This window comes from Emys orbicularis, chromosome 11, assembly GCF_028017835.1.
Source record: "Emys orbicularis isolate rEmyOrb1 chromosome 11, rEmyOrb1.hap1, whole genome shotgun sequence".
NCBI lineage: Eukaryota > Metazoa > Chordata > Testudines > Emydidae > Emys > Emys orbicularis.
In genome coordinates, this window is record NC_088693.1 from 12,940,508 (window position 1) to 13,084,686 (window position 144,179).

The 144,179-nt window shown below is 42.4% G+C and overlaps 2 protein-coding genes across 2 annotated transcripts in view; one reads left to right on the forward strand and one right to left on the reverse strand.

Moving 5' to 3' along the window:
* Positions 1-16,807: 16,807 nt before the first annotated feature.
* Positions 16,808-74,485, reverse strand: SNX4 (sorting nexin 4). Its single transcript, XM_065413186.1, has 14 exons — positions 74,372-74,485; positions 66,633-66,751; positions 49,326-49,464; positions 49,093-49,242; positions 46,747-46,794; positions 40,837-40,892; positions 33,707-33,779; positions 31,350-31,411; positions 29,789-29,854; positions 23,453-23,542; positions 22,198-22,297; positions 20,826-20,971; positions 19,343-19,457; positions 16,808-18,925 (listed from the first exon to the last, which is right to left on the reverse strand). The coding sequence occupies exons 1-14, from the start codon at positions 74,483-74,485 to the stop codon at positions 18,878-18,880; spliced, it is 1,326 nt and encodes a 441-aa protein (XP_065269258.1). The 3' UTR covers positions 16,808-18,877.
* Positions 74,486-100,004: 25,519 nt separating this feature from the next.
* The window catches only part of LOC135885767 (TGF-beta receptor type-2-like), a 47,335-nt gene continuing 3,160 nt past the window's right edge, over positions 100,005-144,179 (forward strand). Inside the window, exons 1-7 of the mRNA XM_065413671.1 lie at positions 100,005-100,084; positions 100,642-100,700; positions 123,368-123,518; positions 134,137-134,339; positions 139,421-140,235; positions 141,288-141,429; positions 143,869-143,996. Coding sequence (XP_065269743.1) covers positions 100,005-100,084; positions 100,642-100,700; positions 123,368-123,518; positions 134,137-134,339; positions 139,421-140,235; positions 141,288-141,429; positions 143,869-143,996 — 1,578 coding nt within the window. The remainder of the gene's footprint in view (positions 100,085-100,641; positions 100,701-123,367; positions 123,519-134,136; positions 134,340-139,420; positions 140,236-141,287; positions 141,430-143,868; positions 143,997-144,179) is intronic.

Sequence of the window (144,179 nt, forward strand, 5' to 3'; positions counted from 1 at the left end):
ACAGCACCAGTCTGGTCCTTTTTTCAGCAGGGCCCCTCTGCAGAGATGATTTGTACCTGATGATATTGGGAGGGCACCATTTAAGGGGGGAGGACCTGATTGTCATCTCTGGGAGGAACCTTCCAGCCTCACCTCCCTGGGTCAAAGCTGCCAATTCCACCGACTGGGGTTGAGGGGAAGAGCGCTCACAACAACACAATTTCTCCCTGGACTCCGGAGCCCTGTGCCCTCACGGACACCTCAGCGGGGGGATGGGTGCAGGCAATGCCCCTAACATGGGCTGAGCAGAGGGAACCTGTGCCTGGCGCCTTCCCCCATGACTCTGTGCCTTGTCTGGGGCTGCTGCGCTCTCCCCACCAAAGTTTCCTGTAAGGAGGGGCTCTCTCCTTTTCCTGCTGCAGCTCCCTCTCCCCACCAGCACGTTTCCAGCTCGCTTGGCCCCTGTCCCCAGCACCCGGGTTCAGGCGGGGAGTGGAGGGGGTGGGACAGAGCTGTTCCTCACGCCAGGTGAGAGTGGCCGCCCTGGTAGGGTTGCCAATTTTAGTTGGACGTATTCCTGGAGATTTCATCCCATGACATAATCTTTAATTCCTGGAGACTCCAGGTCAATCCTGGAGCGCTGGCAACCCTACACCCTGGGTGGCTGCCTCTGTGCAGTGTGGCAGCTGCCTGTGAGAGAGCCTGGCTGGGGAGGCAGTGGCAGTTCACTCCCCAACTGGGCCTGGCTGCCAGAGACAGGGGCCAAACGAGTCGGAAATGTACCGGGGGAGGCTCCAGTTCGTTCGGCCCCTCTCCCCAGCAGCTGGGCCTGGTGGGGAGCAGAGGGGGCAAGCTGCCTCCGCCTCCCCAGCCAGGCTTTCGCAAACAGCCACCACACTGCACCGAGGTAGCCACCCAGAGCGGCCACTCTAGGGTGACCAGACAGCAAGTTTGAAAAATCGGGGTGGGGGTGGGGGGTAATAGGAGCTTATATAAGAAAAAGACCCCAAAATCGGGACTGTCCCTAAAAAACCGGGACAGCTGGTCACCGTAGGCTAGGGTTACCATATCTATGAAATAAAAAAAGAGGACCCTCCACGGGCCCTGGCCCCGCCCATTTCCCCACCCCCAGCCCCGCCCAACTCCACCCCTTCCCCGCCCTAACTCCGCCCCCTCCTCCCTCCCACTCCCAGCCACGGGGAAAGGGCTGCCCGAGCACTACCGGCTTCACGGTTTGCCGGGCAGCCCCCAGACCCTGCGCCCCTGGCCAGCGCTTGCCCAGCGCAGCTGGAGCCCGGGAGGGGAAGCGCCCAGCCGGGGGCGCAGGGTCTGGAGGCTGCCCGGCAAACCATGAAGCCGGTAGCGCTTGGGCTTCGGGCAGCCCCCTTGCCTCCGGACCCTGTGCCCCCAGCCGGGCACTTCCCCTCCCGGGCTCCGGCGGCGCAGGGTCCAGAGGCATGGGGGCTGCCTGAAGCCGGTAGCGCTCGGGCAGCCCGGCTCTGTTTAAGAGCCGGGCTGCCCGAGCGCTACCGGCTTTGGGCAGCCCCCATGCCCGGCTCTTAAACAGAGCCGAAGAGTCGGGGAGGAGCAGAGCCGCCGCGGCTGGAGGCTCTGCTCCTCCCGTGACTCTTCGGCTCTGTTTAAGAGCCGAGCTGCCCCAGCGCTACCGGCTTCGGGCAGCCCCCGTGCCTCCGGACCCCGCGCCGCCGGAGCCCGGGAGGGGAAGTGCCTGGCCGGCGGCTGGGGTCTGGAGGCAAGGGGGCTGCCCGAAGCCCATAGCGCTCGGGCAGCTCGGCTCTTAAACAGAGCTGAAGAGTCAGGGGAGGAGCAGAGCCGCCATTTTCCCGGACATGTTCGGCTTTTTGGCAATTCCCCCCGGACGGGGGGTTGAGTGCCGAAAAGCCGGACATGTCCGGGAAAAAGAGGACGTATGGTAACCCTACCCTAGGCCACCCTCACTCAGCAGGAGGAGCGGCTCCATCTGGCCTGGCTGTCAGGGGGAGGGGCTAAGTGAGCTGGAAACGTGCCGGGGGGGAGGCACAGAGGGAGAAGGACAAAGCCCCCCTTCCTCCCAGCAGGCTGAGCAGAGCAAGCCCTGTAAGGGCAGTTCAGCATGCACAGAAATCTGGTGGGGGCGGCATGTGCCACCAGAGAGGGTCCTGGTAGCACAGAGCCATTCTGCCAGCAATTCAGAGAACAGGCAGCATCAGCGCATATGGCCCTACAGTTCCTTGGAAGCAAAGGTCTTCACGAAGATGTTCCTGCTTTACTGTGGCTGCCTGGGATCTTCCAGTTCTGCGGGTCATTCCAGGGGTGGGGCAAACTCTCAAGGAAGATGCACACATGGGATTCCTCACACGTTTTCCTCTGCCAGGCATTTCTGTGGGCGGGGATGCTCTAGCCCATGGGTTACAAAGCTTACTGAGGTAGATGCAGGTTGGTGCATTGCTAATATTTCTGTTTTCCTTTATTTCAGAATCCCAAACTGATTGAAGTGCAGCTGTCGTTTATGTTCCTGGTGGGAAGGGGAGGCCTGGCCCACTCTTCCCTTTGATTGTTTCACGAAAACTACCCTACAGGCCTGATTTGGCAAACTTGTACTACCCTAGAAGTCAGTCGGATTATTAGGGTAAAAAAGGGTTTGAAGGATCAAGGCCTCATGTTGCATCCAGCTGTGATGTTCATGGGGCACTCACCTACATGCCTACCCATTTCCAATTGAGAAGTCAGAGATTTTGTTTATAGACGCAAGTCATCCCGGAAAATTGAAAATCAGTGGAGTGGCACAGTCTGCACTCCGTTCTGAACTGCCAGGGAACAATTCTCCTTACAAATTAACCATTAACTGGTGGATGTAGCAACGTATACAGTGCAAAAGCGCGTCACATATGTTGATTTCCTTTTCCTTTCCTGCACAAATGTTAAATTAAAACACAGGGAAGCCCCAAATATTTCTTTAACCTATTTCTGTGCATTATTCAACAAGGCATTTAAAAGCAAGTTGGGCCCTTGCATATGCTACTCCTGGAGGAATTCTGCAACACTGCACGTGTGCAGAATTCATATCCCCGAAGATTTCTTTGCTTCCCTGCAGAAAAATCACTTTCTGACAGGGAAGCAAAGGGAAGCCGCAAGAATGGTCACGCGCCCCTCCCCAGCAGAGCAGGTGCATTGTTTCAGGCACCCAGCGCAGTTGGTAGAGAGGTAAATCACAGCCGGGGGTGGAGCTGGGAATGCCCTGGCTGGTGGCTCTTACCCTGCACCGGGCCCAGCTGCTAGTCCTGGCTGGACTGGGGACGGGGAAGGAAGGGACTTCCTCTTCCCCTGCAAGGAGCAGCCGTGGCCAGGTCAGACGCACCACCAGAAACTTTCCCTGGCTGTGGGAAGCTCTGTCCCCTCCCCACTTCCTGCCCCATCACGCCTCAGCTGCAGGGGGAGGGGTCACTATAGGGGGAGCTGCTCCCCATCCACCACCCATGCATCTGGACCCCCCCCGTACCCAGACCCCACTGTTGAGCCTCACCTGCCCGCACCCAGAACCTCCCCAACGAGCCGCCTGCACCCAAACCCCCACCCCACTGAGCCTCATTCCCTGCATCCAGACCCCATCCCTGAACTGAGACTACCCGTCACTGAGCCCCCCCCATGAACTCCCATCCCAAGCCCCACTCCCCCAGCATCCAGAACCCCCCATGCTGAACCCCCCCACACTTGACCCCCGAGTGCCATCCCCTCATACCCAGACCCCCCCTGCTGAGCCCCAACCATCTTCACCGGGACCCCTCTGCAGAGTCCCATTACCTCTGCACCCAGAACCCCCAATGAGCCACTGTGCCTCCAGATCCCCCCCACTAAGCTACCCACACACAGATTGCTCCACACAGAACTGTCTCACCCCACACCTGGATTCCCCACACACTAAGCCCCTCCACATTTGGATCCTGCTGGGCTGAACCTACCTGCCCCACACCTGCTGTGCCTGGTGTGGAGGGGCAGGGCCCTGGGGTGTTTCTGGGGCAGGCCTGGCCCTTGTGCTGTGTCAGGGTCAGTCTGCGTCCTGGGGGGAGGGACGGGGGCTGCAGGGTGATCTCCCACCTCTGTGCAGCCAGTGGCTTGTGCTCCCCACTGCCATGCTGGAGCCTCCACATTTATTTATTGACAAATAAAATTTGCAGAAGTTTAAAATATTGTGTGCAGAATTTTTATTTTTTGGTGCAGAATTTTTATTTTTTTGGCACAGAATTCCCTTAGGAGTAATATGCAGAAGCAGTTCCCAAGACTTTAATGGAAGTTCCATATGCAACATGTTTTTCCAAAAAAAGTGCAGATTAATGTAGCTTTTGCTCCTCATTTACACTACAAGTATATTAGTAGAGAAGATAGAACAAGGCAGGATCAACATCTGCAGAGAAAGCACCCATAAAGACTCTCCAGACTCAGATGACACAGAGGTAGGATTGCTATAACTAGAATGCCCAGAGAATTTGGGTATGGATTCACTGTACTGTGATCTGCATTGACTTCCATTTTGTTTTCAGGTAGTGAAAAAATGTGTTACTCTGAGGATTGCCTTTTAGGATTGACCTCGCCCTCAGTCCAGGATATTTGGATTGCACCTCTCTTCCTATAAATACTGAAAGCATCTCAGATGCATTTAGGAGGCGCTGGAGTTTGGTCACACACACCCCTTCTTCCCTCATTCTGGATGAATAGTTCCAGCACTGTTTTGAAACACTAAATTCTTATTAAGATGTGGCCATAACACCTGTTAAATCATATTCACTCCCCATATGGACCCTGTGGAGATGATCAAAGATGGACTTTATACATGAAGAGAATTGTTTGGGGTGGCAGGAGGGGATCAGGGTGGTAAAATAGGACTACCAGAAAGAAAATAATCAGGTAACAAATGTTCCATCCTGGAGCATGATTTTTACCTGAATTGGGGACATTTAGGACATAGGGAACAGTAAGGAAATAGTAGGGACTGGGAGATATGTAAGATAGAAGGAAAGGATTTCCCTACAAATTAATATAGTTAGACTTTTAAGGGACTTTATGGAGAATGTTCCTGATGAAGGGTGCTTCTACAGAGGAATGAAGGCTAAGCCTGGGGTGTTTACTCACTGAGTTAATGGATGACCAAGTGGATTAGAAATTTCCTCTGTAGCAGCAGATTCTACTTCTGCCCAGCATAGAATCATAGAATAGAATAGAATAGAATCATAGAATATCAGGGTTGGAAGGGACCTCAGGAGGTCATCTAGTCCAACCCCCTGCTCAAAGCAGGACCAATTCCCAACTAAATCATCCCAGCCAGAGCTTTGTCAAGCCGGGCCTTAAAAACCTCCAAAGAAGGAGACTCCACCACCTCCCTAGGTAACGCATTCCAGTGCTTCACCACCCTCCTAGTGAAAAAGTTTTTCCTAATATCCAACCTAGACCTCCTCCACTGCAAGTTGAGACCATTGCTCCTTGTTCTGTCATCTGCCACCACTGAGAACAGTCGAGCTCCATCCTCTTTGGAACCCCCCCTCAGGTAGTTGAAAGCAGCTATCAAATCCCCCCTCATTCTTCTCTTCTGGAGACTAAACAATCCCAGTTCCCTCAGCCTCTCCTCATAAGTCATTTGCTCCAGACCCCTAATCATTTTTGTTGCCCTCCTCTGGACTCTTTCCAATTTTTCCACATCCTTCTTGTAGTGTGGGGCCCAAAACTGGACACAGTATTCCAGATGAGGCCTCACCAATGTCGAATAAAGGGGAACGATCACGTTCCTCGATCTGCTGGCAATGCCCCTACTTATACAGCCCAAAATGCTGTTAGCCTTCTTGGCAACAAGAGCACACTGTTGACTCATATCCAGCTTCTCGTCCACTGTGACCCCTAGGTCCTTTTCTGCAGAACTGCTACCCAGCCATTCGGTCCCTAGTCTGTAGCAGTGCATGGGATTCTTCCGTCCTAAGTGCAGGACTCTGCACTTGTCCTTGTTGAACCTCATCAGGTTTTTTTTTGGCCCAATCCTCTAATTTGTCTAGGTCCCTCTGTATCCGATCCCTATCCTCTAGTGTATCTACCACGCCTCCCAGTTTAGTGTCATCTGCAAACTTGCTGAGAGTGCAGTCCACACCATCCTCCAGATCATTAATAAAGATATTAAACAAAACTGGCCCCAGGACCGACCCTTGGGGCACTCCGCTTGAAACCAGCTGCCAACTAAACATGGAGCCATTGATCACTACCCGTTGAGCCCGACGATCTAGCCAGCTTTCTATCCACCTTACTGTCCATTCATCCAGCCCATACTTCTTTAACTTGGCGGCAAGAATACTGTGGGAAACCGTATCAAAAGCTTTGCTAAAGTCAAGGAATAACACATCCACTGCTTTCCCCTCATCCACAGAGCCAGTTATCTCATCATAGAAGGCAATTAGGTTAGTCAGGCATGACTTGCCTTGGTGAATCCATGCTGACTGTTCCTGATCACTATCCTCTCCTCTAAGTGTTTCATAATTGATTCCTTGAGGACCTGCTCCATGATTTTTCCAGGGACTGGAAAATGGGCTCCCATGCTGAATGGGCTCTGATTCCTTCTTGGACAAGTCGGTCACAGCTGTGTAAGCTGTAGGAATACTGAGCATGTCCACTTGGCTCTGGCAGGTTTAGGATTTTCAGGGCCACGCATGTAGGGTAAAAGGAAACAAATAAAAGGTGACTTTTTCCTGGACTGCTCTGCGCTACTAAGGAAAATTTAAGCAACTCAGGCAAATTAAAAGGAAAAAATGATCTCCTGTGATAGATGCTAATGAGAGTTCACTTTGCTCGTGACAGCTTCTGCAATATGAGGAACTACTTGGGCTCCATGGAAGCTTCAATCAAGATTTGTGCTTTGTAAAAGCAGAAATTTCAGAGACTCCTACTCATTCAGAAGGGAGAATATACATCTTTGCCACAAACTTTTTTGTTAGCGTGAACGTGTGTTTGCTGTGCACGGAACTGAGGGACTAACAGCAACAAAGCAGGCAGAGTGTGAACAGATGTTGTTTAATGCAGTTTCCTTGCTTCTGCTATTTTTTGCTGATTTTTCTTCAGTGTTCAGACTATGATAAGTGGACTTAGAATTAAAATGCAACCATGTGACAATTTTCTCTTACATGAACCAAATGCATCTGTTGATTCGGTAACTGTTGATCAGTTACAGTCTTTGTGCCTTAAACTGAATATTACATACTTTCTTATGGCCAGCAATGAAATAGTGGTTGTGACTGCAATGAACACACCATGTTTTCTTTCCTGCCCAAAGCCAGAAGGGACTTTCTCTGTATGACATGCAAACTGGTGGCTGTGCTGTAAGAAAAGATACGTGGTCTGGAAGGACAATTACAGACACTGTGGAGCACCAGAAAGGCTGAGGTGTTTTTGGAGAATCAGATCCAGGAAGCATCACCATCTCAAAGTCCAGAAAGGAACTGGTCAGCAAGGAATCAGAAAAAGTGGTAACTAGAGGAAGCTTGGCTGTTCATAGTCTCTAGAGGCAAGAGGACCAGGTGGCATTCTACATAGCTGTAAGCAAAAGTGGAAGGGAAGGCTTTGATTACTAGAGAGAAGAGGACTAGGAAGAACTTCACAAAGCTAGATGTAGCCACTCGTTCTGTTCTCAGGCTGGAAACTGCAGAAAACATCTCTGACAATCAAGCTGGATGAATGGAATGGAGAGTTGTATGGGACATACCTGCTAATGGCTTTTCAGCCCAACCTACAAGACAATCAAGTATGTGCACAAAGAGATCTCCAACTGTCCATGGAAGGCTGATGATCCTTGTTGGGGATTCTGTACTAAGAAGAATGGAAAGAACATTCTGCAAGAGACAACAGGATGGTGTGCTGTCTTCCTGGAGACAAGATACAGGATGTCATTCCAAGATTGGTTAGGATTCTGAAGTCAATACGCCAGGAACCACTGCTGATAGATGCATGTCAGCACTAATGACAATGCTTTGCAGGATACCTCAGAGAATAGAGATGACTTCAGGGAACTCTGAATGTTCCCGAAGAAAAAGAATGTCCAAGTGATCTTCTAACAGAGCTTTCCTATCCCATGAGTGAAGGAAGACAGAAGGCAGAAGATTCTGGAAATGAACAGCTGGGTGAGTAAGTAGTGTAAAGTAGAGGGTTTAGGTTTTGTGGAACATTGGTCCACCTCTTATGGGGAGAGGGGGATAGAATTAGGATGCCCTCCTTCTCAGTAGAAGGGGAGCCATTCTTCTAGGGGACTGGCTGTCCAGTATAGTCAGAAAGGCATTAAACAAACAACAAGAGGGGAGGGTGAAAAAAAGGGGAACAAATAAGCACTCATTTAAAACTAAATCATGATGTTGAGAACAGAAGGAATTAAGGCACCAAGGGATGTGAAGAGAAATTCTCTAATTCCGTATGTACCAAAGCTAGGAGCCTGGGTAACAAAGGGAATTGGAATTGTTCATTTATAAGTGCAAAATCAACCTTCTTGGTATAGTGAAACCTGGTGGGAAGATTCACATGAATGAATGCTAAAATCAATGATTATAACCTATTTAGGGAAGATCGAGTGGCAAAAAGGGGAGGGGGAATGGCACTGTGTGTCAAAGATGGCATTACCAGTTTCCAAGTCATCAACAACTAGAAAGCAAATGAACTTGAATGCTTATGGATCAATGTCCTGAGAGACAAAGCACAAGTTAGGGTATGGGTTGGTGTCTGCTACAGACCATCAAATCACACCAGGGAACAGGACAACTGGCTCCTTATGACCTATCTATAACATATAGAAAAGAAGCTGCATCATTAATGGGGGACTTCAATCTGAGTGACATATGCTGGAGGTCTTACATTACTAAATTTTCTTCAGAATTTCTAATTATAATACATGACAATTTCTTAACTCAAAAAGTGTTTCATCCAACGCAGGGGAATTCTATATTAGACTTTGTCTTCACAGAGAAAGGGGAATTGATTACAGAAGTAAAAATTAGTGGGTGCTTAGGTGGCAAATGATCATTTTTTGTGTGTAAACAGAATCGAGTCCAAACCAGTGATATATATACACGGTGCTTTAAAAGGGCTAATTTCATGAAGCTGAAAGTGATCATGAGCCAAAATCACATGGGAGAAAGAAACTGAATAGAAAAACATGAATGATAATTGAGAACTTCTAAAGATTATTTGATTAAAATGTCCCAAAATCCACAATTGAGAAAGGTTATATAGGTTGAAACAAAAAGCAAAAACACAAAACAATCTGGCTTAGAGGGGAAGTAAAACCAGCTTTAAAAATATAATAAATGGAAAAACGGAGAAGTGTATAGCATGAATATAAATGAAAAACTAGGAATTGTAGAAAATTGATCAGGGATGCAAAAGGCCACAAAGAGAAATCAATGGCCTGCTGATTTAGGGACAATAAAAAAGAGTTTAAAGTATACTAAGAACAAAAGGAATTCTAACAATGGAATTGGTCTATTACTAGATGGAAATGGTACAATTGTCAATTTTGCAGAAAAGGTAGAAGTATTTAGTAAATATTTCTGTTCTGTGTTTGGGTAAAAGCTAGATGATGTATTCATATCATGAGGATGAGGATAAATACTTTCCATTCCAACAGTAACACAGGAGGATATTAAACAGTAGCTAATAAAGACAGACATTTTAAAACTAGCAGCTCCAGATTAAAAAAAAAAACCACCTCCTGAATGCAAGTTAAGAGCTGACTGATTAGCTCTCTGGATTGTTAATGTTGATTTACGTCTTGGAACAGTGGGAAAAGTTCAGAGGACTGGAAGAAACCTAATGTTATGCCAGAATTTTAAAAGGTTAAATGGGATGATCCAGATAATTATAGGCCTGTCAGCCTGACATTGATGCCAAGGAAAATAATGGAGTGGATGACACAGGACTTGATTAATAAAGAATTAAGGGTGAGGGGCAATATAATTAATGCCAATCAACACGGGTTTATGGAAAATAGATCTTCTCAAACTAACTTGATTGTTTTTGCTGAGATTACAAGTTTGGTTGATAAAAGGTAGTAGTGTTGATGTGATATACCTGGACTATTTAATAAGGCATTTGACTAGGTACCACACAGCATTTTGATTAAGAAACTGGAATGAGACAAAAATCAGCACTGGCACTCATTAAATGGATTAAAAACTGGTTAACTGCTAGGTCTCAAAATGTAATTGTAAATGGGGAATCATCACCATCAGGTGTTTCCTATGAGGTCCCTCAGGGATTGGTTCTTGGCCCTATGCTATTTAATATTTTATCGATGACCTGGAAGAAAACAAAATCATCACTGAAAGTTTGCAGATGACACAAAGATTTGGGGAATGGTAAACGATGAAGAGGACAGATCACTGATATAGAGTACTCTGGATTGCATGTGAGCAAACAAACAATACGCATTGCAATATGGCCAACAATGTCATAGTTCTAGGGACAACGAACGTAGGCCATACTAAAAGGATGGGAGACTCCATCCTGGGAAACAGTGACTCTGAAAAAGACTAGGGTGTCATGCTGGCTAAAATGCTGAATGTTAGTTCCTAATATGATGCCGTGGCCAAAAGAGCTAATGAGATCCTTGGATGCATAAATAGGGGAATAGCAAGCAGGAGTAGAGAAGGGGAGGGCTAGCTCAGTGGTTTGAGCATTGGTCTGCTAAACCCAGGGTTGTGAGTTCAATCCTTAAGGGGGCCACTTAGGGAACTGGGGTAAAAATCTGTCTGGGGATTGCCTCCCCCGCCCCCTTTGAGCAGGGGGTTGGATTTGATGACTTTGGTCCCTTCCAACCCTGATATTCTAAGTTATATTACGCCTGTATTTGGCACTGGTGTGACCTCTACTGAAATACTATGTCCAATTTTGGTGTCCACACTTGATGAAGGATGCTGAAAAACTGAGGAGGGTCAGAATATAACATGAGAACGTTTCCCACTGTTTTGGTCAATCTTACTTATGAGAGACTGAAGGAGCTCAATCCTGTTTAGTTTATCAAAAAGAAAGGGGCGACTTGATCACAGTCTGTAAGTATCTACATGTGGCATAGGAATTTGATAAGAAAGAGCTCTGCAATCTAGCAGACAAAGGTGTAATGACTGGAAGCTGAAGCTAGACAAATTCAGACTTGAAATGAGGCACACATTTTTAACAGTCATTGGATCAGTTTACCAAGGAGTATGGCGGATTTTCAAGCACTGGAAACTTTTAAATCCAGATTGGATGGCTTTCTAAAATATATGTTGTAGTTCAAACAGGAATATGACCTGTGTTATGCAGTAGGGCAGACTAGATGGTCATGATGGTCCCTTCTGACCTTAGAACATATGAATCTCACAGGCAATTGTTAATCTAGCCAAAGGAAATTAGCACTAGATGAAAAACTATGGGATAAATTCTGTCCTCAGAGCGATATGCGGGACTCCCACTGTGTCAATGGAACTGCACACACATCTGAGAGCTAAGGTTGGTTGGTTACGTACAATCATTCTAAAACACACTGCATACAATTAACTCGTAGTTAACGACATTGAAGTCAATGGAGTTAATCAGTGATATTTTGAGTTCATTACTACAGTCATATACAGTACCTCTTTATATTTAAAATATTTAATATGCTCTCTAGAGAACATTATCAGAATAGCAACTGAATATTTATATTACTGCTATAGACAGCGGTGAATGGCTGCAGTATTGGTCTCCATGGTGTGTATAGTTTACATTAGCCCAATCTGAATTACTTCTTAGAGACACAAGAGGGCGAGCTAAATTGTATTTTTGTTTTTGCTACATTAATTCCATCTATGCACAGTGAACTTTACCAGAATGCTAAATGGAAGTAGATTATTGACATTCATTTATATGCAGCTATTTTCTAAAGCGAGTCTGATTGTTTTCATCATGTGCCAGGATATGTAAAGAAGCCTATTTGTCTGTCAAAATATTTACTGTAAGTAAATAAGATAATCATCACAGCTCACTGAATTAATGTGGAGAATCCTGTAACTGGTCTGGGAGTTAGCATTACTCATATGAGTTGTCCTGCTGGATCCATGGGACTAGTCTCATGAGTGTTTGCATGCTCAGGCTCTGGGCTTTATCCTGAGTTATGAAGCCCATCAAGAGAGATGCCGCTTCACCCCAGGTTCAAGCAGGTTCTGTTTAAAAAAAAAAAAAAAAAAAAATGCACTATTGCAGACTGACAGTTCTGCTTCTCATTTAATCAGAGTTGCTAGAGTTTGCCACCAGGGCTTTGGAACTGTGCTCCAGCTCCAGGCAAAAACCTGCAGCTCCACTGCTCCGGAGCTGCTCCACGCTCCAGCTCCAGGCTCCACTCCAAAGCCCTGTTTGCAACCCCAAATCTTACCAATGTAGAGCAAAATTCTTTTTAAGACATTGTGCTCATCTCCACATACGCTTCAAACACAGCTGTAATTGTAAATGAAGCTGGAACCAGCTCCTATTGTTGTTTGCATTCTGGTGTCACCTCCCAGTATGTTAGGCACTGTCCTCACGCTCACTGACACACAGGGCTCACAATGTATGCTCAGTTTTGGAACATTCCAAGCTTAGTTTTTTAGGAATCAGTCACTTCAGCACCTGGCACGCATCCCTCTTGTTTCTAATGAAGGTGAGTCACGCAGGGAGGCAGTGGCAGAGCTAGAACTGGAATCCCTGCTCCCAGTCCTGTGCCAGGAGCCCAAGGCCAGACCCTTTTTCTCTTGAATTATGATGAATGTTTAAACCAACTTGTATCCAAAGTATTTATGACAATCACTCCTTCCACTAGTGCGAGGCCGGGTGGTCTAAGGAATAAGCCACTAAATTAGGAGTTAATGTCCTATATCAGGGGTCGGCAACCTTTCAGAAGTGGTGTGCCGAGTCTTCATTTATTCACTCTAATTTAAGGTTTCGCGTGCCAGTCATACATGTTAACGTTTTTAGAAGGTCTCTTTCTATAAGTCTATAATATATAACTAAACTATTGTATGCAAAGTAAATAAGGTTTTTAAAATGTTTAAGCAGCTTCATTTAAAATTAAATTAAAATGCAAAGCCCCCCGGACTGGTGGCCAGGACCCGAGCAGTGTGAGTGCCACTGAAAGCAGCATGCGTGCCATAGGTTGCCTACCCCTGTCCTATATTTTAGAAGTCATAGATTCGATACCTGGCTCTGCCGCTGCTCTTGACCGTGAGCACATCTTGTTACCTCTCTGCCTCTCATCCCCTTTTGTTGGTCTGGTGTATTTAGCTTGTAAGCTCTGTAAAGCAGCGCCCGTCTCTCACTACGTATTTGCACACTGCTTACAGTTTGACTGGGACCTTTGGGTACTACTGGAATGCAAACATACAACACAACCCCAGAAGCGATGTCACTGCTAATTTCGTCTGCCTTTCCGAGAAAACCAGCTCTGAACTGGAAAGAGTAGAGAAAAAGTCAGGAAAGCACTTGATAATGGTAGACTTCCCAGTTCGTATTCTTTGGCTCGAAGGGACAAGGGTTGTACAATATATGGCTTTGATTGAGATGGATTGGAAAGAGGCAAAGATGCAACGGCCTGAGAAGACGTCAAAATGAAGCTCGATACCTCATGCGTGTAAGTTCTCAGGGGGTAGTAGTGTGTTTTTGTTATGTTTGTGCAGCACCGGATCCATGACGGAGGCTCCTAGGCACCTCCAATAAAATTAATATTTCCTTCCTTCTGGTCTGGTCTCAAACAGCACGTCTAAGAAGAATTCTCTTATCTCTGCAGGGATGATGAGATTCAGACCAGATGAGATTCAGACCACTGCACCACCGCTATGAAGAGGCACACCAAGGGATTTTTCTGATCATGTAGTAATTAAGATTTTATAATTCTCTCTCTCTTTTCTGGCCCGCCTCAGTTTTTCAACATCCTTCATCAAGTGGAGAGAGAGAGACACACACACACATTCTATCAAATGGAAGGCAAGACATTGAAACACAATGGCAATAGAGTTGATATTGTTCATGCCCAGCCATGAAAAAGGACTCCTAGCAAAGGAAATACATCACAATGGTAGGGAGACTTCATCAAGGCCAGGATGTTTGGGCATCTTGTGCAATTTTAAAATGGCCAAATATGGAGACAGCCAAGGGCTCTATTTCCTCTGAAGTTAGCAATAAAACTGAGTGATGCTAAAGAGTCAGTGGAGAAATGCACCCCAATCACCTCACCCAAGTATTGAGAAAGGATGCAAATTATAGAAAACCATGCATGAAAAGCGCCTTAACATCTTGCAAATCATTTTTTTTTTAAAAACAGAGCTGATCAGACAACTTATAAGCAGAAGGAAACATTGTAACCCATTTTCGTGATAGATGTCATGCACCTGACAGCACCGGAAGATGTTGATGATGGAGCAGTTTGTCAGACAGCTACAATGTAGACAATGGACCCAATACTACATTACAAAGGTGCCCTTGTGGAGCAGAGACTAGAAACTTGGTGGGTCAGCTACAAACATACTAGCCTTTGCTACTTGAGCTAAAGGAGATATTATGCTTTAAAGTCTGTGACTAAACACAGGAAGAAACAGGTTTTCTCCCGGGCAGGAGAGAAGGTAGCACTGGGGAATCAAAACAATGAATGGAAGCCCTATTTACATACAAATCAGCAGGGGGATGGGAAACCCACAGAAAGGGAAGAACAGCATGAGGTCATCCTGGGTCTGGAGACTAAACAATGAGTTTGGTAAGATCGAAGGAAAAAGAAGCCATCTTGCCATCTTGTGGATAGACACAGCGGGCCAGAAATCTTGCAAGTTGAGAAAGATGAGTCCTTCAACCAGGGGGGTTGAAGTCTCAGGTTTCTCACCTATATTCAGTTCCCAGTTTAGGCAAAGATCTTCCCTAGGAAGACAAGGGAAACCAGTACTTTGTAATTCTATGGAAGGTCCTGACAGAGAACATCAGCCATGGCTGGGAAGAAAAAAAGATTGGTAAGAAATCTACCTTGAACCAAGGCTGTAGCTTATTAAGTCAGTCATTAGAAAGCGTATTTTTATTTTATTTGCTTGCTGCACATTACACAGACACTTGGGGAACAGCATTCTTGTCTTCTGGCTGTTGGTATCATGCTATGAGCCATAGCAGCAGAGCATTTAAGGCATTCAAGACTAGAGCAGGTGGTGAGAACCTCTCCTTGGTCTGGATTGCAGCCCAAAACATGACTGTAGGTCTGAGCTCTTTGGCATGAAATAAAAAATAAAAATCTGTAACAAAACCAAGCACATGGAAAAGGAGAAGAAAATGGAATAGCCAAAGACAGAATGCAGCTTGTTTCTGGGTTGCAGTTCAGTTGTTGGAAGACCTTAGGCAGAGTGCACGGCCCAGTTACCAATTCTGGGACTCTGGCTTTTCTACGTTGACTCTGGAAAGCATTTGGCTAAGTTGTTCTTATTTTCCTTTGGCTAGTCTACTGGAGGCAAATTTTTCATCACCGACTAGGATGCCAAAATTTGCCTTTTGCTTGCCAAACTGGTCCTAGCAAAGAATTGCAAGGTTAAGTCTGTCTTGGCCAGATCAGCTGGACACACAAATAAGAGAGAAAGCAAGAGAGAAAACACGAAAAAAGAGGTAGGAGGGATAAGCTGGAAGAGGTAAAAGTAGGAAACTTGGGTTTGCGTCTCTGGAATTTATCAATACACAACTATGGAGATGCCTCTATCTGGGATGACTATCTTTCAGGATCAGAAAGTGGTAGTGAATGGCATAGTGGTGAATACCTAAATTCCGGCATGGGTCCTGGAGATGGCAACGACAATACTGGTTAATGCTTCCTGCCACATGTAAGTGGCCAAGACCTCCTTAGAAAAGCAATATTCAAGAGGGGTTGGCAACTGTCCCAGGAAAACTGACCACTCAAGAACATATAGTCTATACTGGTGAATCTCTTCCTGTGACCTTGCTTGCAGCCCAATCAGCACACAGCTGCAGCCCATGTGACAGCCTCGGGGCCATTCAGGTAGTATATATATTGTGTGGACGTGGCCCACATAACACACAGAGAACTGCATACGTGGCTCACAATGATAAATAGGCTGAGAACCATTGGTCTATATAGACACTTCGTCATAGCAGCATTTTGGTCTGTTCCGCTAATAATTTTGTAAGTGTGGACAAATTAAGAATTAAGCCAAGGGCAGGGATTTCAGAACTGTTCTTAAGGTGTAAAAGGTATTTTGTGGGTTATGCAGCCTGCACCATAACATATTCTAAAGTGTATTTGTTATGTGAACCTTATTAGCAACATGGAAACTGCTGTTAAAAAGAGAATGTCCCCTCCAAAATTTGGCAAAGCCACCAGTGGTTGCCAAGACCAACAAATATGGAGTTTCTAAGCCAAGGTAGGAAAAGTGTCACAGAAATTGACCCCACTTCAATTTTTACTCTTTTGTCTCTTCCAAGTTTTGTCAGATTTGATTAAACCTTTCCAAAAAAATAATACCCTGAGTAAGGCAACGGTATGTATGAAACTCACGTGGCTTCATTCTATCAAAAGATAGGGTGGGGCCTAAAATTAACTTTTAATGGGAATCTAGTTTCAACCTTAGCCAGACACTAGCTTCTTTACATAAAAAGCAAGTCAGTCACTTAGTGATTTAAAAAAAACCCAAAATATTAAACCCAACTTTGGAGCCTAATCTCTGCAATGTTCTTTTAAGGCCCAAACAGTGCAAAAATCTGAACCCAAATATGGAGCAATCGTTTTCAAAACCGGAAAATCTAAAATAAAGTATTTTGCAAAAGAATAACATAACAAAAATATCAAAGAGCAGTTTTATTTAGCATATTTGGCACAAAGCTTACAAGAACGGTTTTGTTCCCTTCTCAAATTTAATACAACTAGCAAGAAAAAAAGGCATATAATACATTTAGTAAGTTGTACAGCATGTGAAATATGGGGGAAAAGAGGCACCAGAAAGATCTATCAAACAAAATCAAAGTGCATGAAAAATATTTACTCCAAGTGCCTCCTGGTATTGGATTAAGGCACCACTACTCTAGAATGTTTACTGGATACTCTAGATGAGCAAATCCTGGTTTCTGGAATGTACAAGTCCTTACTGTACTTGTTATAGGACCTGAATACTACAGTTCTTTAAAATGGAATGATTTTGTATTTCTGTAAGTATTAAAAGGAGAGACTCTTTCTGCTCAACATCACTTCAGAGGATGACCTAGCTTTGTCATTATCATGTGCCTTGAAAAGGTAGAGGAGCTAAAAGTATAAACTGATGTTTAACCTTTTAAATAATTCAGATCTTAGCCTACACCAGCTCTTAATGATTTAACATATAATGCCACAGCAAAACACAGGATCTGGTATTTGAAAAATGAATGGATACATTATAGAAGGTCTATTGTATAGCAAATTTTAAAGACTTTTGCATACATTAAATCAGAATCTGATAATCAGTGTTATTTATAGTATATAATAATTAAACATATGTGACTCAAGTGAATATTACAGCAAATCTTCTTTTGGATTACTCATTAGGTCTGGCAAATTCCACAAAATTCCAGGGACATTTAAAACATGTAGAAAAGCCCCATGAAACAGTAGTAATGGGGTTTCTTTGCTTTGGTTTTTTTTGGTATAATTAGAAACAGCATCTCATATTTCAGATTCTGCAAAGCTAGCAAGAAATAAAAATGCTTGGCTCTTGAATGTACCGTATCATAAAGACAAATAGCTCAGTCTAACAGATTATTTATTCATCTGCAATTTAAAATGTTACAGCCAAAACAGTAAAGAACCACATTAATGCAGGTATCTGTAAAATCAGTTCACAGGTATGTATCTGCAATATTGAAACATGGAGTTTCAAGAGCCAAGCCAAGCCAGCAGACCACCACAAATCTTAAATATTCAAAAGAAAACCAGCTATTTTGATGTTCCACAGATTCATTTTAAAGGTGACTATTTCTACAGAGCTAAACGATAACTGCAGTTTTGAAAACAGGCCCACATTTACACCTGGGGTAAGCAGTTTCCATAAAGTGAGTTGAAGTTGCACTGGATTACACCAGGTCTGAGTTTGGCCCTGTTGCTCAGTTGGGTCATTACTCTCCTTTACTAGTAGTAGAAAATTAGATGACAGATCAATGTCAGTATTAACATTCTAATGGGAAACAGTAACTGAGGAGTATGGTATAGACCTGTAGTTCAATTCCTCTACTGTAGAGGGTATGAAAAAAATCTCAGAAGTTTGAGACTGTGTTTAACCTGAATTTTGGAAAAAAACAAATTTCTCCATGGAGATGCACAGGCATGTAACTATGAACCCCTAAGCAGTACAATGAATTTCAGTTTTTGTTTTCTTATGGTGTAAACCTCAAGAACACAACTGTGTGTGCGCCATTAAAAAGCAAACAAACAAAAAAAACCCGACCCTAGAGTATTACAAATCCTAACCAGCAAGGGCTGAAAGCGGGCATCGGGAGATGGTCTAATGTGGACTGTGATGGTTCAGAAGATACACACAGAGAACAGTTCAGTTGTGTATGACACTATACTTTTTTGGGTTAGTCTGGACTTTCCCTAAAGCCTTTGCCTCAATGTACAGCTGCAGCTTTCATTAACCCCTTTGCCCTCAATTATTTGCTACATGTAAAATATGCCACAAAAGTGACTGTTAGGGACTAACAATTTAAGGACATTTCTTTTTTGTCCTCTATTAACACAACTACAATCAGCATAAAGAAAACTGTATTTACTCAACTCATTTATTTCATGATTTATATGTAGATCATGTAGCAACTTAGTATCCGTGATTGTGCACTTGTGCTTCTGTTCTCTGGCACTTTGTTGAGGAGAAATTAGTTTCTGGATAAATCACATCTTGCTGAAGCACTCTTTTGCGTTTGTCCAAACTTGAATTCCCTTTAAAAAAAAAAAAGTGATTTTTGCTTATTCAAACAAAGGAACCTTGCAACAAATAAATGAATATGACATGTTTGCATACATTACCTGTAGACTTAAGTCATGCAAAACTCCCACTGACTAATAGGAACTTTACATATACAAGGATGGGGAAAAGACTGAGGATTTGATCCACACTGTTTAATGCATATTGTTACCAACACAGGAGAATCTCTCTTAACTTCAGTGCATGCCAGGAAGAGAGAGAGGAGGCAGCAAGGATATGGCATCTTGCATGCAAGATGGACTACACTGCAGCTCCTACTCGATTGATTTCCAGCCTTCTACAACAGCAGTTCTCCCATTTGTTACAGATCTGCCCCTGGGTCCCCTACTACTATTTACATATTTGTCTTATCTGTCAGAAGCAAAACCTACCTTTTTGCACATACTAATCTGCATCACAGCATAATTTATGAGGGCCTCTTTCAAGTCTTGATTCTTTTGCTCTTTGAAGCGTTCAATATCTGTCCAGGCACTTTTCACGAACTCTCTGAAATGAAAACAATATACTTTTGTTAATGTGAGTGTTTTAAAAAATACTTAATACATTATGGGCCCCAGCCAGCTGCTACTGAACTTACTGGGAGAAGGACTTTGTCAATACCTGAAGTGCTACACTTTTATAGTCTAGGAGTTTGATCAGAGTCAATGGGATCCTCATTTTATACTTTTACTTGCTCTAATATTGGAATGTGTGCCACAATAATTCACCTAGTTCTTCAGAAATTTTTAATAGCGAATCACATAATTTTTTATAAGTGGAGACCTTCACCGATAGATCTGACTGAAGTTAATCTATGTGGCCACAGAACTAAATGAATCATTCATAATGAATTTATATTCAGATCCTTGCCAGGCTCACTAAATACAGTGCTCTGGTTGAGGGGCTTTGGGCCTCAGCATCCTCTTAGATCATCTCATTTCCTGTGAGAATCCTGTAGACCATCTTAAAATTGACTTGTCGCGAGCATTTAAGTCAGTAATGTACGATTGTTTGAATGTTTGCAGAAAGTGGGCACAAGCTGAGCTGAAGCAAATTTATTTCAGAATAGAATACTCCCTTTTCTTGTTTGTCTGCAATATTTGCCTCCAGCTCTACACTTAACCAAAACAGGGGCACGTTCATCCTCTAAAATAACCCGTAGCTTACTGTTTGTACCGCACTGCACAAACTAGACAAGTATTCATTTGAAAACTGTTTCCTGAGCTATAAAAGCAGATGTCCAGCACTTCTGTCAAGATGATTAAGGAATTCCATTTACCGTGTCCTAATTTCTATTGAGTATTTTGTTGTTTTGAACTGTGTATGAACTGGTCTGTTTCTTATCTTTTGGTATGTAAGGATTACAGCTAACAGATAGCACACTCCTCTTTCCTATAATAATAAAAATGAATGCGTTCTGACACAAATATGTAGGTTTTGGAATGTGAGCTCCTACTAGTTAGAATACTAAGAATCAGTCATTCAAATGTAGCTGGCTAAAACATTTAATCACAAACAGAAGTCAACTATCCTTCATACAAAACTTTCTAAGGAATTATTAGCTCTAATGTCAGGAGCCACATTTATAGACTGAACTAAAACTACATCTGAATTCTACATTCCAGTAGCCACTACAAAGCTCAAATCCTCGTTTGCTTACAGCCCACCTGTTAAATGTATTACCAGCTGAACATAAAACAAGGAGTAGGCCATTAAATGGGTCTCAGTAACTGGGAAAGCGATCAGCTCTTACATAAGCTACCCTCTCAGTTCAGGAGCTGAGTGTACTGTAATTAATTTCACAACTTGCAAATGACAGGAATTTTCATAGACAGCTCGTAAACACCAAGGATATATTAAAAATTCCACCTTTACCTGCCCTCCACATTTTTAGATTTCAGTTGTTCTTCCCCTTCATGTATCTGTTCTTCTAGAACCTTTATCTTGCCTTCTCTTTGCTCAGGAGTTTCCTGACCAAACAGTTTGCTCGTCATTCCCTTTAGAGAAAACGTTCTCAGAGTCTAAAATCAAACAGAAAAATGCTCTAAATGCTTTGTTCCAGTAGAATGAGAATTAATATTTGGCTGGTGGAGCTCAGACACTGAAAAATGTACTACTTCTAGGTGGGTGCAAGAGGCATGGTAGTTCAAATTAAAACCAACAGTTAAACAAACCTATATTAACTCCTATTTACTTAAAATTGTCTATCTGAAACTTCACATGAAGTCTCTGACCTCTTCAAAAACTGCCGTCAAATTATTTCCATTGTTGTATGCAGTGTTGTAGCCGGGTTGGTCCCAGGACATTAGAGAGAGACATGGTGAGTGAGGTAATATCTTTTATTGGACCAACTTCTGTTGGAGAGAGAGAGAGAGACGCTTTCAAGCTTACACAGAGCTCTTCTTCAGGTCTGGGAACGTACTCAAAGAAGAGTAAGCTGTGTAAGCTCGAAAGCTTGTCTCTCTCACCAACAGAAGTTGGTCCAGTAAAAAGTATTACCTCACCCACTTTCTCTCTTCAAATACTTTGATAGATTCTTATGGCCTGATCCACTGACCACTGGACTCAAGGGAATGACTCCCATTGACTTTAATGGGCTTCATTCTGGGCCCATATTGAATGAATTTGTTTTCAGTCACCAATTTCTAATCTTCAAGTAATATTTCTTCTCATATTATATGAAAAAAACAGTAAAATAATTCTACATTAAGATATTAATAACTTTAGCAGTAATTGTTTACTCTGTTTATTCACCTTTCAGATTAAATGCAAATATTTGTTTTTAGATATTATCTAACTTCAGCCATTTTCCCTGGGGGCGGGGGGAGAGGAGGTGGGGAAGACGGGGACGGACACCTAACATTTCATAATGAGGATGGTAAACTTTTAAAAGGTACAACAAAGATTTTTTTCCCCAGATGACCGTAACTAACCAGAAACTTTGGTCTTTGTAGTATTCTATTTCATCTCATTTGAAACACTTCAGATCACCTTACTTGCAAGCTTGTATTTGCCAGGTCTTAATAAAAAAAAAAAGCCCTGCACAAACTGTATAAATCACCATGAAAATAATTTACTGTAAACTACTAAAAGATCTACAGCTCACGTGATACTTGTCATCATAACCAGCTGTCCACATGTTATCTATCTGTTAAATGCCATTTGGATGTCACCCTAACTTGTTTAGCTCTCTTAAAAAAAAAAAAAAATCCAAGTCTTGAAGAAGAAAACGGAAAAACAGACTCACTCCTGTTGCCAGTTCTTCACACTGTTGTTTCTTAGATGCCAAGTCCTGAGCAGCCATTTCCAGGTCATACTGCATTAGTTCATGTTTCCTGCAAACGGCCCTGAAAACAATCAGTGAACGATTTGTCATGTAATATTTTGTCTTGCTATGTTTTTACCACCTTCTAAGCTTTAAAAAAAAAAAGTAAAAATGTTTTTTTTTAGCATACGTCGTGTTCAGTTATTTATCTAGCCTGTATTTAATAGCCCTATAACAGTAAACATAACTCTAGAGCAAGCCTGCTAAATTACAAAATTTCTGGTGTGTTAGTGATTTTATACTTCAGTGACCCGAAGCATATTCTCCTGCTGCTCCTTTTTCCATAATCTCATACTAAGGTTTTGTATGCCATATAAAACCATCCTCTATCTAAGGAAATCCTTGTAAAATGGTTTCATTCAACATGTTACAGTAAAAATTCCAATGGTAGGAAAGGGTTTACATGTCATTTTGGACATTGTGCCTGTGTGACCGGCAAAGATGCACATTAATCTTAGGAAAACTTCTTTCACTGTAACTTAACCCAGAGACTCCAAATTCCTTAGAGTGTACGAAAAAAAATTTTGTTTGTAAAAAGGGATACGGTACCTAAATTTATACGGCGCCTTTCGTTCAGAAGGATCCCAACGTGCTTTGCAAACTTTACGAATGGATTTGCAAACACAAGTGTTGCCACTTAGTGAATGTGGCAACTGTAACAGTTCACAGCAAAAGTACACAGTACTTTAGGGCAGGAAGGAGGACTAGGGGACGTTAGGGAGGCAGAATGTATCGGTCACAACCAGAAGTTATTTGGGAAACTTCAAAACTAGGCATGGGAATTTTTTTTAACAGCCGTAAGTGGTCAGAGACTCTTTTGTGTCTCATAATGGAAGATGGCACCTTCAGCAGAAGATTGTCCTGCAGCAGCATGCTGGGGCATTGATTCAAAGGGAGGAGCACAGCTTAATCAACATACAACATTACTTCCTAGAGCACCTGGATTTTGTCTGGAGGTTCTGCCATTGAATTACTAACCAGCTCAGCTATACTTAACTCTGATTGGCTTACTGGGCAATAAAAGATGCAAGGTATTTGCAGACTTCAGAACGTAACTGTGTAATGTTTTCTTCAAAAGTAAAAATTGTAAGGGATAGAGACAGAAATCTGCAGAGCATGTATCAAAATAAAGCAACAGAAGTACATGGGTTCTAATCTTTTATGTTAATATACTTACCGCAGAGCTTCTGCGTAGAAAAGATATTCTTTTAGCTGATCTGCATAATGCTCTTCCTCTTCCAATATGTCGTCAATAGAAGCTGCATACCTGGTAAAGTACAACCTTTGGTTAAACACAAGAACCCCTGATTTAGCTTCTTAAATTATATAAATACTGTAAAAGTGAAAGAACCCTATTTCTTAGCGATAATCATAAGTTACCTTAAAAGTGCTCTTTACTGTTGGATTTAAAAGGTATATTTTAATGCCGAAGAGACTAATATAAACACTCCTGAAGACCTGTTTCTTAAGTTATTACTACAATGAAGTGATAAATCTTACACTAGTCAAACGTTTTCTGCTGAAGAGGAGGCTGTTTTTATTACAGGAAAAGGAAAAAAAACAACTGGCTAAAGTAATTTATTCCTTTTCTTTAGTGATTTCCAACAGACAGCAGCAAAGTGAAAAATATTCATAACAAATTTCAGAAGGAGAATGGCATCTTTAAGGTTTGGTGAAGTGAACTTGATGCCTTCTAAAATGCTAGAGATGACATTTAAGAGGCGGTTTTCACTTGACCCTCAGTCAATGGTGATGGAAACAATGGCATTTGAGAGTCCTCAGCACTTTGCAGAATCAAGCCTTTTAGTTCCTTAAGTAGCAAGTTCAACAACCTGTCCTTCACAAATAAGAATGTCAATTCAGACTAGCAGCTATATACGCAAGTCTTTGAGGAGCATATTTTCCAAAGTACTCAGTGTTGACCTAACTGTGCCTACTGTAGTCACTGGGAGTTTTATCACTGCGCCCATTTACTTCAATGGAGCAGAGTTAGGCTGATGCTGAGATGTTTTGAAAAATCCCACCCCCTACTGTGCGTGGCAGAAAGTGACTTTTTAAATTTACAATCACTTAAAAAGGTAAGAAATGGTGTCTGACAGCTTTCAACGGGCTCCCATTGTTTGAAAAAGGTTCGCGTTTTCAAGCATGCTTAGGGACAAAAGTATCTCTGCAAAATTGTTACTGCACGTATCTTCTCGTGTACGTTTTGAGTTATATCTGGTTAGCCTACTAACAGAAATAAGCTTTTACTATTGTTAGCAACACAGAGCCAATGCAGCTGGGATGAATGAGCTGTGTTATATTCCACCTCCCGTAGCATCAACAAAACCAACTAAGTTTGAATTCTAGAGTCTTTGTTGCAAAGCCTAAAGCAGAAAGTATAAAAACCCACCAAAATGACAACAAAATATGGAAGTAACAAAACTGTGCCAATCACCACCACATTCTTTGTTTTCATGTTATTCCTTGCATCCAACACTTCATCTGTGTCTTTCCCATTGTAAGATCTCGGGCAGTCTCCTCTCCTATCTTTGTGAAGCGACCAGCACAAAAGGGACCTCTGGGCACTTGTCACCGGGTAAGGCATCTTCATACACCAAGTACTATCCGTGCCTGGTTTTCTTCCTAAATCATGGGACTTTGAGGAACAGGGAGCAGGTGATAAAGTCAGGCCTGCTGGCGTATGTAAATGACAGCCTGTTCTCAGCAGGGAGGCTCTCCAGTAAGTAGGATCTAGGGAAGGACTGGTGGTGGCTCCCAAGCTGAAAGGGAGCTGGGAGTGTGATTTGGAAGAGAGCTGGGAGTTCCTCTATTGAGATTCTTGTAGGAAACAACTGTGGCTGCTAGGTCCGTCCTGTCAAGGGACGGGGTAAGGAGCCTGAGGGGGGATATAGACAGAAGTTGGCAAGCAAATCAGGGGGCCTGCTGGAAGATGATGTGGGCCCTTAGAGCTGAAAAGTGAAAGTCAGTCATGTTCGGGAGAACTATTTGTAGTTTCTAGTTGGGGGACAGTGGAATCCTGAGGAGAAGACATGGATTGGACAGAGGGGTTCCTATACAAGAGCTGGAATATAGAATCAAAAAAATGTAGGGCTGGAAGAGGTCAGCTAGTCCAGCCCCGTGCCCTGAGGCAGTAAACCTAGACCATCCTGGACAGGTGTTTGTCCAACCTGTTCTTAAAAATTTCCAATGACGGGGATGCTACAACCTCCCTTGGAAGCCTACTCCAGAGCGTAACTATCCTTATTGTTAGAATTTTTTTCCTAATAGCTAACCTGAATCTCCCTTGCTCAGATCAAGCCCTTTACTACTTGTCCTACCTTCAGTGGACATGGGGAACAATTGATCATAGACCTCTTTATAACAGTCCTTAACATATTTGAAGATTGTTATCACATCCCTCCTCAGTCTTCTTTTCTCATGACTAACCATGGCCAGATTTGTAAGCTTTCTGCATAGGTTAGTTTTTTCCAAACCTTTTATCATTTTTGTTGGTCTCCTCTGAACTCTCTCCAGTTTGTCCACAACTGCCTCCTGTGTCTTACATGGAACACTGCTGCACTTACATGCAACTTACATGCAACATCCCAGAATGTTATTAGCCTTTTTTGCAATTGCATCATATGTTGGTTCACATTCAATTTGTGATCCACTGTAACCCCCAGATCCTTTTGTGCAGTATTACTGTCTAGCCAGTTAGTCCCCATTTTGTAGTTGTATATTTGATTTTTCCCCATCCTAACTGTAGTACTTTGCACTTGTTTTTATTGAATTTGATTGTCTTGATCTCTGACCAATACAATATATCATTTGTATATTAATAAACCAGAGCCTAGGAGTGAGATTTTGTTCTGGACTGTGACTGTTGTGTGCATGATGCTATAGAAGGGGAGAACTGAGGTACTGCACATCCAAGAAGGGCCCAGGCAAGGTGACCTTGTGACAGAAGACTGATCACGTGTTAACAGCTTGCTTTTCAAAGGACGTAGGAAGGATACAGGGATAAATTAAATAAAAGTAAACCACCACCACACTGGGAGCTGGAGCAGGAAACACGTCTCAATGCGATCTTTAATTGCTGTCTGGTGCTCAAGATACATGGCTTTTTTATGTGGCCACGTTTTTTTCTGAATTTAAAGCCCACCAATAATGTACAGCCAAGGAGGTGAGAGAAGGCTCTGGGCTTGAACCCCAAGCTTGTTGAGAAGGTGCTGTCTTTGAGCTTGAAGGGGTATGGCTGATCTCCTGCATAATCATCTATAAAAGGGCAATGGCATCTGCCCAGTTTTGTGAGAGAGGAGCATTACCATTGTGTCGGTACCAAGACTTGAATTTAAGGCTCTGGGGGTTTTGTTTTTTTTAAAGTTCCTAAAACAAAAGAGTTGGGATTTTTTAGGGCTACAGATGGACTGTACTTCAGTTGCAGCCAAGTTTTTCAAGGGAGGATTTATGACTGAATGCTAGGAGTTGTTCTGCCCAACTCCCACCTAAACATACTCCAGAGCAGAATTTATACAAAAACTTAAATCATGATTTGACAAAGTAGTAGGTCAGCAGAAGCTGCACTTCTGACTATTTGAACCCAATTTTGCGCACTTTAGGCCAAAACAGGTTAAACAAATCATGGAAATCCCCAAAGAGAAAGGGAAATGCACAGCAGTGAACACGCTTCTACAAACAGGGAAATAAATATTTCGGAGCTAAAACTTTCCAACATACTAGATTCACCTCATAGTCAATGGGAGTTGTGCAGCTAACCTGCTCTTGTTATACTTTAAACAAACTAGTTTAGGTTGTCAGTTGATTATGGAGCAGCAATGCCAGAAAGGATGGAGTCAAGTTTCTAAATTTGGGGGGGGTGGTAATCATTCATTTTTATCAAGGGATAAAAAAAAAAAAAAATGGATAACACCATGAAAATTCACACACATACAGACACTCCCCCCATACTACACAACTATGTGGCTTCTTAAATAATAATGAGTTAAATAAAAGGGACAGAAACATTTGACTAACCATCAAAAATCCTAGTAAAAATGAAGCTGGTATAAGCGGGATAAGTGCAGAATAGCTTTAAATGTATTGTAGGAACAGGTTTAGATATTTAGAATGTATACTTCCTGCTCAGAAACCATACTCCTTGTGCAGCGCTCCATACTACTTCCCATAATATTAGCTTTGGAGGGGAGGGGGAGTGGGGGAAGAAGAATTGTACTGCTCAATTATTTTTCCAGTTGATCCTGGAGGTGGGAGGGGAAGAAAAAAAAAAAAAAACTTCTGAGAGTCATACAATGAGTCCCTGAACAGGGATTTCCCTACACCCACCATGAACTCCCCCATTCTCTCTCGCCCTCCCCATCACCTCCATGGTCAACTAGTGACATGCAGTGTTGCCAATTTAGTCGCTTTCCAATCCCCCCTGTAAATTCTATTACCATGTCTAATTTCAATTCTGGGGAAGACTGTCTCTGAACCTCACAACTGCTGTCTCCAGTAAGAAATGAGCTAGAGAGGCCACTTCTGGGATCACCTGTTTGTTAGAGCAGAGAGAAAAACGATGCCATCGGAGATTGCCTTTGATGGTCATTCATTAAAGCATGGACTAATATAGGTTACCCTGGGAACTCTCCACCACCATCACTCTGGGTCTTCAACACTAACAATGTAAAGGGCAGAAGTCTTAGGGGTGTTAAGTCTTACAACCCCCTTGTGCCTCTAACTGCTGTTTTATGGTAAAGTGGAGCAGGTATAAACTGGAGGGGGTATAATCTCTTGAATGAGGTATTTGTTCTATTTGCTTTACTTTAATTTGATTAAAATATCTTCTCAACATTCTGACAGCACAGCATGGTGCATGTTGATGTATCACAAAAGAGAAGCTAGGCAGGTTCAAGTAAGTTTTCATTTATCTGCAGTACTTGTTCACGCAACTGAAAATAAATTGATTTCTACGGGACTGTTCAAATTTTGCAGTATTGTAATAAATATTTAACACTGCACTCCATTTCCTTATTCTTTCTATGCCCTTTTATTTGGAGTTATTTCTTGTAATGGGATTTCAGCTGTATAATAAAACTATTTTAACATTAACCATAAAACTGTTTTAAAACATGGAAATAAATGCTTCTATGTTTCATTCCTAAATACTCATATTATTTAAGGATGTGATAAAATTCTCACTTTTTAAACCAAGTTTTTATTTTGAGAATTCACTGTTAAACGAGCAACAGAGGGTCCTGTGGCACCTTTAAGACTAACAGAAGTATTGGGAGCATAAGCTTTCGTGGGTAAGAACCTCACTTCTTCAGATGCAAGGCAAGTGAGGTTCTTACCCACGAAAGCTTATGCTCCCAATACTTCTGTTAGTCTTAAAGGTGCCACAGGACCCTCTGTTGCTTTTTACAGATTCAGACTAACACGGCTACCCCTCTGATACTGTTAAACGAGTTTCTCCATAAAATTCTATTTGGCAGCAGGAATCTGGAAATTTATATCCCTTACTAAAACTGGACAAGGGCATCAACTTACAATACAGATGTAAATTGGCATCATAAAATAGTACTACTGACAACCTTAGCGTTTTCTCATGATTCGCTTTTAAAATAAGATTATCTTTTCCAATTAAAACTATTTTATGTTTCATAGTTCCACTTGCAAAGCCACAGACATCCTGAATGGGTTAAACAACTACTCTACCAGTGATTATGATTTTGTCAAGTGGAAGGAACCAGAGATACACTGAATAAAAATTTCTCTACTATGTTTATTATTATTACATAGAAAGCAAAACTAGGCAAAACTAAAAGAATTCCCTGTTGCTGAAGTACAGATACTATAAGCAATCTGAAGCGCTAAACAGTTTATTTTTTATTTTGAGGGTTCTGTTCTCCTTGTTTCACGTACATAACCATAATTGAATCCAATGGAAGTTCAACATATGTGGTAGGGGGCAAACAGATACCCTTGCTGTGCTCAGTAGCGATTCCTGGTTACAACCACTATTTATTTCAGGATGGGACTTGAAATTATTTTGGAATCCACTAAATAAGTGTTGGGTGCTGAATCGTTTAAAAAAAAAAAAAGGGGGGGGGGGGGCTACTTAAACTTTTTGTTAAGTACAAATTAGTGTACCATCTACCGCATGGTGCAAAGCATTCCTGCCAAACACAAATGGCTCTCATCAGGTCTGCAGTACATTACAGTTTAATTCCACTAGTTTCTGGCATAGCAGCTTAAAAGAAAAGCTGGAAGAATTCCAAACACCTCTATAGTTTCAAAATAATAATAAAAAGTAACCCCTCTGACTCCCCCGAGGCCCTTTGAGCTACTTAATACAGTACATGGACTCTAAAAACAGCCCACATCCAAAAGTCACTGAAATGTTGTGTACCCAATAGTAATATACCTCTCCCTCCAAAGTTTTCTCAGTACATTTCTTATAGAAATCCCTGCCCCCCTTAATATACGTGCATCTGGCAAACATCAAATTATCAGATATTCACTCAGTACTTACACATCCATGTGATGGCCAGCACTCTGCAGCCCATCCCCCATCTCCTTTTCTATTGCACTCCATTCACTAGAGAAAAAAGCAAATCCAATGAGAAACAACATCACACATGAAGTTAAGGAAAGTTAATAAGCTGCATCCTGTATATAGTTTCTTTCCAGGTGACATCTGAATGGAAATTGCCTCAAAAGTTGTACCTAGCCAAACTGCTTTTCTACCTCTAAGCAGCAGCACTGAACACAATTTAATAGTGAGACAGTTTTAAAGCATTCTGGCCAGGAATTGTCCAGCTATACATACATACACACACACTTCTTGTTTTTTTAGTTCCAGTTCAAGAGGCAGGCATGAAAAGAACCTTGTTTAAATAGTTAAAGAGATTAAGAGAAATGCTTTCTAACAGAATTGCAACATAAGGTTCATTCCTTTGTGTTGACACTTTTAGCGCTATTATCTGCAATACAAATGGTCTGTAAAGCTATACTACCAATTCTCAATATGGGAATGCTGATTTTTTTAAACTAATAAGAGAATAGCCATATATATATATATATATATATATATATATATATATATATATATATATATATATATAATTAAATCTAGTCAGTTTATGGATAACGCAGCCACCAAAACTGGAGTGGAGATGGCAAGCACTTAGAAGTTCACCACAGGTAAATCACAGTTATGTGTTAATCTCATTATCTCTTAACTCTGCACGTTATTTGGTTTTATCAGTTATCCTAAAACTGCGTCCCCCCACCTCTTAAATATAGAATGTACTTTTAGTTATCCTCCTCTTTGTGTAATTTATGTCTAGTATTTATGGTTCTATACTTTAACAGAGTAGATATTTTTTAATTGTATATAATGTTGACATTTGTTTACCCTTGCGTTATTACAAAAATGCACCTAATTTAATTTTAAACCCCCAGCCAGAAAGACATCTGCAATCCATTAACCTGGTGAATTAAATTTAGCACTTGTACAGATTGTATAAGCAGGAGGTTCCCCTTAACCAGAAGTTAGATTCTTTAATTCTCCAGCGAGATGGAAAACTTGGAGCATGCAACTCAGGCACATAAATCAAAAACTATTGGTTAATTCAACTTCTAAAAAGTGTACTAGAATATACCTGAGATATTGTTGATTTTTTAATGTATTAAAAGGATCGAGATACCTTTCAGCACTACAGACACAACGTAACAATTTAAAATAAATATATAAAATAAATTAATAGGAAACATTCTGAGGAACAAACAGTTTAGAACTAACAGAAAAAGACAAAAATCATGAAGTTATATAAAAAAAAACAACCTAAAAACTTCATCCAGTTGAAACTAAAAAGTTCAGCAAAGGTAGAGAGATCTGTGTCAAATACAGCATCTTGTCAATGTCTTAGTACTGAGCAGTGACACTTTCCAATGCACATATTTAGTAAAACAAAATATATCAAAGTTTACATTTCAAAAATAAGGATAAATAAGCTTCATCCATTACTTGCAAACTAGCTAAGCTTCAGGAAACTAGATTATGTATTTTAAAAACCTGTTCTAATTCTTACCTGAACACTCTCCCATAATTCCCATGCACTTTGTATACACCATAGAGACGGTCTGCCACTCTCTAAAACAAACATTTGTAAGAGTTATTTTTTTGGACAAGCCCATTTCTTTTATATGCAGTTTACTAGCTTCTTGTAAAACATACATATCTTAAGCAAAGACTAACGTTTACAGACTAACCCTTCAGGTTTACAGCTGTAATATCTCAACAGCAGTATACGAGATGAAAATGTTATTTTATAAAGGCTAAAGCATAGCTCTGACTTGTCTTTTAAGACCAAAAGTATAACTTTTTTTTTTTTTTAAATCAATGGCTACAAACTATACTGAAAATCACATTTAGACCATTCTATGTATGAGAAGCTACAGAAATGCATCAGACTGTCTATACATCCAGTCAATCAGCCACTCTAGTAAGATCACCAACAACCGAGTTAATGTGAGGCGCAATTCATTTCACCTGTATAACGCCTATGTAAGTGGACATCACACAGGGGGATGTGTATGTGTGTCAGGGGGTTGGGGTAAGAGGGTGTATATGAAAACCGGAAGACAAAAATCTACGCTTCAGTTCAGAGTTGTGGTTAAGCCTCTTCCCATCTCTCACCCTGCATGGCCACTTCCCCCATGCAGACCTAACAAAGGCCTTAAAAATGAACTGCAAAGGAAAGCTGGGTTGGTTCAGAAAAAAGAAACTTCAAAGCTTTTCCATACAGGATGAAGAATCCGAAAAGGCACAAGCTTATTTTTTTCTTTGAAATACAATACTACAAAGAATGGGAAAGAAAGAGTCAACTCATCACAACACTTGCTGCTAAAGCTAGAAATCAATTCATGCGTTCAGAGAATCAGAAACCTGCACATGCTACACTGTTGGTAACTATACAGTTATTGATTTCCCCCTCTACATTACACTGAACTCCAAAGCGCAACTTATTTTCGTCCTTCACAATTATTAAAGCACTGTTTGATACGTCAGTGAGTTAAACAGAAGCTTTATAAAAGCCATAATTATTCATGTGTCAAAGAGGTAAAAAGGAAATAAGTTAGAACACTGTCACACAGCTCATACACACATGTACTGGCAGGAAGGCAAGTTACTGGAATACAAGCAATTAATCCTCTAACATGCCTCCACTCGACAGGGCAATCAATTACAATCCTCCCCTACAGCACACTTTTGCCAAAAAGTAAACCCCTGTTGAACACGCTAAGAACTAGTATCGTGCTCCCTGTTACCAGGGTTGTAATTTCCTATTTCCTTCTCTGTTTTGTATTTTTTAAAGCTTGTGTTTTCAAGCCATAGGAGACAGCCATCCTGATTCCATGACATGTCTGTTCTAATCATTCTAAAGGACATTATTCATTATAGACTAGTCTGTAAGATGAAAAGTGTTGTGGGGAACTTGCGTAACTCGTGAATTCACACCACAAGCTCTAGAAAACACAATATTATATGTCTACGTTCCAGAAAACCTCATGCCGTTCTAACTCCTTTTTGCCACATGAGAGAAAGGCAGAATCCTGCTAACTGTACAGTGGGGATCCAACATTTTCTAGTTGATGTGGGCTTCTGGCCCCCTTGCTTCTTCCTCCAGTAGCATTACCTATGAAGGAGAAGAAGTAATGCTATTCTGCTCTTCTCCCTTTCCTCTGAATTGTAATTGAAGATGTGCATCTTACTCTCTGGTAACAGTCTACTTTGCACTTTTCACTATTTCTGTGAAATATGCAATGTTATGCTGCAGATTTTGATGGAACGTGCAACAAACTGGAGTCTAAAAACACTCCAAATCACTACAGGTCTTGTCTAGTACTTTGGACATGATACTGATGCATCAACTTTGAGTCCCAAGGTTCTATTGTCCCAGCTAAGTACCAACCATCCCTCCTCCCAATTCCCCAAGTGACTTTCATGGGGTTTTAAATTGCCAATATGATGAGAAGGTACTGCATGTAAAGTATTCTACAAGACAGAATAAAGCAATGAGCCAAACAACAGCATTATGAATGTTTGTGGAAGCATTTGTTTAACTAGAAATCTGTGGTGTAAGAATGGTCTTTTTCCAGTGACTATCAAAACATGAATAATTCAGACTGGGGAACAATATTGGAGATAAACATTTCACACTGCTTTACTCCAAGCACATTTAGAATTCCTTCCCCCCAAAGTGTATGGTTATAAAATAATCTCTCACGCTCCCTTCCCCCTCCTCCCCAAAAAACAAAAACTGGACAGTACAACAAACCAATTTCAAGTGAAGAATACATACATCAGTTTTCTATTGATAAAGAAGAAATGCTGTCTTATAAATATATTCTACTATTTGTCAGGACACACATGGGAAATACTTACAGCTCTGACTCGCAGAAGGTGTGATATGACAGACTGCAGTTCATCGCTGTAGTGTTTTAGCTCAGTAAATCTCCTAGGAACAGGAAACAGATAGTACATCATTAGCTATCACAAAAGCAAGCTTTCACAAAATGTAAGATAGAGCCACAACACAAGAGCTGGCGACACTGAGCTTGACTTATGTTAAAGTGGAATTAGCTGTGGATTCCTAGCAAATGACAACAGAATCAAACTCCTTTTCAGCCAATAATTACACACATGCAAAACTACTGTACTTTTATACAACAACAGTAAAGGTTCAGATCAATTTATATGCCATAAATCTAAGAAATAAATATAAACAGCAGACATTTTTTCTGAAAGACTGCTGTATCTGGTTTTTTTAAGAGCACTTATGAAGTGGAATGTTATTTGATAGATATGATCTAAAGAGCAGGAAGAAACTTTTCATTTAAAATCCCATTTGATGGGTTTTATGCTTACTAATGAAAAACTGTTTAAATTCTTTTGAAGTTGATAAAATATTACCTGTACTTACAATGTGCCTTTTATGCAAGGATCTCAAAGAACTCTAAAAAAACATTAAATTAGCCTCAGAATACACCTAGGTGGTGTGTAAAATGGATATAATGTCCATGGCTAAGCTGAACCCCAGAGCAGGTTGCTGACTTGCGAAAAGCCTCAAGAGGGGGTTATTTACTCCTGTGCAGATGATCATTACAAGAGCTATACACCATTTAAGACCAACTTAAACCCTATTTTGAAGCCTTAGATCGTGCAGAGGCATGCGTTTTATCCAGAGTGAAAGTAAAGAATAGGAACTAGAGAACAGACTAACTACTGAATGATGATCTCTCAATTATTGTAGTGAAAAAAAATCCAGGCCAAGATTTTAAAAACAAACAAACAAACAAACGCCTAAAGTTAGGCTTCTAAATTCTTAGTCAGTCACCTATATATAAGTGGTCTGATTTCAGAAATGCTTAGAATCCAGCAGGTCGCACTAAAACACAAAACAAAAACAGGCCACTTATTTAGGTGGCTAATTATGAATTTAAGAACCAAATTTCAGCACCCATTTAAAAAAAAAAAAATCTTTGCTTACACCATGTTTCTAATATTTAGGAAATTGCTTCTCATAACATCCCATGACAGAAAAGGCCATTTATAGGCATTCTATGATTTCTATGCCTAAAGAGAGGTTTCCACAAAAATGTGTGGCATATTAGGGTTAAAGTGTACAGTTTCTTTCAAAACATTTAAAGACCAGCAGAGAAATTATACCGGGAAACACAAATATAGCCGTTGATCTACATGATGGGGTTTAGAGGGCAATCCTTTTAGCTTACGTTTTATAAAATATATGCCAGGGCAGTGTGTCGGACAGCTTCAGACATGAATGGTGAAGATATCTCAAGTAAATCAAGTACATAAGAACGGCCATACTGGGTCAGACCAAAGGTCCATCTAGCCCAGTATCCTGTCTTCCGACAGCGGCCAATGCCAGGTGCTCCTGAGGGAATGAACAGAACAGGTAGTCATCCCAGCTTCTGGCAAACAGAAGCTAGGGACACCATCCCTGCCCATCCTGGGTAACAGCCATTGATGGACCTATCCTCCATGAATTTCTCTCGTTCTTTTTTGAACCCTGTTATAGTCTTGGCCTTCACAATATCCTCTGGCAAGGAGTTCCACAGGTTGACTGTGCGTTGTGTGAAGAAATACTTTTTTTGTTTGTTTTAAACCTGCTCCCTATTAATTTAATTTGGTGACCCCTAGTTCTTGTGTTATGAGAAGGAGTAAATAACACTTCCTTATTTACTTTCTCCACACCAGTCATGATTTTATAGACCTCAATCATACCCCTTAGTTGTCTCCTTTCCAAGCTGAAGAGTACCAGTCTTATTAATCTCTCCTCAGATGGAAGCCGTTCCATACCCCTAATCATTTTTGTTGCCCTTTTCTGAATCTTTTCCAATTCCAATATATCTTTTTTGAGATGGGACGACCACACCTGCACACAGTATTCAAGATGTGGGCGTACCATGGATTGATATAGAGGCAATATGATATTTTCTTATTATCTATCCCTTTCTTAATGATGTCCAACATTCTGTTTGCTTTTTTGACTGCCCCTGCACACTGAGTGGATGTTTTCAGAAAACTATCCACAATGACTCCAAGCTTTATTTCTTGAGTGGTATCAGCTAATTTAGACCCCATCATTTTATATGTATAGTTGGGATTATGTTTTCCAATGTGCATTACTCAGCATTTATCAACATTGAATTTCATCTGCCATTTTGTTGCCCAGTCACCCAGTTTTGAGAGATCCTTTTGTAGCTCTTCACAGTCTGCCTGGGACTTAACTATCTTGAGTAGTTTTGTATCATTTGCAAATTTTGCCACCTCACTGTTTACCCCTTTTTCCAGATCATTTATGAATATGTTGAATAGGACTAGGCCCCGTACAGACCCCTCAGGGACACCACTATTTACCTCTCTCCATTCTGAAAACTGACCATTTATTCCTACCCTTGGTTTCCTATCTTTTAACCAGTTACCAATTCATGAGAGGACCTTCCCTCTTATCCCATGACAGTTTACTTTGCTTAAGAGCCTTTGGTGAGGGACCTTGTCAAAGGCTTTCTGAAAATCTAAATACACTATAGTTCTAGTACACTAAGTAGCAAGAGAGCTTTCAGACATCTCTTATTCCATGAAGAGTGATGACTGAAAATGAACAGCACAGGATTAGAGAGGATTCCCATACTGTCACTAAATCTGAGATACCATGTTCTTCTTGTTAAAATCTATATGATGCCAATTCCTCCTCTGCTAGAAGAAAATGTTATCTTAGGTGGTTCTAGGGTGCCTATTAATTTTGGTATCCAAGCTCCATGCACAACTAACAAAACTGGTGTTGTTCCTCACCATTCCTTGATGAACAGGGACGTGTGAACTTAAATTGCAGTTCTTCTCTGAAAAATAACTAAAAATAGCATTGCAGCATTACAAGTTTACTGATTTTCAATGATTTTTAGATCAAATCTGTTCAATTCACTACTAAAAATATGCTTCAAAATGCCATTACTCCAAGTTACCTGGAATCAGAAAGGTAAGCTAGTGATGCTTTCCTGCTCTTGCAACTCCAACAGTAAAAACTGTAGAGCCAGAACATGGCTGAACATGTTGATAATGCAAAAACTAGCTCAAAAGTTCAACACAGTGTCCCCAATGCCCAACCTGTCAGCTGTGTTGGATCTGCAATGCTACCAACTGTAAAAACCTATTTTAGTGAGTTAGGGCTGGTCTACACAACGAAGTTAGGTTGGCTTAACTACATCCTCAGGGCACTGAAAAACTTCATGTCCTGTGAGATGTAACTAAGCCAACCTAAGCTCTGGTGTAGACACTGCTCGGTTAATGGAAGAATTCTTCTTGACCTACCTACCACCTCTCGGAGAGGTGGGTTTACTACAGCAGCGAAAGAACCCCTTCTGTCACTGTAGTAAGTGTCTACACTACAGCGGTGCAGCTGTACCACTACGGCCGTGCCACTGTAGCATTTCTAGTGAAGCCAAACCTTTAGATGAAAAGCAGGTAAGTTGAGTCAGATGCTGCTGCTTCTTACAGCCGCTTTTCAGACTAGAACCACATTTTAATAGATACTACCAATTAAAAAAGCACTTCTGGATGAAAATACTTCACCTACGATTATTACTAGTCATACTTAAGATTACTATAACTATACTATAACTACTGTAACTGAAAGACACCAGAGAATTTCTCCCTTCTATTTCCAATTATTTTGTGCATTTGACACCACTAGGTCTGTAGTGAAAGTTACTATAACTATGGTCAATTTCCCCTTCACAGAACAATAGGGGAGTAAAAGGTATTTTTAAGAATAGGTATAATAGGCAAATAGAAACCACAAATGGCATGGGGACTCAGGATCAAGTGTACTACTGAGAGTCACATAAGTTCAGCTGCCATAAGCAGAATCTATTGTCTAATATGGCTCAGCCACAGTGATATTACCCAGATCCTTTTCATTCTGTTTTAGGAAAGTAGCTAGTATGAAATTGTTATCTAGTGGACTATATGAAAAAGGAACAATGCACCACTGGGAAAGCAATTTTTGATTGGATTTGAAGTACAGAAGGAAGACAGCAGGATGTTTGCAACAAAACTGGATTAGAGAATTCAGTGGAAATGTCACTACAAATTTATTTTTGAGCAACAGAAGAGCACATTTTTTTCACCACTGACCCCTTCAATAAAAACCACTCAGCCTACCAGAAGAGCTTTGGTTTTGTTCCAAACCAACTTCAGTAGTTAAGACTTTTGAAATGCTGTGTTGCTATCCAACTTTCTACGGTTGGTTTAAATTAAGGATTGAGAAAGCTACTGATACTTACTACCTCAGGGACTAAGCCTACTAGCCAAGTGAAAGATATTGGTGCTCCCACACTTCCAAAACCAACCCCCTAACTGCCAAGCCACCCTTTGCTGTACAAATGAATAAAACAGACCGTGTACTGTAATTATAACATTTTAATCAGCTATTTAATAAATTTGTAAAAATGTTACCTGCAATAAGAGCTAGTGGCACCACGGAATAGCAGGAAAAAAGTGTCCAATATATTAGTTGTTGAATTTCCCCAATATCTATTGAATAATATACACCTCCACCCCGATATAACGCTATCCTCGGGAACCAAAAAACCTTACCGCGTTATAGGTGAAACCGTGTTATATCGAACTTGCTTTGATCTGCCGGAGTGCGCAGCTCCCCCGCCCCCCCCCCCCCCCCGGAGACTGCTTTACCACGCTATATCCGAATTCATGTTATATCGGGTCGCGTTATATCGGGGTAGAGGTGTATTTGTCAAATAGCATTTGGCCAGCCACTGAGCAGGCTGAATATCACAACAAGTATTTGGCAAATAAATTTGTTAAATATTGGTAACATCCCTAATATAACAAATTTGATAAATATTATTCAACAAGCTCTATGCTACTCTTGCTTTTATTACACATTCTCTCCATTCCTGTCTGTAGTCTACTTTTTCTTTCCAAAACCAGATCATAATGCATCTTTTCCTTAGCGGCATTTAGTATCAATTTCCTCATCTCACAGTCATAGAAGGGACCATCAGATCATCTAATCTGACTTCCCGTATACCACAGACCACCAGTATCACCTACTTTGCTCTTTTGCTTTTCCTTCCCCTACACTGTGTGCTTTCCTCCACGTCCCCTTTCCAAATCTCTCTCTATAAATACTGCATTTCTCTTTTCTGTGTTACCTCAATCTCTCCCTCCCATATTAAGGAGGCTGGTAAAATTTCCAAGCCCTAAAAACAAGAAGACTAACACTACTAGTCACAGACTAATAAAAAAAAAAAAAAAGATTTGGGGGAGGGGAAGATAATATCCAAACAAGGGCCCAATTCCACTTTCAGATGCTGTATAAGGGGAAGGTGTCATCTCTTGACACGGCTTCAGAATTTCATCCTTCAGTTTCGGATAGATTTTAAGTAGCACCATATTGTTGGAAGGGAGAAGTAGCACTCTGTCTCTTGGTTCCCTCTGTCCCATGTCAGACTATCCTGGGTGCTGCAGAATGTCTGCTATTTTACCCCGCTCCTACTCTCCTAGGTGCTACAGAGAGTCTCCTATATCAGTGGTTCCAAATGTTCTACTGAGGGGACGCACCAACTGCATTTTGTCCTTTTGTTGTTGTTACTCACCATTACATATATGCACCCTCCACCCTGGCACCACAACCCTAATTCCAGCCCACTGAGAAGGCTCTGGGGCGGGAAGGGGGGGGGGAGAGTTGGAGAGCTAGCCTATCTGTAGCGCAGCTACTGTCTCATGGGGCTGGGCCCAGCTCCCCACTCCAAGTGTTGCGACCTGGCACACACAGTCTTGGTGCCACTGAGGTTTGGGGCAGCCCAAACCTGAGTGGCACTGAAACCATGTGCGCCAGGTCGCAACACCTAGAGTGGGGAGACAGGCCCAGCCCCATGGGAAAGGTGCCACTGCTCTAGGGTGAATGCAGAGCAGGCTACCTCTCCAAACTGCACTCCCCACCCATCTGTGGCTTCCTTTCCACACCAGGCTGGGAGAAGTGTATGTTTGCCTAGGCCAGGGCCCAGCAATGGGTTAATCCAGCCCTGGATACAGTGAACCGTCCATAGGTGCCAACTCTGTGGGCACCCGGAGCACCCATGGAAAAAAATGTGTGGGTGCTTAGCACCCACCAGCAGCCAGTCCCCCCCCCTCCCCCTCCTGCCTGCCATGATCAGCTGTTCCGCGACGTGTAAGAGGCGCTGCGAGGAAGGGGAGGAGCGGAGACAGGTGCGCTCAGGGGAGGGTGTGGAACTGGTTGGGAAGAGGCGAAGCGGGGGCAGAGCAGGGTCAGGGCCTTGAGGGAAGGGGTGGAGTGGGGGCAGGGCCTGGGGTTGAGCACCCCCAGGGAAAGGAAGAAGCCGGCACCTGTGGAACCGTCTGACACTTTCCTGCAACCCACTGTTTGGAAACCACTGTCCTATCCTATCCTCCTCTGGCCGAAAGGAGGAGTGTCTACTACTATATACTCCCCATACTTCAGCCTCTGTTAATAGGCCTCCTATCCAGCTAATAACTCCAGTGCCTGCCTCGGCAGCTACCCACAGCTTCCCAAGACACGGTAGACTGAAATTGATCTGGGTTTCCAATAGCAGCTGTGAAAATTGGCAGCTTGGGAACTGCAGCACTGGCAAGTGCACATATTTGGGTGTGTGCACAAGAGAGATATTGGCTATGTATGCTTGCAGATTCAGGAAGGTACCACTGCATTAATTTGAAAAGGTTTCTTTGCAAACAAAGACTAGATTTTTGTTTTTGTTTTTTTAAATGAAAGCTTAGATTCTGCATGAGGTGATGGCATTTCCCTTAAGAGTTTCCTGCTCTCCCTGTGAACTGGGTTTTTCAAGCCTCTTTTCACTGTCCCTTATTGGGTTTGTTAATGAGGTTTGAAAAGTGTGCAGATAGCATACACTCAGAAATGAAAAATTACATAGATAGCACACACTATCATTCATAATTACAATTGTAACTAGTAAGAAAAATCTTACTTGTCTGGGTTTTTCACTCTGAATGTTGCATTAAGAGCTTTTAACCTGGAGTCTGCCTGGAAAAAAAAAGTTTGAAATATAATTGCATTATAACAACATCAATCAACAATTTCTCTTTGCTGGCAGCCACAGTAGAAAGCTGCAGTTTTCTGTCATGGTACTTCATCAAAAATTTCAAACATATTGAACAAATCTGACAAGTGAAGGAGTTAATGTCAGGCTGCTTTTAGAGAAAAGGCTAGAAAACAAAACTGTTCTGTGAACTAGCATGTAAACAGTATCCAATATCATTAAACTAGTATAATCATAAACCCCAGCAAAATATTCTTTTCTTGAAATGTTACACAAACCACAAAATTAAGATATATAACCCTACATTCTTTTCAGGTGATGCAAGTAGGTCTAAGGCTATATGGACAAATTATTTTATATATTTTTCAAACCAAAGAAAACCAATAGTGGAAATGACCTTTATATGCTCTGAATTACCAAAAACAGTTCCCCAGTGGCATCAAACACAAATCTATTGTGTTCTCTCATTTTCAGAGTTACTGTAGAGGAAAGCATACATATATCTGTGAATGAGAATAGTGCCAGCTTTTGATGCAGTGTTCCTTTTCAATAGATAGGAAACTGCTATATTGAATAGCAAATTGGATCACTGGATTTTCTTCTGTAAAGAAACAGTTGCTTTAATTAAACTTTCTGCTCTGTTTCTGAGAAAAATGTTATTCTACCAGTGCCTGCAACCGAAGTATGGAATTCCCAACACTAATTCTTGCTTTTGTGGTTTAAATTTTTTAAGAATTTAGTTAGAATTCATCAGTTTTTATGTTTACTCTGTAAAAGAGCAACATGTCTCCACTTATTTTATTTGTTTTACTGTAATTATTACTGTAATACCTACATGTCCTGGTCATTGGGGCCTGAATGTGCTAGACATGTACACACAACAAAAAGTCAGTCCCTGCCTCAGATAGTAAGGCCTTTAAGAACATGTCCAGATGGAGACACTCAAGAAAATTAAGACAAATTAACTAAAAGGTGCAAGGTGCTAAATTAGAGCACATGCAATCCCTGTGTGGATGCTCCCCTTCAGAAGTTGCCCAAGTTCATTTTGGTTAATCCTTCTTCAAAATGAAAAGAGGTAGGTTTAAAAGAACCAACACTTCTGGCGCAAAAGGCTCAGTAAGAGTGATAATTCACAACTGTACCTTCTGGCAGAGAGAGTTTTTAGCAATGATGTTTGCTATAGGAATAATATTTTGTGCATCAATTGCAGCAAAGTCAGCAACTCTTAAGAGCAGTTTTAAAAAAGTTATTTAGCAACTGATTCCAGTAGAACCCAATGCTCGCTTGGAGTTAGAGTAGAAAGTTTCCCTTCATAAGCCTCTCAGTAAATTCTATTTATGAGATTGGCACCAGAACGAGACTGTTCCGCCTCCCAACACATCGTGTCCAAGCTGAACTGTGTTTGAATTTCACTGTAATATCCTTGACGCTGGAATCTCATCTCATGTTGGTAGAGTGCTGAGCACAACGTCTGAGCTCAATTAAAAAGTAATTTTGCTATTGCGATTGGCATGACAGCTACTGATGAGTATTATACAAAAATGTGGTCAAGGAATAAAAAGGAGTTACTTTCCAGCAGTAACTCTGCTTCTCCAAACATTCTACAGACTGAGGGAGCAAATATCCCAACCCCCCTATAGTCATCTCTCAGAGTGCAAAGGAAGGGTTTTTTAAATTTTATTTAAGAATAGATTGGCTAGTTTTCAGCAAAGATAAGTGACAGGTGTCAAGACTCAGTTCTACTCAAAGGTGTCTGGTAACATCTTGGTCATGAGACCTGTTTCCTCTGAGCAGTCTGACTCATACTTGCTTACTTTATGGGAAAAAGTATTTACACTACTTTATATACAGCTGTTCACACTACAGAGTTAAAAGAGCTCTCTGGGAGAGCAAGACAGTCAATTTTACTCTGGGTTCTGAATGCATCATCAAAAGGTCCAATTACAGTACCAAATTCTGCCCTCAGTTACACATACGTAATCTTTCAAAGCCAATGAAGTTTCACAGGTGTAACTGAGGAAACAATCTGTCCTGCAGAATCTTTACTATTGATGATGCACAAGAAGGAAATAACAGCTTGACTTCTTGTGCATTATCAATCTGGACATTTTTTACACACTGATTTCAAACAAAAATCATACTACAAGCTAGCTAAGGGTTACTATCAAGCTAGAGCAAGTTTATGTAAGGTTTCTGGACAGACATTTTTGTAAATTGAGAGTATGTGCAAAAAGAATTTACAGAGGTGGTTAAATGGTGTGAATACTTGAAGTGGAATTGGCTGTCAATTGAGACTGAGTCAAGTAGCTTTCACACACAAAAGCAAAAACTGGATGACAATATGGAATATAGCAGTTAAAAAGAGGTACTGGCTTTGTGCTCAGGAGTAGCCAGTGCCGTTTTGTTAAGGTTTGTTTGTTTGGGGGGAGGGAGGGGGGAATTGTACACCATGTTTTTCCTCCTCCAGATTAACTATGACTGGGGGTGGGAGGTGGGGAAGATAGTGCATTGTATTTTGCCCTCCCAGAGCAAAAAAGTTTGAAAGAACATTTAAACACATATTCTAAATTGCAGTATTTTGGGGGCGGGGGGAAAGCATTACAGCTGGTAGAGACAGAATTCTAACTCAGAGTAGTCAGGGTAATCCAAAATAAATCCTCCTGGTTTAAACACAGGATCTTCATCTGTTCGACTAGTGTATTGCAGTGTCTGGACTGTGCCATCTAATTAGTCTGCAAACCCTCTGGCGTCACGGAACAAAGGCAGAAAATGGGCCCATGGCTTGCTTCTGGTCCTACACAACTACGCACTCCAAGTATAAATCTGCCTCTGATATTATTATTAAGCTACCATAAGGAACCAAATCTATCAGCTTACTAAAACCCTTTTATTTTTACATTCAGCACAGAAACTGAATGTATAATTAAAAGGTTTAGCAAAGGAAACAGAAAGGCTCCATTCCCCATTATTTTATAAAAATGTAACATTTTCCTTAGGGAAGCACGGATTCCAGAGAAAATAACCATGCACACGGTCAGAAATCTAGAAAGCGGAATGGCGATTGTCTCATCTTACATTTTACCTAAGATACCATCTGTCCTTAGACAGTTGTTTATTTTGAATATTTTGAAGTAATTTAACTGTTGTTCTTTGGGTTCCTTCTTCCCCCTCAAGTAACCTACATTTTAATAAAGCTAAATGAACTGAACAGGCCATGTATCTGACAATTTGTTTAACAGAAACTATATTTTTCTCACTTGCTCTTACATGCCATAATTTTCTCCTTTCTCCCACTATAATTCTGGAGTATCTATGTTGAGTTTAATAAAAACTTTTATTATGCCCTTCCCACCATTCTCAATGCAACTAACTCAAACTGCCCATGCTGCTGTTCTCAAACACAGCCTAAAACAGAAGCTTTCGTTAATTGATGATTTTGCGGTACAACATACATGACATCATTTAAAAATATGAGTTAGCAGTGTCTACCATCTGAATGCTTTGCAAATTATGATGTGCTATCAGTAATTTTAAATGATGGTTCAGAAAATTGTCTTCCGCAGTTTTAAAGCTTCAAGGAGCAGAGCAGGATAGGATCAAGTTTGTCCAGAAAGATCTGTCAAGCAGATGTTACATCCACATATCAGCCCATAGATAATCAAGAGGTTAATAAAAACATGGTCATTCTTGCAATTCAAATGAATACACAGGAAAACCATTGCAAATGCTATTCCTATTTCTACATGTGCATCCTTAAAATTTTTAATTTTTTACCTTTTTAATATTCCCCTGTAACCCCCTCTCTCACATTGTTTCCCCTCTACTATTATGTGCCATATATATTTCTTCCTGAATTTGCAGCGTAACTCCTTGGATGATAACTTGGCCTCTCTTTTCTAAGGAATACTTGTCTTCTTGTTCACCTATTTTTTTCCACTGAACATTGACAGTACCCTTAATCACTACGTGGAAAATCCCACTCTCCATTATATGGTTGAGTTCCCTATATGCCTCAATGTACTGAATGAGTACAGATCTTGTTACAAACTTAAAAAAAAAATAAAAAAAAGAAGAGTCCACTCTTAAGACTCCAGTGCCATAAACTGTCCCCTAGAATGATGGTCCTAAATGCCTAGCAGTGTTAGAAGAGACACCCCAAGACAAAAGTCTACCACAAATCCACAGCATGTTTACTCATAATTCTGTGTCAAAGACCCTATATTCTGCAGCAGCTTCAGATAAATAAAAGCTCCATTTTCATTTAACAGAAAAAGTACGTAAAAGGAATATTGTACTAGTGTACTATTTAATTAAATCTTAAATTCAATTTATTTTACCCTGGCTCTACATTTTTAATTTTCAGTCGGTTGCAGATTTTTTTATTGAACATACATAGTGGCACTGAAGATGTGGTCTGTACGTGCTGTATGTGTTGGGAGGGAAGGAAGCTAAAGGTTGTGGTAGGTGGATAAGGGACAGGTGCAGATTTTCACACCAGGCAGGCAGTTTGAAATTATGGGATATGGACATCAGCAGGATGTGCCCAGTAATACAATCAGCAGTGAATTGAAGTCAAATTGCCATCATCAGTAGGTACCAGCATTAAACCTCCTTGTGATTAATGGGAACAGATCACACCCCAGAACTATTTTTTTAGGCTTTCAGCAGATTCAGGACAACAGTACTTCATTCATTTATACTCACATTTGAAAGATTTTCTTTGCAACCAAGAGAATTAGAGACTATATATTTAAGATGAAGGCTTAGATTCATACACACTATATTTTGCACCCACAGAATCAGAGTACATATGGCTATGCCCAAAAGTTGCATCTGTCAACAAATTCCTATGTACCTATACTTTGCCTGTGTACTAATGTAACACTCGGTCACCTATTCCTGCCTGTCCTCCATCAGTTTTCCCTCTCCCACTACTGACTGCAATCAGTGTATAGGTGGCTCGTGTTAGAAGTTTGTCCTAACTGGATGTTCAATTTTCTTCTCAATTGCCTCCTATAAGAAGTCAGAGGAGCATGTTCCCTTCAAGGATTTATTGCAGTGACTTCCTCAAAATTAATTAAAAATCAAATGGTCTAATTAAGCAAATAAAATTCTGCATAACATATCTAGTCTGAGACTCAGCAACAGTTGAACTAGGTAGGTATATCTTGGATTACCTCCATTGCTAGGGAGCACTGTCCTTTCTCCCATCTGACCCTTTTGGCTACTCTCCTGTCAGAGACATCCTCCTGGGCCTTGGCCATCTCTGCTTCTCTTCTGTTGTCTTGTTCAGGTTTCTCTGAGGTACCTAACTTATCATACCAAACCCCAAGATCTGTTTAAAAATTCATTCAGGACTGTATTCAGAGCTTTGGCTGAAGCATTTCAGTTCTTATTTGTACGTTCCACCTCACTACCCCAAATAAGCACCCTCTCCTTCAAGGCTGTCAACCTTTAGAGCTGGCCTTTACAGTCCTGCTTTGGCATGATATTTGTCTAGGTTGGTGTCACTCTGAAACCAGCTCAGTCTGCTTTTAAAAATACAGGGGTCATAATTCTTAATATTAATTCTACGCTGCATCAAATATGAAACATGGGCAGATTAACTGACCTGTCGCAGATTCCCTCACTTATGAAATTTGGTAATTATCTGTTACATAATACCAGTACTACACTGTTTCCTTATATGGTCAAAATTATGCAGTTCGTCATGGGCCTGCTATTTTTAACACAACAGCAAGCATAACTCTGCAGAGACACTGAATTATGGTCTTTAATTGTGGTCAGAGCAGTTCACAGGGTCACAACATTCACTACACAAATGCATATAATAATTACCTTTAACTGAAACCCGGTCTCGTTCACCATTTCTTTCCATCCACCTTCCTAGAAATAAAAGTTTCACTTCAGTAATCTTCACTGACAAACATACAGCAGGCACAGTCTATATGAGACATGATAATAGCACCACTTCTAGGCAGAAAGGACATTGGAGAATCTCCTTGGGTTATGTGGGAATCACAAGCATCCAAACATTGGCTCAGTCCCACTCCCTGGACCAAGTTCTAAAAAAAGTAGGTCAAGAAAATCTTCCTTTCAACGTCTGGACTTAGAATAATGGGTCATTCTGTACAACAGGTTTTATGTTTACCCACCATCCCCTTCACAACTTTTCCCCTTCACTACGTGACACCAGCAGGCTGCATTATCCTGTGTACTTAAGAGGATTCTTGTCTGACGAGCGATTCACACTTTATAAGAAGAGGGGTAATGGCAGAGTCACGTCTTTAATGTTCCCAGCCACCACCAATTCCAGGACTGAGACTGAGTTGAGGCCTCAATCTGCCTCATTTCTAGCTCATTATACGACCGGCTAAGCCATCAGACCAACAAGACCAAATGAATGAACCACTTTTCAAAACAGCGTACTTCAAAAATAGGGCACATTAATTATTTTTTTTTTAAAAAGTGTCTTAACTTGAGTAAGAAACGGAAATAGTCAAGATAGCAATGTTCACATTGCAAATTTAAAACTGTTCTTTTGTATTGTCTGGGTAATTCAGATGATAAACATTCAGCATGTTCACAGAATGCTCCTCCTAATAACCCACAGCGGAATACTCTAAAGGTTGTAAGCTGAACTGTAATAGAGAAACTTTCACAAATAAGAAAAAATATTAAGAAAGCAAAAGCAAATACCATACATGCCACTTTCCTGTAAGTTTTAATTAGGTTTTTCTTCATTAGGCCAACCTTCCCGTGATGATCACTATTAGCAGTGACAAATGTGATCCTAGACTTACACTAGATATTCAGTTGCAGGGTGATGACAACAACAAAAAAGTTCAATCTTATTTGAGCAGAAGAAAGGAGACTAATTCTTATCAGACTGTACCTAGGATACCGGACACGGTCCTGGACACTGACTTACAACAAAGACAATTCTTGACACAATGATGAAAATTCAGAGAAAAGCAAGAAAAAAGGATTAAAGAGCTGGAGGAATTAAGCATAAAAATGTAGAGCTGGAAGGGATCTCAGAAGAAGTCACCAAGTCCAGCCGCCTGTAATGTATCAAGAAAGATTAAAAAGAACTAACGATGTAGCTTGCCTAAGTAAAAACTGAGTGAGATGCGAAAATGAAATAATTCAACCACGTAAACACCAAAATAGGCTTGAAGAATTATATTGTATGGTACAGGAGGGTATATATGTGTAACTATGAATCATGGAAAGTGTTCATTAATTTCATCCCAATGTGTAAAATGCAATATCACAACCTATTAGGCACACAAAGCAATTAAAATAATAATATTACCTCAATAAGAACACAAAACTCTGAGTCAAAAAAGAAATTTCAGTCACAGCTTTACAATGTGACCAGAACATCAGTAAGTTCTAGTTCTGTTCTTCCCCCACAATGGACACTCTAGGACTGTCAGTGAGAGCATTCCAGTTGATCACAGCTGTCAGACTGGAGCATGAAATAGCCAAGAACTAAAGCACATAAGGTTTAATACAGGGGTTCTCAAACTGGGGGTCAGGACCCCTCATGGGGTCGTGAGGTTATTACATGGGGGGTAACAAGCTGTCACCCTCCACCCCAAACCCCGCTTTGCCTCCAGCATTTATAATGGTGTTAAATATATTTAAAGGTGTTTTTAATTTATAAGGGAGGGGGTGTCTCACTCAGAGGCTTGCTATGTGAAAGTGGTCACCAGTACAAAAGTTTGAGAACCACTGGTTTAATAGATTAGTCATTTGCATCCAAACTGCCCACCCCCCCAAAAAACAACAAACTGGAAGTCAGTGCAGTAAATGCAGCAAAATGTATAATATGCTAAATATTTAAATTTAGTGTCAGGAAAGAGTTCCTGACTGAGTTACATTAAGTTGTGGAATAGAGTTCTAAGGGAGGTGGTAATCTCATCCCCTAACAGCCTTAGAATGAGACTGGAAAAAGAATTATAAGGCACATTGTAAAGCACAACTGTGTACTGACAGGAGGTAGATTAGATAACCTAACAACACTTGCCCACCTTTAATTTGTTAATGCAGAAGTAGAGCAGGAAACAATTTAAAAGTCACTGAAGAAAAGTTATTAGTGTTTAATATTTAAAAGCTGAACAACTAAGTAAAAGTGGAGGGAAGTACTTAGAAATAAAGAATGCCTTTCTACAATACCTGTGTTAAAAAGGAATAAAAAATTTTGTCCTGACAAATGATGGGATGCGAAGCCACACGTATTAGAAAGTTTTCCAAACCAATCCTTCGTCTTTCCACAAAGTCTGGATCCATGTTATCCGCTGATAACTTATGCCAAACAAACTCAGCCTGTGTGAACAGAATAGAATTAAGAGCAGCTAAATTCAGTGCTAAATGTAAGGCAAAGTGAGTTGAAGTTTCAATTTTCTTACCCTTTTTTCTGGCAAAGGTGGAACAACAATATGCGGATAGTTAACTAACAAATAATTCCTCAGCAACTCAAATTCACTGTATCGCCTCCAAAGGGAGTCTGGTGGAGAGCACTGTCCTTCAGTCTGAGACTCAACAGCTCTGAAAAATAAAATATCCAAACTGAGTGTTACTGATATTTTTCTAAGACCATCAATACAATTCAGACACCTAATATAAAAAAATAAAATAAAAATCATAGTACCCCACTTGTGATTACTTTAATAATTTAACATTCTTCAGTATTTAAGATTATTTTTTAAAAGGGACACCAAGTTATTTCACAAAGCTACCTGAACTTTCTTTTAAACCTACTACTGGTATAAGTATCCCTCAAGATTTTTATATTTACCAGTAACTGGAAGATTTGAGATTCCCCCTTGCCCCGTTTTCCTGTTTGTTTATTTTGTGCATTTCGCTTCACTCTTCAGAGAGTCAGTTAGGGCCCAATCCACCAAACAGTTATGTATATGAGTAACTGTACTCATGCGAGCACAGTTATTACTCACAGCAGTAAGCACTGTGGGTTCAATCCTCTAAGGACCTCTAGCCCTCAAGTCCCACTGACTTCTGCAGAAGTCAAAGGCCCTCAGAACTTCACAGGAGTATTTAGCACCTTGCAGGATTAAGTCTTATGCTTGATATAAGTAATGTCTACACTACCCACATTACAGCGCGGCCGCGTTGTGATGTGGGCAGTGTAGACACGCTTTATTGCTGAGGGAGAGCTCTCCCAGCGATAAAAAACCCCACCCCAAACGAGCGGTGGTAGCTTTATTGCCAGGAGCGCGGCTCCCGGTGATAAAGCGCTGTCTATACTGGCGCTTTTCAGCGCTAAAACTTTTGTCGCTCAAGGGGGTGTTTTTTCACACCCCTGAACGACAAAAGTTTAAGCGCTGAAAGTGGCAGTGTAGACACAGCCTAAGTGTTCACTGGCTCAACCCCATAGTTAAAATTAGTTTTCCCTATTTGTTTGGATCTTCACACAGCAACTGTGGAGAAAACACACATTTTAAAAACACCTATGTAAGTGCAATTCTAAAGCCACAAAGATGTTTAAAGAGGCCTCAGAAATAAGTGTAGTACCTGAAAGATCTTTTAAGTTGACTAGACTTCAAGATGGTGTCCTTTTCATATTCAGAGGATTTAAGAGTTTACAGTCCAAAAAAACCCAAACCCAAACCCAAACTAAAACAAACTGGCTAAAGGAAGGGTAAGCAGGTACAACATACAAGTAAAGTAGTCAGCGCAATTGGTTAAATCCTGATAATACAACCCTTCTCCCCCACTCCCCACCTCGAAAATATTGTATTTTGTTATTTTCATTAGATACATAATCTACCCCAACTGCCCCTCAGCTTTGCTATTATTAGTCAGTTAATTTCTTGATGGCATCATGGTAGAAGTGCATCTTCAGACGGGATTTAAATGTGGAAAAGATAGTGGCTTTCTGAACCGGTTCTGAGGAGTGTTCCATGTGTGTAAAAAGCAGCATGGAAAGAAAGTGCAGAGATGGATGCAGGAGAAGCAAAGAGAGAGGAAAATCATGAGCGTTGTAGGAAGTAGTGTTGGTGACTCCCTGGCATTCTCTCTTTGAGTCAATATAGTAAGAGGACGTTGTGCCATTAAAAGCACTAGTTTTTTAGAAAACATAAACCTGAGATACTTACTACTAGTGATTATTCAAGATTCCATGTCTTTTTGCAAAAAAACAGTAAAGTATTTTTACTTTGGTGCATTTTGCTAATTTCAGTGTAATTATATTCTACATACAGATATAATTGGAAACAGTATTCCTCACTTCCTGTGATAAAATTTTGTACAGTGTTGTCATGCACTTTCACACAGCTGACTTGTTCAGTCCCAAAAGTGGCTGTATTTCAGTGCTGGGTTTAAAGAATTTCTGTATTGCTACAGATTCTGGGATCCTTTGGGATGAAAAACAATATATACATATATTAATAATAAAATAATTATGTACTAAATAACCCCCGCCCCCTAACACACAGGAAATTCTGCTAAAATGCAACAGTACATGTTAGAATTTAACCAGAAAATATTACTTATATGTTGCTCACCTATAAACCACCATATAGTGCAGGGGTCAGCAACCTGTGGCCCACAGGCCGCAAGCAGCCCATCAGGGTAATCCGCTGGTGGGCCGCGAGACAGTTTGTTTACACTATGCCGCCCGCAGCTCCCAGTGGCCGCGGTTTGCCGTTCCTAGCCAAAGGGAGCTGCGGGAAGCAGTGTGGGCCGCAGGGACGTGCTGGCCACCGCTTCCCGCACCTCCCATTGGCCAGAAATGGCGAATCGTGGCTACTGGGAGCTGCGGGCGGCCGTGCCACCAGACGGTCAATGTAAACAAACGGTCTCTTGGACCACCAGAGGATTACTTTGACAGGCCGCAGGTTGCCCACCACTGATATAGTGAAATATGCACATGCAGAGAGAAACTCAAAACAGGGCCCCCAATGTGCAGACCTACAGTAGACTTAAAAATATTACTGCTTTTTATTAAGTGACCAAATTTAATTTTTCTAAGCAGCAGTAAATGCATTCTGGGAACTGCTGGTATAAACTTACAGTGAGTACTATTAACTCTGCCATGGGGTTACCAGCTGTGAAGACTTAATGGTGCTCGGCAGTACAGTGCACTGTTTCTTCCAGCAGATTTAAAGCTGTACAATGTCAAGTTTGAACCTGCTCCTATCCATTATTTCTAGCTGTGAAGAAAGATTTTTTTTAAAGGCATCTAAAGAACTAAGACAACCATTATCTGATTTTTTAAAAACAAAATTCTAAGTTACAAGACTAAATTCCAATAATCTTACCAAAGCTATTTGGTACATTTTAAGACAATGAAGCTATATGATCAACATTTGAACCCTGAAAAACACAGCCTCATTATAAATATAAGAACCACAAAATCCTTGTTCTGTATGCTGTTTCAGCTCCTGTATTATACTAATGACTTAACATTGGATTAAGTAAATGAACTTTAAGCAACAAAGAGCTAACCCATTATCATCCGTTACTTTAAGTCAATGATTCTTTCCCCATATGGGCAGAGCATGTTTTTAAACAGGATGCTTAAAGCATCCTTTTGATTAAGTAGCTTTACTCCAAATAATTGAAACCACACACACGATTTCCACAGGAAACAAACAAAAAACAAAAAAAACACAAAAAACAAGAAGATTCTCATTCATAAACATTCCAACACACAAAACTGCTGCTGATTACAAACAAAACTGGACGAGCCCCACTTAAGCCAGAAAACACAATCAAACTGCTAACAGATGCCAAGATTTATAAAACAGACCTAAATCAAACCACAGCTTTATCCAATAACATTGCCACAGCATCACAATCATGTCTACACTAAAAACTTAAGTGGACCTAAATTAGGTTGACTTTCATCTACCGCAGTAATTATTACGGTGATTCATGTCCACACTACCCTCTTTCGGTCAGTGGTGTGTCCTCACCAGGAGCGCTTCCACTGACCTAAGGGGGCAGTGTGGGGAGCCTAGCCTCCGGGGCTCTCAGCTTCACACTCCCTGCCAGAAGCCCGGCGGGGCTCTGCCTCCCCCGCCCTCTCTCTCCCCGAGAGCAGAGCAGCTGCCTGGAATCTCGCCTCACCACCAGGAGCCGGGAGCCTTGGTGCAGCCGGGCTCCCAGAGGGGAGCTGGGATCCTGGGAGCCTGGGCAACAATCCAGCTGGGAGCAGGGAACCAGCACGGGGGGCAGCCCAGCTGGGAGCGGGGAGGACTTTCTTGTCAATTTCATGGCTCAGAAAAGACAGGGAACAGCCAATGTAAGTAACGCAGTGTCTACATGGACCCTGCATCACTGACATAAGCCCTACGCTTCTCATGGAAGTGGAGTTATTATGTAAGTGCCCTACTACACCGACATCAGTGGGAGTAAGGCTGTAGTGTGTACACTGACATAGTTAGGTCGACATAAGCTACTTTACATCGACCTAACTGTGTAGTGTAGACCAGGGCTAAGAAGATGTGGCTGCCTACATAGTTGTACTCAAAGAACGTATGCATTAGCTCAGCCCCTTGTAACGCAGGCGTGAAAGGCAGTGCAGCGCTCAGAGTTCAGAGCAAACATTTCTCATTGCATGTAAGCTGCAAGGTACTTTTTCCTTAGGAGTGAGGAAAGAGGAATAGAACTTATTTCAAGACTATTTGAATTATAACTAGTATCAATGGTTTTGCTGGTGACCAGTAGGTAAAAGAATTAGACCAGTACTAAGGCAAAACAGAGAAACTGACTTACAACAAAAGAACTTTAGGGTTCATCCCTGAGCTTTTTATGGAGGAGTAACTCCCAATGGAATTCAGCAATGGAACTCCCTGTTGATGACACTGGGTAGGGATTGGGTCGTCTGCATTTAAACAATTTTAAGTATTTCAATATTAAAAACCTTCAGTTTGCGTGTTTTTAAAGCTGAAGATCATTTAGTTTACAAACTGTGGCCTCCTCCAATGATATTGTTACAATGGCTGTAACTGTCACTTAAGGAAGACTGCCACCAACAGGATGCAACTTTATTCTAATTTGTGGTACAGAGGGAAAGAGAAAACTTTGCTGAAGAACTATATTGAAAAAGTGCCTGGAGCCAGCAGGCCACATTTCAATCTGTACAAAGTGGAGTAGATCAGCCACCACTCTGACTACATACAGATTCCTGCATTAAGTGCTCTCTTGATCTGATGGAACACTACCTCCCTGTTACAGAGGGTGGGCTATATTGTAAGAGTGTGGAACACATTTGGTCCACTCCTATTTTAATCCCTTTAAGATTTGGTTAAAAAAATTACTACTAATTAATTATCTAAAGCAGATCCTCTCAACCACTTATAAGCACAACAACATTTACTGGACATAGTGTGTAGCATTTAATGTGGCTTTGGATTGTTTTGTTTTCCTAGATCTTCCTTCTACAGTTTAAGTTTTTCCATGCAAGCAGACTTTTGATCTTCATTGAAGTACCGGGGTATTTTTAAATTATACTGCCTCTAATAACAGAAGACACATATGTTCAATCTTTTGGGAGTTAATTCATTGGGTCTCAGAGGAAACACACAGTATGAAAAAGCATGTACGTACCAGACAATGTTCTTATATGTTTACTTCTTTAATGACTCTAGAGGTCAAAATTCTGCTAAAAGCAACCCAGCTCCCTTACAACTCAAATACACTAAAAGAGCTAATGTTATTTAAAACAACTTCATAATTTTTTTAAAGGCCAAAAGGTACCATTATGATAATCTAGGATGAATTCCTGCAGAATATGGGCCACAGTAATTCAAACTGTGGTCAACTTTACGCTGACTGTTTCAGGTCTTCTTCACAACCTATTTCTGAACATTTTTAGTAGGACTGTCAATGTTTCAAAATTAGACAAAAGTTACCTTCATTCTTATTTACAATTTTCTGCTTATGATAGGGGAAAAGAACATTACCCACTTCTTTTCACAGGCGGCTATTTGGGAGACAGAATGTCTTCAGGAAATTGTTGGTTTTTTGGGGGGAGTGCGGGGGAGAAGAGGAAGAGGGCCAAAAAACTGAGCTGAACCTCAAGCTGGGAAGTGTTTTTGTTACCTGCCAACATTATTTTGTTTTATTTTCTTGACAACACTAGCCCTTTAGGAAGAGGTCTGCTGACTGCAATGTCCTCCCACCCCCTCGCTAAATCATTCCACAGGCTTACATAGCTGTAGATGATTTAGAGCATAAACCAATAGCTTTTCACCTTTGGGAAGCTATTCAGTGGCTGTTTCACAGCAACTCTTAGAAAAAATCCATACCACAAAAAAACACTTTTTTAATATATATATAATCCAATCAACTCTCAGTGCTATTTAAGACCTGGGCTTACATCTCTCACTTTCCAAATAAGTGAGGTCTCTCAAGACCAAGATCAATAGTATCAGTGAGTCAGCACTGAAAAATTTGCACACCAACTTGCACCTTTCAAGGATGACTCTGGATAGCAGTAGTCTGCAGCTGCAAACGCTGCTAATCCCTTCCCCAAATGAACCATGAATATGCTTTTATATCATCTAAAAATGTATCTTCTCACAGAGATACTAGAAAGTCATCCAGGCTTTGGTAATACTACATTTATAAAGGCTGCAGCTGGAATTCAGTATGGCTCTCCATCACTCCTTAAGATAAAGTTAAGGAGTTTGTCTTCCATGTCTGGATCTGCCCTTAAATAATTAATAGACTAGAGCATGCTGCTTTTCCGCCTTGTTAGTCAGCCTTCTAAAATAATTGCTCTGTTATACCCAGTGTTGCCAACTCTCACAATTTTATCATGTGTCTCAATATTTGGTGTTTTTCTTAAAACCCCAGCTCCTGCAGTCAAGTGCCAACTTTCATTTAAAAAAAGTCACTAGCCCCCATGGTTGAGGAAAAGAGCCAGAAAACATGACCCAACTGTAATCTAAAGACTCATATCAGAAGGCAAAGAAAATGTACCCAGAAATAATTATTTTAAAAATATTTCATGATTTTCAGACATGACTCATGATTTTTGAATGCCTGAAACTGGCAATACTATACATTTTCTATTAATTAAACAGGAGGACAATACTTCAACTTTCTTTAAAGCTTGCTTCCAAGATATCCATTCATTTAACTAATATTGAATTAAGACTCAAGACATCGAGTGGGATCACTTAGTATTATTTTACTCATGTCATATTCTATCGAGGCATTGACAAAATGGTCCAAGTCACCATAATATTTGAATACTCTCATGTTAAGGACTGCAGCCTTAACATGACAAGAGAATTGTAGAATCATAGAATATCAGGGTTGGAAGGGACCTCAGGAGGTCATCTAGTCCAACCCCCTGCTCAAAGCAGGACCAATCCCCAACTAAATCATCCCAGCCAGGGCTTTGTCAAGCCTGACCTTAAAATCTTCTAAGGAAGGAGATTCCACCACCTCCCTAGGTAACCCATTCCAGTGCTTCACCACCCTCCTAGTGAAAAAGTTTTTCCTAATCTCCAACCTAAACCTCCCCCACTGCAATTTGAGACCATTACTCCTTGTTCTGTCATCTGGTACCACTGAGAACAGTCTAGATCCATCCTCTTTGGAACCCCCTTTCAGGTAGTTGAAAGCAGCTATCAAATTCCCCCTCATTCTTCTCTTCTGCAGAATAAATAATCCCAGTTCCCTCAGCCTCTCCTCATAAATCATGTGCTCCAGCCCCCTAATCATTTTTGTTGTCCTCCGCTGGATTCCCTCCAATTTTTCCACATCCTTCTTGTAGTGTGGGGCCCAAAACTGGACACAGTACTCCAGATGAGGCCTTACCAATGCCGAATAGAGGGGAATGATCATGTCCCTCAATCTGCTGGCAATGTTCCTACTTATACAGCCCAAAATGCCGTTAGCCTTCTTGGCAACCAGGTCACACTGTTGAATCATATCCAGCTTCTTGTCCACTATAACCCCTAAGTCCTTTTCTGCAGAACTGCTGCCTAGCCATTTGGTCCCTAGTCTGTGGCAGTGCATGGGATTCTTCCTTCCTAAGTGAAGGACTCTGCACTTGTCCTTGTTGAACCTCATCAGATTTCTTTTGGCCCAATCCTCTAATTTGTCTAGGTCCCTCTGTATACTATCCCTACCCTCCAGCGTATCTACCACTCCTCCCAGTTTAGTGTCATCTGCAAACTTGCTGAGGGTGCAATCCACGCCATCCTCCAGATCATTAATGAAGATATTGAACAAATCCGGCCCCAGGACCGACCCTTGGGGCACTCTGCTTGATACCAGCTGTCAACTAGACATGGAGCCATTGATCACTACCTGTTGAGCCCGACTATCTAGCCAGCTTTCTATCCACCTTATAGTCAATTCATCCAGTCCATACTACTTTAACTTGCTGGCAAGAATACTCTGGGAGACTGTATCAAAAGCTTTGCTAAAGTCAAGGAATAACACGTCCATTGTCTTCCCCTCATCCACAGAGACAGTTATCTCGTCATAGAAGGCAATTAGGTTAGGCAGGCATGACTTGCCTTGGTGAATCCATGCTGACTGTTCCTGATCACAGAATGCTCTATTATAAAGCTAAGCTCTGATCAATTCCCATGAGAATCAATATAAACTATGCAAGGGCATATTAAACTAGAAGCAGTTACATAAAAATGACACAAAAGGAGGCAAAGCTAGAATAATACTTCGTCTAGATAATACTTAGCCCTGCCATGAGTGCAGGGGACTGGACTGACCTTTCGAGATCCCTTTCAGTTCTATGATTCTAGAAGGCTGCAGAGGAGGGTCATTTGGACCAAGGACCTAACTGTTGTTTCTTCATTTCTCACAATACTCCCATAGTATCAGCTTTGAAAGGGACTGGTTGGCTCTAGCAAATATTCTTAAGGAATTACAATCTAACATGCATTGTTCCTAGTACCCATCAGTCCACTTATGGGGGGGGGGGGGGGGAAATCACACATCTAAATGAGAGACTAAATTAAGAAGTATTCAACAACAACAAAAAGGGAGGGGGGGTCACCTAAATCAATCCCTTACTTCCTACCCCTCAGCCCTCAACAGCAGAAGCACAAGCTTAGTCTACCTGCATGGAGAGAAGGAGGAATTACATATACTACTTCAATTACTGGTTAAGACAGAGTACCTACGTTCGTGGAAGTCGTCTTATTATTTGTGTTCTGGTAGCACCCAAAGCCCCAGTCACAATCGGGGCCTGGTTGTGCTAGGTGCCATATACACATATAGCAAGACAGTCTCTGCCCTAAAAAGCTTACAATCAAACTCTCTTCTTAGATTGGTTAGTGCAATAAGTATAAAAGAGTAAACTAAAAAGGCAAAAAACAAAGGGTAGTGATCAGTATGAATGACACACATCAGGTTAGTTCCCTTTCCTTTTAGTTTGTTATGGGGCAAGGAAGAATGGGGAGGGGGGCAGAAAGGAACATAGTGAACAGGGGAAGCGAGCCTGGCAGCAGAGGAACTGTGAGCGAGGTGGTCACACAGAAAATAACGTCCAGATTTCAAGTTGTGAAAAGCTGCCTGCTAACATCGCAAGCATACAGACACTAGGGCAGCGTTTCTCGCATGCGGTCACTGGGGGCTTTTCTTGCGGCCACAGCCTCCTGGGCAGTGATTGGGGGGGGGGGGGGGCAGAAGCAGCAGTGGTTGGACCCTGCCCCCGACTGGAGACACAAAAGCTGGAAGAGCAGGCAACAGGTGCAAGTTCCCCACCTTCCCAGGGTAAATGCAGGCAGCAGGCTCCAGCCACAGGGCTTTGAGCTCCATTCCCCGGCCGCAAGGGTGGTGGGCTCTGGCCCCAAGCTCATCCCTGTATCACTCCCGGGCTCTGCTGCTTCCCGCAGTGTCCCATCACCCCTAGCCCCCACTGACTCCGTACCCACCTCCCCATCCAGGGATTAACTTGTCCCCGGGCTTGCTGGGGCTGAGTAAGTCTGCTGTGAAAAGTAATATATGTATTCTTGTTAATATCACTTTTCACAGCAGACTGAATAGCCAGCAAGTTTTTTTTTAAAAAGCAACCAAAAAAGCAGAAGAAACAAGAAAAAAAGACAAGAACATGCAAAGCACCTTATTTGTGTTTCTATTCTGTTTAGGTCTAGTAAAGAATAGAGACAACTGTACATTATTTTTATTATTGAGTCTGCAAAAAATATCCTACATAAATAAATTACAATGATTTGGACATGTACTGTATATGTGCATATTTATTTGTTTTTCCTAAAGTTAGTTAAGTATTTTAGGGAAAATGTCAGAGCGGCCACCAGCAAGAGTTGGTAGCCACACTTTGAGGCCACCAAAAATGTGTTGAGGACCCCTGCACTAGGGTCCTTGAGTACGCTTTCCCCATGCTCCCTGCTTCTGCTGTTTCCAAATGTAGCTGGGGAAATCCCAGTTTCTTCCAGGGGCTGCCTCCACCATGGGGGATGCGGGGGCTGCCTCCACCATGGGAGGGCTTGCTCCCTCCTCTATATGTCTAGGGAGGACGAATTCTCCCACTCACAAAAGCCTAGGTCTGAACCCAGAAGCCAATGGACTGAATGCTCTCATCCCTAGAAGTGGTCACTCCAGATTAAGTATCGAGGTATACTGACATGACAGTATTCTATGGAGATGACTACAGTCTCCAGAGCTTTAATCAGGCACCTTCACAAGCATTAAGTTCCTTTTACGTATTTTAAAAAAAGATGCAATCCTACAAGACTTATGCTTCTCAAGCCTATTATTCAACTAACTTTAATAATGGTCCTAAAGCATAACTCCTTAACTAACATTTACAGCCATTTGTAGTTCAAAATATTCTTTGCTGCAGTGAATAGTTAAAAGAGAAAACACCACCTCTACTTTCCCCCCCAATTTTTTTGATAGTCCAAGAAGAAATGGATGATATGTAACTTGGAGAAATACACAGAACTGGAGAGTTTGAGTGGGATAAGACTGGGAAAGTAAGAGCGGATGCTTTTGCAGAGCTGTGATGAACAAAAACCATACAAATCTTGATTGCGAACCTTCATTCACAGAATTGTCTTTTTCAATAAGGTACTAATGAGGGACTGGAATTTTGTGGGGATGGATTTGGGAGAAGCAGGCAAGATGGGAGAAAGCATTTTTTTAATCTTATAAAATATGTCTCCACCTGGCTGCATTATGAAGCCATAAAATGTCACCGATTACAAGAATCCGTCTCCCGAGGAACTCGTTCCAAAAGGAAGTAGAAATTCACAGAGGTACTCATTACACTTAATACCTTCATTACCATCTAATTTTTGAGGCCACATTATGAACTCCATCATAAAATGCAAGTATTGTAGATCCAGCTTCAATTAAGATCATAATCACTTGTTGACATTCAATCAAACTTTTCAATTTGTTTTGGTTTTAAAAATACAATATAATGCTTGTACAATGTTCAGATAGGAAAACCATATGTTTCCCCTCGAAGTACAGTTCTAACAATACACTTTATTCATTGGCTGAACCAGCCTGCCTGGAAAAAATTAAATGACAAAAGTTAAAACCTTCAACTTTTACCTTCATAACTGATGTTATCATAAGTGATTAGGAGATTAGGTTACTCTAAAAGCCACATTCCTTTACCCTAATTCAAAGTGCCAATGTGAAAAATTTAGCTCATCTACTTAACTTCTTCCCATTTGCTATATAAACTAATGATCTGAAATGAGCCATTAAACAGCTCTTAATGTAATACAAAGAGAAATTACTGCATGAATCTTAAATGAGAAAGGAAGGAAACATATGAGCTTTATTTCCTTGTAAAACCAACAGCCCCCTTCGACTGTTTAAGCTACATGGTTAGGTTTTGCCTTTGATCTTTCAGCATTTGAGCAATAAATGACACTGTTGCTCCACTGAAGCACACCGTGTTGATCCTCTATATAGATGCTGTATATGTGTACTCTTTAGAAGAGTCATGCAGTCCTTCCTTCACTACCTCTCCAAAAATGGATCTCTATACTGGGGTCTCATGACAAATAGAATAAGAGCCATTAAGGTACAGTAATGTCAAACATCCTTTGCAAGTTACTGATCAGAGTGTGCCAAAATATATTGATAAAAGGTAGTTTTTGTTGGCAGAAAACACTTTTGCATCCCAAGAAGCACCAACTGGAAAAAAACAAACAAAACAAAACAAAAAAACAGGGTTAGCAGGGTTCATCCCCCTAAATCTCCTGAATAAGATTTTAGGACAAGGGTCAAGTCAACACATGGACTGAACCTGAACCTGTGCCTCCAGCAGTGGAAAGATATTTGAGAGAGAAAAAAAATACACACATACTTACCATGTTTAGTTTAGTATTATCTTAGAGTTAGCAGATATTCTTACTTTACATCGTGAATAGTCATCCTGCCTAATGGAGAGATGTATACAGTGTGCTTTGTTACTTTTTCTTTTTTTTTTTTTTAGTAAAGCCTGCGTTCTACCATCTTTATAGGTTACATCATACCTATCTGGTCATATGCCTTCACTATGAAATCTGAACACCTATGTCAGTGCTGACGTACTATACTGCCCACATGGAATAATACAGAATTGTGAAACTTACTTTATGTTCCACGGGGAAGACAGAAACCCTCACAATACTCTGGTGTAGGGGAAAGGGCACTAAGGAAGGAGCCAGCAGGCTATGGATTCCAGGATCACTTCTCTCACTAGCTGTATTTATATATACTTTAAAACCCCTTACAGTTAAGCAATGGCTCCTATCCCAGACCCTAGGGGGAGGCAAGTATTATTTCTCCCATTTTACAAATAATTTAGCTGAGAGCTTACAAGATCATTTCTACCAGAACTAGAAACAAAACTTGGGTCAAAGCCATGCTGCCCCACTGGCTTTCCTACTGAATGCAACAAACTAAGGTACTTGGCTATCCTGTCTAACTACTCCACACTCTTCCCAGAAGCAAGACTAGAATCCAGGAATCCTGATACCTGACTATTTGCTATGGTGGTAGAATGTTATGTGTTACAGTACTTCCCCCTCTACCGGCTGGTCTACATGAAGGCTAAAACTTTATACTTTAGCTCAAGTAGCAGGGGTCTGTATGTCTTAGGTTCAAACCCTGGCAACAACCCAAGTGACGGTGTCCTTATTGTTGCACATGATAGAAATTCTATTTTTCCAGTTTTCTTTTTAAGACAACTGGATTTAAAAAGAGAACCACCCTTGAACAGATTCCATGGTTAAAAGCCATTATAGTTGGTCAGTTGTGGCAGTGTGGAACACGGGTGGGCCACATTTCATTCATCTGTCTCACATTTCAGTTGTTTCTACCAGACACTGGCAGGTTTGAAAGCTGCTAAAGAGAGCTGTCATCAAACGAAATCACTTATATCAACATTTTCAGATGGGTACCTAAAGCTCTTTTATTTAAATTAAAAGTTGCCTGATTTTTCAGAGGTGCTGAATACTTGCATTTCCTCCTGCATGAAGCAGGAGTAGCAGGTGCTCGGCATCTCTGAAAATCAGGCAACTATTATTTAGGTGCCTGACTTTTAGGCACCCATGTTCACCCTAGCTTCTCTCCCTCATTTGTACAATGTGGATGGTATTTACCTACTTATCTCAAAGGGGTACTGCAAAGACTGATGTATGTTTATCAAGTGCTTTGAAGAGGACAAGTGCTCTGACAGTGATTTTATGGAAGCTGTGATATTGATACGCTTTCTCAGGACTGTTGAAAATAGAAAAACGGAAGAAAAAAAAGTTTTATCCGTAAGATCTATTGAGTCAATGCTAACAATGTAAACCAAGAATTTAAATAAAATGGGATCCTTTTGGGAAGTCCGACATCTGAGATGTGCTGGACTTTCGCAGCCTACAGTGCTGCAATGTGTTGTCAGAGAAAGAAATCCACACCAAGTTTTCTAATGGTCACTGATAAACAACAGATCAATAAGGAAATCCCATCAGATGATGGTGTGGGTGAAACTTTAGGAAAAGGATGTATGCAGTGAATTTTAAAGGAAGATGGAGATACCATCACTTGCATTTTGAAACAAACCAGTTAGTGGGTTTCACTGACTCCCAGGGATAGTTCGAAACACATTAGGTCTTCTCGCGGCTCAGTTTGTACGTGTGCCCAGCTTGGTATATTTCCAATAGCCACATACTTATCTTCCATTACCAAGGCACATTCATAAGAACGGCCATACTGGGTCAGACCAAAAGTCCATCTAGCCCAGTATCCTGTCTTCCGACAGTGGCCAATGCCAGGTGCCCAGAGGGAATGAACAGAACAGGCAATCATCAAGTGATCCATTCCCTGTCGCTCATTCCCAGCTTCTGGCAAACAGAAGCTAGGGACACCATCCCTGCCCATCTTGGGTAACAGCCATTGATGGACCTATCCTCCATGAATTTATCTCGTTCTTTTTTGAACCCTGTTATAGTCTTGGCCTTCACAATATCCTCTGGCAAAGAGTTCCACAGGTTGACTGTGCGCGGTGTGTGAAGAAATACTTCCTTTTGTTTGTTTTAAACCTGCTCTCTATTAATTTCATTTGGTGACCCCTAGTTCTTATGTTATGAGAATGAGTAAATAGCACTTCTTATTTACTTTCTCCACACCAGTCATGCTTCTATAGACCTCCATCATATCCCCCCTTAGTCGTCTCTTTTCCAAGCTGAAAAGTCCCAGTCTTATTCATCTCGCCTCATATGGAAGCCGTTCTATACCCCTAATCATTTTTGTGGTCTTTTCTGAACTCTTTCCAATTCCAATATATCTTTTTTGAGATGGGACAACCACATCTGCATGCAGTTTTCAAGATGTGGGCGTACCAGAGATTGATATAGAGGCAATATGATATTTTCTGTCTTATCTATCCCTTTCTTAATGATTCCCAACTTTCTATTCGCTTTTTTGACTGCCGCTGCCGCATTCAAGTTTAGTTCACTCTTAGTTATTTGTACAATTTGACTTAAAAAAAAACAACAACCCCATATTTAAAACCTGGACAGTGGAAGCCTTGGAACCCATGGATAATCGTAAATATAATGCAACTGTTACTGAATGTTCTTCTTTCATACTATTGTGAACTGAATTTTATTCCTTAGCTACAGAACATCAAAATATCCTATTATCTTCAGGCATATTGTGAAGCCCACTCAAATTTACATTTATGATGCAAGTTTAATAGCCTGCAATTACCTTTGTACTGGGAAGCCAGCACTCCTTGCAAACAGAATGGGATAAATCCACATTTTCAGTATTTGTCTGACAACTGTGTAATTGACCTTAGTAGTTGCTGACCACTGAATAAGAATCTGAATGGTAGCAAGCGGGAACGTGGGCAACGAGAGGCATCTCTGGCACTGGGAAAGAGCTGCGCAAGCAAAAATGATGGGAACTGGAGAAGGCATCAGCATGGTTTGGGGCTCTATAGAGAGACTAGAGTTGTGCTAACAACTGATTTTCCAGTTTGGCTGAACCAGAAAAAAAATTGTTTCAGGTCAAACAAAACATTTCATTCGACCCAAAATATTTCATTTGAAGGCTTTTCCTTTATAAAACTGAAGGAAAAATCAGTCTGAACAGAAAAAGATCAAAATGTTTGTTTTGAAATTATTGAAATAGAATGTTTTTTTTCCCCCAGAATTGTTTTGGTATTTTCAGCCACAACAATTCGTGAATTTGACATTATTTGCTAAATATTTTGGTCAACCTTAAATATGCATTTTTTGGCAAAAAAAGTGTTATCTGAAAATTTTGCCCAGCTCTAACAGAGGCACACCAGAGTGCGCTTCATATCACAGCTAGCCACTAGAACTATTTAGATTTTGCTCTTCCCTAGCTGTCAAATACAAATACTGGCAAAATGGTATTTTTATCTGAACAAAAGATTCATCACATCCCTAACTTTAAGATAGTCCATTTTAAAGAAAAAATAATCCTATGGTTTTATAAATGCACATGTAACCAACTACCCAAAGCTACAGTAGTGGGAAAGATGTATGTTACACCCATAAATACAAATAAAGCAGGAATTTCTCTCCTGGAGCCTCTCTTTTAAGAAGTTAAACTTCCAAAGTGAGAGAGAACCTGTACTCTATTAGCATATACAGGCATGATGCACAAAAAAGATGTCATGACCTATTCTTAGAATTTAGCATAATATATAACAGGTATTTCTGCATGAGTAAGTTGTAGCTTTACAGTATCAACAATCAGTGTGAAATAAATTATCCTACAAAGGAATGTTTGAAAGCCATTACAAATTAAAGAGCTGCTTAACTACTTAACAACGGGGTGCCTCATATCATGGGAAATGTCACTTATGTTGTAATTTAAATTCCTCACAATATATTAATTTTGTATCTGTGTAAAAGATCATTAAACTTTGTTAGTTTCACAAAGTTCTGTGTAGACCTCACCTTTCCAGATTTACTCATAAAATATAGATACATATACATATATATGCTACTGATGTCAATGGCAACAGGTACAGGACCCTATCTAGGGCTGGTTTGTGAACCTTTTACTTTTTTGAAAAGCAGCAATCTCCACAAGCTGTCCCATTGATGGGACCACTTAGGGAATAAAGTGCTTTCCAAAGTGAGTAAAGGTATCAAAGTGACTCTGCGACAGGTGGAAATCTATCTTGTGAAAAAGTCTGACCTGTTTTTATTTACAATCGTTCACTACTGCTTGAACATTTAAAATTGCAAACAGTCTTCATTGCATAGACAGAAATGTGTTTGCCATATTTGCATTACGTATACAGTTAATAGCACTTGATAAAAAAAACCATTTAAGCAACAAAAACAATTTCCAATTAAAACAACAACAAAAGGATGCCCGAATTGGTACTTGGTAAGAGGAGTAGGTTAATTAAATACTTACTTTAAAATGCTCCTCAAAGAGGAAAACATTAATTTGATTTCATTAGTACCATTTAAAAAAAAAAAAAAAAAGATAAAATTTAGCATAGAGCTAAATGCTGAGTTTTGACTTAACTAGCACAATTCAAAATATATGAGATCCCTTTGCTTTCCTGTATGCCAGATAAGTCAAATCATTATTTTCAGCCACAATGTACATTCTGACCAAGCACATTTCACCCTGAGAATCAAGCATGCAACAAGGAAGGTTGTTATTTAACACAGTGTCAAAAAACTCTTTCAGATGCACCTTCCAAAAACCACAGGATGAACAGTTACCTACAATATGGATTAGAGCTGCTCATCCAGAGGGCATGTCTACACTAGCGGTCGGATCGACGAGCAGCGATCGATCCAGTGGGGGTCGATTTATCATGTCTAGTATAGACACGATAAATCAACCACTGATTGCTCTAGCATCGACTCCAGTACTCCACCTCAACGAGAAGCGCAAGGGGAATCGACGGGACATACCGCAGTGATGACACCACGGTAAGTCGATCTAAATATGTTGACTTCACATAGCTGAAGTTGCATAACTAAGATCAATCTCCCCCCGGAGTGTAGACCGGCCCAGAGTTTCTCTACCCCTTTGTCACCTGCCACATTTTCACATAAAAAGTTGTACTATTTCCTACATAAATAGATCATTGTATAATTGAAAGCAGAAACTAACCCAGTTCTCTCACTGTAACTGCACTTGGACTCTAAATAGGAGTTTTAAAGAAATAATGTATAATCAGAAGCTATTCTACCTTTTAAAAAAAATAGCTCATCTACTAACCTACATTCATCTTAGTTCTTATTACCCACCTTGTCTCAATGAGGTAAGCAGTGTAGGTTTCTTGCATGTTCATGGCATTTCTTCCAGTCCGTTTTTCTGCTTCTGAGACAGTGATCTCTATTTTCTTTGATAAACAATCTTCCATCATCTTAGAAGAAAAGTTACAACGGTCACATAAGTCATTTAAGAAATATATATCAATTCCTTCCTCCTCCTCCCCCCCCCCATCAAGAGACAAGTAGCCGCTTTTCCCAATGTAACGCCGAGAATTATTTTATTATTTATCTTGCAGCAGCACTTAGAAGCCCTAGGCATAGATCAGAACCTCACTGTGCTAGCGATGTACAAACACAGAACGAAAAGACAGTTCCTGTCCCAAAGAGCTTACAATACAAAGACAAGAGACAACAGATGGATACAGACAGGTGGGGAAGCACAAGAAAAACAGCAAGAATATTCTTGCATCTGAAGAAGTGAGGTTCTTACCCACGAAAGCTTATGCTCCCAATACTTCTGTTAGTCTTAAAGGTGCCACAGGACCCTCTGTTGCTTTTTACAGATTCAGACTAACACGGCTACCCCTCTGATACTTAGCAAGAATATTGGTCAGTATGAGTGGCAGGCAGCAATCTCAGCACATCAGCTGTCTGACCACTGTCAAGTTGTTGTAGGCTTTATGGTAAAGGAGCATTTTAAGGAAGGATTTGAATAAGGTCAATACGATAGCTTTGCACATGCTTACAGGGAACTCCTCCCAAGCATGAGGGGCAAGACAGACAAAAGCATAAAGGTGCTTATTTGAAAATATAACAAGTGGATGATGAAAGTTGACATCAATGGTAGAGTGGAGGCAGGAGGCAACATCTCAATAGCATATGGTAGGCTGTGAATGGCCTTGAAAATGAAAACCAATTTATGTTTGATGTGATGCAGAAAGGGGAGTGAGTGGAGGGATGCAAAGAGAGGGATGATCTGATCAAAGCAATAAGATACGAAAGTGATTTTTTGCAGCAGTACTGCGAATGGACCTGTGTGGGGAGAGATTGCATTTGGTGCTCTACAGCAACTAACCTCTCCTACTCTACTCCAAAATGTAATCCTGCAGCTCCTAATTTTTCAAGTGAAAGGTTCATGCCATAAGCAACCTTAGAAACTACAGAAAACCTCAGCTCTCATGTAGAAAGAAATGTATGCACATATAAAGACACCTTCATCTACTGGAAGTTGCAAAGGGTGTCAACAGAAAACAGATTTACCGTACATACAAATACCTTTTTCTTTAGTGGGGGTTCTGCTAAAAGATGGTTTTATCACTGAACTTTTGGAGGGGAAAAAGTTTAATTGCTACAATATGAACAACCAGAGTTAGACGATACAGCAATAAAAACCAATGGCGGCTGGCCTGAACTCGCACTCCCTTTGGAGCTAGCATTGGTGAAAGACTTTCAGGAAATTACCAGTATAGAAAAGCAGAATGTGGCATTTGTTGAATAGTGCAAAATTCTACACAACAGTTTAAGACAAACTATAACAAAAAACAAAAGCCTTGTTCTACTGAAACTACATTCTCCCTACGTAAACTCACCCTGAAATTAGTCAAGTTGAATTTGGGTGGGTCACTGACACTAGCACCTCTACCTCTTGGGTGATTTTTAAACGAGTGCTAGATGTGCTAGTATCAGTGTCCAGCCCAAATTCAACTTGACTGATTTCAGGGAGTTTATATGGAATCTGGTCAGGACCTTGGTTTGTCATTTCAGCCAAGAGACAGACCTAGATGACAGACTCACAGCAGTGGTGTTTTTGTTTTGTTTTTTTTAAGTTGCTATAAAGATATATTGTAAAGCGATACATATGAGCTGTCCTACCCAGCATTACATGCTGGAAACAGCAGAATGTGGTTATGTAAATTATGGTCTAAGACTAACAAAAATATTCCAGGAAATGGTATATTTGAGGAAATGTAGAAAAAAAAAATCTTGCAAAGGATGTGCTAGCAATCTTTTATTATACATGCACATTGCAGCACAAGTTTCCAAAAGCGCTCTGTATCATCCAAATGAGGAGCAGGCTGTAAGGCTGAAATAGAGGCCACAAACCCCATGTACCTGTTCACCGATTATTAAGCCAGAAGGGACCACGCAGTGATCATCTAGTCTACATAGGCCATCAGACTTTCCTGAATTAATTCCTGTTTGAACAAGAGCATAACTTTTAGAAAAACATCCAATCTTGATTTTAAAAATGGTCAGTGATGGAAAATCCACCACAACCCCTTATAAATTGTTCCAATGGTTAATTATCCTCACTGTTAAAATGTGCACCTTATTTCCAATCTCAATTTGTCTGGCTTCAACTTCCAGCGATTGGATCTTGTTATACCTTTGTCTACTAGACTGAAGAGCCCATTATCAAATTTTTGTTCCTTATGCAGTGGATACTGGGGCCACTGGAGGTGTGCAAACATGGACCATCCCCAGTATATCCTTTTGGGTCAGTCACTGGAGACATTTTTTGCAACACATAAGGGTTGTGTAAGCACTCGCCCCGCCGCCTGCTGAGTCGCCAGGGGGGCCACGCCGCAGCCAAGCCGCTGGGGGTGGCAGGGGACAGTAGAACCCCAGCACTAGTGATGGGTGCTGGAGCCTTCTCCCTTCCCATTTTGTCACTGATATTTTTAGTAAAAGTCATGAACAGGTCACGGGCTTCCCTGAATTTTTCTTTATTGCCCGTGACTTGTCCGTGACTTTTACTAAAAATATTTGTGACAAAATCTTTACTAAGCATAATTAAAGCCATCTCCTATTCCCCACACTTCCCATCACACCCACACTCAACTCCTTTAATCAGATCACTTAGAATTATAGGGTCTATATTATTTGTGAAAGTGATACTTTAGAAGCAGATTATGTAAGTATCAGCCACCCTTGAAAGAGTGCTATTTAAGAGTAACTAAAGAATGAACAAACAGAATTTTTAAATATTTAATAATCAGATAGTGACCCTTCCACGAGGCATCTGTCTCAGGCAGCTTTAAATTTCCTACCATATCCCTGCTGTCCTGAGGCTTTGTATCATCTATAATGAAGAAGTTACTTTAAGACTCTAGAGCAGAGTTTGCAAGTCCCCTGTCCTAGCTGCTGGCCTTGTTTCCCCAGCAGACAGACCCAAGCTAACTCCTTGGTCTGTATCTGTAATCTGTTTCTTGCTCCGCAGCGCCTTTGCTGCTAGAAATAAGCCTGTGCCACTGCTAGGCTGTGCCTTCCTGAACTGTATCCTGGGCTGCCGGCTTGCAGCCACCCCACTGCTGCAGCCACCACCAGTTAACCGCCCCCCCCCCCCCCCCCCCTGGGCTGTCCCCCGGGCACACACCACTCTGCCCTCCGGAACTGCTCCCCCTCCCGATCAAAGAAACGGCATAGTGTAAGGTGCACCTATTAGAATCAGGTTCTTAGTCTAGATAAGCTGTCATTTCATTTTGCATAGCTGTGGTTAAGTTAGGTTTAAAGAATTGTTTGTATTGTGCTCTGTAAGTTAGGCTTAAAGAAAAAGAAAGGACTTTTTCATTCCACCTTTTGAATGAAATTCTTTGTTAATAGTTTTCATAAAAACAAGATTACTTAGAAAGTGCCAAAGAATTTTAAGATCCTAGTCTGACAATGCAATAAAGGTCTATATGTAGAGTGAACTAAACATTCTTTTGCGACTACAGTACGGGCCTACATCTACTACAACAGTTTATGTGATGTGCCCTGTAGGTTCAGCCAATTTTCAAGCCACTATTAGAGAATCACATGGGTGAGAGTACCAGGAACACCTGGCTACGTCTTAATTTTGCATACATATAGCTTACACTTATTTTCCTGTACAACACTAGTTTTCATTCATATAATTTTTTTTGTTAAAATAGTTCCTCTAATATAGACAGGGCCAGCTGGGCAAAGTTTGTAGTATAAACTCACCTGAATGCTGATAAGTCACCAGCAGACTACACTATGTGAGCCATGAAAGTAGACTAGGTGTGTCATTAAACCATCATTTTGAATCGGTTTCCTGACAGTCATCCCAATGAAACAGGTATGCCATTTATTAGGAGCCAACAAGGTGCATTCCAATCTATTTTAAAAGTTGTTTTAGTATCTTTTTAAAAGATATGACTATCAGGTAAGACCATCAGTGATAAGCTCCAAGTTATCACTGCTCCAACTCCTTTAAACAAATTTCTGTTTTATTTAAAAAACAAAGAAAATTATGAATATACATAGGTTTGGTGGTCAAAATTCACTGTTAGTGGGAAGAAATGTGTGAGCAGAGGCGCTCAGAAAGAAAAGTCTAATGTTATTTTAATATAATTCTGTTTGTTACAATACCTTTCTACTGTACCTTCCACCCAAGGGTCTAAAAGTGCTTCACATGTGCTAGTGAGTTTAGCCTCAAAACGCCCCTGAGAAGTAGGTAAGTGTAATCCCCATTTTACAGATGGGAAAACAAGGCATGTCATAGAATCATAGAACTGGAAGGGACCTCAAGAGGCCATCTAGTCCAGTCCCCTGCACTCATGGCAGGACTAATTATCTAGACCAGTGCTTCTCAAAGTCGGGCCGCCGCTTGTTCAGGGAAAGCCCCTGGCAGTCCGGGCTGGTTTGTTTACCTGCCGCGTCCACAGGTTCGGCCGATCGCGGCTCTCACTGGCCGCGGTTCGCCGCTCCAGGCCAATGGGGGCTGCGGGAAGGGCGGCCAGCACATCCCTCGGGCCGCACCGCTTCCCGCAGCCCCCATTGGCCTGGGACGGCGAACCGCGGCCAGTGGGAGCCGCGATCGGCCGAACCTGAGGACGCGGCAGGTAAACAAACCAGCCCGGACCGCCAAGGGCTTTCCCTGAACAAGCGGTGGCCCGACTTTGAGAAGCACTGATCTAGACCATTCCTGACAGGTGTTTGTCTAACCTGCTCTTAAAAATCTCCAATGATGGAGATTCCACAACCTCCCTAGGCAATTTATTCCAGTGCTTAACCACTCTGACAGTTAGGAAGTTTTTCCTAATGTCCAACCTAAACCTCCTTTGCTGCAATTTAAGCCCATTGCTTCTTGTCCTATCCTCAGTGGTTAAGAAAAACAATTATTCTTCCTCCTCCTTGTAAAAACCTTTTACATACTTGAAAACCGTTATCATATCCCCTCTCAGTCTTCTCTTTTCCAGACTAAACAAACCCAATTTTTTCAATCTTCCCTCATAGGTCATGTTTTCTAGACCTTTAATCATTTTTGTCGCTCTTCTCTGGACTCTCTCCAATGTGTCCACATCCTTCCTGAAATATGGAGCCCAGAACTGGACACAACACTGCAGTTGAGGCCTAATCAGCCCAGAGTAGATCAAAAGAATTACTTCTCGTGTCTTGCTTACAACACTCCCGCTAATACATGATGTCCACCAGAATGATGTTCGCTTTTTTTTTTTTTTTTGGCAACAGCGTTACACTGTTGACTCATATTTAGCTTGTAGATCACTATGACACCCCGATCCCTTTCTGCAGTACTCCTCCCATGGCAGTCATTTCCCATTTTGTATGCGTGCAACTGATTGTTACTTCCTAAGTGGAATACTTTGCATTTGTCTTATTTACTTCAGATCATTTTTCCAGTTTGTCCAGACCATTTTGAATTTTAATCCTATCCTCCAAAGCACTTGCAGCCCCTCCCAGCTTGGTAACGTCCACAAACTTTATAAGTGTACTCTCAGTGCCATTATCTAAATCATTGATGAAAATATTGAACTGAATCAGACTCAGAATTGATCCCTGTGGGACCCTACTTGATATGCCCTTCCAGCTTGACTGTGAACCACTAATAACTACTCTCTTGGAATGGTTTTCCAATCACTTATGCACCCATCTTATAGTAGCTCCATTTAGACTGTATTTCCCTAGTTTGTTTAAGACGTTATGAGAGACAGTATCAAAAGCCTTACTAAAGTCAGGGTCTTTAAGCCACAATTTGAGGACTTCAATAACTCAGACATAGGTTAGGGGTTTGTTACAGGAGTGGGTGGGTGAGATTCTGTGGCCTGCGTTGTGCAGGAGGTCAGACTAGATGATCATAATGGTCCCTTCTGACCTTAAAGTCTACGAGTCTATATACCACATCTACCGCTTCCCCCCTATCCACAAGACTTGTTACCCTATCAAAGAAAGCTATCAGTTGGTTTGACACTATTTGTTTTTGACAAATCCATGCTGACTGTTACTTATCACCTTATGATCTTCTAGATCAGAGGTGGGCAAACTACAGCCCGCGGGACCGTCCTGCCCAGCCCTTGAACTCCCGGCCAGGGAGGCTAGCCCCCGGCCCCTCCCCTGCTGTACCCCCTCCCCTGCATGCAGCCTCAGCACACCGTGTCGCCAGCGCTCTGGGCGGTGGCCTGCGAGCTCCTGCCGGACAGCGCTGCAGCATGGCTGGATCCGGCTGGGCAGCGTGGCTGCCAGTCCTGCTGCTCTGAGCGGCATGTTAAGAGGGCAGGGAGAGGGGGGCTTGGATAAGGGGCAGGAGATCCCAGGGGGCAGTCAGGGGATAGGGGGTGGTTGGATGGGGCAGAGGTTGTGAGGGGGGAGCAGTGAGGGGACAAGGAATGGGGGGGTTGGATAGGTGTGGGAGTCCCGGGGGGTCTGTCAGGGGTGTGGCTAGGGGTTGGGACAGTCAGGGGACGGGGGGGTTGGATGGGGGCTGGGGTCCCAGAAGGGGGCTGTCAGGGGTGGGGGGTCCCATGAGGGGGCAGTCAGGGGACAAGGAGCGGGGGGGTTGGATGGGTGGGGGGGTTCTGAGGGGGGCAGTCAGGGGGCAGGGGCTAGGCTGTTTGGGGAGGCACAGACTTCCCTACCCGGTCCTCCATACAGTTTCAGAACCCCCATGTGGCCCTCAGGCCAAAAAGTTTGCTCACCCCCGTTCTAGATGTTTGCTAATTGATTGCTTAATTATTTGCTCCATTATTTTTCCAGGTACAGAAGTTAAGCTGACTGGTCTGTAATTCCCTGGGTTGTCCTCATTTCCCTTTTTATAGATGGGCACTGCATTTGTCACAGATGGGAAGTCAAGGCACAAAGATTTTGCTTCTACGGTAAATAAGGGGCAGCCACTCTATGCAGCACTCATGGCAAGCACAAATCAGATATGACCAAACAAAGGCAGGATCTTAGCACCACAGGAAGAAACGTTACTTTTAGTAGGAGCGGGAACAGGGGAGTCAGACAAAGGTTCTGGCATTACAGAGAGATGGGGGAAGATTTTGCAAAGGGCAACACAAGGCACAAGCCAGCTAGAAGGGAAGGTGGCAAAGGAAGCTCCATTAACGGGCTAGTGAGCCGTCTGGAGAAGGATTTAGAAGACCAGGGCGGAGGAGCCGCCCCTAGAGAGGAATTCACAAGAGGGCAGGTGATTTGGGGAGAGGCACTTTCCACCTGTCGCTTCTCTACACGAAGCCTGCCAAGGCTGCCGCCCCTGACCCAGGACTCGGGCCACTGTCCGTGCCCCGCTCTGCCCAGGCCTGGGCTCCTCTCTCCTGCCCCCTTCCACCGGGGAGCGCCCGGCCCCCCGCGGCTGCAGCCCGCTCCACGCTACCCTCTGCCCCGAGCGGCCGCTCCCAGAACGGCCGCCAGCGGCAGGAAAGAGCGGCGCTCGGCAGAGGCGCCTAGGCCGGAGCGGAGCCCGGCCGCCTCCTCTTCCCCAGCCGAGCCGAGCCGGGCCGCCCCGCTCGCGGGCCGCCCGGTCCCCTCACCGTGCCCGCTGCTCCTCCGCCGGGTTCCTCCTCCGCGGGCCCGGTGCCCGGCTCAGCCTCGCCCGCCTGGCAGCTGTCGCTAGCGCCGAGCGGCTCGGCCTCCGGCCTCTCCATGGGGATGGGGGCTCGGCTCCCCCTCCGCGCAGGCGCTCAGCCGCGGCGCCTCCCGGGGCTGAGACCGGCCGGCTGGGCAAACTCATCGCAGGGCCGGGGAGACCCGCCCCGTGCCTCCCCTCGGGTCCCGGAGCCCCCGGCTCTTCCTGTCTGTACCCCGAGGGGATCCCCCTGCCAGTGACCCGGAGTAACGGGGTGCAGCCCCCAGTCCCCCCGCCGCTAACCCACAGGGAGGGCCCAGCTGCACCCTGGACATGGGAGTAATCAACAGCACTAGCTGTCAGTAAACGTGCTCCAACTGCAACAAACTAATAATGGTGCGAGTGATAAAATAAGAAACTCATAATGCGTAGGATAGAATATTTATTAATCATGCAGATTGGGGAATAATGACCGATGATTCTGATCGCCTGTCAGGGATCAATTAATAATATGTTAACAGCGAGCACAAAACAGCTATCAATTATTATTCATGATTGAAATGTTGGCATTGTTACAGCCATCCCTGCTCTGACTCCACCCAGCTGTCCTACAGGAACAGAGTAGCTGATCAACTGCAATAGCAATTGAGGATTTATAATTACATTACTAAGCATTGTATTGTACTGTTAGTCATTTTTTGTATTATTGTTCTCATTATTTCATTGTTTTACTATGGGTAAATAACAAAATAGCTGCTAATGTTAGTTGTTAAGAACTGTGTGATATTGGCAACATATTCAGTGGACTGTCACTCTAGTCTGACCACCTCACTCTCACTTTTGAAGCCCTCTGCTAAGTGCCTTTTCTGAAAGGGAACAGGCAAGCTTCTGATTCTCCGGTATATAAATGTTCACAGTTTAGCTACTCTTGTATCTTTCCTCCAAACTGTCTCCAGCGCCTGTTTGCCCATTTTTCAGATAGGCACCTTCATGCTTTCTTCTGTTTTACCCCTTATACATGACATACCCTTCCTGAACTAGTCCATAAACCCTGTTCTATAAATCCCTGCTCAAAACCCACATCTACCATGATACCTACAGGAAAGTACCAACTGATAACAGCTAGGTACATGGCCAGTAGAAGCTTCTGATATTTATCTCATTTAGTTGGCCTTTAAACTAATGTTCTTGTTACTACTTACTTTGTCCTCCTTCCCCATTCCTTCTGATTGTTGCACCCACTTGTTGCATCTTGTCTTAATTAGATTATAAACACTATCTTTTCCTACATGTACATGTATCATCTGGCAGAATGGGGCCCTGATCTCAGTTAGGGCCTCTGGGCACTATTATAATACAAATAATAATAAATGATTAGGCTGAATATCTTTCATTGTAGCTTGAGAAGTAAAACTGTGCTTCATTGTTCTTTCAGTGGGCACAACTTCAGCATTAACCACAGCTGAACTTGCACACATTCTTCATCGATAATTTATCCTTTTCTCACAACTGCATTTCAAATAAACCCCAAAACCTTCTTCACACAACTGTGAACGAATATCCTGCATCTGGTTTCTATTCTGTTGTCTTCAATGTTTGTTCAAATTTCTTCTCAGATGACTTGAATTGTTATCTCACCCCTTCTTTCTAGCAGGGCAAAGAGTTTCCCAAGCTTTTTCACTGAAGGGTTTCTTAGAATGAAAGCCTTTTACAAATATGATATGTCCTTTGAATATGATTGATTTAAGATTTGTTTTATAAACCCAAAGTCCAGTTTAGATGTAAATGCATGATTGCACACTGTAGCACAAAATGTGTTTCCCATTATGGTGTGGTCTTCAGTATGTTTACTCAAGCTATACATTAAGATACATATCTTGTATCCATTATATTTGCATTTAAAGGATGTGCATACTCAAATTTTTCTGATCTATATCAGTAATTGAAATTCTTTAGTGAAACCTATATACAATATCAAACTTTGTTTTTATTATGAAAACAGTGCTATCAGTAAAAGTAATATACATATCGCCTCTCATCCAATTATTTCAAAAGCTCTTTAATCATGAATTCTCTTAATACCCTTGTGAGAGAGGTAAACATTATTATATCTGTTTCACAGACAGATAAACTGAGGCACAGAAAGAGATCACGTAACTTGCTTGATCACATTACCAGAGATGGGACTAGAATTCCAAAGTCATGGGTCTTAGTTCTGAGCTCTTACCAATAGACAACACTGCTTCTCTGTGAATAAGTGTGTAACAGAGAAAAACATAGGGCCAGATTTTGCCATCATTATTCATGTTGAATAGTACTCTTTAATTATAAAAGAAAAAATATCACTTACAGCTTGTACTCAGTTAGAAATACTGTGGGTTTTGCTACCTAATTTTGATGCTGAAGTATATGTACTGCACTTGAGGGCCTAGTCTTCCATCAATGCATGAGGGGTGTATAGACATTCATCATACTAAGACAGTTACATGGGCATTATTCGACTATCTTTCTCAGGCAAAAGTCCCACTAAAGGCAATGGGAGGTTTGCCTGATTAAAGACTGCAGTGCCAGGGCTGGGATTTGTAAATAGGAGTTTACCACTATTAGGTAATTGTTTTCATGCTGTCACAGTTACAGGACCAATGGCATTTTGGACCCCTTTAGTCCTTCTTGAGTGCACCCTTTAGGTGACAGGCCTGGCTTCCTGCATCTCTTTCCCACAGTTCAACTACACCGGGATAGGGTTTCTGGGGATCAATCATGTTAAAATGACAGGCCCAACTCAGTTTGGCACCTTTGAGCCCTTTCACTTTAGGGACCTGTGACCAGTGAGGTGGTTAAAGTGACTAAAAAAACCCAACCTTCTTTTTTGAAACAAAGTAGTTATTTATTCATTCACCCAAAGGTACAAAGCACACATAGCAAATGCTAAAAACAATCAAGGTCAACATGTATATTTCCATTTACCTAACCCTTAATCTTTCCTTATAAGCTTTCATACATTTCAGCTAGACCAGTGCCTCCATGTCTGGGTTGTAAGAAGCAGACTACTTGTTGCATTATTTTATTATTGTTATTTATTATTTATTATCATAGTGCCTAGGAGTCCCACCCCCATTGTGCTAGGTGCCGTACCAACAGAGAACAAAAAGACAGTCCCTGCCCCAAAGACCTTACAATTTCAGTATAAGACAAGAGACAAAAGATAGGGGAGTACAAGGAAAAAATGAGACAATATTTGTCAGCATGACCACCGCTGGTGTCAGCACACCAACAGCTTAACCATTGTCACATTTTTTGTAAGCCTGAGAGCAGGGCCGGCGCTTCCATTTAGGCGACCTGGGCGGTTGCCTAGGGCACCAGGATTTGGGGGGGCGGCAATTCGGCGGCGGGGGGTCCTTCCGCGCTCTGGGTCTTCGGCGGCAATTCTGCGGCGGGTCCTTCACTCGCTCCGGGACCCGCCGCCGAAGTGCCCCGAAGACCGGGAGCGTGGAAGGACCCCCCCGCCGCAGAATTGCCGACGACGACGACCGGGAGCGCGGAAGGACCCCCGCCTAGGGCACCAAAAACCCTGGCGCTGCTCCTGCCTGAGAGCACAGTAATGTATTAAGGAAGGTTTTTGAAGGAGGATAATGAGTTAGTTTGGGGGATGTTTATGGGGATCCCAAGAATGAGGAGCAGCATGAAAGAAAGCACCAAGGTGCATGTTTGAAAATTTAGGTGGGTGATGGAGGCTGACATCATGGTCCAGTCAGAGGCTGGAGTTGATGAGAGATGATAGACAGGGTGGGGATAGGTCATGAAGGGCCTGGAAAGTGAAGACAAGTAGCTTATATTTGATATATTAGGGAAGAAAGAGCTAGTGAAGCATTGCAAAGAGAGGGGTGACATGGTCAAAGCCACAGGCTAGGAGAATGATCTTTACAACAGCATTCTGAATAGATATCAGCAGGGCAAGACTGCATTTGTCAAGGTCAGAGAAAAGGATGTTGCAGTAACTGAAATGGGAGACAATGAGAGCCTGGATGAGAGTTTTAGATGTACCAATTGACAGGAAAGGCCCCATTGTACAGATGTGATGTTGAATGAATCTGCAAGATTGAGGCATAGTCTGGATGTGAAGAGCTAGCGTCAAGTTCCAATTCCAGATGACACTCAGGTTACAGGCCTGAGTGACAGATAGGATGGTAGTGTTATCCACAATGGTTGAGAAAGGAGGTTGTGACAGATATGGCTATTTCCTGCAATATCTTTAGAAGAGCTTAATATATTATGTTTATGTATCGTTGTGGGCAGGGATTATATATAATTCCATGGGGGAGGGAGACCATAGCCCACTAAGAATATTGGGGAATGTTAGGAAAATTCACTCAGGTTGTAACACCTCCTAAGAGGTCCCACCAGCTGGTAAAACTTGCACATACTGGTTCAAACTGCATTCTCCAGAGACCAACAGACAAAGCAAGGACTGTGCTTGCTCAGGGAGATTAGAGAAGCTACAAAAACAGCAAACCCAATAATAATGGGGGATTTCAACTATCCCTGTATTGACTGGGAACATGTCACTCAGAATGGGATGCATGCAGAGATAAAATTTCTAGACACCATTAATGACTGCTTCTTGGAGCAGCTAGTCCTGGAATTCACAAGGGGACAGGCAATTCTTGATTTAGTCCTAAGTGGCACACAGGATCTGGTCCAAGAGGTGAATATAATTGAACCACTTGGTAATAGCTACCATAGTGTAATTAAATTTAACATCCTTGTTAAAGAAACTCACCACAGTAGCATTTAACTTCAAAAAGGGGAACTGCACAAAAATTAGAAGGCCAGTTAAATGGAAATTAAAAGGAACAGTCACAAGACTGAAATGCCTGCAAGCTGCATGGAAACTTTTTAAAAAACACCATAATGGAGGCTCAAATTATATGTATACTCCAAATTAAAAAAAAAAAAAACAGTAAGAGGACCCCAAAAAATGCCAAGATGGCTAACCAACAGAGTATAATAGGGGGTTAGAAACAAAAATACATCCTTTAAAAATTGGAAGTCAAATCCTACAGAGGAAAAATAGAAAGGAACAAACTCTGGCAAGTCAAGTGTAAGAGTATAATTAGGCAGGCCAAAAAAAGAATTTGAAACACAACCAGCAAAAGACTCAAAAACTAAGAATAAAAAAAGATTTTTAAGTACATCAGAAGCAGGAAGCCTGCTAAACAATCAGTGGGGTCACTGGACGATTGAGGTATGAAAAGGAGCACTCGAGGAAGACAAGGCCACCGCAGAGAAGCTAAATGAATTCTTTGAATTGGTCTTCATTGGAGAGAATGTGAGGGAGATTCCCACACCTGAGCCATTCTTTTTAAGTGACAGATCTGAGGAACTATCCCGGATTGAGGTGTCAACACAGCAGGTTTTGGAACAAATTGATAAATTAAACAGTAATAAGTCACCAGACCAGACTGTATTCACGCAAGAATTCTCAAGGAACTCAAATATGATTGAAGAACTGGTATGTAACCTATCGCTTAACTCAGCCACTGTACCAGATGACTGGAGGTCTGTTACTGTGGTGCCAATTTTTTTTAAAAGGATCTAGTAGTGCTACTGGCAATTACTGGTCAGTAAACCTAACTTCAGTGCCTGGAAAATTGGTTGAAATTATTTTAAACAACAGAATTATCAGACACAGATGCACATGGTATGTTGGGGAAGAGTCAACAGAGGTTTTGCAAGGGAAAATCATGCCTCACCAAACTATTAGAATTATTTAAGGAGGTAAACAAACATGTGGACAAGGGTGATTCACTGGATATAGTGTACAGACTTTCAGAAAGCCTTTGACAAGGTCCCTCACCACAAGGTCCCTCACAAGCAAGGTAAGGAGTCATGGGATAAGAGGGAAGGTCCTCTCATAGATAAGTAACTGGTTAAAAGATAGGAAACAAAGGATAGAAAAAAACAGTTTTCACAGTGGAGAGAGGTAAATAGCAGGGTTCCCCCAAGGATCTGTATTGTGCTGTTGAACATATTCATACATGATTTGGAAAAAAAGGGTAAACAGTGAGGTGCAAAAGTTTGCAGACAATACAAAATTACTCAAGATAGTTAAGTCCAAAGCAGACATCAAAGAGTTACAAAGGGATCTCACAAAACTGTGTGACTGGGCAACAAAATGGCAGATGAAATTCAAATGTTGACAAATGCAAAGTAATGCACATTGGAAAACAATCCCAAGTATTCATATAAAATGATTGGGTCTAAATTAGCTGTTACCACTCAAGAAACAGATCTTGGGGTCATCGTGGATAGTTCTCTGCAAACATCTGCACAATGTGTAGCAGCAGTCAAAAAAGCTAACAATGTTAGGAACCATTAGAAAAGTGATAGATAAGAAGACAATAAATATCATAATACCACACTAAATATCCATGGTACCTTACACCTTGAATACTGTGTGCAATTCTGACTACCCCATCTCAAAAAAGATACATCAGAAATTTTAAAAGTACAAAGAAGGGCAAGAAAAATGATTAGGGATATGGAATAGCTTCCATATTAGGAGAGATGAAAAAGACTGAGACTGTTCAACTTAGCAAAGAGATGACTGAGGGGGATATGATAGATAGATAGATAGATAGATAGATAGATAGATAGATAGATAGATAGATAGATAGATAGATAGATAGGGGTATAGAGGTCTATAAAACCATGAATGGTGTGGAGAAAGTGAATAAGGAAGTGTTATTTATCCCTTCACATAACACATGAACCAGGGGTCACCCAATGAAATTAATAGGCAGCAGGGATCTACTTAAATCACAGAGAAATCACATATTTTTCACTGGTTGGTCAGGGCATAAAAAGCAAATTTCGCGGATGTATTCATACAGTTGTATATTCCATGCCACCCTTACTTCAGCACTGTTGTTGGCGGCGGCGCTGCCTTCAGAGTGGGGCACCGGGCCAGCAACCGCCACTCTCTGGCTGCCCAGCTTGGAAGGCTCTCCACTTTGCCTTCAGAGCTGGGCAGCCAGAGAGCGTCAGCTGCTGGCCAGGCGCCCAGAAGGAGGATGGGCATAAACTACTACAGACACAAAGAAGGGGGGAATGGTCAAATAAGTTTGAGAACCACTGCCCTAAGAATTAGTATCCTCCTTTTGGTCCTAGATTTAGTCTTGGGAAGAGTAAACCATATTTAGCTTGGCTGGCACTAGTAGAGTGTATTCCCCCAAAACAGATTCCTTATTGTTTGTGCAAGGACTCATTTGTGTCATTGTTTTACCTTTCCTGCTTGGTTCCTTTAACAATCCCTTTTGATCTAATTCCAAAGCAAATAGCCCATTGTAACAAACACAAAGAAGCACGCACCATATTCATAAAAAATAATATAGATATTTTGCAGTTTGTCAGACACCCTAATTTGTATTAGCGCTATTTACAGCTTCAAAACTATGTGTATTTTTCTCTTTAAGGGGCTTTTTAAAAGCATCTAGAATGAAACAAAGATTGCAAAAGATTTTTAAATCCACTGTTCTATTGCTGAGAAATTAAAAAAAAAAAAAAAAAAAAACTAGCCGCCATGCTTTCTGCATGTCCCAATAATATTTGTGCAGTCAGCAACCAAAGCAGGAAACAATTAACTGGCAAATCTTATTCCCAAAGATATGACGTATGTGTTTGTACAGCACCTCGTTCGATGGAGCCCTGGTCCATGACTAGAGCTCCTGGGCACTACCACAACACAAATCAATAATAATAATGTATAATGATGACACAATATATTGGCTCGGTGAAATTGGTCATGGCTCCCCATCCCTAACGGTTGGTTCCAGCAAACATAAAGCCCGCTACTTGCTAATAAAATTAGTTCTGTAGCCCGAGATGCTAGTGGCTTGTCCTTCTGGTGCTGAAGGGCCTATGTTTGAGCCCCACTGAAGACTGTGGTATCTGCATGCATGTGGCCATGTTTGTTATAATGATAAACAAGGCAGAAATTTATGTTCCTTAAGAGACACTGGGGTGAAGAATCACTGTTAAGGAATTGCCAATAATAAATAGTAAAAAATCCTTGATAAGCCTGCTTTAGCATGCAAGAATGCAAGAGAGAGGGCAAGGAGAAAGCCTAATAGGTCCAGAAAGAGAAATCCTTCACCACAGATCAGCCCAAGACCCTCATGGATGTGTTTGTATATGAATTGAATAACTATGTGAAGGGATATAAAGATAGCAATAAAAGCAAAAATCAAGCTAAGCACCCAGACAGGGAAGCAGAAACTCATAAAAAGAAAATAATTAGAGAGGATCTGGAAGCCTTTCAGAGAAAAGAAGGGACCAAGTCACTTTGAACTCACTTTGTCCCACTCACTTTGAACTCAATGGGAGTTTTGCCACTGTCTTCAATAAGAGCAATACTGGGCCCATAAATACCAACTAGAGAGCCAAAACCAACTCAGAGTTTTGAAAGAAGCCAGAAGTGATCACCAATGCCACAAACAAGGCTTTGCTGAAAACTGTCCAAAAAGCAGCCAGGAGGAAGAAACAAGAGAAACCCAAAGCCTTATGGGAAGAAGCCAAACAGAAATGGGAAACAATGGAACAGAAAAAGAGATTAGGGATAGCATAGTGGGGCAAACTGTGCCCTGATATAGGCTTTGTGCATCTTCAGTGAACTGAATGAAGTTGTACAAGGTCTACGATAGGGCAAACCCTATAAAGAAAAATAACAAGCATAGCAACATAGAAAAAAGTAATGCCATGCACGTCCAATAGGTGTCAATCATCAGGTAGGTGTACATGAGAAGCAATGCAGTCCATTTGGTGATATGAACAAGAGGTGTGTTAGGTGATGTGTGAGACTAATGTGTGCAGGGCTAAGGGGAAATAGGTGTGGCAGTGCAAAAAACAGCATAATGTGCCCCCCATCCAAAAATTAATGTTTATCCCAGATAAGAAATCACTGGAATAAGCTGTACATAACTATTCTCCATGACTACTTAAATGTCATCACAGCAGATGTTGAATGAGCTGCACCAAGAGAATGAAAAATGACAAAGCCCAACAAAGGTTGGGGTTTTCTCGTAGATGATGTCAGGGAACCCATATAAAAACCAAGCCATATAACCCATTTGTATAATTTCAGTAACAAACCCCCAGGAATCAGGAGCACTGCAATATGAGTGGACATTCAGCACAGAATCAGAACAAGTATCCTTACGAACAAAAGGTGGATCAGGCTGTTGGACCTGATCCTGCACCACTATCTCAGGCAAAGCTTCCATTCCCATCAGTGTGGGTTCCCGACCCACAGTCTGAGAACCACTAGAATAGAATATGACCCAATGTTTTTAATTCCAGTTGAGACAGACAAGGTAGGTGATTGGATCACCTTCTGTTGGTGGGACAAGCTTTTGAGATTCACAGATCTTAGAATCATAGAATCATAGAATATTAGGGTTGGAAGAGACCTCACGAGGTCATCTAGTCCAATCCCCTGCTCAAAGCAGAACCAACACCAACTAAATCATCCCAGCTAAGGCACTGTCAAGCCGGGCCTTAAAAACCTCTAAGGATGGAGATTCCACCACCTCCCTAGATAACCCATTCCAGTGCTTCACCACCCTCCTAGTGAAATAGTGTTTCCTAATATCCAACCTAGACCGCCCCCACTGCAACTTGAGACCATTGCTTCTTGTTCTGTCATCTCCCACCACTGAGAACAGCCGAGCTCCATCCTCTTTGGAACCCCCCTACAGGTAATTGAAGGCTGCTATCAAATCCCCCCTCACTCTTCTCTTCTGCAGACTAAATAATCCCAGTTCCCTCAGCCTCTCCTGGTAAGTCATGTGCCCCAGACCCCTAATCATTTTAGTTGCCTTCTGCTGGACTCTCTCCAATTTGTCCACATCCCTTCTGTAGTGGGGAGACCAAAACTGGATGCAATACTCCAGGTGTGGCCTCACCAGTGTCGAATAGAGGGGAATAATCACTTCCCTCAATCTGCTGGTAATGCTCCTACTAATACAGCCCAATATACCATTGGCCTTCTTGGCAACGAGGGCACAATGCTGACTCATATCCAGCTTCTCGTCCACTGTAATCCCTAGGTCCTTTTCTACAGAACTGCTGCTTAGCCAGTCGGTCCCCAGCCTGCAGCGGTGCATGGGATTCTTTCTTCCTAAGTGCAGGACTCTGCACTTCTCCTTGTTGAACCTCATCAGATTTCTTTTGGCCCAATCCTCTAATTTGTCTAGGTCACTCTGGACCCTATCCCTACCCACCAGCGTATCTTCTTCAGATCTAAGGAAGGTAACCAGAGTATCTAAGCTAAATACAAGTTGGGACAGATTGTTAAGTGTAGCAGATTCACACATGCTGTCAGAGATCACTTAAAATGAAGTGGGCAATTAAGGGTTAGCAGGCAGTAGAGCGTTTTACAAATTGTTGTAATGAGCCATAAAACCAACATCTCTGTTAAGTCCTTAGTTTTTAATGTCTAGCAGAGTTATGAATTTAAGTTCCCAGGCTCATCTTTGGAAGGTGTTGTACAGGTTTCTGTTGAGGACAAGGACTGAGAGGTCAGATATGGATTGATCGCTCTGTGAAAAGTGTTCCCCCAGAGGTGATGTGGTGTTTTTATCATTGATCATTTTTCTGTGAGAGTCCATTTGAAAGTGTAGTGATTTCCTGGTTTCACCCACATATTGGGGCATTTAGCGCACTGGATGAGATACACCACATGTTGTGATAGGCATGTGTAGGACCCATGGATCTTGAAAGGTGTTTGTGGGAAGTATTGATTATCGTAGCAATGGAGATATGTCTGCAGGTTTCGCATCTGTTTTGGCAGGGTTTGGTGCTGCTTTGAGTTGGTGTGTCCTAGTCTGTGGGGAGCTTGCTTCTGATGATGAGCTTGGCAAGGTTGGGGTTTATTTGAAGGCCAACTGTCCTTTGTCCAGCTGTCATTTCTGAACCCACTGCTGATAGTAGCTATCTTGCTAAGAAGGTATCATGATACAAGGTGGTGGTTGGTTGGAAGCTCAGTGGGAGAGACTGAGACAAGGTTCCATTCTGCTTTATTATTGGATGAACAATCATTGAAAGGACTTGACTACCTTAAAATTACACATTTGGGGCTGGATTTACTCTGGCTGACACAGCGAGGTGTCAATTATACCTTTGTGTGCCAGCTGATTTTCTCTGCACTGGGGGAGGAAGGGTGATTCACGTGAAAGAAAGGCCAGCAGTGTTGTTGCCTGGCTGTTCATAAGTTTACCACCCAGAGCTCCTGCTAACATTCCTCATAGCTGCTCTGTCTATGACCAATCCCAGACAGTACTACCCACTGGGGTGGATGCCCCCTCTGGTGGAGGGGAGATTGAAGCCACTTTCTGTTACCACAACCTCTTCCTGTGGCAATTTTTTTTATTGCCAGGTTCCTTAGTTCCACCAAGGCTGAATCTGGCCCTTTGTTTAAATACACAATGCATTGTTTTCAGGTGGCTGAAGTCTGATTTTGGTTCTCTAGTAAAACGTCTTTCAGTCTCTAAATGAGAACTTAGGAAAAACTACTCCCACAATGCAATTTAAAATTATCCTGCAGAAATCTTTTTGACTGAGCTCAAAATCCAGCCTTCAGTATGTCCTGAGTTATGAGGTTGTCCAGACCTCTAATAGAGGAACAGGGGAGTTTACACCAATAGGCATAAACAAGTCAACAATTACAAAAAAACACCATTTATCTCCTCCTCCTCCCCAATGTCTTGTTCCAAAGTTCATTGTGTTCTGTCACTGAAGCAAAGCACTGGAATATAAATTAAAGCCCTTTGGGCCAAATCCTGAAGATGTTACTCACTTCTTACTCACTCCTTAGCCAGGCAAAGCGCCCAGTAAGTTTGGGTTTTTTTCCTTGCATAAAGTCTGAAAAATAAGGGAGGACTTCAGCTCTGAGCTATTTGTGAGGCAGAGGCCTGGTCTAGTGGTTTGAGCAGAGAGCCAAAAAAGAGTACAAAAAAGCTGTAAGCCTGGCTCTGAAACCAATTCGCTCCATGTCCTTGGGAGAGTAAATTAATCTCCCTTTCTCAGTTTCCTCATCTGAAAAATATATGTAAAACATTTTGCTTGTCTACACAGCGAGTTAGTGCACGGCAAGCCACGGTGGGAACCTACAGCACATCAACTTGACATTCACTCACGTCTCGAGTGGTCACATCTCCAGAGTTGCCATGCACTATCATGCGGTGTAGACAAGCCCTTATTGACAATAAATAGCATCAGCTCAGCAGACAAATATAAAATGTAGGTTATTAAAACAAAAATCTGAAAGCAGACAAAAGTGTCCAGGCCACACACACTCTGGAGCAATGCAGGCTGTGGGCCCCAGGAGCGGGAGCTTTGCCTACAGAGAAGCTCAGTAGCGTTGGCCACTTATAAACCGCACTGTGCCAAGGGCTAGGGAAGATCTGATTAAAGCAGCATTAGAAATGGTCAGGGCAGCCCCAGGAGAGGGCCGAGCCAGCTGGATGTTGCTTTGAGTCAACATTTCTTCCAGACAACCTCCACCGGCAGGGATATTATAGAACCCCAACTGGATCTCAAAGATACCATCCCACAGGAGAACCTGCTGCCCTGCATCCAGGGTGAGCACCCCCCGTTTCCAGCGCAGGTGGGTGAATTTGACCCAGGAATCTTTTCCTAAAATTATATTGCACGGGCATATCGTTATGTACTTTCTTGTATTCCACACTCTTGCCCTTTAATGTTCCATCTATCTCCTATTTTTAGTTTTCAGTGGAGATGAATGCAAACTGTAAAACCTGGATCTTGGCTTGGAATGCTCCTAAACATAGTAGCATTCACAGTAGGGTTTGTTTTGGCTCATAAAAAGTTAGGGATCATTTGGATCCACATGTAGGTGCAGATTTCAAACATGCCTGTAGTTTGAGGCTATTTTGATCTAGGCTTTTAGTTCAGGGCTATCACTAGTTTTCTAGCTTCTGATCATTAAAAAATTCCATTGCTGAAATTTTGCTGTACTCAGAGCTACTGACTGTACAGTGACCTTGTCTTGTCAGTGTCCACTACTGTTTAAAGTTCTTTTGCGCTCCTGCTGGGGACGTCGTTTCTCTCCAAGTTTTCCTTCTCCGCAGGAGATTCTTCCTGGTTTTAAAGAGTTTTAAACATCCATCATGAATAATCTGTGACATTTCCAACAAAAGCCTGCCTGCTTCTGACTTCCACGCACACAAAAAACACACAATGCTCAAGCCTGGAAACCGAAGGGCCAAACAGAAATGAACTGTGGACCTTTTGAACTGCGCTAATTCCGAAATGAGAGGGAGTCAGTGATCTGCTCAAAGAACCCTGGTTAAAAATTCAGTATTTTAAATATAGATTGGACAATAATTCCTTTTTAAAAGGTTATTAAACATTTGCTAATACTTAGACATACAAGGCCAGAGCCTCAGCTGGGGTAAATCAGCATAGCTCAGTTGTAATCAAAACTATACCAGTTTACGCCAGCTGACAATCTGACTCCGTTTACTCTTAGGCAGGATCATATTCTCCAGTTTTGTATTTCTTAGGAAAGTTCTTGACTGTTGTAGATCTCTACATATTTAGACACTGCCCCTAAGCAAAGAATTCTAAACATTTCAGCCTCCAGTTCAAAACTTCCCTCCTTATTCCACAGATTTTAATGGCAGAAGGGATCATTATGGTTATCTAGTCTGACTTCCTGCATAACACAGGCCATACAATTTCACCCAGTAATTCCTGAATCAAAGCCATAACTGTTGGTTGGGGTACTGCAGCATATCTTGTAGAAAAACACCCAGTCATGATTTAAAGACTTCAAGTGCTGGAGAATAATTTTCACTTCTGCAGGGTTCAGACACAAACCTACCGAGGCTATAAGCAAGATACATTCTGCTAAGTTAGGCAGTCCTTCATAGACTTACTCTCGTTGCATCATAGACTTTGCCTCTCTGGGCCTCTCCCAGGCTCCTCTGCTTATCCAGTTTGGCCTCCTTTCTTTCTCACCACTATCAATCCTAGAGCCTTCTCCTCTGCAGTTCCTGATGTGTAGAACAGCCATGTTATATTTCTTTACCTCATTGGCTCTCCATCTAATTTCAGTACTCTTGTTTTTCTCCCTTAATATCTCTCTTCCTTTCTGTTCTATTCATTATTTGACTCTCTGGCTGTATAATGTATACAGATAACTCCATAAAACCCTTATGGATGCAGTTTATATGAAAATGCCATTCAATATTATTAATATTATTTATTTGTATTATCATAGCACTTACAAGCCCCAGTCATTTACCAGGACTTCATTGTGCTAGGTCTGTACAAACACAGAACAAAAAGACAGTCCCTACCCCAAAGAGCTAACACTCGGAGGGCTTGTCTACATTACCCGCAGGATCGATGGGCAGCGATCGATCCAGCGGGGGTCGATTTATCGCATCTAGTCTAGACGCGATAAATCGACTGCCGGGCACTCTCCCGTCAACTCCAGTACTCTACCGGAGCAAGAGGCGCAGGTGGAGTCGACGGGGGAGTGTCAGCTGTCGACTCACCGCAGTGAAGACACTGCGGTGAGTAGATCTAAGTAAGTAGCTGAAGTTGCGTAACTTGGATCGATTCCCCCCCTTCCCCCCCCTCCCCCCATGTAGACCAGACCTCAGTGTAAGACAAGAGACAATAGATGGATACAGACAGATGGGAGAGTACAAGGAAACAATGAGACAGCATTGACAGCCAATGGTCTCAGCAAAGCAGCATCTTCATCATTGTCCAGTGTTTTGTAGACATCACGGCAAAGTAGAGATGCTAGCTAGGATGGGGATAGATTGTGATGGGCCTTGAATGTGAAGATAAGTATAAGGACCTGATGTTTCATTTCTTATTGAAGCTAAACTCGGATATATATCATCAGCAACACAGAGAGAGAGTTTAATGAACTGTAAAATGAGTAAGTGAAAAATCATAGCTTTACAGTATATATACATAGTACTATGTATATCCAGAAATTTCTGGATGTATCACCTAGCAATAATTGCAGAACACGAGCCTCAAATTAGAGTAACTTTTTGGCTGTAAAAGAATGGATATCATCACTTCTTTCTCTGTCATGGTAAATTACTCTGGTCACTACTTTAGCATATTTGCAGTGTGTTTCAGGGGACAGAAGACAGGACTGGAAGTCAGGACACGCGTTTTATTCCCATTTTTCTCACTGGGGCAAGCCAGTTCTTTTCTAGGTACCAGAGTTTCTCCATCTATAAAGTGGGGAGAATATTGCTTACAAACCTTTGAAAAACAGTTTGAGATCTTGGGAAGAAAAACACTGCATAAATGCTAAGCATTATTATTTTTAGTTTCTAATTCAGGGAAGCATTTTAATATGTGCTTAACTCCCATTGAATCAATGGAATTTAAAGATATGCTTAAAGTTAAGCATGCGCTGAAGCGCCCTTTCTGAAGAGGTATGTTGTCCTGAATCCTGCAATTAAGCATTTTTAAACAAATAATTTTACAAATGTATTGACAAAAGTAGAGTTAAGGTGAGAAAAGTGGTAAATTAGCAATTCTCAGTGTACTGAACCGTCGCAATCTGGGTTTTATTCTAATGAAAGGGGTGTGTGTTGTAGTAAACATAACATTTTGATTAGATGCCTGCAATAGAAGTGAAGTGCTCTTCAAAGATCCTTGGACAATATGGAGTTTGAAGCAGCTGAATATTGTCATCAGAAAATCAAACTCTGCTCTCAGAGCCAGAGCTCTTCCCCCAGGCTCTCCCCCCCCCTCCTCCCCTCCCCCCCATATTTGTATATAGTCAGAGAGGAGAGTCAGGCTTAGTTTGTTCATAAACTCCAGTTCCTGGGCGGACCCCACACACAGCTGGATTTGAAACAGCTGGATCCGCCTTCCCTGCAAGTTTAGCCAGGAGCCTCACAAGCCTGGGAGCTTTGGGTTGGGAGCAAAATAATCACAGACTGGCTGCACTGGTGGAGGATGAATTGATCAAAACTGTGAAGCTGGGTTTCCAGTTGCTGGCAGGATCCAGAAAATGGGTTACTGGAAGAGGCTGGGTCTGATTTCCCTACTGCTGCTGTCCTTCTGTGAGTAGAAAACAGTTTCTGGTAGGCAATGTTAAGGAACATATTCAGAGAGTTCATTTATTTTTTCCTTCCTCCAGCAGATAAATAATCATTGATTTCTACCCTAATGGCCATTAGCTAGAGGGTTTGAAATAGCTGAGATTTTAGTACAATACTGTAGCAGTAACGCTGTCTTGGAAATCAGCTGTATAATTCTCTTCTAACAAATGGTAAACACTCGACTTGCATGTAAGTTTCTGCATGCACTCTGAGCTGCTCAGAGATGTCAGTGTTTACAGTACAAAATATATATATATAGGTCAATGTTTCTTCTTGGAAGGCTTTATTTTATTCAAACACAATAAAAGCAACTGAGATGTACAGTTGAATGATTTGACTTCAGCTGTGTCCAGATGCTGAGATGTTTGCAGCGTAGAATTTTTTTTTTAAATCAGCCCCCGTTTTATGTGCAGGATTAATCAAACTATTAAAGAAACGGGGTGGGGAGACTCTGCAGCAACATCTGGTTATTCAGCAAACCATTCCAGCACTTATGTAAAGATTTCTTTGTAATAAATACTCTGGTTGGGTTTCTATAAACACTCTTAATACTGCAGATAAACTCCCTACACCAGGATTTGAAAATATACTTCTCTATGCTCTAAATTCTCTTGTTTAAATCTTAATGATAGCTTCAAGATGAGGAATAGATGTGTATATAAATGGGAGTTATATACACATCCAATAAGTATGTATGCATGTCTCTCTGTATATGCAGCACCTATACATATGTATACATACACATCTATATATAGTGTATATTTATAGATTCGCGCAAACACTGGAACTTTCTTATGGTGAAATCTTTTTTAAACACAGATTAGTTTTGGTCAATGTGTAAATTTCACTGTGACTAGAATTGCTCTTTTCTCAATGCAGTGAAGCACTGGGGTTTTTATTTCACTTTGTTCACATCCAAGTGAAATGGTTGTGGGGATCTATCTCCAAATTCACTTTTAGTGGGTCCCAATGTCTACAGAAAAGGGAATGAAATATGGCAGACCGATAACTTGTGTGCGTTCAAATATGACGTCATTGCAACTAATGAATCATAGAGAGCCAAACCAGGGAATTGAGTATATATAGTTAGAGTAAGATTTTCAAAGAGTTGCACAAAATTTTACTTGTGATACTAACAATAAGCTGACAGATAAAACCCTAACTATTGCTGTGACGTAGAGGGGACAGGATGTTACACTGGAAAGTGACTACGAAAATAAATCAATTTTTTAGCAGAACTAACTGAAGTACTACAAGGTAGTATTTTAATCACAATATTGGATTATTGTTGGTAAGAAAGGAAACCTCTAATTATCCTTGAGAAATACCCAATTTTAAAGTTATTTAATTCATGGTTTTCCTCTATAAAAGGCAAATTTTTAATCTGAAAAGAGTCAAACCAAAAGATATTGCTATTACTAAATTAATCTGAAAGGTTAAGTGGCTGATATGTCCACAAAGTTAATGTTATTCAATTAATTTTGAGTGTTTAAATATATAGTGTCTCAAGGAGGAAAAAGCCAGAATCTCTTTTACTGGATTTAGTTCAACAATGCTATTTTTAAAGTGCTACCTCCTGTTCTATGATGCATACAGTTAAGATCAGCTGTACAATAATGCTGAGATTTTTAAAAGAGTTTAAGGAAATTAGTGCCCAAATCCCATTGTTAATTGGAATCGGGCACCTAACACCCTTAGAGTCCTTTGAAACTCCCAGCCCAAAGTACCAAAATATTTTAAAATAAGTATTTGATCATCCTAAAGCGACAAATTCCCAAAACCATGTTGATTAATTGTAAAAGGGCATCTGGATTAACTGTTTAGTGGCAACTGGAAAGTAACTCCTCTCAGCATAAATGGCAAATCCTTAATCATACAATAAAGAAAATGGGCTGGATTCCATCTCAATTACCAGAGTAATCCCATGATTTTCAGTCTTTATCATCACAAAATAATAGAAATGTAGGGCTGGAAGGGACATCAAGAGGTTATGTAGTCCACATTAAAGACATTACTATGGATTTACACTGGTGCTGTTGAGAACCATATTTAGTGCATTATCAGTTTCTAAGATGTCCTTTTCATATTACTTTCATCAGTCACATGGCTGAATGGTCACTAGATAATGTAACTGAATATTTTTGTCTGTATGTGATGAAAGCAAGGACTGTAGTTTGATGTACAGTTAAGAATGTAATAGAGGATTTCCATAATTCTCACTAGTAAGTTACACAAAGACACACAAGATTCTGCTCAAAAAATGTATCCTTAATATTTTTTCCTTGTTGTGGCTGCTTTTTGAAGAGCAGGGTTTTTTAAAGCTGAATGTGAAGACAGGAAACTTCTCAATGGCATCCCAGCAAAAGTTGATACTTGATTACATTATTAACTTACGGAACTCTAGTTCTGGAAAGCTAGGAATCCTTTTGCACATGGAGTGCGGGTTGTGTCCAGTTCTGGAATCCAGATTTTTAAAGGAACATTGACAGAGTTGAAAGGGCTCAGAAAAGAGCTACAAGAATGATTCAAGGTCTGAAGAACCTGCCTTACAATGAGAGACTAAAGAAGATCCATCTATTTAGTTTATCCAAGAGACAGTTAAAAGGTGACTTAATCAGTCTGTAATGGAGAGAAAAATTCTGATAGTAAAGGGCTCTTTAATCCAGCAGAAAGCCATAATGAGATCCACTTGCTAGAAATTGAAACTACACAAATTCAAAAAGAAATAAAGTGCAGATTTTTTAAAGTAAGGGTAATTACCCATTGGAACAACTTACCTAGGGATGTGGTGGATTCTCTTGAATTGTAAGATTGGATCTTTTTCTACAAGATATGCTCTAGCTCAACCCAAAGTTATGGGCTTGATGCAGGAATTACTGGGTGAAATTCTAACGCCTGTGTTATACAGGAGGTCAGAATAGTTTATCATAATGGTTCCTTCTGATCTTAAAAATGAATATGTTCTTGGAAATATGTAACTGGTGTAGTGACCTCTGTCTGCATTTTCAATTGGGCATCTGAGCGCCCAAGGAGGGATTCAACCTCAAGAAGTCCAGCAGGCGTGGTGGGCCTCACCAAGAGAAAGCCAAGCTGAGCTAATAGGTGTACTTGGATCTCACCTACAGCAAACTGAACCCAAGGATTCCAGAGGGTGTACATGATCATACTTGGAATATCTGCACAATATATAGCGAATGCTGTCTCATGTGGGCAGAGCTTATTTTGTGTCTGGAGCTTGGAAGAGTATCAGTGCTCCCCCCCTCCCCCCCGCCCTCCGGTTCAACTCAAGGGTAATATTTTGGTTGCCCTTGGCTCCAAGTAAGGGTACTGTCATCTGGGTAGCTGTCATCAGGGTTTTAGCAACAATCATGGGGCTATTAGAACCTTGGGAAGGGGGTTTCTAGAAGGATGTTGGGTACCAGATTAAAGAATGTGTGGTGCCTCAAGCTGGCAAAGTAGTCAGTACACCCTGAGTGCACCCTTTAGTCTCCTCCCCAAGAATTTCATTTGCAGGGAAACCCAGAGTACCCCACTTACACTAAAGGGAGTGACCTGATTTGTTAATAAGATGCACACATGGACAAGGGAAAGCTACAGGAGTGGGCAGCCCACCCTGGAGGGCTTTGTATAAACTCACAAGGGGTAGAATCTGAAAATAGATTATTGTAAAAAAAGGCTGACTGCCTTTACTGCATTAGGTAATTGTAGGCTAAAATTATAACCCCCAAGACCCAACCTTCACCCCCAAACACCCTACCGAATAGATCTCCCTTATGCAAAAACTCACTCCAACGCACATTTCGGGTTAGCTAAGAATGCCGACTAGTCAATGGCAAGAAAACATTCAGTCATAAGTGCTCAAAATTGGTCTGTTTGTAGGTGGGGATAAGAGACTCCAGTAATGGGGCAGGGTACAAGATGCACAACATTCTCTCAGGAACTACTGCCTCTCTGTGTGAGGGTGAAGTGAGAGCCTCACCCTCACACACCCTAAAGTGTAGTAGGAGGCTACCTAGATCCACTTGTGGTGAGTCTCTCCTCCCTTGGTCTCTGAAGTTCTCACAAGCCGCAAACACGGATCTTAGGTTCATTGTGGCAGCAGCAAGGACTGGTACTTGCAGAGAATAAGATGGGAGCTCTGGTTATGCCTACAGTACCCCCATGTGATTCTCCCAACTTTGGGGCTGTTTATTTTCAGTCTTTCAGACTTCCTCCCTTTGGGAAACGGTCACATTTGCAAGGGTAGCTGAACTTATGACCCCTCTTCTGGTCTCTTGAGTGCATCCTGTCAGGTCTCAGGCCTTGGGCCTTTATGAATAGGAGAATTGTAGGATTATATCCCAAGAGAGGTAGACTGGCCCTAGGCTACAGTACCCTATGGATTAGCTGTGCTTGCCCAGAAAGACTAACTGGGTTTGGGCACCTGAGGTTCTTCACTTCAGGAGTCTGGATTACAGTGACCCAAAACAGTCCTCCTATAACAAAGTATTGCTTAATCTTAACAGTAAAGCCAAAACCTGGCATAAAAGAAGATTTATGAAACAACAAAAGGTCTACAAGCATGTCTGTCTTGCCCCAGACCCCTAACTTCTGGGAGTCTAAGTCTCATTCTGTTCCTCTTAACTCTCCTTCCCCTCTTCTTGAGGGACTGTCTTAAAATCCAGCCAAAGTCCTTTGTTCTCAATTGAACAGGCCCTTTTTATTCTACTGCCCAAAAAACAATCTGGTGATCTCAGAAGGGTGGTGGTGGTGGACTTTCGGAGCGAAGGCACTTGTATTGTACCTCAAGTGTTGGGAGCTGTATGGCTAGCTGAAGCCATTGTTCCCTTTCCTGCTTACATGCAGCCAGCCGCTTCTTGAATGAACCCCACATTTTCATGCGGTAAACCCTCTTACAACAAGCAGCCAAACATATAGAATATAGAGTATTCATAAATTACCACAGGCAGCTCCAAAGCTGTCACAGAAACATCCCTAGTATTTGTTCAGAGATCTCTGGTGACCTATCCCAGGCTCCTCAGGCTGTTTTCTGAAGAGGAGGGGCTCTTGTTTCTATGGCAGTTGGAGCCAAAACCAGGCTTTGGAGACAATTTCTGCCCTGGATTCACTGTTGCAAGTTTACATGGCAACCCTTTCCCACAGCTCTGCAGGGAAACACTAGTAGGGTGCACAGACGCCCGAAACACACACAAGACAGGAGAGGGATGATCATATTGTGAAGACTAGCCCACTCTACTCATGGTGGCATCTTATTTTGATGCCATACGTGAGTGGGCCTTGGGCTGTAAGTGGAGCTTAGGAGAGGAGCCACTTTCCTTTGTAAAACAGGTTGGGACCTACATTTATGAATTAGCATTATAATACCTTAATATAGCCAATGAAGTTAAGCTGAGGCGTGATTATTGCTAGTTGAAAACTTTCCCCTGCCTTAGCATGACCTCTAAATGTATCCATTTGTACTGGCCCACTTCAACCACTACTTTGAAAAGAGTAGTTGGGGAGAGACTCTATGCATATTAAGGCACAAAAGAAGGCAAAAGAGGGATTCAAATGGTTATTCATGGATTTTTTATTTTTTTTTAAGTGGGAGATCAAAACAGAACCAACCCACACATTTTACTAATAAAGGGGAGGCGATATAGTTTGAAAGGAGGCATGGCTACCCAGGTGGGTAGTTGATGCACATTTCTCATTTAAATACTTCTGCTGTGGGGTATGTGGTGGGGGGGAAGTGTGTTTTGTTTTTGGCACATGTGAATTTGTTTACATGTTTTGCAAAGGGAGGTGTTGCTCTTACAAGGATTTGACTTTTATTTTATTTTTTGCTATTACATTAATAGCCAGAAATGCCCAAGAGCAAATTAGCACCATCAAAACTTTCACTGATTCCCCCTTCAATCTGATAATGGATTAAAGGACCAATCAATGGTTTCTGCCCATAGTTAGCTTTGTGTCTATGGGGGAGAAAAATATTTGATTCTTTGGGCAGCTTCTGCCTCCTTGTCAAGGAAACCGGATACAGATGTTATGAAAAGGCTGAATGAGAGCTAGGTTATAACAACAGCTCTGAGGTAAGCAAATAAAAGGAATAGGAACCTATTCAACACTTCAGAAGGCTGAGAACAATCTTGAAGATGCATGGCCAGATTCATGGGTCCAACCAGGTTATGATTGGCTCAGGAACAAATAGGGACAGGGGCAGGTGGTTCTAACTCATCTTTATGTTCTTCTCCCCCTCATGCTGGGACAAGACACAGACTGTTTCAGCCCTGCTTCAGGGCTGCTCTAAATTACTCTGATAGTAATGGTTCCCTAGAGCTGTTCTAACTGGCCCAGGATTGCTGGAGTGCAATTTGCTCTGCTCACCATCCCTTATGCCTGCAGAATTCCCCCTAAGTGTGGGGCAGGGAGCAGGTGGCATACTACTGGTTATGTTAGCTTGATGCCACTCAGAAATTTCCCCTGCCTTTCCAGCTATTTTATGCTGCCTGAGCAGTGCAACACAACCAGAAGGTGGAGCAGGGATCCAGATTTGGAGCAGGATGGTCACAACGAAAGCAATTTGGAAAATGTTTTTATTATTTTCTGTGAAAAAGTTAGACAAAAATGAAGTTTTTAATTTTTGTAGAAAATGTTCATGGAATTTCTCAGGTTTACATAAAAATAAAAATCAACCCCCAAAGTTTTAAGATTTTGGACAACCAAAAACTGGAAAAAAAATTGTCAACATTTCCATTTAATATAAAAGTCATTCTTTTGTTTAAAAACGTTCAGCCAACTCTAGTTACGACACGTGTAAATTTTATCAGTGCCTTATCAAAGAGAAAGTCCATAATGTATTTACTCCTCAGATTCACGGATCATGAAATGAGCAATTACTGGCTTAATTTTTTTTTTTTAAAGGGACTCTTGAAGTGTTCCTGTATTCTGAAGTAATGCCAACATCTATTGTCTACTGTGATTTATATAGTTTTTTGTAAGCTACATGAAACTCCACCAATTGTCTAGTTTGTTTCTCTGAAGATGTTTTTTCTCCCTCCTTGCAATGATTCATCTTCATCACGTTTGCTTTCAATCTGGTCCTTTATGGATTTGTATTGTAATCTGGAATAAAATGAATGCACCCCACTGTGGACTGTCATGTTTTATTAGATGTGCAACATCCCACATCTTCATAAAAAAGAAGTACCCACAGCACATTAAGCATAGCTCAGCAAACTCCCCTGATGGAGACTGAGATGAAACCAACAGTGTCCATGACTTGGAACGGTCTGTGAACTACACCAGCTTGCTCCTCTGTTTACATCAAAAGGTTCAGTGCCAAATGCAAGAGAAACAAAAATAAATTTAAAGAATAAAACCTACCTCTAGAAAAGACAAGTACTTATGAGGGGCAATAGACCAGTCAACCACCAATGGCATTATCAAATCTGAGCGCACCAAGAGAAGATCGTTGGACCCAGACTATGGGCTAAAGTCCCCCACAGGCTCTTCAGGGCCTTGAAGAATTGGGCTAGTCGGTCATAACTGGCTCAGCCTTGCTATTCTGCATTTCCCTGAATGCAGGGGAAACAATCCTGATCCTGCCTGCCTCTGTCCAGAGGGAGAGGATTAACCCTTTCCTCACCAGTCTCCAGAAAGGATCCAAAAGCCCCATCACAGGTATGTTTCTGTTCTTCAAATGGTCCTTCTACTTAGCATAGACAACATCAGTTCTTACTGTCAACTGCTGATAGCTGTTTGCCTTTCAGAAGATCAGACATGTGAGCACTCACAGGTCTTGCATCCACCACTGCAGGCTCTGCTCCAAAAAATTGCACTCAACAGGATTTACCCCTGCGTGCAGTTATTGCATTGGTAGTGTTTAGCATCCCTATGATAAGCTACAAACATGCCTATCAAGCTAAACTACAGCTGATTTATACTGGAGCAACTGCATCTTGTCTTTTGGGAAATTAATTTATCCAGCTGTACCTTGCAATCTTCCATTTTACAGCAAGCTGACAGTCATTGTCTACATGGATGCTGGCAGCTTTAAAATGTACCTTAATTGAAATGTTATTCTTGACAAGACAGAATTGTGTATGATCAGATTTAAACGTCTTTTTATCGTTTTACACAGTGCACAATTTGCACCTATTAATAAGAACAGACTGCACTAAAGATCCTAGCTACAGTGCCAGTTCTGGCAGCTGCTGCATTTCACTTCACTTTTCCACTCTCCTCTATGTTGTCGAGAGAGACCTCTGCTGCAATTTGACCTCTGCTAAAACACTTGGGCTGGGACTTTCCATGGGCCTAAAAGAGTCCATATCTTACTGAATTTCACTTGCCCTCTTGTGCCTGGGGCAATGTGGCAAAGTCTCTCACCTCTGACTGTGGAGGGTGAGGGTCAGTTTTCCTCTCTCTGAGTAGTTTAGTCCTCCAGCCAAAACAAAAACTCCACCTTCTTCTGGAGTGCACAAAAAGCAACCCACCAACAGTAGCTCCATCAGCCATTCTTCGTCCCACTCTCCCCCTCTTGCCTGTCCATTGAAGGCTTGTATCAACCTTCCCTCAGGATCTTGTCCTGAGAAACAGATTGAGGGTTTGGTGCGGTCTTTTCCCCTTGGTGCAGGGAAGTGAAAAGAACTTCTACCTGCCTTTGCACAGTCTCATGCAGGACCACCAGCCTCCCTCGAGGGTGCATCAATCCTCACCCCTCTGCCAGGTTCTGACAGCAATACCTTCTGGCAGTCCCTGGGAGGTCACGGAGAGCTCATGCCCTTCCTCTTGTGTCAGCACCAGACCTGAGGCTGTAAGTGACAAAGCAGCCATCTGCTCCACCGTCAAACTATTGGCTCTCTCTCTCTTTCCTAGCCACTTATATGGCCCCCATCACGGTAGTAACCAACTCACAATCTTCAATGTATTTATCCTCACAACACCCCTTGAGGTAGGGAAGTGCTGTTACAAATGGGGAACTGAGGTACAGAGAGACGAAGTGACCTCTCCAAAAAGTCTCCACTTCACTTTCGCCAGGTCTTGTTTTATCCAAACCAGTAATATTTGAGTTGCGGGTGAGGGTGGATAAGAGGTTCTAGTTTGGACCCATCTCATTAACTCTCTGCAGCTACTGGTATGTACTTGCACATAACAAACAGGGGATGGTTTTAAGAGCTATAATGCACAGTACCTGGGACAGAAAGGTCACTTCAGCCAGTATTTCACAAACCAGGTAGCTTTACTCTGTATTTTGCATTCACGGTGGAAAATGTGTGTGCTCACTTTACAGAGATTGTACCACCAAAATGAATGTATACCTTGGCTGTTTATCATATATCTGTAACCCATTTCCTCCCCTTCCTAGTGCTCTTTATATCCTCACTTGTCAGTCAATTGCAGCACGTAAGCTTCAGTCATGCAACTTTGTATGTGCATGGGATTACGAACATGGACAACATTATTCATGTGAAGAAATGCTTGCAGTACCAGGACCTTAAGACTGTAAATTCTTTGATGAAACTTGAATCGTGTGTGGTTTTTTTTAAAGTGCCTACGATACCTCTGGGCTCTATAAAACTAATAATAATGTGCAAAGGGCAGCATTCTACATAGATATTGCTTAAAAAACCCTCTGTTTTATTTTAATCATTTTAATAAAATAAAAACGCCCCTGCATTTGCACATGCAGAGCAAATCCCTGTGTCCAAGCCAGTCAGCAATCTGCAAGAAATCAGGGCACGAAAATAAAGATTTGCTTATGTCTTTGCTTGCTGAATTATTTTACACTAAGAGAATCTAAAAGCCAGCATCCCAAGTTAGAAGACACTGATTCAATTGTCCTTTTGACTAAGTCATTTTTTCCATGTTTCAAATGTCCCAAATTTAGTCAAACCATTCCATGAGAGATAACAGGGTCCTTCCTCTTACAACAGGAAGTGATAATACATCCAGATACTACCAATACATGGGTGATTAATTCAGTTCTTTCCAAATCATAGACCCATGGAATAGACCCATCCACAGAAGCAAGAGCAATGGATCCTGTGGGAATTCAGTTCCTGTTATGTCTTTAATTTGTCAACAGGCATCTTTCCAGGATTGCTGGAAAATACTCTAGGACATTCCCACCATATGTGCAGGAAGGTAACTTTCAGGTTGCATTCCCTCCAACACACGTTCAATCCAGTTTTGTATATTTGTTCTATGCCTGCCTGTTTGTAAAACACCATCAGTGGAGGAGTGAGAGGTCCTGTTCCATATATCCTCATCAGCACTATCCCCCATGGCACAGAAGGCCTCAGCTTGGGAAGAATTTGTTTAACAAAACTCTTGTTTAGTGATATACCCATTGGAGCATGTTTCAGGGATAACTCGCCGAGCAGGAGCTGGGTTAGTAAAACAAATAACTGTTGCAAGAACAGGGACCAGATTATGAGCTGCACCTCTGAGTGACATAGGCTGGGGCGTGGGGGGGGGGGGAACACAGCAGTGGCTACGTGCCACCTTTCTGTCCCCAGTTCAGGGCTTTTATGGTGGCTGGGGTGACTGCTGCTCACAGTTCCACACGTAGCAATCACGTAGTCCAGAATAGCCAGAGAGTGGAGTTCTCTGGCCACACCCCTCCCAATATGCCCCTTCCTATCTTTGCCATGCACCTACTCCAGGGGCTGCGAGACCGGGTATGTCATGGGGATTCTACTGACTGCTGGGCCCCTGCCCATGGCTGTGTCCTGGGATTAGCTCTGCTCAGGCTGAGGCTCACGTCCGTCTCTCACTCGCGTCCTAGCCCTTTTCTAGGAGTGCTTCCTCTTTGTCACTTGGCCCTTTGTCTTCGTGGCCTGGCCCTCCGGCCAGGTCACTATACAGTTTTCCCCTTCCAGGGTAACAAAGTGGACCCACTATCCGGGTGCCATTCCAGACAGTCTTCCCAATCAAGACTGTGCCACATTCCCTATGGCTAGTAGGGGAACCCAAGCCCACCTGCTATTCCAGGTGCCAGCTCAGGAACTCTATGCCCAGCAACCACAGTCTGCTCAATCTCTGACCTTCTTGCTCTTTCCCTGGGCTCTTTCCTACCTTTCTTCCCTATCTTCTGGATCCCACACTGGGTTACTACTGGAGCTTCCTCTACTCCCTGTGGCTACTTCACCCTCTATTGGGTTCTTCCCAGAGTCTGTATTCCAAGGCAGGATCCCAGGGCTTAAGAACATAACATAAGAACGGCCATACTGGATCAGACCAATGGTCCATCTAGCCCAGTATCCTGTCTTCTGACAGTAGCTGGTGCCAGATGCTTCAGAGGCAATGAACATAACAGGGCAATTTTTGAGTGATCCATCCCCTGTCATCCAGTCCTAGATTCTAGCAATCAAAGGTTTAGGGACACCGAGAGCATGAGGTTGCACCCCTGACCATCTTGGCTAATAGTCATTGATGGACCTATCCTCTATGAACTTATCTAATTCTTTTTGGAACCCAGATATAGTTTTGGCCTTCACAGCATCCCCTGCAACCAGTTTCACATGTTGACTGTGCATTGTGTGAAGAAATACTTCCTTTTGTTTGTATTAAACCTGCTGCCTATTAATTTCATTGGGTGACCCCTAGTTTGTGTGTTATGTCAAAGGGTAAATAACACTTCCCTATTCATTTTCTCCACACCATTCATGATTTTATAGACCTCTATCATATCCCCCCCTCAGTCATCTCTTTTCCAAGCTGAACATTCCCAGTTTTTTTCATCTCTCCTCCTATGGGCCTGTTTCATAGCCCTAATAATTTTTCTTGGCCTTCTCTGTGCTTTTTCCATTTCTAATATATCTTTTTTGAGATGGGGCAACCAGAACTGGACACAATATTCAAGGTGTGCACGTACCATGGAGTTATACGTGTTATATAGAGGCATTATGATAGGAAATTATCTATTCCTTTTCTAATGGTTCCTAACATGCTGCTAGCTTTTTTGACCACTAGTGCACATTGAGCAAATGTTTTCAGAGAACTAGCCACTATGACTCCAAGATCTCTTTCTTGAGTGGTAGCAGGAATTTAGACCCCGTCATTTTATATGTGTAGTTAGGATTATGTTTTCCAATGTGCATTACTTTTCACTTAAATTAATTTCAACATTGCCGTCACCAGTTTTGTGAGATCCCTTTGTAACTCTTTGCAGTCTGCTTTGGACTTTACTATCTTGAGTAATTTTGTATTGTCTGCAAACTTTGCCACCTCACTGTTTACCCCTTTTTCCAGATAAATTATGAATACTTGCACAGCATAGGTCCCAGCAGTACAGATCCTTGGGTGACCCTATTTACCTCTCTCCATTGTGAAAACTGACTGTTTATTCCTACCCTTTATCCCAAGACCTTCCCTCTTATCCCATGACTGCTTACATTGCTTAAAAGCCTTTGGTGAGGGACTTTGTCAAAGGCTTTCTTAAAGTCCAAAGGTCACCCTTGTCCACCTGGTGTATGACCCCCTTAGAACTTCTCCTTGCCTTTAGCCAACTCCCCTCTTCTCTAGGGAGTGACTGCAGAGTTCCTCCCTGCAGCCCTTCTCCTATACCAACTTCCTCTCTTTATAAGCTTATCCCAGCTCAACCCCAGCAGGCTTTATCACTCATTAGGCCTTAGCAGTCCCTGGCTTTCCGCCAGGTGTAGCCTATAGCTTAATTGGCCTGTTTTACCTGTTTGGGCCTGGTGTGGGGTGGGTACCCCATCACAGGGCAGCATAGAGTCACCTATGTTACTCTTGTACCACATTTATGGCACAGGAATTCCCTGAAAAGGAATCTACCTGGGTTCCATTCCCTTTACCCAAACACCACATATATGAGCTGCATAGTTGGCTGGAAACACTAGTCGCCATGTGGGGGGAGAAATAGCTCAGTGGTTTGAGCATTGGCCTGCTAACCCCAGGGTTCTGAGCTCAATCCTTGAGGGGGCCATTTAGGGATCTGGGGCAAAAATCTGTCTGGGGATTGGTCATGCCTTGAGCAGGGGGTTGAACTAGATGACCTCCTGAGGTCCCTTCCAACCCTGATATTCTATGGTTTGTCTGTGAGGATGTTCTGGGACGTGCTTCCACACTGGAAGTGCAATTCCATCCCCACATCCCAGGCAGCTCAGCCACGTCAATTCCCTTGTCCATAGCCCATGTGTTCAGGCTATGCTTAGGGACCAGGGTTTACACACACATAATACGCCCATTAAATTCAGTGGCTAGTTTTTGTGTGCAGAGGACTTGCAGGCACTTTTTGAGGAGTTTTCTCATAAGAAATAGTCTTATTTGTGCAGAGATGTTTCTTTCTTTCTTGGCTGCAGTCGGTTAAAATTCTTTTTGTTGTGCATTCTTCCACACAGCATATGACAATAATCCACACCAACATGGGATTGACATTGCTAATTGCAGGGCCGGCTCCAGCTTTTTTGCTGCCCCAAGCGGCGAAGCAAAAATAAATAAATAAAATAAATAAAAAGATAAAGCCAATTGGCGGCACTTCGGCGGCAGCTCAAACGTGCCGCTTCATTCTTCGGCGGCAATTCAGCAGCGGGTCCTTCGCTCCCTCTCTTCCTCTTTGGTGGCACTTCGGCGGCAGCTCAAAGAGGAAAAGGGGGAGTGACGGACTCACTGCCGAATTGCCGCTGAAGACCCGGACGTGCCGCCCCTTTCCATTGGCCGCCCCAAGAATCTGCTTCCTTCGCTGGTGCCGGCCCTGGCTAATTGACATTTTTCACAGATTTGCCCAGTCGGTCACAATCAGGAAAGTATTTGAATCAAGGAATGTGCGTAAACCAAGCGACAATTTTAAAAAGTGACTTTGATGCTTCAATTTTTGGGTGCCCCAACCTGAGACTCCCTGCAGGGGCCTTATTTTTAGAGTATGGGTACCCTGCACTTTCTGAAAATGAGACCCCGTTAAGGTGTCTCCAGCTCAACAACTGAAAATCACAAAACACTTTTGAAAATTTTAACCAATATACTTAGGAATTTACAAATGTAAGGCCTGTTACTGAGTACGCTCATATCCACTGACTTCAGCAACTAAAGTCCAGGTTAGTGGACTTTATTTTAAGTGTGGTTTATCTAGAGCAAAAATAAGATAGAAAGAAAAAAGAAGTGGCTACAAAAACTATCATTCCATGTACCTGGAAGAGGAAACTATTCTCACTTATCATCATCAACTATCAATTGATTTAATTGGTCATTTGTGTTTCTTGCAAAAAATGGAAAATACGGATGACCTACTCAGTATCACTGTACATTGACAGTTAAGAATATTCCACATTAAAATTGATGCTACTCTGACACTGTTTAGACATAAGAGTTTTTCACACCAATTTCCAAAGTGAAACTATGTTTCACTGTTTTACTTACATATCATTTATATTATTAATTTGTTGGCAAAAATATGTACATTATGTCTAGGTAAATCAGAGATTTAATTATTTTCCATGACACATTATCATAAAAGGCAATGAACACCTATTGAAAGAAACATGATCATAATTTAATCCTGTGCATACATATATAAATTGTAATTAATATTTTGTAATAATACTTTGCAGTTTTATAGTGCCTTCCATGTGAGGATCTCAAAGTGTTTTACAAATATTAATTATTTAAGACTCACAACATCTTGGTAAAGTAGGGAAGTGTTAGTAGCCTCATTTTAAGGCGCAGTGTTGATCAGTTGGCCATATACCTGCGCATTCAAAAGTTTGGGTTTCTTTAAGTTCAACCTTTACTTTCAGTTTCCTGGTTTAGGCTTGATTGGTTTGTTTTTTTCAGGAGGTTTGGAGCATGGTTGGTATTAATAATTACAGTGCCCTTATAAAGGTGTTTTTTTTAAAACCTCTATGTTATGGATATGTATTCTCAACTTTAACTTCAGTTTAACAACGTTTTTGCCTGGTACAACAGGATAAAGTATTTGGTATCTTGTAGGCTATAATATTTACAAATAAAGCTGGTAAACATTTTATTGACCAGTTCTTTTAGTTGGTTGAAAAACAGAGGAAAATTTTTGCAAAAATGGTAACATTTCTTGTACAAAAATTTGAAATTATGAAAAAATTCCATCAGCTTTCTTTCCAGGTATGGGCACATGGGCCTGGTGGGAATGTTAAGATGAAGTACTGATACCAATGCAAATAAATTATGACTGTTCATAACACCTCATAAGAAGATCTTTCGGAAGGACATTTCTATATTTTTCAGCTTGTCGAGACCGTTATTTCCAAGTTTGGGTAGAAACGTATAAGAGTTTTATTAGATATGAAGGAATAGTCAGTGTTGGAATTTTCTGATAAAAGTACATTTATTTACATCACTGTAAATAAATAATCAAAAGGATTAAAAAATGCTTAAGTTAGTAGATCACAATACTCTGTTATAACAGCTACTGCATTCCAACATGTCTTTGCTGGATCATCAAAGTCCTAACAGATGGTAAATAGAACGTGTGCCAGGAATTTTCAAACCCTCCCCAGGAAGTTCATCTAAATCATCAGTAAACCATTTGCACTTGAAACAGAGCAAACTCTGTTGCCCAAATGTGACCCAGAGAATGTTTCTGTTCTGTTTACCTATTCTGAGGAGATCTTTAGGGGTTGTTTTTTTTATTGCCCTTTTTGTTCTCCTACTTCCATCTGCTCCTGCAGAGCTAGGAAAATACACACAATGCTCAGTTCCTGGGCAAAAAAATATAGAAATATTTTTCCTAAGGTCAAGGCATGGCAGCCTGTGGGCCAAATACAGCTCACTTTGTTCTGCTATTTGGCCTATTGCTACTTTCACCATTAATACGGGCAGCAGGTGGCCTACAAAGACTACAGTTTCCTGGTCAGTGTCTTACTCGGAATGGCGTTTGAACGACGGTGAGCTGGCTGAGACAAAAATCATCCAATCTGACCTTTTGTCGGTAGCCCGGAAGAAACAAGCAGAAAAAGCTGGAGCTGGTGCTAGAGCCCTCCTTTTGCCACTCAGGTTTGCAACCTGTATTTTATCTAAGTATCTTATATGGGCCCTATCATTGTAGCATCTGAATGCCACAGACTCACTAATATATTTATCCTCACAACACCCCTGCAATGTAGGAAAGTGCTAGTATCCCTATATTACAGAAGAAGAACTGAGGACCAGAGAGATTAAGTGACTTGCCAGAGATCACACAGGAAGTCTGTGGCAGAGCAGAAAATTGAATCCCAGGTCTCTCCAGTGCCATAACCATTGGACCATCTTCAGCAGCTTCTAGACACCCTGATAGTAGCTCTAGACAAAAGCACTTCACAGCATTAGTACCAGCCAGTAGATTGTAATTTTTTCTTTCACATGGGGTCCTCACCTCAATGACCCATGATTTAGCCACTTGGAGATAGGATTATTGCCATGTGCTCTTCATGGGGCTGCAGTTTCTTCTTTCTAGTCGTGACATGGTGTATTCTGAGATGTTGGCTTTAGTCTGTAAAGTCGTAAATGGGTAGGGGTCCTTGGAGAGCTGGTAGAATTATTTCATGAGTATGTTCTCATTATTCAACCAGCTCTAGGTCCTGTTCACCTCCGGGACCTTCAGGTCACACCTTCTGTTCTCTCAGGCTTTTCCAGGTGGATCTGAAGGGGAGGCAAATGGGGTGAGAGTGTCTAGGGGGGAGTAATTGGAGAGTTTTAGGTTGGAGGAGCTCAAGGTTGTTCTTAGCTTTTGGACATTGGTATGACATTATTATAAAGAGTCTACACATGACTTTGGGGGAGCACATGTTAATAAACTGAAGTACACACACATAATGAGATGGCCCATTGCTTCTGGGACCCATGGGTTGTATCTCCGTATTAAAGATGATGATAGACGCATTCCGCTCCATTTTCACTGAATTAGGTAATTAGACATGGTCCTCTAGCAACTGACAAGCAGCCCATATGGCCCCCTAGTTGGACAAAGTTTGGATACCATAATTTACATAGTAACTATTCACATTTGAATTTCATAATACTGTAATTAACATACAGCTGCTGCATTTTTAACAGGTTAGGAACAATTATCACAGGGTAAACCCACAGTTGCTTTTCTCCTCCACACCAGTTTACATTGCAGGGTAATTGCTTTCGGACGTATCGAACATAATTACACAGTAATCTGCAAGCGCCAGTACACACTATGCAGTTACATGGTATTAAAAACAATATTAAGTTGTCGTGTCATTAAAGAGCAGTTAACTAGTATTTATGTCCTGTGTGACTTGAAGTATTACTGTAATTTCTACCACTGTGCTGACATACAACCCAACTATGGCCAGATTTTCAATGGGATTTACTGGGTGTTGAGCACTTTTGAAAACGTGGTACCTACTAACCGCAGGGGTGTAATGGTGTATCAAGAGTTATAACCACCCAGGCCTGGTTTTAGAACAACCTTGTTCATTTGACGTGTTACAGGCAGAGTGCCAACCTGTTGTAATACTCATGTTGATTTGTGAATGCACCCAGGGCCAATTCCCACTTGCTCTCCTGTTGTCATGACCTATATACTGCAGTAGGACCCTATCAGATGCCCGGATTAAATTGTTTCTTCCCCTAGATGGTGACTTTTATTATTTAGGACTAGTCAGATTAACTCAGTCTGGCACAGGAATCACCCATAGGGAGCCATGGGCAATCATTATAAAATTACATCACCGTAACAGAATGTTCTGTTACAAGTTATTATATTATTTCTCAACATCGTAAGGCCCCGATTCAGCAAAGCACTCAAGCATGTGCTTAATTTTAATGACTTGACTTAGTTGTTTACCAAATAGGGATGGAATTAAGTACATTCATAAAGTTAAGCCAGTGCTTAAGAGGTTTGCTGAATCTGAGCCTTATTGAGTTGAGAAACAATGGTACCAACTCGTAACAGAACAAAATGTTGGAGTGCTTTGATTAACCAGGTCCTGAAAACAAACAAAATATTTGCAGACATTTCGGTGAATAATTTCTAGCAACATTTTAAAAATCAGCATTTTCCAATGGGCCTATCTTTTTAGTAAAAAGATTTCAATCAGCTCTGTATGAAACTGAAATATAAGTGGCTATAGTAAAATTTGCTTAAATATTTAACTATGGAGATTCCTGTGGGGTTTGCCATACTCCTGTTACTCGATGCTGAAGAAACATCACTCCTGAAACAGCCTGAGGTTGAGGTTACATTGATTTAGGTTGACTCGTGCCCTCAAAATGTATGTAAATTCTATACCTCTTGTTGCTTGCATTCATATCCTTTCTGGGTCTGATCCAAAGCCCACTGAATTTAATAGGTGTCTTTCCACTGATTTCAATGGACTTTCTATCAGGTCCTCCTTAACTTCAAAATCTCAAGTACATAGGTTATTATTTTTCTTTTTATAAGTCTTCCTTTGCCCACTAATTGTTACTTTTTAAAAAAAATTGCTTTAAGTAAAACAGAAATCATAAATCAGTATACCAGAGGTACCCGCATTTTAATGAACATTGAAAAAGATCCATAAAAAAGGGAAAGATTGCTTCATTACAATAAATGTTATTACTTTAATCATCTAAACCAAAAGAATAAATGGAGAATATTACCTTATAATTTCTTGTCGTTTAATGCAGCCCAATCCTTCCATAACTTTATTCCTCAGGGGTAGTAATTGGAGCCTGAATGAGGAGCAAGAGGGAAAAGCATCCTGTAATTATTCTTTTGAATTTGAAAAAGGATTTCAGTTCAGCCCGTTCATGACCCTTTTGCATTTGCTTTCCACAAACATTTGATCAGCACAGTTTTGCTAGCACGAATGGTCATAGAAAATGAATTCAAACTTGAATATTCAGCCAAAGCAAATAAATTATATATTTGATTCTAATATTCAAACTTCAAAATGCACCCTGGGGTGGTAAGCTAGTTACAGCATGTTAAGCATTGGATAAATCCAAAAGAAATATTAATAAAACAAATCATCTAAGCAAGGAAGAGAACCAGTACCATGATTTAGGTCACTAGCCAACAAAGCACAAATGCCAAAGTGCATTTGCCACCAATTGCTTGTGAACTAGTCGCACTATGAGAAAAAATCCTGTACAATGAATACGCTAAGAACGATCAGTTTGCAATTGCATCATACATTTTGGGTAGATTGTCACAACCCTCTCTCAGCCACACAGGGGAGCAAAGGCACCCTCCTCCCTATTCCCCTGCTCAGATTGTGACTTCAGCTACAACCCGATATTCCCTGCAAGCAAGTGGGTGGGGCATTAGAGGAGCCCTGGCTGTGGGCTGCCCCATATAAAATAGTTGACTCCTCTCTTCCCCCGGACTAAGCGTCGGGAGCAGGGAAGGGATTGTGACTGCCTGAGTAACAATTCATTCGCTGCTCCTGGGATGACCCAGGTTGTTCTTCCCCTTCCTAGCGAATCAGTCTAGCCTTCTGTGCACAGCAGAGGCAAAATCTGAAAATTAAATTATTTGCCTTGCATTATTCACTCAGCTCAAGGTGCAGGCAATGGGCCTGATTTTTAAAGGTAATTAGGTGCCTAAAGATGCACCTAGGCACCTAGTGCGATTTTCAGAGGAGCCTGGATGTCTGACTCCCCAATGGGAGCTGAATATCTGCATCTTTAGGTGCCTAAATGCCTTTACAGATCTGACCGTATGGCCCGAATGTGCTTCTCTAGTAGCATTGCCTAGTGGGGAGGATGCTAGAAGTGCTGTGACACACAAAGAAGACTAGAGGTGGTTACCAAGCTGAGCAGAACCTTGTGCATGCTGCTCCTGTTTAACCCCGCCCCCAACCCCCCAAGGTTTGCATGACCCCAAACTCTGTGCAGGAAGAATTTGGCTGGAGTCGTGTATTACGCCTTGTGTGAACCTATTATACATAAAGCTGAGGAGGACTGGTAGGAAGCTGTGTTCAAGGATCCCATAAAGGGCGGAGCGCACAATACAGAAGGGGCAGCCCTAGGAGAGAGGGAACAGCAGCAGCTTTGTCTCTGGATTCTGGGCTGCTGTGTGGGCAAAATGGCACCCCAGAGGCTGTTCTAGCTGATGGTAGCCTCCCCAGAGCTGCCTCTGGGCTACACAGCCGCCTGGAATCCCCCATAGTGCTCAGCGCCATGGGCACGCACCCTCCCAGCACTACACCCCCTGCGGGGGGAGGGGCAATATAATGTTGATTACATTGGCCCTACTTTTCTCCTGCTCTGAAGGAATTCTCCCTCAACCCCTTGCAGCACCCATATGGCCCTTAGATACCACTGCAACAGGGACCAGAATCAGCCTCTGAATCAGCAAACCAACTACTTGTGTTGTGTTGGTTTCATTTGGGTTATTCCCAATGCACGACCGTTAGCAAAGGGCCTCGCTGCAGGAGATCACAACAGGACAAGAGAAGAGCTGGTGACAGTACTATGAAGATGGCTCTATCCATTAGAGAGAATACAGCATGCAGTTACCTTTAGCTCTTCAGTCCCTGCCACCAGTGCACATTCTGATCTGTAGCCAACACGCTGAGCTCTGTCGGACATAAACTTAAGAAACAGCTGTCTGATCAAAGGGCTGCAGTGCACAGTCTGCGCTTAATGGCTGGCAGGTGTTGGGTCATATCTCCGCCTAGCCCTCCCAGGGCCACCTCCCTTTCCTCCCCCCCAGCCTGCCACCACGTAGCCGCTCTCCCCGGTCATACAATAGGCAAGCCCTCTCATCCGAGGACTGGTCAGCCCCCATCCGGACCCATGCACCTATCCCTTCTGCTATTGAGCACCTGCCTGGGGAAGCCGTGTTGCTTCCCTTCCCTTGACTGCCTGTTCGGCAGCCCCTGCTTCCTGCCTACTTCTCAGCACTCACTATGGGGGTTCCCCACATTCACCTGCCTGCCTCTTCTGCTCCCCATTACACCTTTTCCACCAATGGCTCCTGGTTGTTCGGTGTGACCACTTGGGACTTCCTCACACAGATATCACGACTCATCCCACCTGCTCAGGAAGTGCCCATCTGCCATGATTCCTGCTGCAAACCAGCCAGAGAGAAAATTGAGAGGGGTGAAAGGGTCAATTCCTATACTTTCAAAGTTCAAGCTGTCTAAATGACTCCTAACGCTAGCTTGCAGTCAAGCGGAGTGAAAATAACAACAGTTTTAGTTTACAACCATCCTTATTTCATGTGCAGAGTTTATACAATGGAAAATAAAAGCCAGAGCGTGCAAAGTACAATCATTTCTCTTTAATGGTAGGGAAATCGCTTCATTATTACTGGAAAAATGTGAACTCCTTGTGCACGTTTTATGTGTGTGTATGTGCTATGCATTGCACTGCAAAGGGTGCAACGGTGGAATCCAGAAATAAAAAAATGACTCAGAGGCTGTAGGCTCGATGAGTCAGTCAGCACTGTTGTTGTTTTCAAACGAAAAGGACGACGCACAATATGGAAAATAATTATCAGTACCACTGTGCTGCAACAAACTTGTCATCTACTGCAGTGGCACTCTGGTGAGACTGCCCCCGGGAATTCTATATTCAGTACGGGGCACCTTATTACCAGGAAGATGGAGACAAACTAGTGGGAGTTCAGAAAAAGAACAACATCTGTGATTAAGGGGGCTGGTGGGATTGGCTTAAATGGAAAGACTGAAAGAACTTAGCATTGTGTATCCTGCAGCCCTTTCTCACGCAAGAATCAAAGGGACTATTTATGTGATCAAGAATTTTCCAGGATCAGGCTTTTAAATATGGATAGCTGGCTATATGACAACTAAGGGAGGAGGGATATGATAATTGCCTGCACATGTTCCAAGGAGAGGGAATAACTGCAGAACCTCCTCAGAGAATGGAGGTTGTTTGTAACTCCGAAATGTTCGTAACGCTGAACAAAACGTTACGGTTGTTGTTTCAAAAGTTTACAACTGAACATACAGCTTTGTAACTTTACTATGCAAAAGGAAAATTCTGCTTTTAACCATCTTAATTTAAATGAAACAAGCACAGAAACAGTTTCCTTACCTTGTCAAATCTTTTTTTTTGAAACTTTCTCTTTATTTTTTAGTAGTGTACATTTAACACAGTACCTGTATTTGCTGGGGGGGTGGGGGGGTTGATCTCTGCTGCTGCCTGATTGTGTACTTCCAGTTCCAAATGAGGTGTGTGGTTGACTGGTCAGTTCATAATTCTGGTGTTCATAACTCTGAGGTTCTATTGTATTCTGGGTGGTACAAGGGGACATGACTAGAAGCAATGGGATGAAATTCAGAATAGAAAAATTTAGACTTAATATCAGGAAAAGAATTCCTAAAAATGGAATAATCTGCCAAAGGAAGAGTGGAAACTCCATTGCTTGGGACACTTAACATCAGACTGGGCAAAGCACTAAAAAATAGTAGGATGTAATGCAGGAATGGTGCACTGGGGATCGGCTAGATGACATGCAGTAACAGCAACTAGATATTATGTTGAGGAGCACATTAAAGAATACCATAGACAGGTAGAAAAGATGTATTATCTAATCTATCTTTAATTTCTATGCTCCTGTGATTTCAAGAGCTGGAGAACAACTGCATGAGCCAAAGAAATTGAAGCAAAACATAAGATAATCCTTGCATATCATTCTGGGCTCACTCCTGATTTCTGTTAGCTAGAATGATACCATTGACTGCGCTGGTACTGACTGCAGAAATCGCACGCATGGTATGATGTTTGTTCTGTGACATTGCACCCATATGTTACTGTATAAAACTTCATCATATAATGATAAACTGTCATGAGGCAAATGCCACATGCAAAGCCCAGTAATTACAATGGCACTTAGACATTAGTGATTAGAAATACAATAGATTAGACAGCCAGACAGGAGAGAGATCTTATTCTACAGATCTCCATTATTCCAATTTTACAGCAGTTTTGAGAACTTTCCTGGTATAGCCCAAGCACGTCAGCATTTACTTTGTAATAGGCCTAAGCATTACTTACAAAACACACTAATTTAAAGAAGATACTTTTAACAAAAGGTAAATGACAGAATAAGTTCGTTACTATCCTACCTTTAAAAAAGGTCCAGCTAGTCCACAAAGGATATACTGCACGTCTGACTTGGCCTCAGGAAGCACTGTGTCTAATGCAATCAAAATCGACCCTTTTTTATTCACCAGGATACATTATGGACTCACTCCAGCCTTCACAAGTGCAATAGTTTATTGTATAGGGCAACGTGAGGGCAGGATTCAGTTGTATGAACCAAATGAAGTGCAAGTAACACCATAGGTGCTGAAACTAAGGGTGCGGGGGGAGGGGCAGCTGCACCCCCTGGCTTGAAGTGGTTTCCATTGTATACAGGGTTTACAGTTTGGTTCAGTGGCTCTCAACACCTCCATGATAAAAATTGTTCCAGCAGCACTGAGATTCTAATAGAAGATGTGCTTTGCTCATCATGGGGTATCCTGGAAAATTTGCTACTGAATCTCTCCAGTTCAAATAATTTGGTCTGTCCTCTCCTTGAAACCCATGTGTATATATGGAGTCTAAAAGTATCTATGTGAGGAACAGACATTTGAAAATAATGGGCTCTTCAGTCTAGCAGACAAAGGAATAACAAGATCCAATGGCTGGAAGTTGAAGCTAGACAAATTCAGACTAGATAAAAGGCACACATTTTTAACAGTGAGGGTAACAGCCATTAAAACAATTTACCAAGCGCGAGGTGGATTCCCCATCACTGACAATTTTTTAATCCAGATTGGATGTTTTTCTAAAAGATTTGCTCTAGTTCAAATTGGAATTAATTCAGGGAAGCCGTATGGCCTGTCTTATGCAGGAAAGTCAGACTAGAGGATAACAATGGTCCCTTCTGGCCTTGTAATCTAGCCAGGTACCAATCTATTGAGGATCAGGAATATAGGAATTGTCACCCTGGATCTAGTCCAGTATCTTGTCTCTGACACTGGACATCATGAAAGGAACCCTGCAGTAGGCAGTTATGGAAAGTTTCTAGCTTTCTCACATGGATCAAAGGGAAGCTAGATCCCCTTGGCTTTTCTTTTCTTTTTAATATTGAGAAACAAATAATGTGAATAACAGGGAAAGAATTTGGTCATTCTCAGAATAATGTTATGAGTAGCTCTGTTGTTATATAGCTGTGTCATTAGTCACAGGATGAAATCCAATTCAAAAGTCTAATCCTGAGCTCAGATACACACGTACGCCTCACGAAAAAGTGCCTCAATCTGTGCTTTTGAGAGGTGCAGGGAAGCCTGTGCATTAAGCAGCAGCTCTGTATGATCCCAGTGCCATGGGTGTCTTCCTCATCTGTGTCTGACTGGGCTCCAATCTGATGTGGTTTGACCCCACGTGAGAGGCCTTAGCTTTGCATCCCAGTTATTCATTGCCTATGGTCTCCCATAGGCATATTAGGAACAAATATGCTGAGTGGAAATTACTGTATACACATGAGGAAATAAACAACGTGCACGAGTCTTCTCCAAAGCATATTCAGTAAGGAGCTGCCTTGCCGATGTGTCATTTGACACAGCTGTCAGTTAAAGCAAAGACCCAAACATGAAATCCAGCCCTTGGGGGACACCATGTGGCTTGGGGACACTCTCCGGGGCATTTTGTCTCTATTCATCAATAAATGGCTCACACTCGTCCACACCTTCTAACGGATGTATAAAGCTCCACTTGGTACTTCAGTGCCATATGGAGAGCCCAGTTTTCAAAAGTAGGCACATGTGAAATTAATTGCATGGCACATATCATTGTTTCAGCTGGAACATGCCTTTTGCTTCACTGGCACATATGTGACGTACTACAAATTCCTTGCCATCCTTACTGGTTATCATTTGGGGCCAATGATATTGTGACTTTGCAGAAGGCCCAGCACAGACGTTACATGATATGGAGCCAAACGGTGATATGGAACCTGTTTGAGATATGCTGTGGAAGATGATTGCTCCCTCGTGTGCTCCCAGTGACTTCAACCGTCACTGCGTTATCTGAGCACCTCCCCCTAGTGCATTCAGATGATCCACTGGGGGCCTGAGGTTTCAGGGACTGAATTAAGTCTATTGAGGTGGACAAGACTGGTGCAGAAAGCTGCTGGGAAAGCTATTTTAGGTCACCATATAAACAGGAAGAATATGGTGCATTGTGTGTAGAAAACAAGTATTTTAAAGGGGACTGTGAATGGGTTCCCTCTTCCACTCCAGGAAAAGCCTGGCTGATAAGACCTGTTGGTGAATTAAGCAGCACACGGGTACACCAAAGTACCGTCACCATGTGTGTTTACTGTTTGTCTCCTTCATAAACTCCAGTACAAACTAAAAACACATAGTAACAGAGAATTCTTTCCCATGTTTCTGGCTGGTGGGTCTTGCCCACGTGCCCAGGGTCTAACTGATCACCATATTTGGGGTCAGGAAGGAATTTTCCCCTGGGTCAAATTGGCAGAGACCTTGGGGATTTTTCGCCTTCTCTGCAGCATGGGGTATGGATCACTTGCAGGTTTAAACTAGTGTAAATGATGGATTCTCTGTAACTTGAAGTCTTTAAACCATGATTTGCAGACTTCAGTAACTCGGCCAGAGGTTAGGGGTCTATTACAGGAGTGGGTGGGTGAGGTTCTGTGGCCTGCAATGTGCAGGAGGTCAGACTAGATGATCATGATGCTCCCTTTCTGGCCTTGAAGTCTGAGGCTGTGAGTAAAAGTTATGAGAAGCTCCTTTCCTGCTCCCAGGGTTAACCTTTTATACTTCCTGCTTTCCTACCTGGTCTCTCCAGCTGGTGAGCTAATTATCTCATTAACTCATCAGATTACCAGCAAGTGTAAATGCTCCCTTCTATCCTAACCACACCCCGTGCCCTGCGTGTTCTAAGTGACCAGGGTGCTGGCTTCCAGAGAGCCCAATTTGAAGCTGTTAACAGCACCCTGTCATGGGGACAATTGCAAGTGCAAAAATGGTAGAACATGGGCCCCCTCTGGGCTGAGGTGAACAATAGCACACAGGCAACAGGGTAGAACATGGGCCTCTCCAAGCTACTGGTAGAACTGTCTTCTATACAGGTAGAACACGGGCCCCTCAAAGCAACTGAAAAGCAAACTTTAAAGCCCCTTGGCTGTGGTATCAGTTCTGCTGCTCCAGTAAGAGATATCCCCCCAAAAATTTGTGATTCATGTCTGTGTTCAAATGCTTAGAGTCAGCTCTTATCCTTTCTGTAACAGCTTCTGATTCATAGCAACCAACACCAAAATGCATGAACCTGTTCACATACACAAGGACACAAAAGATTACTGTGGAGGAAGAGACAAAGCACAAAGTAACCCACCTATTGGTGACTTCAGACCACCCTTCCAAACTGTTGTTTCACAGTAACTTTGACTACCTATTATTTTATTGGCTCATATCACGTCCTTATGGCTTCAATTTATTTTTTGGAAAACTCACCCCGCATTTAATTAGTTTATAGTTCGTTCCAAGTTTTGCTTATCCAGCTTTTTTTTAAGTTTTTATTTTGATGTTTAGCATTTGCCTCAGCAACATCTGGAACCCCTTTATGGAAGCGTATTGTTACTTTTACTGCTTGTGCAGCTTTATTAAATCATCTGAGTATTAATATTGAAAGTGTTCATCTGGGTCTAATTAGGACTACTCTGAGTGATGTGGCAGCTAAACTGTGCCTATGAGCTAATTGTTCAGGGACACAAAGTTCTGAAGGAACTTTGGTGGGTTTCTTACACTTATTTTTACTTGTTAAAAAAGAGAAGGTGTTCCTGCCATAATCTCTCTCAGAAAAGATAATGGAATCCATGCAAAACATAGTTTAAGACAATCTCCACAGAATTTTGACTCAATGCAACATTATTTATGGATCTTATTTACATACTTATATTAGACTTTTTTTTAAAAATTGATATTTGCCTTGATTTCTTCATTGTGCAGTACAAATGACACTGTCAAATCGTTAGTTCCTCCACAGGCACTGGTACAATATTGTCTGGTTAAACAAGCTGAGACCCTGAGCCTGGAAATCAGAAGGAATGCACAGAATCTGACTGCATGTGGTGTTTTGCAGGATAGGGGCATAAACAACAAACCAAACTAAATCATTCTTTAGAGAATGTGGTATGTCCACACATGCGCGCGTGCACACACACACACACACACTTCAGCAACTGTTACAACTGCACGTAGTTCATTCACTATTCCATTCCAGTATTTACAGTCACAAAACATTGTTTCCAAGCAAACACATCGTGAGCAACGTCACAGTTTCAGAGCAAACTGCACCTGTACAGACACTCCCCGGGTTACGCAATACCCGACTTACACAAAGTTGCACTTACGGAAAAAGTTCCATAAGCCAGAAATAGGATTTTCGAGTTGCAGAAATTTTTGCGTAACGTACGGGTATACGTTTCCGACTTATGCAAAATTCGAGTTACGCAAGGCTTTCTGGAATGGAACGATTGCGTAAGTCGGGTGGCGTCTGTATTCCCCCTCCGTAGTTCATCAAGGGCAACTACTTCAGGCTTCCAGACATCACCTCTGTTGGGCGGAGAACCTCATCTCACCTTCCTCCTGACCGTGGATTTAAAGGCTGCACAGCTCCCTGCCTTACCCTGTGCAATCCCCAGCAAGCCAGACTGCCTAAAAGGCCAGTGTTTGTGCCTGGCTTTCTTTTCAAGGGCTATAACCAGTGGATTTCCCACAACTATAAGCTACGACATAGCTCCTTCTAAGCAAACACATTTATTCTTAAAATAAAAGCATGACAGAGAAAACATGCTAAAACAAAAGGCATGCTAAAAAGGGTGCTAGGTCACCTCTAACTCCAGCCTCAGGCTCTGCTAGGTTTTAGTCCTTCAAAACCCACAAGTGGGTTTTCCTCAGGGTTACAAGTTCATGTGGCTTAGATCCAGATCCAAAACCATTTCTTTATACAGCTTTGGTCTTTGATCTTGGCCTTCTGTGACAGGCAGTCAGTAGACAATGACCCTCACCTCAGGGCATAGCTTCAAAAGGCTGGGGTTTTGCGTAAGCAGAATTGCGATAATTTGCATTAATTTCTCTCTTAACACTTATTGTCCCAATATAGTCTTTTGAACTCCCAGATCTCACATCTGTCACATCTCCCCACTAGAGAGATTACATACAATCATGGCCCACAATAATATTATGAGATCTTTCAGGGATATTGTGGGGAATTGCCACATCTGTCACAAGCAGAATGTAAACAGGATAATATGTGGACTGACATGGGGACTAATGAAATGAACACAAGACTGGAAGCCAGGAGCTCCTGGTTCTGTCACTGTCTATCTTTTATGCCTCAGTTTCACCATCTGTAACACAAGAATAATAATCCTTATCTATCTTATATGGGTGCGGTAACATTTTTTGAAGATAAAAAGCACCACACAGCTGTTGAGTATAATTACTGATCCACCTTCCCAACTCCTGTTGACTGCAACAGGGGTTATTCACAGGAATGGCAGTAAATCAAGCGCTATCTATTAGTGTCTTTCTTAGTAAATGGATCCAAAAATTCTAAAGGGAGGCCCCCAGATCTTCACTCATGGAATCTTTCATTTTCCCCCCATAGCTTGTGTGCTTCCTCTCCTTTGCAGACAACGGAGGAACAATCCTCCTCTTCCGGTTTGAGTTTCCCTGGGTGGATATTTGACACAGGCCGGCTCAAGCACTGTCTTGTTCACTAGGCTTCAGGGAGGACATCTGTAAAGAAAAGCGTAGAGCCTTCCCACTCAATCTAGTTTTTCAGCATAGCCGGTCACCAACATTCTAGCTTCGTCTCCTGAGGAAGACGGTCATCACCCAAATTATATCTGCATCACCCTCTTCACCTAGATCCCCCAGCGAGTGCTTGCAATGAGCCCTCCAGCAGTAAAGCTGGGAGCTGGATTCCAATTTCTCCACAGTTGTAGTGACAGAGGGCCAGACTCAGTTGCACTAAGACCACTCTGGTAAACATGTAAAGGGACCTTAAAGGGGGCATCAAGTATATTTACATTTATGTAAAATGAGAATCAGACCCAGAGAGAGATGAGCTGGTGAGACCCAGACCTGGATTGACTCTTTAAAGCTAAGGGGCATTTGGCGCCAGGGTTTCAGGTCAGGCCAGTTTTAGGAGGTCCAGTACCAGTGTTCAAAGCAGTGTGCTTGGGAGGTTATCCTCCAATCCTGGTCTCACTGAGGTCATCAGCAAAATCACCATTGGCTTCAATAGGGCCAGGAGCTGGCCCAAAGTGCAGAACTCTTGGTATCAGTTTGTACCGAAGTTTTATAGTAACCTTGCCTATCTTCTTGGTTTGACCCCCCCTCCCTGCCCTCCCAAATTCCCATCTCACAGCCACAATGCTGCTTCTTGGAGACGCCCTTGTTGTGTGGCATTTTAACTCTTTCATGGGTCAATTAAAAAAAAAATTCCTCTTCCCAGTTTACGGAATCAACAGATTTGTCTGCGCCAGCCAGGCTTCCTTCTTGGTTGTGAACCTTGGGCTCAGATCTGTAAATGGTTTATTTCTGGGTGTAAGGGTTCCAATTGTTCTTTTATTGATGCACGTCAGAGGAGCAGCAGTGCTGATGGAAGGATCACACTAGGCCCACAAGATGATGTCAGAGCAGCCTGCACTCCTTAGATTTGGGAAGCAAGGAAGTTAAAATCCCTTAATGCCATGAGGCATTTTTCCACTCCCTCTCTAACTCACAGATTGTCTTTGGGGTTTTCTCCCCCAAGTGCCGGTTACGTATGTTTAGACTAATGGCTAAGGGGGTACCACAGGATGCCTTTGAGTTCACTAGTGGATAACTATGCCTGCACTTAGAGAACATCCAAGGCTAGGTTCTTTCCCCAGATGTGTGTCAATAGGAAACTCGTCCCAGGGCAGAATTTGACTTTTTCATAGAATAAACTTTAGATAATTAATGATGGAAAACTTTGAACTCCATTAGACCCGGATGAAAAGGACACAAAGATACTGGAGAAGGCTGACTTTATTCTCAGCTGAGGCACTCAGTTACCACAGTGATGGGTGTGATATCAATTCCTAGAGAGAATGTTATTACACTGGATTTTTGGCACTGCTATCCAAAATATAAAGTAACAATAACTAAGATACTTGGGGCCAGATTTTCAGGAGCTCGGAGTTAGGCACTGAAGGGAAAGGGTCGGATCCCCAAAGTGTTCAGCAGCCAGCGGATCCCATTGATAGGGACTGTACTGAGGATTGCCTTATTGAGAACAGTGGCGGCTGCAGGGTGATCAGCACAGTTGAGTACCTGGTCACTTCACTCAGGTGCTAAATACGAGCCCTTTGGAGAAATCTGGACAAAAAGCACATTCTGCCTGGGGTACTTAAATATTATAGACAACTCAAGCAACCGAAAATTAGGACTCCGTATATATTAACTGGCCTTTTATTTTGCTAGGGTCATCTGCTACTAGATTCTTTGCCATGTGGGATAAGATTAAAGGAACAAATCCTTTCTCTGCCACAGCAAAATAAGGCACAATATCCTCCTTGGTACAACTGCAGCGTCCCCCGCTAACATACCATGGGGCTGGTGGCATCAGTGCTTCTTTTAAAGAGTTCCTGAAGTTTTTGCTACAAAGTTCTGACACTTGGCATTCAAAGACCTGATCCTGAAAATCCGTACTCCTGTGAGGAGTTAGACAACTGAGGCAAGAGGCACCTTTGAGATCAGTGGGACGGCTCATGTGAGTAGGGACTAGGTAGGTGAGTGGGAGTTTGCAGGATTGGGGCTCTATTTTGAAAATTAAGTTTCAGGCTAGTCTTTTGGAAAAATAAACACATGGCCAAAGTTTTCAAATCTAGGTGCCTAAAGTTAGGCTCCTAACTTAGATGCCCTGATTTTCAAAGGCTACGATTTTCAGAGTCACATAGGGGATTTGGAAACTCAATTCTCATTAAAATTAATGGGATGATAACATTAAGGACATAAAACCAATCATTGTCACAGCAGAATCAGGCACAGTGGGGTTTTAATGGGAATTGGGTGTCCAAATCTCTCTGGTAGTTTTGAAAATCTCATTGTGAAGTGGAGAGAGCTGACAGCTCTCATTGAAATCAGCGAGGATTTTAGATACTCAGCGCCTTTGAAAATCAGGCTGCATTAATTCGGTGCCTATATTTGGGCCATTTTTAAAAAAAAATTATTTGACGGCTCTTTTGTTTGCCCTTTTTAAATCAAAATAAGCAGCTTTCCAACAGGAAGTTTAAATTTAGCTGAGATTTATTCCTTAACCTAAAATAGTTCCTTCAGCTCTGGTACAAAAATAAATACGATTTTGTACCCAGGCCATGTACACAGCAGCTACTGCACGCCTGCTGCACTTATTTCTTCATCGTGGTGTGTGTTTAGAAAAAAGGTCTCTGTACACAGCAGTATCCTGTGCTGCAGAAAGTACTACCCAAAGGCTTTCAATTAGAGGGAGGGCCTCACCTTGAAAAGTCTGGGTCCAGAGCGAAATCCGGAAACCCCTCCCCCACCAAAGCTCAGCATTGTTCAGAACAGAGGTTTTGAGCTGGCCCATTAGAACGTCAGAGGCACTAGCTAACTTCAGATTCAGACCAACATTTCCAACCTCCTCATCCCGTCCCTAAGTTCAGGGGTATTTGGAAAAAAGGTTGTGGTTCACTCTCATCTCTCAACGCCTATTAAAGGGAAAACAACACTAATCTTTAGTTCCGATATAGCACTTCTTCTCTGCAGATCTCAAAGCATTTTATAAAGTAATTTTCTTCATCTCCATTTTACAGATGGAGAAACAGAGGTCAAGTGATCACAGTCAAGGTCACACAGTAGCAGGGGTGGACGTAGCATCCTAATTAAATGGGTGCATCCTACTAAATCCAGTGTAACCGCGTGTGACAACAAGAAGTACAAAGAGAGGATGACACAATGACAGTGCCGGGGGTGCGCGTGTGTGTGTTCTGGTGTGGGGCCCAGGCCCAGCCTCAGTGCAGGGCCGGGCCTGCTCTGCAGGGCCAGTCCCGGTTACACACGGCAGTGAGAGACATCCCACCCGAGATGCGATGGGGGAGGTGGCTCCACTCAGCATCTGTTCCCAGCTGTTGAGAGAGTCCCTGCCACAAGCCCAGTGCCCTGCCCCCATCCTTGCCGCCTGGAGACTGGGACACACTCAGGTATTGCCTCTCCCCTGGTGCTCCCTCTGGGGAGATTTTGCCCTTTGGGCCTCTGTACAGACTCTGACATCATTATGCAGCAACATGGCCAGGAGCAGCGCCACCATGACACAGGGCCCAGGCTTTGGAGCCATGTGCAACTTCTTGTGCAAATGACGCTCCCCCTCGCCCCCACAGGGTGTTTTTGCACCCTTGGTTTTCTAATTTCTGTGGGTGGGAATCCACAAACTCCCACTAAAGCTATGCCCCTCCCCTGCTGCCTAGTGGGTCAGTAGCAGAGCCAGGAATAGAACCCAAGTCTCCTGACTCCCAGTCCAGTGCGCTATCCATTGGACCACACTACCTTTGGCAGCTCAGCATTTTCAGCTTTGAAATAAGCACTCTCCAGCAGGACCTGCTTCCTTGGTGCTCATGTAGCTGCAGCTGCGGTCTGTGAGTTCTGGCCTAACACATTTGACCGAAGAGTTCAGTAAAGGAAAATGATTAACAAATGCACTTACAAACAGCAGAGTGAGCTCGGGCTCACTCTCTCCTCCTGTCGTTCTGTGAATCACACATTTTTTCATAGGCAAACTAAAGTGCCAGCTAAGACTCGAGACAAGAGTGACAAAGAAAATCAATAATTCAAAGGCTTTGTTTCTATTTACAGCATGTTCTGCCGGGGCACGAAGAAATCTGAAGACCAACTTGTGTAAATGGTGCGACTCCACCTCCCCAGTGTGTGAGGAAAAGGTGTGCTACAGCAACTGTAATTTGAACTCCTATTGTGAGAGTCCATATGAAATCTGTGTGGCCATATGGTAAGCAACAATCCTATTACCAATGTGCTTTCTGTATGTGTGACGAAGCGGGGATTTTCCCTTGTTATGTTGTATGGGAGTCTTACTGTTGAGCCTATGTGAGTTTTACTGTTTTGCATGAATACTGTGTGTGCCTCAGTTTCCCTGTGTATTGCACCAATGCGTAGGTGGTGGGATAAGGGTGTATGACTTTGGCTGAGACCCCCGGGGGCAGGTGATGCTGCTCCAGCTGCAATGGCTTCGTAACCTGAGACCCAGAAGGGGAATGCAACCAGGTGATGACCAGGTGACACTTTGCCTGGGAAGCAAGACAAAGACCAGGAGGAAGAGCATCAGGCATGTCAGAAGTCTGGTAGCTGGAACCCGGGCAGCCTGCTTGGGGGGACTGGAAGAGAGGGAGTCCAGGGTGTCTGGCCCAAGGTCCCCCAAGAGGGACTTCGCTGAAAGTCACCGATTTCTGTGCTCACAAATTTTGTTCTACGCTGTGTTCCTGTCGACTAATAAACCTTCCGTTTTACGCTGGTTGAGAGTCACTGCTGGCTGTGGAGGTGGGGTGCAGGGCCCTCTGGCTTCCCCAGGAGCCCCGCATGGGCGGACTTGCTGCGGGAAGCGCACGGTGTGGAAAGGGATGCCTCATGCTCTGAGGTCAGACCCAGGAAGGTGGAAGCTGTGTAAGCTTCTTGCCCTGGTGACAGTATGCTCAGAGAGAGGAGGCATGCTCCCCCAGAGTCCTGGCTGGCTTCATACGGAGCAGTTCCAGAGCATTGGCCCAGTGACTCCGTGACAGTATGGTAAAAAGTATCTGAATTTACAGAGCAAAAGAAGGACCAGTGTGAAATTATGGCTTTTTAGCATGCTACACATATGCACATATTATATACACACACACAGGTCACCTTCTCCATTAATCTGTTCACCACCACCCCCGTATTCACAATTGCAATTTGCACTGATACAATTTGAGACTTTCAAATGTACTATATATGAAATTTCACTACATTCAAGTTTACTATTGGCCAAATCCTGCAACCCTACTCCAGCAGAGCTCCCATGAATTTAACCTTGCAAGCAAGTTCCAGGGGAGCAGATCCTCAAATCCTTCCTCATGCCCTGATATGTCAAACTCTTACTTTTGTGGGCAGTCTTTGTTCACATCAGAAGATACTGAACAATTCACTCATGGCTTTAGCACTTGGAATAATGCAGTCATCACAAACTCATACCAATCAAATCTCTATGCCCTACTACATGGTCAGGTATTCCACGTTTGATGGCTATATGGACAGATCCAGACTTCACATAAGAGAATGTAAAAGTGCATGGAGCCAGTGCCATAAAACTCAGCAGAAATTCTAGCCCTGCACTCAAACAGAGGATCCCAAGGTCCCTTCTGACCTTGGAACCTATGAATCTCCTATTCGCGATATAGGGAGATGCTGTGATTGGCTGGGCCAGGCAATTTGTAGTTTCATATTAGCTAGCAGGTTGAGATAAATTCTAGGCTCCCCGTAGTCTTCACCTTGACCTGCTAATTAGCCTCAAAGCTGCAAATTGCTTTGTCTTCACTATGGTTTTCCCTTGAGTTAGTTACCATGTGTTAGCTAACACACCTTTTTTCTAAGTGAAGACAAGGCCTTGAAGTCTGAAAACAAAACTGAATCTCTCTCTGGGGGATAGTAACCCCAAGACATTTCATTGGCTCTATCAGCAGAAGCCCACAGTTGCCGGAGAAACCAAAACAGCAGCATTAATCGTCTCACATGGAATCGAACTGTAAATACTCATAGCAAATCACTCACCTCGTCTGGTGAGGAAGTCACCCGGTGGCCACACGAGAACAGTTCCTTATTAATAAATCACTAAGGAAGAGGTAGGTATGTTTCTGTGAGCTGTGAAAGAGTTGGAGGTATGAAAGCCCGTCACCACACAGCCACACCTCGCTTTCCTCCTCCTCCTCAGCATCTTCACTTGCCAGGAGCTTGTTAGCACTTTATCTTATCCTGCCCTGGCAGGCTGTTCGCAGGCAGTCGCCACAGAGGATACAGCTTGTTCTGTTTTGTGGAATTCAGATGTCCTGTGTGAAGACCCCCCGGAAGACATTGACCTCTCAGGGGCAAATCCACTGAAGTCAATTCAGACTCCTACTGCCTAGCGTGGGCTTTAGATCCCATCTTCTGTTGACAAAGGCACATTTAAGCAACTTTTCCTCATGTTTTGTTTGGTACCCAGCTTTATATCAATCGTTTTTCTCCTGTATGCTCCAGGTGTAAGTGACAAGTTCACCCCCAAAATACAATCTTGTTCTCCGTGACCCAGAAGGGAGATCATTATTGTAACTTTCTGAATTATTTTCCTCAAGGTTATTGGGGGCCCCCTTGATGTGCTAGGTCAGGTGTCCTTCGGCATTCAGGTTTCAGGATTGTAGTTCAGTTTTCCACATAGGCTAGTGGCTAAAGAAGAGCAGATCTGGGTTCTATCCCTGGCTCTACCACTGACTTTCTGAGCAACGTTGAACAAGTCATGGAACCTCTGTGTGCCTCACTTTCCCCACTTGGCGATCCCAGGATGGGAGATGCTAGCGAGTGTAGAACATCATGAGTGCAAAGGTAATTATGTCTATAGTTTCCTTATGCACAGGAACTCCCAGGATGCATAACCTAGCCTCGTTTTTTCAAGCTCTCCATATGGTCTCCACTGCCTTGATGCCTGAAATCTGTTTGTAGTAAAAACAGATTGCCACAGAGCAGCAGCCCAGTCCAACCCCACTGAAGCAAATGGGCTTTGGAATAGGCATTCGATCTCTTAGAAGCACATTGCATTCGCCCACTCTGGAGAGACTTGGGGTGGGTACCTTCAGTCTTCACCCCCCACGAGTGGGGAAAGCATCCAGCTGACAACTTGCCGATTGCAGGGTTTTTTTGCCACTCTTGGTGCAGAACATGGTGGAGGCCCGTCTGGAAGAGTTACATGTTCACAGTCCTAGCAGCGGTAAATGTGACTTGGTAAAAGTGCCTGTTTTCACTGGAGGTTGTGGCACGGTTACCTCAGTCACTCTCTGGGGCTGGCTTTGCATTGGCTTTTCATTTCCTTCCAAATCTGTGTTCTTGAAACGCTGATAAAAGCTGTTTTTGGAAGAAAAACCCAAGAGTCCAAAGAAAACACGACGACTCAGTTTTGTGGTTAAGCTCTTCCCCCTGGAGACCATTGTCAGTGCTCTCTGCAAAGCGCCGGGACATGCATCTAATCTGGAATGCTGCTTTCACAGTTACTAACAGGAAACCATTCTATTAGCTGTTAAATAGATATGGCTCTATACCGTGCACACACATGCGCCACCCATTAGAATTGGAACAATCTCCCAGTTAATAGCTGCCAAGCTCCCACCCTCCTCTCCTTAAAAAAAAGTCTGAGACCTTATGAGGCACTCCAGCTGTATTGACCATACAACACGGTACAGCCATGGAGAGGGGCTACTATTGCCATGTATGTTACTCACCATCCAGCCCTGTGTACATCTGTGGTGCTATACAAAGGACGCTATTTTGCGCTTTGACAGCACCGTCTGTCCAAGGATCTCAGGGTGCTTTGCTGACATTTAGTTCACAATACCCATGAGATGAGATGAAGTACAGACATACAGAGAATTTAAGTATCCAAATCACACAGGGAGTCTGTGGCAGAGCCAGGAATATTGTTCTGGTCTCCTGACTCCCATTCCTGTGTCTCAGCCCCAAGACCATTTTTCTGCCCCTTATAAGGAATACTGGTATATGCACAAATTCATACTGTTCCCTGTCAGAGCAGTATCAAGCTCCTCGTCTTCAAAGATCTTCACAAAGTTGCTCCCCTTCTGACCTCTCTGCTCTTACCCTGTTCACCTTTTCACTTAGCCCGAGTTGCTTCCCTGGGGATGCTTTCTTTGTATTTTTTGCCCACATCCACCTTCATACCTTATTTTGTTCTGATTGATTTCCCAAGAACAATGCCACACACTAGCTTCCACGTCCCAGACCCTCAAAAGGTATCTAGGCTCCTAACTTCTACTGATTACCTTTGAGGATCTGGGCCCAAGTGACTACCTGATCATAGTGTCCTAATCAGATACTACAGTGATGGAGGCCATGTACCAAGACAGATTCCTGTCTCTATCGGTCATTCTAATCTATATAGATTCTCATACAATGTTTATCTACCTAGTTTCTGAGCCCAGGCATCCTCCTCCTAAAACACTTGTCCGAACCGGAGTGTTACATTCCTATCGGCTCGGATACTTTTGAAATAACTTAATTCAATAATAAAGTAACATTTGGTTGCCACCAAGACACATGCACCAAGCATCCAAGGGCCTACATAACCATATGTTCTCTCTTACCATTTCCTGTTCGTTCTCAGTTTAATCTAATCTTCATCTGTATTGTAAAGCACTATGTATATTGTGATGATATACAAGCAATAAACAATAACTAAAAATGGACCCAAGCTATTGAATTTGGATCTAGATTGGATTTCCATTGACTTTAACAGGCTGTTTGACATCATAACATGACATAACATGACATAGTATAGAATACTAATTTAAAATAAAACCTCAAAGTACAGACTACTGCTATTATAGCTTTGGCCCAATTCTGCCAACCTTATTCATGTGAGTAATTCCACTAAAATGAGTGCAGCTTCTCGAGTGAGCTTTCAGGAGCAGGTCCTTAAATATTTTAACTATTCTTATTGTTGACTAAAACAACACAGCTACATGGGATGCAGAAAATTCATCAACATTTAATTCAAAATGTATGCTGTTCAAACAAATGCATTAATTCCAGAAAGTGAAATCTCTTGAGAAGTCAGTTACTACTGATATTATAATATGATTTCTATAAGAACGGCCATCTGGATCAGACCAAAGGTCCATCTAGCCCAGTATCCGGTCTTCTGACAGTGGCCAATGCCAGGTGCCCCAGAGGGAACGAACACAACAGATAATCACCACAATCACCTACTGGACATGCTCAGGGCCCTATTACCTGCACGTTATAATTTTGTCAATCAAAAGGTCAAGACATCTTTAGAAGCAGTAAAGAGTGTCCAAAGGCTAGTTATGTCCTCTATAGAATGAAGTCAGATATGGTCATTCAAGGATGAAATGTTAAACCTAGCAATAGCAATACCTAAAGATGCCGGTAGGTGCCTAAAGACCTTTAAAAATCTGGCCCTGAGACACTTTAGAAAATATTCCACAACGTCCTTGTTAAAAAGGCTGGCGATCTAGGGTACTAAAAGTAAATGAACTCTGTCCATTAAAAATATTGTTTAACTAGAGCATATTACAACTCTAGGATTGATTACATTATAACACCTCATATAAAAACATCGAGAATTATTCCTCTGATAAGGTTTATTGCATGCATTTTCAGGGCATTGCTCACTGTATTACCTGGGTGTAGTTAAATGGTGCAGTCACGTTTAAAAAACACAACACTGCCGCTGCCTTCTGCATAGAAACCCACGGAAGGGGGAAAAATTCTCCTGGAACCTCCAAGACATCAAGGTCTCTGTTTCCTCTGAGTTGTCCCATTTGGAGTAGGGAGAAACAAGGATATTTGCCCCTTTAGATCCATGGCTGTTCTGAGATCCACAGGGAAATCCTGCATTCCAAGACCCTTCACAACGTTCCCTAGATGTCCACTCCCATCTTTCATGGCAGTACAGCTCTTTCCAGAGCCACTGTCCTTTGTAGGCCCCCTGCTGGTGGCTACCCCTGAAGTCTCCCTCAGGGGATGTCTGGAGGGTAAATACCAGGAGATAATGCTCAGAAGTGACATCACCCATTCTTTCTGTTCAGTAGTTACTCAGTAACTGAATCCGTTATGTAAACATGGGCACAACACACATATTGGGCATGCTCAGGGCCCTATTTCCTGCATGTTATAATTTTGTCAAATCAAAAGGTCAAGACATCTCTAGAAACAGTGAAGAGTTATCCAAAGATTAGTTCTGTCCCCTGTGGAATGAAAGCCAGACATGGGGTGGTCATTCAAGGACAGCATGTTAAACCTAGCAATTATACCACAAACTTGGTGACCAACTGAGGAAGAGTCCAGAAAATACCATTTATTGGCTCCACCTGAAAAAGAAGAATGAAATACAAGTGCTTATCCAAGTACCTTCTTCTGAGTGAACATTTTTATCAGCTAAATTACTGCCACATCTTGGAGAGCAGAGATTTGGATCACCATCACCACCGGTTGCAGACATATCATTGTAATTAAATATTATCATCTCTAGGTGCTACCACAACACAATTGTTGGACCCCGCACAAGTTTCTCTTTGGGAACCTGTGACAGCATTCATTTGTAGTGATACAGAAACAGCTTCTTAAAAAAAAAAAAAAAAAAAAAAGCAGGATTTATTTTGCACCAAAGGTTACACAGTGCTTAAGAGGAGTAGATTTAAAATAGCAAAGAGACCCACTCGCATATTGCCTTACCTAAGCTTAACCTTTCTATCTGTAGCTTCAGCCAGTCTGGCTTATTCCCCATCTCAGAGTTGGGAGAAACAACCCACTCTGCTTGCAGCTCTCTCCCTGTCTCTGAATGGCTCAGTTACACAGTCAGCCTTTTCACTAATGCATGCTGGCCAGCCTCTCGCAATCCCTACCTTTTCTAGGTTCAGGAAGCTTTTTGAGTTCCCTTTGATCTCAGGCTTAGACTTGAGAAGAGTAAAACTTCTTAGCCTGGATGGAGCCAGCCATTGTTACCAGGGCCGGCTCTGACTTTTTGGCCGCCCCAAGCAACAAAAAAAAAAAAAACACGGAGGGGGGGGAAGGGGGAGGGAGCGGGCGGGAAAGAGAGAGAAGGGGGTGGCCAGGGCTACACCAGGGGCGCTGCCACGCGGCCCCTCCCGCTGCTCTGCCTCCTGCCGCGAGGGCTCCGCTCCGGTCGGCGGGGAGGGAAGGAAGAGGACTGCCCTGCAGGGCGCTCTGGTTCTCCGCGCCGCCGCCCCCTACAGGGCGGCCGGAGCGGAATAAAAAAAAAAAAAAAGCGGCCGTGCTGCCCTAGGATTGGGCAGAATGCCGCTTCGAACAATCTGCCGCCCCAAGCACCAGCTTACTCAGCTGGTGCCTGGAGCCGGCCCTGATTGTTACCTTAACTTCTATGTTCTGCTGCCATTAATGGCACAGCCATTGATACCTTAAGTCAGGGGTGGCCAACCTGTGGCTCCGGAGCCACAGGCGACTCTTCAGAAGTTAATATGCGGCTCCTTGTATAAGCACAGGCTCCAGGGCTGGAGCTACAGACACAAAAACTTTCCAATGTGCCCGGGGTTGCTCACTGCTCAACCCCTGGCTCTGCCCCCACTCCATCCCTTTCCACCCCCTCCCCTCAGCCTGCTATGCCTTTGCTCCTTCCCCTCCTCCCCAGGAGCGCCGCCAGCTTTTTTGCCGCCCTAGGCGGCAGAAGGTCCCGCCCCCGAAATGCCGCCTCCGACAGAGGCGGCAGAAGGTCCCGCCCCCGACAGAGGCGGCAGAAGGTCCCCCCTGAAATGCCGCCCCCCGACAGAGGCGGCAGAAGGTCCCCCCTGAAATGCCGCCCCCCGACAGAGGCGGCGGAAGGTCCCGCCCCTGAAATACCGCCAACAACTGGGGCGGCCGAAGATCCAGCCACCGCAGTTGCTGCCCCCCAAATGTTAGCGCCCTAGGCGACCACTGAGGTCACCTAATGGGTTGCGCCGGCCCTGCTCCTCCCCCCCAAGCCTCCTGCACGCCATGGAACAGCTGATCAGGAGGTGTGGGGAGGGAGGAGGTGGTGCTGATCGGCGGTGCTCCTGGTGGGCGGGAGACACTGGGAGCTGAGGGCAGGGAGCTGATGGGGGGCTGATGACATATTACTGTGGCTGTTTGGCAATGTACATTGGTAAATTCTGGCTCCTTCTCAGGCTCAGGTTGGCCACCCCTGCCTTAAGTCCTTTGAAGCTGTGTATGTGAGGGTGACTTTACCTCTATCATTGTTTTACCTTTCCTGCTAAGCTCTGTAACAGCCTCCTTTGATTTAGCTCTATGCAGTCAAGCAAGCTGTAGTACAAAACTGAACTGGGAAACAGTGTCACACAATATTCATAAGAGATAATACAGACATTTCCCCAGCTTTTCACACATGGGGCAGCTACAGAGAGTTGGGCACCAAGCATTTCATTCCAGCAGACCTGGTTTGGAAGTAGGATCGTGTAACAATAAGTGTCGATCTCATTATAGTCACCAGAAGATATTTGACCACATCAAATAATGCCACACTACCCATGAAATCTGGGCTAGTGAAAAGCTCCCTGTCAGGGAAGGCCATGTGCTGGAACAATACTTTACGTTATAAGTAGGGCTGTCAAACGATTAAAAAAATTAATCACACTTAATCACACTGTTAAACAATAATGGAATATCATTTATTTAAATATTTTTGGATGTTTTCTACATTTTGAAATACACCTCTACCCCGATATAACATGACCCGATATAACACAAATTCGGATATAACGCGGTAAAGCAGTGCTCCGGGGGAGGGTGGCTGCGCACTCCGGCGGATCAAAGCAAGTTTGATATAACGCGGTTTCACCTATAACGCAGTAAGATTTTTTGGCTCCCGAGGACAGCGTTATATCGGGGTAGAGGTGTATATTGATTTCAATTACAACGTGTACAGTGCTCACTTTATATTTATTTTTGATTACAAATATTTGCACTGTAAAAAACAAAATAGTATATTTCAATTCACCTAATACAAGTACCGTAGTGCAATATCTTTATAATGAAAGTTGAACTTACAAATGTAGACTTATGTACAAAAAATGAGTGCATTCAAAAAACAAAACAATATAAAACTTTAGAACCTACAAGTCCACTCAATCCTACTTCAGCCAATTGCTCAAAGAAGTTTGGTTACAATTTGCATGTCTTGTTTACAATGTCACCTGAAAGTGAGAACAGGCGTTCGCACGGCTCTGTTGCAGAAATGTAGAAAAACACCCAAAATATTTAATAAATTTCAATTGGTATTCTATTGTTTAGCAGTGCGATTAATCACGATTAATTTTTTTAATCACAGTTAATTTTTTTGAATTAATCATGTGAGTTAACTGCGATTAATCAACAGCCCTAGTTACAAGTCATGAACGCAGGGCACTGAAAGAGCTCTGAATATAGACTATGCAAATTCACGATGCCTCAGTAGACTTTGGAACAGTAACTGGATCAAGTCTTGGCCTCACTGAAGTCAATGACAAAACCCCCATTAAACTTGATGGGACCAGGATGGGTCTCCTTTCCCTGTGGCACAGTGAGGAGACCCTTTGAGTGGAGGCACTAAGCACAGAACCCAGGACCTGAACCATGTGAGGAGAGGGGAGAAGCTGCTCCAAATAATAGTGATAGCAAGTACCAGGGAGAGAAAAGGGAGGAGGCTTAAGCCACAGCTTGGGGGGGGGGGGGGGGGAAGGGCTACACACAGATGTACCACCATATTTTCTTTTCTACAAATACCCCCAAAAGAAGTTGACACAGTAACTGTAAGTACGAGAGAGAGAGAGAGAGAGAGAATGAATATTTAGTGGTGTGTCACGATGAACCAGGCACACACATGCAGATTTACAACCTAATTCAGAGGGGTGCTGAACAGCAGTGAGTTGCAGGAACAGAACTACTCAGGATCAGATCCTACTATCATGGTGAAAATAGGTGGACCACATTTAAAAGCTCACTGCTTTGCACTGTCAGGAGGGGTCCTTGGACTATTGGAGGAGTGGCATCATTCAATAAATATGTGAAGGTTGCAGCTTCTTCCTTGAACTTCTGGAATCAATGGACTATATCCTCAACCTGATGTAAATTAGCTTAGTTCCATTTAAGGCAAAGGAGCTACCTGATAATCTCACACAGATCATTAACCAATGAGTAATCTACTGATAACAGCTTCATTCTTTGACCCATATCCTGCTATTAATCTCTGTTGTAAATTTCCCATTGACACATAAGAAAAGTGTTACTTTTTTTCAATGTCTTTCTACACCAGTGGTTTTCAACCAGGCATACACATACCCCTGGGGGTATACAGAGGTCTTCCAAGGGGTACATCAACTCATCTAGATATTTGTCTAATTTTACAACAGGCTACATAAAAAGCACTAGCGAAGTCAGCACAAACTAAAATTTCATATGACATGTCGTTTATACTGCTCTATATATTATACAGGCAAATGTAAGTACAATATTTATATTCCAATTGATTTATTTTACAATGATATGGTAAAATTGAGACAGTCAGCAATTTCTCAGTAATAATGTGCTGTGACACTTTTGTATTTTCATGTCTGATTTTGTAAGTGAGTAGTTTAAGTGAAGTGAAACTTGGGGGTACACAAGACAAATCAGACTCCTGAAAGGGGTACAGTAGACTGGAAAGGTTGAGAGCTATTGCTCTACACTATATCCATTGCAAACAATCCATACACCACATGGTATCAAACTAACAAGCAGCCCAGGTTTGAGATGCTTTTATCATACAGGGCTATTGTATATTTTTTGGATGCAGAGATTTTGGCCTGATGCATTGTTGATTCCTTGCATATTTTCAGGAAGCAAGACAATGACAGCATTAAGATCAGCACTCTGTGCCACAACCCACAGCTCCCAGTAGAAGATGTAATGGTTCCAAATTACAACACCTCACGGTGCATCATGACCCATCAGTCTAGTGAGGAAGGAATATTTTACATCTGTGGTTGTGTGGATGAACAGGAATGCAACGATAAACTCATATTTGAAAACCACACCAATGGTGAGTATTTTTTATTAATTATTATTATTATTTCAATGATGGCATGTCACTTTAAAGATGCACAATTCCCATTGGAAACTGCAGCCCTCAGCACTTCTGAAAACCAGATTAATAGTTATTAAGGCCAGAGGGGACCATTAGATCTTCTACCCTGACCTCCTGAATGTCACAGGCTATAAAGTTTCACTTACACTTGACTAAAATAGATCTTCCAGAAAGGCATCCAGTCTTGATCTGAAGACATCAAGAGATGGAGAATCCACCATTGGCCTGTGTTTCCTGTGGCACAAGGGGCTCAGATTAGAAACAAAGTCTGAGGCATCCACACTTAGTCAACACTTCTGAAAATTTTAGCTACAATAAATCATGAAATTCTAGAGCAAGTCCTACCCAGAAACACTCATGAAACCCCACTGATGTCAGGGTGTGTCTTCACTTCAAAAAAGGTAGGTTTTTTTAACCACAGGATAACTAACATGTGTGACTTATCCCTTTCTAAAATCCTAGTGGAGACAAGACATTGTAGTTTTTACTGTAAGGTAACTAGGGGAAGTCAACACTAGACCCCTGACTACAGTTCACCTCACCCAGTTTACTTCATGGTACAACTATAGAGCCTAGGATTTTAGATCGCTCACACACGTTAGTTCACCTTTTGGGGGCAAAGCCTCAGAGGAATTGCCGAGGTGTAAAGGAGAGCAGAAAAAAAAAGTTACTAACCTTTCATAACTGTTGTTCTTCGAGATGTATTGCACATGTCCACTCCACTCAGCGTGCATGTGCGCCATGCACAGTTGCTGGACATTTTTTCCCTCACTGGTACCTGTGGGGGCAGCTCAAACACATTCTGCTGCCGTGCGATGATGGGGATGGTATAAAGGGCCCAGCTGACCCTTGACCCCCTCAGTTCTTCTTTGAGCAGGGGGTTGGACTAGATGACCTCCTGAGGTCCCTTCCAACCCTGATATTCTATATTCTATGATTCTTTCTGGAAACTCCAGTGCGGAGGGGTGGGGCGGGGGTCATGGAATGGACATGTGCAACATATTTCGCAGAACAACAATTATGAAAGGTTAGTAACCGTTGTTGCTTCAAGTGATTGCGCGTGTGCATTCCACTCTTGGTGACTGCCAAGCAGTTAAATAGGTAGAGGAATCAGAGTTCATGGTCACAAAGACTGCAATACAGCTCAACCAAATTTGGCAGCATCTCTTGAATACTGAATGACGGCGCAATGGGAGGAGAAAGTATGCACAGATGACCAGGCTGCTGCTTTGCTAACGTCCAGGATACAGATCTGCACTAGGAATGCTGGTGAGGATGTTTGGTATCTTGCAGAGTGGGCAGTCAGCTTGTCTGGAGGAGAGACTCCTGCCAGATCATAATACATGTGGATACAAGAAGTTATTCAAAATGAAATTCTCTGTGTGGAGATTGAAAGACCTTTCAATTCTGTCCACTATTGCCACGAACAGTTCGGTGGGATGCCAAAATGGTTTGGTCCTGACTATGTAGAATGCCAGTGCTTGTCTTACGCCCAATGTATATACCTGTTGCTCCTTCTGTCGTAAGTGCAGGACTCTGCACTTGAACCTCATCAGATTTCTTTTGGCCCAATCCTCCAATTTGTCTAGGTCACTCTGGATCCTATTCCTACCCTCCAGCGTATCTACCTCTGCCCACAGCTTAGTGTCCTCTGTGAACTTGCTGAGGGTTCAAATCCATCCCATCATCCAGATCATTAATGAAGATGTTGAACAAAACCAGCCCCAGGACAGACCCGTGGGGCACTCTGCTTGATACCGGCTGCCAACTAGACATCAAGCCGTTGATTGCTACCCGTTGAGCCCGACAATCTAGCCAGCTTTCTATCCACCTTATAGTCCATTCATCCAATCCATACTTTTTTAACTTGCTGGTGAGAATACTGTGGGAGACCATATCAAAAGCTTTAGTAAATTCAAGATAGCTCACGTCCACTGCTTTCCCCATATCCACAGAGCCAGTTATCTCATCATAGAAGGCAATCAGGTTGGTCATAGAAGGCAATCAGGTAATCGCTCTTCTGCTTTTATTCATTATCTGAACCACCTTGCCAATGACAATTTTGCAAGACCCAGACTTGATGCATGCCCTTATAAATTGTTTATAACTTCTTATATTATTTTAAAAGATTGTTTGCATTTTGTTTTGTTTTTTAAAACTTTAACCTTAAATATCATAGAGACAAAATCTGATTGAAGACAAATGATTAAGAAGGAAATGACTAAAGCAGACAAGCATTTTTCCAAAGCAATTTTCCATTTATTTACAGTCTTAGACCCAGCCTTCATTAAGGAAATCTGGGACTTCCAATGTTGACACTGCACTGGTGTAGAAGAAAATTTGCAGTGGAATGATTTACTCTGGTAATTCGCTGGGACTAAGCTATACAAATGCAACACGTCTACATTAGAGCTCATCAGTGATCTCATTACATGTGCAGATGTGTCATTTCCTCTCCTCCCAGCCATGCTTGATAACCCCAGCCTAGGAAGCAAGGCACTGGTGGTGGAAATGGAAATGATGCATTCAGAAGATGCCATTTCTTGTTAAATATTGAGTTGGCGTCTCAAAGGTTGTGCTGATGGAGCTTGGCCTAGGAGTTCGAATTCACATCTGACAGGGACTGAATTAAATGGCCAGTAATGCACTGCAGTATTTGGTTTTCAACATGCTGCCTTTGTTTTCAGAAAAAGCAGAAAAGATCTAACGTTTAATGGCCCCACTCATATCTGGGGATTTTGCAGCATGGAGGAACCTCATCGTTAAGTAATTGGCAAAAGTTACGCTCACAACTCTGACTATTTGTTAGCAGGATTCATGCACATAATTCCCTAAAAAAACAAAAAAACAAAAAAAACCACCTGAAAATTCTTTACTCTCACTCTGTTGAACTTCAGCTTTTCAAAGAGGTGATCATATCCATTGGGTAAATCCTTTAGAGCAGTGGGTGATACCCACGTCTAGTACTTTCCAAAATAAACATATTCCTGGGTTCGTTACTGATTTATAGCCATTTGGGTTGATCTTGTGGTTTGAACTTGATGCCTATTTTAGAAATACTTTCACAGCTTTGCAGAAATTAGCTGCAGCAGATTTTTTTTGGAATTTGCCAAGTAAAACAACAAAGCGGTCTGTTTTTCCAGAACCCGAATTATAAACTGTACACACTGAGGTCAAACAGCAGGGGATTTTGCTTAAGGAATGTGTCTTATACTCCTTCCCCTCAGTTATTGTATTTGGCAGAAAAATATCTGAGTAAGATTTTACTTGAATATCTCTACTGAAGTCAGCATTTTTACTCTAGGAATTGCAAACATCAAAGGATCAGCGAATTATATGTTGTGTGAGTGTCTTCTTCAAGTAATCTGAAGGCTGATAGGGATTTTTTTTTTTAAAAACATTCTTGGTCAATATTTGGGTGAAAAGTGTTTAACAAAAATGTGAAAAACAAAAACAAAAAAACTTAAAGTTTTCTATGGGCAGTCAGGCCCTCAGTTACATGAATCTCAAGTTATAGTCATTCACACTAGCAGTAATGCAAGGAACTTTCTCTCTCTCCCTTATCATTCTGATTCAAATATCTTTGCTCATTCTGAATAGCGCCCTGCTACAAGCGTAGATTCACCAAATTCAATAGGAATACTGTGGAGTAAGGTACTCCTCAGTTAATACCAGCAGAATTTAGCCCTATATAAGACTGCATCTCATGCACTGACAGAAGAGTCTGGTTCTCCATTCCACCTTAATCCACAGCTTTATCTCCATTAACAATTTCATTATACCAACACCATCTGTTAGTCTTAAAGGTGCCACAGGACTCTCTGTTGCATTATACCAACAGTGGTTTTTGACTGTTTTGCAAAGGGCTTCTGTTTATGAACCAGATCCCCAGATCCAAACTATCCCAATCTTTGAGGTGTTCAAAATGCCAATCCAAAACTTTCCATCTTTATTTCATCATTGGCTTTCAGATCACTGGAAGGTTTGTGCACGTAGTTTGTAAGAAATCAGTTTTAACAGCTCCAAGATGTTGAGGAACTAATACACACATAGGTGGTATGCACATTGCTACTCTGAAAAAAGGATGTAGGTGGACCAACCAAGATTTCCTGACATGACCTCAGTGGGAATGCTGCATATCATGGCCACTTGGGACTTCACGGGGAAAGCAGGGATAGAACCAAAACTCTTCTCTTGGTTAGTGGAACAGTAGAAATATGCTGTTCTTTGTGTGCAGATAGTCACAGGTTGAATCCCACCTCGTCTGTTACAAAGAAGATGAATGTTCTCATACCTTGAAATTTGGTGAGCAAGCGTGGCCTAGTAGATAGAACACTGGACTGGGACCCAGGTGCCCTGAGTGCTATTCCTGGGGCTACCACTGGCCTGCTGGTTGACTTTGTCACTTCACCTCTCTGTACCTCAGTTTCCCTAGCTGGGGATAACAATACTCACCTCCTTTGTAAAGTGCTTTGAGGTCTACTGATGAAAAGTGCTATATAAGAACTCAACATTATCATCATCTTGCAAGAAACCTCTACCATTTGAGCTACGACAGCATAGGTACTGAACTAGGGGTGCTGCTGCACCCCCTGGCTTGAAGTGGTTTCCATTATATACAGGGTTTACAGCTTGGTTCAATGGCTCTCAGCACCCCCACGATACACGTTGTTCCAGCACCCCTGTAAGACAGAATTTGCTAGCTTACAAGACCTCTGGCTGACAGTTGAGCAGTTCTGATTCCATCCAGTAGAGGGCAGTGGGGCACATACACTCACTAAGGTAGTGCGCTAAAATACTAATTTTTGGAACCCTCACCATGTTGCACAAGCTAAATGTAAGGCCTAAAACTAGCTGGCAGTCACTTTAATAATCAGAGACAGGAGAATTCTTACCCTCAGAGTTACGGGCAGTGCATGTTATGTCCTTGGCAATACTTAGTTAACTAGCTCCCATTTTTCTCCCCAGGCACTACCAAAACTAGCCGTTGCAGGTATTTTATAGCAGCACATTCTTATTCATTTTCCTTTCTACAGGATACTCCATGCTGCAGAGCAAAGAGGCCATTCCTGTAGCAGCAATAAGCCTGCTCCCCCCTCTGCTCATGGCTGTCATGATAACGGTGATATTTTACCTCTGCCGCACCCAGAAGCAGAAAAAGAGAGCCAAGGACTGGGGCCAGAAGCACCCACAGCACCAGGCTTTGCCCGAGCCAGGAAAAGCTGCTGAGGACGATGAGAAATTATCTGTGATGACAGACGACAATCACTCCAGCATGATCTTCACCTGCGTCAACAGCATCAACCATAACACCGAGCTGTTGCCAATTGAGCTGGATGAGATAGTGGGGAAAGGCCAGTTTGCCGAGGTCTGGAGGGCCAAGCTGAACCACACCACTTCGGGGCAATACGAGACAGTAGCTGTTAAGATTTTCCCATGCGAGGAATATTCCTCATGGAAAAATGAAAGCCAGATCTTTACAGAGGCCAGCCTCAAGCATGAGAGCGTCCTTCAATTCCTTACAGCAGAGGACAGGGGGTCTGGGCCCCGGAAGGAATACTGGCTCATCACTGCCTACCATAGAAGGGGCAACCTGAAGGACTATCTGTCCCGACACATTCTGAGCTGGATAGACTTACAAAAAATGGCCGGCTCCCTGGTGGACGGCGTGGCCCACCTGCACAGCGACTACACTGCCTGTGGCAGGCCAAAGATCCCAATCGCTCACCGGGATATCAAAAGCACCAACATCCTGGTGAAGAGCGAGTGGGAGTGCGTGATTTGTGATTTTGGCATTGCTCTAAAGCTAGATCCTTCCTTAACAGCGGATGACTTTGCTAACAGCGGGCAGGTGAGTGAAGCCAAAGCTGGGTTATTGACTTAACTTTACAGAAATTCTTGGCGTCACTTAACAATACATCCCAAGTATGCTGTAAGCTGAAAACCACATGCTGCCAAATGCAAGAAGGCCATGGTGGAAATGAGAAGGGGTGTGTGGGGAGAGGGGGAAGTCTGGAGAACTTTATGAATTTGCCCACATGCCACTTAGATTTAAAGCTGAAATCTAAAACTAGAGTTGCCCATCTGATAAAAGTGCTCAGTATTGGACTGGGATGTGCTTAGGCACACCTGCAAACCATGACGCTATCTTTAAAATTACACACAAACCCAGTACAGTCACTGATCTATTTCAGGCCTAAGGGAGTTTAGACATTTCAGTGCATAGTAATGTTTAATGTTGACGATAAAGCAAATAAACGATCTACTGTAGCTTTTCTAAAAGAGCTGGTGCAGGAGTCTACACTGGGGGGGGGGGGAAATCGATTTAAGATACGCAACTTCAGCTATGAGAATAGCATAGCTGAAGTCGACGTATCTTAGATTGACTTAGAATCACTTACTTCGCGTCCTTGCGGCGCGGGATCGACGGCCACCGCTCCCCCGTCGACTCCACTTCCGCCTCTCGCCGTGATGGAGTTCCAGAGTTGATGGCAGAGCGATCGGGGATCGATTTATCGTATCTACACTAGACGTGATAAATCGATCCCCGATAGATCGATCGCTACCCGCCGGTCCGGCGGGTAGTGTAGACATGGAGTGAGACTCAGATACCATGGCGATGGGGCCCACCTGCAGAGTCATTAGGCAGACAGTGCATGGTCATTGAACTCCCTGTGGCTGCTCACAATGAAGCTGAACAGGAGGAAGGGAGGATGGGAAACCATCTTACATACTCCTAGTGCTTGGCAGTTGGTGTTAGTTTGCTCCTGAGCAAGAACAATCAGGCCATGAAGATATTTCAGTGTTTTCCACCTACTCACCTCAGTTGTAACGTGGCAGGTACTTACCATGCTGCAGCTGCTTGCAGATATATTTGCTCATCTCTGTTCTTTTTTTGGCTAGGTTGGCACTGCCAGGTACATGGCTCCTGAGGTTCTAGAGTCTAGAGTGAATCTGGAAGACCTGGAGTCCTTCAAACAAATGGACGTCTACTCCATGGCCTTGGTTTTATGGGAAATGGCCTCTAGGTGTGAGGTTGTAGGAGGTAGGAAAACTGCAACGTAGTCCCACGTACACCCTTCCTTCTAGAACCAAAGGCCATGCTAGCTAGCCCCTGCATTTTTGTAAATTAACCACCCTTAGACGCAACAGTTTTCATGCTCTCTTCCCACCAAGCAACAATCAGTCCATTACATCTTCCATTGATACAGTCCCTGCTGCTCATCTCACATACAGCTCAGTCTTGGATGCTCAGCAGCTCCTGAGGGGTGCCGAGCACCAATGGAAGTTAGATTCTCCAGCACCTGATAGGATCAGGCCTGCAATCTGCTAAGCATTCCCTGCTTGCTACATGCCTGCTGCAGAATGGTCTTCAGGCGTAGGTTCTCAGAAGCCATGATGGTGTGCAGGATAAACAAATACAGATGGAGAAAAGAGCAGGATCTCCACGTTGGTTCTCCATTTTTGGAGGCTGTTGTCCATGGTGATGGAATACTACAAAGGGGAGGGAATAGGAACAAGAGAAAAAAATGGGTCTAAAAAGAGCTCATGGGTGAATCCTAACCCCACTGAAATCAATGGGAGTTTCCCTAATTGACTTCAGTGGAACCAGGATTTTATCCCACACCTCCAAGCAGGCCCTTAGCCAGCCAAGTAAACATACCTGCATGCACAGAGTGGAGCCCTGCGGGGGCACATTCCTGGTGCTCCTCCCAGTTTCTAAAATTGCCATGTTTTAGACTAGAGACTGATGGGATCCTAGGGGCTCTCACCCACCAAAAATTCAAAGCACCCAGTGAAGACTTATTCATTTCAGAAGGCAGATTATAGGCATGTGAGTGCACACAGTAAGCTAGCGTGGGAATTAACTAGCTCACCATAGGCAAGTTATGTTCTATTAAAATAATCAACAAACATGTATCAAAGCCACCAGGCCCTGAATATACACATTTCCCATCAGCCAGGCACCTAAAAACATTGCGAACTGCATTGTTAAAAACGCAAATATATATATATATATATAAATAAATAAAGAACCAAAGCAGGCTCCCTGTCCCTTTAGACAATACCATGAAGTTCATCTACCTCCCATCCACAAGCAGTTCACAAGCTCTGACATCCTACCCAGTCATGCCCCCATAACATTCAATCAGTGTCTATTTCATTGTAATGTCCTGGCACTAATCTTTCTGTGCAACAATTTACTATGATTCCTAAGTTTTCTCCTCTTCCTTCTCTGCCTGCCCCTTTCCTTCACGCTTTCAGCTTTCTCCAGTTTTCCTTATGATTAACTCCCCCCCCCCCGCCTCCATCTAAATCTCCCCATTTGCCTGAGCCCTCTCTCCACACCATCCATCCCCCCACCTTCCTGCATTCTCTGAGCTCTCCTGGCCTCCTTTTATGCCCCCACAATTCACTCCAGTCCCCTTTCCCATGCCCTGCCCTGCCACCAGGGGACGGAATGGTTCCTGGAACAGAGGAGACTCACACATTGAAAGAGAGGACCATTGCTAGGATCTGGGATGGGGGAAAGCAATGAAGATCCTACCCTCCTCTTTCAGGAGCTCTGCTTTCAGCAATCCCCACACAAACCAAGGGGGTAGCAAGAAATGCCGTTCTTTGCCATGAACGCTGCCCGAGAGCCCTCCCCTCTGCTACACCAGAGAGCGAAAGAGGAAAAGGTTCACAAGGCTCACATAAAAGGAAAGATGTGCCCGACTTACAATTGCTGTGGCATCTAGAAACCTCACTCCATTCACCTTTTTAACTTGATACACACTGATATAAAAGCACCTCAAAAATCTGAAAATTAAAGGCTGGAGAGAGTCACTGTATATTAGACCCTTCCTGACAAAAGCTTAGTTGGCGCGAAGAATTTTGCACCATATCCTGAAGGGTGAGGATCTCAACTCCCCCATGCCACAAGAGGGAGCTATTTCCACAGCTCTGGGGTCTACATCGGGAACACTTCCCAGTCTCCTGCTCTCAAGAGGGCACATGTCCAGACTGCAAGTGGGTCTCAGATCCCAAAGTCACTTTCTAAAAACATTTACCGAACCTATAATGAAATATTGCCGTCACAAGGAGGCCAAAAGCAAAAAATCCTTTCCAACGGAAAGATTCTGAGATGTTTAAAAATGTTTTTTTATTAAGAATCGGTGTTTCCTCCCCCTGCCTTTTCATTTGCAACTCCATTGATGTCGTGTACAACGGGGGCTGCCCTCCTGTTTTTGCACATTTAAATTCAGTGGGGGAAGGGGTCATTTTAACTTAGTGATGAGCCTGAACCAAAACCCTGCTCCCTAACACTCCTGACCTTTTGAGGACATTAAGCTCTGCATCCAAACTTTGTGGCTCTAGACCTGTCTACAAAAATCATCCTCTTTCTAGTTCAAAGCCATGGATAGCAGCCAGATCAGCAAACACACGCGTACCACCAAACCATGAAAGACATCCGGTAATGCTGCTTTGATTTATCACCTAGAGGTAAAAAGTTATGAGCTACCTTTTGGGTCGAAAGTCCAGGAGCAACCCTGTGTGGATACCATGAGAGACATTGTGCTGCACGGCAGAGGGCGCCCAGAGATACCCTGCAACTGGCTAGTGCATCAGGTAAATAGTAAATCAAAGAAAAGACTATAGCAACCCAAGACATCTATTCATTGTCCTGATTTGCAATGGACATGATTATCCTTGAATGACAGTATCAATACATCTATGATCCAAATCACCTGAATCACAAAGACACTGGACGAAAGGGGGGGGGTGGGTTCGTAATTGCCTAGGTGACTTAGG

Coding starts and splice junctions, on each gene's coding strand:
- SNX4 (XM_065413186.1), bottom strand. CDS start 74,485: ATGGAGAGGCCGGAGGCCGAGCCGCTCGGCGCTAGCGACAGCTGCCAG. Junction 46,795..49,092: donor TTTATTCCTTTTTAACACAG/GTATTGTAGAAA, acceptor TTTTATTTCTAG/GAAGGTGGATGGAAAGAAAT. Junction 40,893..46,746: donor AGACCGGGTTTCAGTTAAAG/GTAATTATTATA, acceptor TTTTTTTTCCAG/GCAGACTCCAGGTTAAAAGC.